Raw genomic sequence first — 110,202 nt, 5'->3', positions numbered from 1 at the left:
GATTTTTATCTTAATTATTGGAAGTACCTATGTTTCCAGTGTTTCTCAAAAAGACTGTTATTTGCAGAAATATCACCGGGTTGCTTTTCAAGAGGAAGTGAGGGCAATTTAACTCCTGATTGGAAAGGATCACCTCTGAAGTTGACATTTCCCAATTATCCTTCCCTCAGCTGGCTCACTGGGCTTCCCTGGTGGCCCAGACAGTAAAGAATCCACCTGCAATGCAGGAGACACAGGAGACATGGGTTCGATCCGTTGGTCGGGAGGATCCCCTGGAGAAGGGAATGGTTACCCATGCCACTATTCTTGCCTGGAGAATTCCATGGACAAAGAAGCCTGGAGGGCTAGAGTCCATGGGATCCCAAAGAGTTGGACAGGACTGAGCAACTAACGCTTCCACTTTTTCACTTTCAGCTGGCTCACTGGGTCTCAGGATACCAGCAAGGGCCTCCTGGGTAGCGGCTGCAACCATCAAGGGGGTGAGTGGGGGGCTGCAGTCTTGGGAGGAGGTTGGAGAGCAGGTTCCCTCCCAGTCTCCCAGGTGGAAGGTGGGATTAGCGTTCAGCCTGCCAAGAGCTCTGGTGACACTGCCAGTGGCAGGCAGCCAGGCAATTAATGTCTCCAGGAAAGAAAGGGACCTACAAGGGACTTGGGCCCGCCTGCTATTCTGAGACTCAGGGTGCCAGCCCAGGGTTCAAAGTACACACTGAACCCAAGCCTGCGGTAGAATGGCTCTTTCACTCTTTAACATGTTTATTTTGGCAAAAAAAATATATATATATATTTTTCCTTCCAAATGACTAAGCATCACAAAATGATTTCCTCTCCCTGAACTCCAATGGGCAGCTGATACCCTCCCAACCCTACTTCCTAGGCTTAGGATTTGAGCGGATTCTAGTCCCTCCAGCCTGCATCCTGGATGGGTCAGATCTGAACATCCTGGGCAACGATAGGTCACCAGCTGGTTCCAGGACTCCTCTTTCCGATGGGGGAGGGGAGTGCACCACCGTCTGTCCCAGGATTGGTGTCAGCTCCCAGAGAACTTGTTGGCCCGGGGGTATCAGCACCGAGGAATGGTCCCTGAGGTAGTGTGGAAGAGGCTTCCAGGCTGTTTGAGCAGCTACCACACCTTCCAGTCTTTTCCAGCCTTTAGCCTCTCTGAGAGTAATTTGTGATTTCTGACCAGAAAGGGTGAAATCTGGCCAAACTGGTCCCACCACTGGGAGGCAGGGCGGTGGGTGGGGGTGTTGGAGAGGGGAGAAAGGAGGCTTAAAAGTCTCTGAAAAACTGCACTCACAGGAGGCTAGCAAGACTGAACCACCAAAGAATCTTAAGGGTACTCTGTTGTTATTATTTTTTGGTTTTTTAAAATTTATTCTTTTTGGCCCTGCTGCAGGCAGGAGCTTAGTTTCCTGACCAGGGATCAAACCCATGTCCCCTGCATTGGGAGCACAGTCTTAACCACTGAACTGCCAGGGAAGTCCCAGGAATCTTGAGTTTTGACAAGTTTTAAAAAGAAGTTTTTGTTTTCATTTTCATTCACTGTAAAATAAGATACATTCGTATGGTTCCAATTCAAAATCTACAGAATGGTATATGGGGGAAAATTTCCCAGTCACCATTTCCTTCTATGAAGGCAAACACTGTCCACAGTTCCTGTTTAATAAGATTTTTTTCAAACTTCTTTTTGAAACTTTTCAGATGCTTAGAGGCAATTGAGAGGCATTGACTTGGTTCTCCATTAGAGAAGTGATGAGTTTCTGACCAGCTTTAAAGGAGGGATGCTCTGTGCCAAAAGCAGGCAGTGTATTAAAAAGCAGAGATATCACTTTGCTAAGAAAGGTCCATCTAGTCAAAGCTATGATTTTTCCAGTAGTCATGTACAGATGTGAGAGTTGGACCACAAAGAAGGCTGAGCACCAAAGAATTGATGCCTTTGAACTGTGGTGCTGAAGACTCTTGAGAGTCCCTTGGACTTCAAGGAGATCAAACCAGTCAATCCCAGAGGAAATCAATCCTGAATATTTACTGGAAAGACTGATGCTAAAGCTGAAACTCCAATACTTTGGCCACTTGATGTGAAGAGCTGACTCATTGGAAAAGACCCTGATTCTGGAAAAGATTGAGGGCAGGAGGAGAAGGGGACGACAGAGGGTGAGACGGCTAGATAGCATCACTGACTCAATGGACATGAATTTGAGCAAACTCCAGGAGATGGTGAAGGACAGGGAAGGCTTGTGTGCTTCAATCCATGGTGTGGCAAAGAGTCAGACATGATTTAGCGACTGAACAACAACTGTTTGCCTTCTTTGTCACTGAGGAAAGGTGTCCTGTGATGGGGTAGGAGTGGAGCAGGGAGAAAAAGACAGGACAGTTGCTAAGGTAACTTCAAGCCACAATGCTGCACACCTTATATGTGTTTGTTGAGGTCCTTCTCTGGTCTGGATGCCTGGTCAGGCAAGCCCAAACAGCCGGTGCCGCCTCTGACATGGGCAGCCAAATATCTGATCACACTGCAATCGTGTTAGAAGATGAAAGCCCACTGTTCTGGGTTCCTTGGCTGTGGAGCCCGCACGGCTCCTGCTGTGATGCTTCTCCCAGGAACATCTCTTTCTAGGGCTGCGCGAATGCTGAGGATCATATGTCAGCTTGCTGAAGCTGACAGCTAAAATGAGTGTGGAGAGGACGCAGAGTGCAGCGTCTTCGAATTTGACACAATTAGCTAGAGAACTGTCAGTTCACAGGAAAAGACAGCCGGCTTGCTGAAGATGAGACCACACCAAATTGAGCAGACTATAGGCTATGTATTTTTTTTCTCTCTTCAATGCAGATTTAACAAAGAGTGACTACTAAATCCAGACACTGTCACATACAGCATCTTTTCCCCACCCTGGCAGTCACCTTGTTAATAAGTAGGTATTACGATTTACATTTTACAGTTGAGGAAATTTTGGCTCAGAGAGGTTAGGCTGCCTGTCTCAGTCACACAGCCCACGTTTCCTGGCGGCCTCTTAGCCAATTCTGAGGTCTCTGCAGTCTGGGGAGACATGGTACTACTCTTGCTGCGCCTATGTAAATAATTAGACCAAACTGCATGACTACACTTACTTTGCAAACAAAATAGTCTTCTTTGATTATCTTTGATAGAAATGCGGGTGCTTATAGAGAGAAATTCTATGTTTCAACAATAATAAAAATCTCTAGCATATTGTTGTGGGTGGGTTGTGGAATTCCAGACACACTCACTGCCTCTGAACCTTTTGACCTCTTGGTAAACTGGCTTCTGACATGCGTGCATTTTAGCAATTAACATTTCCATTTTCTCTCTCTCCCTCCCAGCTTGGTGCCATTGGGAACTACCTGACTGCCTAGATCCTTGAGACTACCTTAAAAAGGAGAGAGACAGAGTAGCAGCGACAGGAGGAGGAGAAGCCCTGCGAGGTGCAGCTGGACACCTCCATGGGCTGCACTGAGAAATACTGGCGATAGTGATGCTGACGCAGACGCGCGCATCAGACACCAGAATTGCAGACTAGGCAATTTGTTGGCTTGGCCCTGCTATTCTCAGTCCACCATTTAAAAATGCCCTGAGCCCAACATCCAGAAGTCTTCTCACTGACGACCCTCTGGACTCAAAAACCAAGGTTACAGTTTGTTTCCCCTTCATTTTCTATAGGAATGTCCCTCATTGGGTGCCTGGCTGCTGACACCATATAAAGGCTGGACTTAAGCAGGCCCCCTGCTTCCACCTGCAGCACAACTTCCTAAAACGAAACACAACTGTTTGACCGAGTGACTCCTTCCCGGGTCTGAGAGACTGATTCGTTAAGACATGGGGCAATAGACTTAGGTTTGTTCTTTTCCCCTTCTTCCATTTAGGCTTTTCTCTGCCTCTGCAGATCTCTTATTTCGCTACTTCTCACTCCAATCTCTTTGCACAGCTGCCTTCTCAACTTTTAATATACGAAACTTAAGTTTCAAATGGGAAACAGAGTATTCCGCCCCAAAATATGCCAGCCTGGCATGAGGATTATTTTGAATTGAAGGCAATTAAGAAGGAACAGACACAAGAAAAGCTGTCTGTCCTCCTCCTCTCTACCAGGAAGGACAGGACGATTCTTAATCACCAGAGACAACTCTAGACTCTTAGCCCGGAGACAACACCAGAGACAACACAACACACTGCTAAAACCTGTATTTTCCATTTGTTTCCCCCATATTCTTACCTTTCCACAATTTGCCACTCCTGGAAGCTCAGAGTACTTCTCCTTTGTCTTGTCACCTCTCTACAAATTTAATGTTCTTTTGTGATGCTGTGTTTGCATCCTCTTAAATCTGCGGCTCTGAGACTGATGTACCCATAGGCTAGAATGGATGTGACACTGGGCCAGGTTCCAGGCCCAGGACTCGAGATACTGGCCTGATTCTGGGGGCACTTGCCCTGGGAACTCAGCCTCTAGGCTGTGAAGTCCAGAAAGCCCTGTGGAGTGAGCAGTCCGCGTGATGAGGAATCAAAGCTCCTAGCTGGTAGCCAGCACTAACTTGTCGGCTGTGTGATGCACCATCTTGAAAGTGGATTCTAGTTGAGTCGCCCCGCAGAGGCCCCACACGGAGCACAGAGAAGCCGTCCCTGCTGAGTCCTGCTCAACTTAGGATTGTGGCAGAATACATGATTGTTCTTAAGTCATTAAGGCCTGGAATGGTTTGTTACACAGCCGTACTTCATCTCCCTTGTGCACTTGGGTCTCCTGTCCAAGAGCACGGGGGGCCCCACCTGGAGGTTCCCTCTCCCACCACTCTCCTTTGCTTCTGTTTTGTTGGCTGGTGACCTGCCCTGGGCTTAGAGCAGTGTGCATACGTTTTCATGCGTGCTCAGGTGCGTCTGACTCTTTGTGACCCCATGGACTGTAGCCCGCCAGGCTCCTCTGTCCATGGGATTTTCCAGGCAAGAATACTGGAGTGGGTTGCCATTTCCTCCTCCAGAGGACCTTCGTGACCCAGGGATGGAACCCGAGTCTCCTGCATTGCAGGTGGATTCTTTACTGCTGAGCCACTGAGCACTCAGTGGCCAAGGTGGCCTCGACAGGGAACAGGTATTAGGAGGGTCACACAGAGGGGACTCAGGCTGCCTCAACAAGCACGGAACAGAACAAACTCTGGCCTCTGAGTCACCCACTGGCAGCTCAAAGCCTGACCTGCTGGAACATAAACACATAGAGAAGATGGAATGCGTTGAGCTCCTGTTGAACCTGTCTCAGTCAACAACTGGGCAATGAGAGCTTCAGCTGAACCAGGGGACAAGCTGCCAAAGCATTTAAACAACCTGATACCTCTTTTTTTCTGTGTATTTGTTTATTTAAAAAAGTATAGGAAATGAACAAAATGCTGCCTAAAAAGTATCTACAACAAATAAATTATTTTGAGTTAAGCATTGCAGATCCAAACAAATCTGTCCTAACCTTCACCAAGGTTATGTCACATAGACTTCTGCTTTTCCCCCTTGGCTCTTCCTTGAGACACCCCCAATCTTGCAAAATGGCTGCAGCATTCATCAGTCCTGCCTGAGCCAGGCTTCGTCAGAGGATGGGTGTGAGGGCAGATGCGGCATGGAGGGCACTCTGCTGGCACCAGCTAGGCTTCAACAAATGTGTTTGGTTTTCAGTGACCCTGAAATACGTTACAGAAATGGAGCCTGAGCTTTAAAGGGAAGAGCCAGAGGTACATTGGTCCGACCCCTTCAAGGAGGCATGTTTTTGGAGAACTTTAGATCAACTTGAGGTCTCCGGAAGATAGTAATGTGGCCTGGAGTTTTGAGCTCTCGGTTAAAAGGAAATGGCTACATGGGGCCCCTGCAAGTAAAGATGACGTGTGTGATGACACCTATGCTCTGGGGCGGAATTCTGAGTGACCCCCAGAAGAGGCCAAGAGGTCGGAGAAGGCAGAGAATGGAGGAGCAGGGCTCCAACGATGATTTTAAATAGTGATACAATTTCACTGGAAGGAAAGGAGCCACAGACCTCCTCTGGTCCTTCCTGGAGGGTCTTTGCCAGCATCTCAGGCCAAGACAATGAGCCTGGCAGAGCCAGCCTTTCAGAGTAAAGGTGTCACAGGCAGCACCAAAGGCACAATAATAATAATAATAATAATACTCCTCTTTCTGGAAAGAATTCAAGAGACCTTGGACCTCGCAGCATTTAGATGATTGTAAAACTTTTCATGGAGGCAAAGTAGCAAGGGGACAAGTCCAGGCAGTGCATTTCCAAGGTGAAGTCACTGAATTCGACAACCCGCGTCTATTTTTTAAAGGAGGTTTTGCCACAGAAATATTGACCTCAGGACTGTGCTGACAAGCCACAACACAATCCTTTTCCTCCTGGATGAGAGCAGGGGCCACGAAGGCAAACGCCTGCAGGAGCTGGGTTGGTAATTAGTGTAAATGAAGGATGTGGGCTGGGTGTAAAAAAACAACTTTCCTGAAGCACACATCAACCTCAAGACTTGTTTTTTTTTATGTCACTTGAGGTGTGGGTCCCGAACTTTCCATTTCATCATGAGAGAGGCAACCCTGAAGGGCACGCGCCCACAGCAACAGACCCTCAGCCTCTGTGTGGGGAGGCAACAGGGAGAGGTGTGGCCTGCAGTGAATGGGTGAACCGGGTGTCCCCTCTACAGAGGAGCTCTGCTTCAACTCCAGCTGGCTGTTTTTTGATGAGCATGCAAGTCCCAGCATGGGCAGATCTTCTGATCCAGATTTGTTATGTAAACATTTTATCATTTCAAATGTTGGTGAGTAATTCTTTAAAAAGATGCTGCAGTCTAAACAAAACACATCTGTAGGCTGGACCATTCTGTAGTCTCTCCTGGGGCGGGTAAAGTGTGGTAGGCAGGAGAAAGATCCATGTGCTAATCCCTGGAACCTGTGGATATGTTGTTACCTTACAGGGCAAAGGGGATCTTCAGTATAATTAAAGATCCTGTGACGGGGAGATGACCCTGGATTACCTGGGTGAGGTTTGTAAGTGAAAGGTCCTTGTTGCTAGAAGAGGGATGCAAACTGTGGGAGATAGGGGAGGCCAGAGGAGCCTGGTGTGCTGCAGTCCATTGGGTCGTGAAGAGTCAGACGTGACTGAGCAACTGAGCAACAGCAGTGTCACAATGCCACGATCGGAGGCAACGAATGTTGAGAGGCCTCTATAAGCTGGAAAAGGCACGGATTCGCCCCTGGAGCCTCCAAAAGGAGCATAGCTCTGCTGACATGTGGATTTTAGCTCAGGGAAACCCGTTTTGCATTTCTGATCTCCAGAACCATCAGACAGGAAACTTGTGTTGTTTGAAGCCACCATGCGTGCAGTAATGTGTTGCAGTAGCCTTAGGAACTTATACAAGTGGCCACTCCTGTACCTTTCGATGTTATTTTTCTAGTATATAATTTTATTTACTTTTATCTTTTTGGCTGTGCTGGGTCTTTGTTGCGGTGCTCGGGCTTCTCTTGTTGCTGTAGCGTGCAGTAGTTGCGTCTCCCAGGCTCTAGACAGCTGGCTCAATAGTGGTGCATGGGCTCAGTGGACCCAAGGCATGTGGGATCTTCACAGATCAGCGATCGAACCTGTGTCTCGTGCACTGGCAGACAGACTTCCCACCACTGAGCCACCACCGAAATCCTCTTTCAATGTTTCTAGAGGATGAAAATACTCTCTATATTTCTGTTTAAATGTTAAAGTGTTGCTGCAGCTGGGTGGAGCCACACACTGTAATTCGAGGACATTTGTCTTATTCCTAGATCCAAGGACAATGGGACTCAAGACAGATTTTTGCAGCAAGAGAACCACACGCAGAACAAGACAACCAGCAAGTCTCTCATCAAAGACGTGCGTCATTGCCCTCAAACACACACACATTGTTTTCCAGCTGTACAGACTGCAAATTATTCCCACCTCCCAGAGGACAGGCACATGTTTATCTAGTGGCGGGCAGAAGTCAAAACCCAGCCATCTAACCAGTGAGCGTGAGCTGCCACTGTGTCAGGTGAGAAGAGCTGCATGGCAATCCATTTGACTTCTTAAATACCTGGGACCACCCAATAAATAATGATAGTTTAAAAAGCACACTGACATTTTCATCCAGGGGTTCCCAGTGAGAGCAGGGACCTCAGTGGGCTCCTAGGGATCGACACTGTCAACCTGAAGAGGTCTAAACCCAAATGTGGGGCTTGCTGCAGCCCTGTCCTGGGTGATTCAGCCACTTCCCTCTCATTATGGGCTGGTTACAACCCAACCTGAGTTTAGAAGGACATGCCCGGAGATGACAGCATCCAGATCACAAATCATCATTTTCACTGTCTCAGCGGAGGAGTGAGTCCATGTGGAAATCAGAAGTTGGTGGCATTCAGGAAAACCTCCTCTTGTCCTTCCACACAATTCCTTGTCTTCAGGATATCTGGGTGGGAACCCTAAAGGGCATCTCAGTGCCCTGCTGTATGCCAAGTCTTTGGGTGGGTCCCTGTTATTCCCCGGGCTCCGTGGGCTCGTGGGCGTCCAGCAAAGGAGTGTCTGTGCTCCCGTTGCTGACCTTCCCGTCTTTGGGGTGGGAGAAGGTGTACGGTTCGCTGTCAGACTCAGGAGGGGAGCCAGGGGGCGGTTCATCTGTGGCCAGCTTGACGGTCGGGGCCCTGGAGTTTGTGGGGGGTGGGGAGGGAGGGAAGTCCCCCGTGGGCCCCTGGAAGGGCCGGTAGGTGTCCACCTCTGCCTGGAGGAAGGACCCGCTGGCATCCTGCAGCAGATGCCCGTATACCATGGTGTCATCGATGACAGCATACACGTGCGAGTCATTGTCCTTGCGCCGTTTCTGAAACTTCTTCGGCTGCATCGGCATCTGGGTGTTGACGTTCCCGTTGTAGATGCCTACGGCCGGGCCCTTGGTGATCTTCTTTTTCTTACTGAGGGAGGGAAAGAGACAGAAGTCAGGAAGAATGTGACCTTAGAGGCCCATCAACTGTATGTCTCTATTGGAACGTATAATAGATCCTTCAGGGTCTATTATACCCAGGTCTCCCCGAGTCCCAGGTGGCTTTAGCATTTGAAATGGAAACTGCTGTCCTCAGAGAACATTTAGGGGGGACCAGCTCTGTCTCCAGTTTTTAAGGTGGAAACTTAAGGAGCAGAGAGTGGTGTGGAGAGGGCACTGTCCACACCATCTGTGCCTCAATTTGCTTTGATTACCTGCATGGAGTCCAAAGTTGGAGGGTCTGATAATACCCTTTCCTAGCAGAAATGGGCGTGACTAGGCCAGCCTCCCACGACTTTGAATTCTTTCCTGAAGCTAACACTTCAGCTCACTTTTGCACAGTTACAAGCTACGTTCATCTCGATTCTAAATGACAGCACACGAGACTCAGGATGGAAGGCTGCATTTTAGCTTTTAGTTGGAGTTCGGGACAGTTTGGACTCAGAAGGAGCAGAGGGAGCCAGTCTCTCAGCAGTAACCTCCAACAGAGCAAAGAGCAAGAAATAAGACAAAAGTCAGCCCAGGGTGCCCGACTTCCTTCCCCAACACCAGAGATGCTTGGTTTGTAACATTCTTTGGCACTTGGACATGGACGGGCATTAGCACTCCCTGCCTCGAAAACAAAGCCTCGCTCTCCATCTCCACCAGTGAAAAGCAGGGTAGGCTGACTTTTTAGCCAATCAGAGATTCAAATGGAGGACATCAGCTCAATCAGCATAAGGGACCACATAACACAGTTCGCTGGCTGGCGGTTCACTATGAACCCGGACTTTTCTGAGATAAAAATAAATCCAGTGCATGTAGCTTGTAACGCTAGGTTCCCCGGCCAGGATGACAGGCTGCCAGGGCTCCAGCCTGAAGTCCTGTAATGATGCTCCTCCCATGTGCTCCCACATGCCATTCTTGTCCCCACTAAGCTCTCCTGTCTCCTGTGTATCCCCAACACCTCATTTGGTTCCTAAGGCCCAGAAGACCCTCAGGAAATACGTGCTTTAAAAAACAAAAAAATTTTACTTGGCTGTGCCAGGTCTTCATTGCAGCACACGGAATCTTTAACTGTGGCATGCGGGATCTAGGTCCCTGACTAGGGATCGAACCCGGGGCCCCTGCATTGGGAGCATGGACTCTTAAGCACTGTACCACCAGGGAAGTCCCAGGAAATACATGCTTAAGGAGCAAGTTCAATGGCACTGTCTGCCTGTCTTCTCCCTTACAGAACCCATGTTCCCTCCCACCCTAACTTGGGGATGAAGGAGCCTTATATAAGTCTGCCAGCCAGTAGCCTCCCCCACAGCAAGGAGGGAGCTGGCGATTCTCAGGCCGGGACTGGGGCACTTTAGGGATGGAGGCAAGTGCGGGTCCCTCCCCTCCCCACCCAATTCCCTCCTGAGCAGGGAATGCTCTCAGTATTAATGACATGCTTTCCCATCTAGGCTGAACATACCATGCACCCCAGACAGGAAAGTTTCCTGAGAGAAACCATATGATGACGTGTCATTAAAAGAAGTCCTTTCCCCTCCTGCAAGACGTGTGCAATCCCATTTCACCAAGGAGACATCTCCCCCTGGACGTGCCGGCCCGTCCTCATCAGCAGACACATTTCTAGACAGTCTCACTGATGATCAGGAATTTCAACTGTTTGCTTGTGGCCCCAGTGAATAAAAAATTGTTTTTAGATTTTTGCTAAGGAAAATAGATGCAGCCCCCCGCCACCCAGGGCTTTAATCAGAAATATGAGCAGAAGTGATGAAATCTGGTAGCAGCGTGGACTAAGGTCAACCTCTAAAAAGGTCAACCCTGTCCTCTCATAAAACAAAGCTGTCATCCCGAGGGGGTGGAAGGTGAGACTGAGTCAGTTAACTGGTTCTTCCTTCCTCTCACCCACAGGGCTGGCTTTCTGGTGCTCATCTAGAGGCCAACAAACAAGCATAAAACAGTTTGTTTAAGAAACTGGAGGAGAACAAGCTGGGCAGCGTGCATGTGTGCCTCAAGGTGACGGGTGAGTGGGCTCACAGGCCTGGTCTGGCGGGGCTTACGTGAGCTTTTTCTGCCAACATCACCCCCATGATTCACAGGGAGCTTGTGCTGAGGCAGCTGCCTAAAAACTGCAGGCTAAAATGTCACCACATGTGTGTTTTCTTTTCTTTTTCTTGCTAGGTAGGGGATTTCTGCACCCCACCGCCCCCAAATAATTCACATCTGGCACTATTGTTTATTTTCCTTTTCTTTTTGGCCATGCCAGACAGCTTGTGGTATCTTAGTTCCCTGACCAGGGATCAAACCTGTGCCCGAGGTAGGGAAAGTTTGGAGTCCTAACTGCTGGACTTCCAGGGAATTCCCCCCCAGCAATAGCATATAGCATTTAAGATTGATCTTTGGGGGGGACAATGGAAAGCAAGGGAAAAAAGTCAATAATTAATGGCAGCTCTGGTTTGTGTGATGTAAGGAGGTGTCAGCTCAGGAGATGAGTTTGAGAAATTCCACCTACTTCTTTTTCACGAAGCATATGATGAATCCGAGGGCAAACAGCAGTAAGGCACCACCTCCCACCACCGCGAGGACGATGACAGTCAGGTCTGTGAGCAGAGACACAAGGGAGAGAGATGAGGAGACGTGTGGGGTTAGTTTAGCCTGGTGATGAACTTCAGCAGACTGTCTTCAAAGATGGCCGCCATCCATTCCTTCCCTCCCCACAAGCCCCTGCTGCTCCTTTCACATTCAGGGAAGTCTGCTTCCTTTCCTCTTGAATATGAGGAAAGCTGGTGTGTGCCTAACCTTTTAGAAATGTGGAAACTTTTTGTGTTTCCTGAGGAAAATCCAGCTACCATGTAAGAAGTCTGACTATGCTGAGACCACCATGCTGTGAGGAAGCTCAAGCGGCCATGTTGAGACTCCAGAAGGGGAAAAAAAAAAACACAACCCAAGGGTCCCAGACGTGAAAGTGAACAAAGGTGAACCATCCCAGCCCACCCCCTGCAGCTGTTCAAGGCATCCCAATATCTTAGAGCAGAGATGAGCCACCTGCTCTACCCTGTCTGAATTCCTGACCCATGCCTGCATGCATGCATGCTGAGTCACTTCAGTCATGTCTGACTCTTTGTGACCTTATGGACTGTAGCCCGCCAGGCTCCTCTGTCCATGGGATTTCCCAGGCAAGAACACTGGAGTGGGTTGCTATGCCCTCCTCTGGGGGATCTTCCAGACCCAGAGATGGAACCTGCGTCTCTTACTTCTCCTGCATTGGCAGGTGGATTCTTTACCAGTAGTGCCATCTGGGAAGTCCTCCTGACCCATGGAGTGTGGGCATAAAAAAATGGTGACTATCGAAGCCATTAAATCTTGGGGTAGTTACGCAGTGGACTGCAGGACCTACCAGATCTACTCCAAAGGCTACTTCTGGCCTATCCCAGCTGTGCTCCCCCAATTTTCACTGCCCAAGTTGGAGGAGAGAAGAGTGTAGAAGAAAGCAGGGAGTCAAAAGTCAGAGGTGAAGGAGTTAGGAGAGAGTTGTTTCATGTGTGCTGTCCTTCTCCTACAGTTGTACAAAGGAAAAAGAAGAGAAGTCAGAGAGAGAGCCCCGCACCAAACTGGGATTTAAGACTTTCTGGCTTGCTCAACAAGAAAACGAAAGGTGAGACTGAGAGAAAAAGAGGACTGGAAATAAATGACAGAAAATGAATGGAAGAGAAGAAAAAACCCAGGCGCTAATCTGAGAGTGTGGGAGAGCTTTTCACGTGTGGTTTCCGGTCCCTATCAGTTCTCTTGCTGCTGACCACCTGTGTGGCCTGGGTGGTCACCATCTATCCACCTGGGTGGATACACAATCTATCTGACCATCAAAAAGGTAAGGGGTCAGGGAACAAATCTCCATGGTTCCAACACTCTGTGATGCTCTGTGACTATCTTGGAATAAAGCACAAACATGGCCCCAGCACAGATTACCTGAAACTCTCCAGTGGATGCTGCCACTCTGGGCATAAAAGCATTAAAATCCTCATCGTGGCTCTGAGTCACGACCGAGGGCATTCAAGGATTCTGACGTTTCACCGGACTAGATAAAAAGTGCCAGTGTCATGTATCTGTGTCCCACTTTCCAGGTCCTCACATTTGAATCACCAACTCTGAAGGCCTAGTGAAAATTTTACAGGGTAGTTACAGTCATCTATTCTCTACAGAAGGAAGATGAGGAAGGTCAGAGGGGGAAAAGAGACTTTCTCTATGTCAGAAAGAGATTAGTAGTAGATTGACTACAAAAAATGCCCTATTTCTGCCCCCCTCCCCGAACCATGTCCTTTACTGTGATTCTGCAGCTCCTCCCACCGAGAGGTGGAGTCCACCTGTCCACCCCTTGAATCTGGGTTGACCAAACCAATGCTGTCACAGGGATGGGGTATGAGTTTCTAATCTAAGCGTCAGGCAACCTAGCATGCTCCCCCCAGCCTGTCTTGGATCTCTCTGGCTTTGCCATGAGAAGGGGCCGGGTTGGAGGGTAAGAGACCACGCGGAGGAGAGCCCAGGAATCCCAGTTGGCCCTGCTGATCTTGTCTGGGCCCCAGAATGTGAGAGTGTTTGGTCAAGACTGATAAAGTTCTCTAGCTCACCGGCAGCTGCCCTCAGGTGCTTGGGTGAATGAATCAGACAAGCCCGGCTCAGACCAGATATGGCCAGCCAACATGTGAGCCATTACAAACGGCTGTTTTTAAACCACTGTGTTCTGGAGCGGTTTGTTATGCAGCATTACTGATTCAATAGCTAACTGATAGATGGACAGCCAGGGCTCAAATCCGTGCTTTCTGACTTGCCTTCCAGGCTTGCTCCTGACTCTTGAGCCACCCATTTACTGTCCACCCTCCCCTGCCCCCGCAAAAGACCTTACCCGTGGTCCTCGGGGAAAGTGAGACCCAGAACAGCAGATCTAGCTGCTTCCCGCTCATGGGGCTGCAGTTGGAGATGTTGACCCAGAAGCTGTGATAGCGGAAGCTTGGCTTGGGCAGCACCTCCTCCTCCAGGCTGAAGATCTCCTCGGCGTGGGCCCGCTGCTCTTGGATGATCATGAATGCACGCCCGGTCTGACAGACCACTCCCGTTCGCTCTTTGAGGAAGGTCAGGCAAGCCACCTGGTTGCGGGGAACGCTGATGTTCCAGGACACCGAGGCGAGGGACGGCAGGCCCCGGTCCCAGTTAGGGGTCCGCAGGTAGACCTTGTTTTTCGTGTCTGAGGTCACTGTGAAGACACTTTCTTCTGCAGGAAAAGGAAGAGAATCCACTCAGATGTTGTTCCACTCAATCACGATGGACAGAACGCAGGACTTCCTTGGTGCTACAGTGGATAAGAATCTGCCTGCCAAAGCAGGGGACACGGGTTCTATCCCTGGTCCGGGAAGATTCCACATGTCTCAGAGCGACTAAGCTCCACACTGCTGAACCCATGCGCTGCAACTACTGAAGCCCGAGCTCCTAAAGCCTGTGCTCCGCAACTAGAGAAGCCACCACAATGAGAAGCCCGAGCACTGCGACAAAGAGTAGCCCCTGCTCGCCGCAACTAGAGAAAGCCCGCAGGCAGCAACGAAGACCTGGTGCAACCAGAAATAGATAAAATAAATTATTTTTTAAAAAGATGGAGAGAACAGGAAGGTGGAGGAGATGATGTTACAGTGTCCAGACCACAGAGCATCCCGCCACAACGGAGAGGCTTTGGATCAGCACTGGCCAGGAGAGTGGTCACAGCCACAGGTGTCTGCTGCAAGACTTGGAAGGTACTTGGTGTGACTGAGGAACTGAATTTTTAATTTCATTTACTATTAATTTAAATGTAAACTGCCACACGTGGCCTGTGGCTACCATATCGGTCAGCAAAAGAATAGTCTCCAAGTAGGTTCTCAGGCCTTTTGAAAAAACCAAAACCAACCAAACACAAAACAGGCCAGTTTGCCAAACTGGTGGTTATCTCAGGTTCTTTTCAGAAATGCCCTCAGGATTTCCCTGGTGGTCGAATAAGAGAATTGCCTTGCAATGCAAGGGACGAAGGTTTGATTCCTGCTTGGGGAACTAAAATCCCACATGCCACATGCCACAGCCAGAAAAGTTAAAAATAGAAAGAAAGAAATAAATATGCCCTCAGCGGAGCTAACATTCATCTAATGCTCTGCACCAGGGTGGGACTGGTATATACTGATTTCTGTTTTGGAGATTTAGAAAACTTCAGGTTCTGGGAGGAATTCTAGAATGGCAAAGCTGAAAGGGTCTCTAGTTCACTCCTTACCTTCAGGGGAGATAAAACCCCAACCCTCCACACTGAGGAAGGTGTGTCTTATTTTCAAAGACTCTCCAGAAGGAGTTTGTCTGGAAACCTAGAAGATGCCAGGCAGCCTGGACTGACCTTAATCTCACCGGCCAAAGATTCATCTCCCTCCCACTCATGGCTCTGAGAACAAAACTATGGAGTAAACCTTGAATTAAACTCTCGGTCAATACAAAACTGAACTGAAAACTTTGTAACGGAGACTGTGAATTTCAAAATCAGCCATATAGAGTTCACCCATTGTGACTGATTTAAACCTCATTTACTGCCTGAGAAGATCATGCACTGGCCTCCCAGGAGGGCTCTGCTTCCCCATGCAAGAGAATGCTCCAAAGATTCATCTCTCTCCCCATATTCCTTCCTCTGTGTCCTCTGAACCACATTCTGAACTGTCAAAGCAGAATCATAAAAATGTCTGCATAAGGATTTTTATGTTACCACCTCAAGAATCCAGGACTTGAGACTATGGTTAGTTCTCATTTATGCCCTGCCTGCTTCCAAAAAAGGCTCGAGACCTGATTATTTGTTCTGCTGCCTACCAACCATCACCTCCTACTGTCAGAAAGTGATGTCAGAGACTTATTTCTAACTCCTGGAATTGTCCTCACTAGCCTAATGGTAAAGTCAGGATTAGGATTCCTCACCTTGCGAGAGGAACAGCCCACTCAGGTACCCCTTTCTCTTCAAATCGACAATTAAGTCGATCACAAAAGCAAAGTGAGTTCTCCAACAAGAAAGGCTACGGGGCATGGAGAGGGGGAGAGAGTGAAAGACGCCCTTACCTTTGAAGTGGGGGATAAAGGACACAGTCAGGTCCTGCTTAGAGCTCTCTTGTTGGAAGTTGGGGGCAAAGGTGCGGAGGGTCACCGAGATGTTCTCCTTCACCTGGATCTGCTCGATGGACCCTCCGGAGCAGAAGGAGCCGAAGTAAAGGTCCTGGCCCGGCACGGCGCTGGCCACCAGGTAGCTGAAGCTGGTGTTGCAGACTCTCTCGTGCGTGTGCTGCTGCAGCTTCTGGGCCGGCACCAGCGCCAGGCTGAGCCTGTCCTTGGGCACCAGCAGCTTCCAGGTGAAGTCGTGCAGCTGCAGGGGCAGCTGGAGGATGGACTGTGGCAGCTGGAGCGAGTAGCTCGTCCTGCGGCAGTACCGGTGGTCCAAGCAGCCTGCGGAAGAGGGGCAGGTGGTACTCGGCTGGGAGGAGACCGGAAGCGCATCCTCTCCAGCTCTCAAGTTAGCCTGACGTTTTCTCGCTTTTCCCTTTGGTCTCTCCTCTTCCTTCATTCCTGCCTCCCTGGTGCTCCTTTCCTAGCTCACCTCCTGCTCGCGTTTTCTTACTCTGCACCAAACTGGCAGACCACCTTCTGGGGAGGAGCCAAGGTTGAAAATGTCTCTTCTTGTTTGCTCCAGTTCTCATCTCTCAGACAACCTGTATCTTAGATGCTAAGTGCCACGTGGGCCGAGTATAGATTTTTCCCCTCCACCCAGCCCTGCTGCCTAGCGTCCCTGCCAGTGGGGAAGCAGTTCTGCTCAGTGACTAGAGCTCTAGAGAGTGGAGCTGGGGCGATCTCAGCTGGCGTTTCAGCTCTGCTGCTTCCTATCAGGCCTTGGGCTAGCTGCTTCACCTCTCCTGGCCCCAGCTAATGCCTCGGTGGAGACCCTAAGAGCATCCATGTGAGAGATGATGGTTGCCCAGGAGGGAGGTGCCTCTAGGTTTTGCTGCTCTCCACTGATGGAACATTTCTTATGTGATGAGCACACGTCTGGCACGGCTAGTAACTAAAGGGGTTTAAAAAAATGGGAGAAGCCAAAGTTTTCGACCTCAAGACTTGCTCTTATGCAAGAGAAGAAAAGCGGGCATTTGGAGTGGAAGCAGGGGGCGTGCAGATGGGGGAGGTTAGGGAAGGCTACAAGGACTTCAAAAGAGGGAGACTGGAGGCTGGGCAGAGGAGACGTGAGCATGGACATGGGGGATGCTACCTGCTTCTGAAGGAAGCCTGTCCGCACTGAGGCCGCTGGTCCTAAAAGGAGGTGTGTCTCTACCTCACTCTGTGCTTCCTGGTTACCCTTGCTCACCCTGCCCTGCTGGTGATCAGCTCATTTACAACCCACCCAGCGGACCCCACTGAGACAGGGCAGGATCATACTTATGGTTTTCTCGGCGTTGATCCACAGGCGTGTCAGATCATCACAAAGGAAGGAGATACTGTGTTTGGAGCCAGCTGTCAGGGTGAGGTTGGTGCTGCAGGTCCGAGAGTTCAGACACACGAAGCAGCCGGGGACAAACTCGCGTTTCAGTTTGCTGGGCCGTGGCTCGATGGACAGAGACATGGTTCGCTCCTTACTCAAGTCAACCACGTAGGTTTTATCTGGAACCACAAGTACAAAACAGGCGTGAAGAATGGTCAGGACCATCCCTGTGTGAAGGCAAAAATGAGCACAGAACCTCTCGTGGCTGGAGAATGCTGGGAAGTTTGTTTATTAGTAAGATAACATTATAACAGCTTGAAACAAAATTTAAAAAGAAAATGAGTGGACTGCATTTCTACCACTCTCATGGAAGTACTTCATTTCTTCAAATTCATTTTAGTCCTTGTTCATCTACATGCATATTACAGTGTATATAAAATTTTATACTCAGCTTTTACTTTATTATTTTGTACAGATATACCTACTTTACTATACAGTTTTCATACTCACTAATCTTTTAAAATATTCATTAAATCTTAGTCAACCAAGTGAGATGTAGCATCACCTATTTAATATTCTCCTACTATGAACAGTAATTAACAACTGTTGGTATTAGTACAGGGAGAGAGGATTCATAGACAGGATAGAATCACAGATATAATTTAGTCTCTAATAAATGCTACATTTCAAATAAACGACAAAAAGATGAACTACTTCATGGGCTAGGCCAAGAGAATGGTGTTTCCCATGAGTGAAAGAGTAATGTTACGCTGGTGCCTCAGAGCAGTCACCAAAATAAAAACAAAGAGATTATCTTTTTAAATGTGGAATAAACACAAATTATAAAAGCAAAAAAAAAAAAAAAAAAGATTAAAATGTCTATCTGGCTTAGGTACCATAAATAACGTTTGAAGGACAAGGCACACACTAGGAGAAAATATTTGTAACAGAATGATTGAGCAATTCGCAGTACAGGAAATATAAATGTCCAAATATCCAAAATGTGAAGGGTTCTTAGTATCACTTATAATACTGCCTGTAATTAGAGAAAAGCAAATTAAAATAAAATATAGTGGGACTTTCCTGGTGGTCCAGTGGTTAAGACTTCAGGCTCCTAATGCAGGGGGCCCAGGTTCAATCCCTGGTCAGGGAACTAGATCCCACTTGCTATAACAAAAGATTCTGCACATGTCAGCAAAGATCCCACATACTGCAGTTAAGACCATGTGGCGCAGCCACGAAAAAAGTATAGTATATTAAAAAAAAAACTCTTCAGCCCTATAAATCCAGCAGTGTAACATGGGGATATATGCCCACATTTTTTTTTTCAACCATATTTAACAAATCTTTATTGGGTTGCTACGGTATGCCAGGCACTGTTGTAGACATTGGGATAATGAACAAAACATACAAAAAAAATCTCTGCCCTCATGGAGCTAATATTCTAATGTGTAGCGGTCAAATCAGACAAAAAAAGAAAATCATGAGTCATATTAGATGATTAGTGATATGGAGAAAGATAATTGGTGGGGGGAAGGTGTGCCTATGTGGGGTTTTTTTGAGGCGGGGGAGGGTTGCCATTTGAAATGAAGTTTGGTTCGGGCAAGTCCTGCCCGAGTTGGAAGAGCTAGCCTTTATGTCCACATTTGTATACCAGTGATAGTCAGCGGAATAATACTGGAATGGTTAAACAGACCAGGAAACTCATCAGTGGAATATCACACAGCAGTTAAAAAGATATAGTATGAGGCAAAACAGCAAGCTGTAGAACCATATTTAAACTGACATTATTTGATTGTAAAGTCTCTATGTAAAATGAAATAGCTGTTTCTACATATACATACTTATATACATTTCTTTTTAAATGAAAAGAAAAACATTTGGAGAGAAATATAACAAATTCATAATTGTGGTTATGGGCTTCCCTGGTGGCTCAGATGGTAAAGAATCCGCCTGCAATGCGGGAGACCTGGGTTCCATCCCTGGGTTGGGACGATCCCCTGGAGGAGGACATGGCAACCCACAGCAGTATTCTCGCCTGGAGAATCCCATGGACAGAGGAGTCTGGCGGGCTACACTCCATGGGGCCACAAAGAGTTGGACATGAGTGAGTGACTAAGCACACACATGATTGTGGCTACCCTGGAAGGCGGTCTTGGCAGTAGGGACAATACAGATAGTCAGGCGGATTCTAGCTTTGTCTGTGATGCTTGAATTTTTAGAGCAGGAGTTACCCAATAAAAAATAAAAGCAAAGCCAACATTTAGTTAAGAGCTCCAGGTGGCTTCTGGTGGATATGAAAGCTGAAAAAGCAGCAGTGTAACTGCTTCTGCAACCAGCGTTTACCCAGATGAGTCACTGGAAGTATGTGATATACAATGCTGGAAACTCATGTCCATTTACCTTATTTGAATCGTGATAACTTGGAAACCCACAGGGCTTGAAGATACACTTAGTCTGTTGGTATTTTCAGAGCAAGTCAATGTAGCTTCCAGAAGGTAGAAAATGTTAGTTGCTCAGTCGTGTCCAACTCTTTGCGACCCCATGGACTGTAGCCTGCCAGGCTCACCTGTCCTTCACTATCTCCCAGAGTTTGTTCAAACTCATGTCCATTGAGCTAGTGATTGGGGGAGATAAATGTGAATCAAGCTCTCTGGCAATCTCAGACATGGTTAAGCTGCAGGTTTGGGGCAATATAGGCTATCTGTGCTCACACATCTGGTCACAACTGGCTAGATCAGTCATTCCTTAAGTCCGGGGCAGCTTGTACATTACTCATCTTAACACACAGGATGCTTGTGGTCAAGTCATGGAAAGATAATCTCTGCAGGAGCTGTCTGGGTCTAGTGTGAGCCTAGTTCATATTTTCAGCAAAGTAGAGAGGTTGAGAGAAGGGCTTTGAGGGGACAGTCAGGTTCAATGTAGTGCTGCCTACTGTCCAAACTCATAAGCTGGGTTTTTATTTTGGCAGTCTGAGCCCACTGTAGTCAGGTCCTACTGGATGGACGGATGGTAAGGGTCTGGGGGCCTCTGACAGCTGCCTCTGCCCTTGCCGAGGCTCTGCCTTTGCAAGGTGGCTGTGACTATGGCCACCCTATGACTCAGGCCGCCCTGTGTGGCCTGAGAAGGTCTCCCAGCTCTGCCTCTGCTCCTTTTCTATGCTCTTGCCCTCGTCCAGCTTCCCCGCAGCCAGGCTCCTGCTGCCACCACTGGACGCCACCCTTGCCCCTTCTGAGGGGTGGTGCCTTTGGAGCATGCATCTGGGTCTTGAACCACTTTGGACAAGAGGCGGCCTCTTGAAAGTAGTGCAACAGAGTTTTTGGAGGGCCTGGAATGTGCTGGAAACTGCTGAGAGTAGGAAGATAGAGGAATAAGACAAGATGCCCGATGGGGAGTTTAGCAGGACCCAGACATGGACAGATGGATGATCAGATGGATGATCAGATGGATGATCGGGACATGGTGTGTGATGAGCGCAAACCACTCGCATGGGGCTCCTGGCGTGGTGGTCTGGGCACTTGCTTCCTTCTGCTGGGACAAAGCAAGGTCAAGGCTCTTGAAGTCCGCCCCACCAAAACCTCCAGCTTCTTTCTCATCTCTAAGATTGAGAAAGAGCAGAGGGACTTCCCTGGCAGCTGATGGTGAAGACCCTCTGCTTTCAATGCAGAGGGTGCAGGCTCAGTCCCTAGTTGGGAAACTAAGATCCCACATGCTGCCTGGTGCAGCCAAAAAAAGTAAATTAAAAAAAAGAAACAGCATAAACAGCACAGTTGTGTTTTTTCCTGTGGCCACAAGGGGTACATCTTGTCTGGGGCCTCCTGGGCAGGAGGGCCAGGCTCTGTCACGAGTCTCCTCTTTGTATCCCCCCCAAGCCTGAGGCACACTCCCTGCTCTAAATCCCGTTACATGCCCCTGAAACTGCTTCTGGGGGGTTCCCGGGTAGGTGAACATGTGGAGATTTGGGGAGAGGGCCTGGGAGTTCTGCCCTCCTTCCCACATATCCATGCATCTCTTCCATCTGGCTGTTCCTAAGTTAGCATGTGAGTGTGCTAAGTCACTTCAGTTGTGTCCGACTTTTGCCACCCCACGGACTGTCCATGGGATTCTCCAGGCAAGAGTACTGGAGTGGGTTGCCATGCCCTGCTCCAGGAGATCTTCCTGACCTAGGAATCGAACTTACGTCTCTTGGGTCTCCTGCATTGGGAGGCAGATTCTTTACCACTGTGCCACCTGGGAGGCCCTCTTCATTGCCTAGGAGAAGGTATATGTAGGAAGATCAGGAACCCCGGTGTGGACAGAATGGGAGGCTTCAGCATGGCTGAAGTTACTGGCAATCCATAAGAGTTTAACACAGATATGAACTGGCCAACCATGGGTACAGAACAACCACAAGTGTGGAATAACCAGTTCCTAGCACCGAACAGCCAACCACAAGCCAGGGAATAGCTGACCACCAGCACTCAGGAAAGGATGGAGACGAGGACCCCTCTGCCAATACAAGTGCAGAGACAGTGCCAAGGTGGGGAAGACAGCCAAGTGGGTAGAGATGCCAGCCAAAATTTCCTCTGAAACGTCTATCATCTGTGCAAGAAAGTGAGAAACAAGACCAACGGCATTTGTTACCACCAGCTGACACTGAGAGGGCATGAAAATAACAGACAGAATTGGCTGGAGCAGAACCAAGAGACCCAGCCCTGAAGACCTTCGCCCATCCCAGTGCTGCAGTGTACCGGGGGTCCTGGGCCCCTATGGCGATCCACTGCAGCCCCAGAGGAGCCTATGGAGAAACGGCCACCCACACGGTGACCATACGTTATACCAACAGGGCACAAAGACTGCAATTATTACAATAAAATCAACAAGACATGAAAAGAAAATAGAAGAACCTCCTCTGGGAAGGGACCACCAGCACCCTACAAATCTCGTCTGCCTTCTGGATTGCTGGCTAACCTCTAAGGACAAGTGCTGTGTCTTATTCGACTCTGCCTCCCGTCCCTGACCTGGCACCCGGCAGGATAACATTCAGACAGTGCTTACGACCTGCTAGGCAGTGCCGCCTCATTGCATCTCACAGCGCCCCTACGAGGGCAGGCCTACGAGCTCCACTGGAAGATGGACTGAGTCACACAGGAGTGAGGTGACTTCCCCGGGCTCACATAGTTAGTAGGGGAGCCAGGATTTTAACTTCTCGGAGGCCAACTCCAGAGTGAGTGCCCTTGACCGCCGGGCTATGCTGCCTGCAAGACAAGCTGTCTTTAGACATATTTATAGAACCTGACAAATGTGTGAGTGCAGAGAGCTGGCTGCCTTACACAATGTCCTGAAATTTAGGGTCCACGTTGGGTTTCAAAGATGGAGATGTCCAGAAACTCAGAGCGCTCAGGGCACCCAGCCTCGACTAATTTTATCTCTAAAGATACTTCTGCTGGACATCTCTGATGGTACAGTGGGTAAGAGTTCATCTGCCAACGGAGGGAACACAGGTGTGATTCCAGGTCTGGGAAGATCCCACATGCCGCGGGGCAACCAAATCCATGAGCCACAACTACTAAGCCTGTGCTCTAGGGTCCAGGAGCCGCAACTACCGAAGCCTGCGTGCCCTAGAGCCCGTGCTCCAAAACAGGAGAAGCCACCGCAGTGAGAAGCCCATGCACTGCAACCAAGAGTAGCCCCCGCTCGCCGCAACTAGAGAAAAGCCCACCCAAAGCAGTGAAGACCCAGCGCAACCAAAAATAATCAAATCAAATAAAAAAGATACTTCTGCCGGCCAGGTTCACTCAGTCGTCTAGAAAAACGCAAACCCTGCTTGATGTAAAGCCTTGATGCGGCTAAACACATCTAAAGTGCAGTTAACCGCTATTTACCTCAAAACTAAAGCCGTATCCTTCTCGATGCTGGTAGCAGCATGCTTAATGATTTGATCAGATGTAGCTTTCAACCCAGCTGATGTCACAGGAAATAGAATTCATCAGTGGCACTTCACCAAGACTGAGATGGTAAACAAATCCCTCCGTCTTCTACAACTCAAACCCAGTCCATTTCTGATTCCTCTGATGGCTGTTTTCAACATTCTGCTAACATTGTGACAATGGGGTCATCAATGGACATACACACACGTATATGTAACGTAATGCCTTGTACACGGTTCTTGTGAATTAGAAGGAATCTCAAGTCAAGATATGATGGAACTGAAACTTCTCCAGGAGCCGGGCTCCAACTGGGCGCTGAGCGGGCACTCCCAAGACAGCATCAGATGGGCAAATCTGGGAGTGGATCCCGTGTGGTCACTTGGCAGATATTTACCAGGCCTGCCAGTCCAGACTCCCACTTCATTTTCTCTGCCTACTTCCCTACTTCAAATACTGATAAAAATAAGGATGAGAAGCAGCCCGTGGGCAGGATCCATCCTTAGCACATGTCACAGAGGTCCTGGTTCAAGGCCACTTGTCACAACTCACAGACTCCAGCTCACAGACAACCCCCTGGAAGAGCCCCTCTGAATTCATCCTGTACCTTTTTCTCAACATCCACGCCACTCCCCTCCTATGAGGCAAGGGAACCCAGGGAGCAAGTATTAAGGAGGTGCTTGCTGTCAGGGGCTGACCTCATACCGATACAAGGGTCGGGGCTCTGTGAAAGTGTGCTCCTCAGAGCTGGGGCCTCCTCCAATGCTGTTCCCTGGGCACATTGCCTTGCTGTAGTTTCGGCCCTGACAGCCCTTCTCTAGGTTCACGGCATCTCAGTAAATGTCTGTGGAATGATACACAACCTCACTGTCACAGAACCTGGGGTTCTGTGTGGTCCAGAAGCACAGGCTCCAGGCTCTGAGCCTGCTCTGCTCCTGGCAAGCTGTGTGATGTTGGGCTAGTGTCATAACCTCTCTGAACCGTCTGGTTTGTCATCAATAAACAATAACTCTTGGGACTTCCCTGCAGGTAAAGCAGGTAAGAATCTGTCTCCCATGGATTGCAAGAATCCAATGCAAGGGACACAGGCTCGATCCCTCTTCCAGGAAGAGCTTGGGTGCCACTACTCATGAGCAACTACTGAAGCCCGTGCCCCTGAAGCCTGCACTCCCCAGCAAGAGAAGCCCTCACTGTGAGAAGCCGGTGCCCCACAATGGAGGGTAACCCCCACTCACTGAAACTTAGGGAAAGCCTGCTTGTAACAGTGAAGACCCGCGTAGCCAAAAATACACAAACAATTTCAAGTGTTACTAGCACTGATTCACTGGAGGGTCAGTCAAGATGTGAGCTCTAGAAGGTAACCTTCCAATGTCTTCATTAAAAACAACTCAGCACCCTGAACGCAGGATCATCTCAGCTTGTCGTGCTGAAATGGCGGCATGCTCCGCGTTCACCCAGTGACCTGGTGTCACTGCCTTAGCAACGCACTTCCTGAAAGTCTTACAGGGTCCGGAGTCCAAGTGTGACTGACTTACAGACGAGAAGTAGGAAGGAACCTCACCCCAGGCAGAGATTCCAGGAAGGAACGAAGGAGGAGGGGGCGGGGAAGGAAGGTGGGGCTCACTTACTGCTACCATTCTGTGGATGTTGGACGGAAACTTGAAACTGCAGCCGGAGGATGCCTGGATTCTGGGCATCTTGGTCACAGCCCTGCAGAGAGAGGTTGAAGTTCCCGGCCATGTTCCCGGGCTGCTGGTCCTCCAGCTTGAACACCTCGGGGTTGGTGGTGGAGCCCGGGATGTAGTACTCCACCCGCTCCTCCTTCTTCACGCAGTTGGAGACGCTGAACTGGAGGAAGGAGACACTGGCCCGCAGAGGCGCGGGGATGACGAACTGCCACGTCATGAGCTCGTCCTCTGGGAAGCCGTCTGGGTAGTTGGCGGACATCAGAGTGGCCGAGCCCTCACCCTCGAACACAGACTCGATGATGCACAGGCCTGTGGGGGAGGAACCCAAACGAGAGAATAGGAGGTGATTACACTCTGCCTTGGTCATTCATGGCTGGAGGGACCAGGGTTAGAGAAGAGGTGAAGGGCAAGGTCTCAGATCCTGAGCACTGGGTCTGGATATGGCATGTTTATACTCAAGGTAGAGGAGATCAAACCAGTCAGTCTTAAAGGAAATCAACCCTGAAGATTCACTGTGAGGACTGATGCTGAAGCTGAAGCTCCAATACTTTGGTCACCTTTCATTGGAAAAGACCCAGATGCTGGGCAAGATTGAGAGCAAGAGGAGAAGGGGATGACAGAGGATGAGATGGTTGGATGGCATCACTGACTCGATGGACATGAATTTGAGCAAACTCTGGGAGTGATGGATAGGGAAGCCTGGCGTGCTACAGTCCACGGGGTCGCAAAGAGTCGGACACAACTAAGCAACTGAACAAGAGAGTGAGAATGAGGATACATCAGCATGTATGAGTAAATGTTTAATAACCAGCCCAGCAGGGGCAAAAAATAAAGCCCTAATTTGTGGTGTCTGCCCACTTCCTTGGTGTAAAGACTCCCACTATTACTGTTTTCAAACTGCCAACAGAAGACGGATGAACGTGGAGGTGGGAAGTGATGGACAGCCTCTCCCATAACACAGGGTTTTTACCATACAGATCCAATCGGCATACTCCCCCTCAGAGCATAGAGAAGAGTAAACTGCAGTACATTAACTAAGAAGGGATGAGCTTCAAGTTCTTATTACCTTTGCTCCTAATTTATCTAGTTATAAGTTTATATAGTTTTAGTAACTGTTCTGTTTACTACCAGCTCACAAAATTCCAGAACACTTAGCAATTTGCACTCAGAGCTGCTGTGAGCCAGCTTTGGCACACCACCACCGATATGATTCTAGAAAATAGGAAAGAGACGGAAGACAGGACAAAGACAGAAGAAGCAGAGTCACGGAGCGGTAGGTCTGTGCAGCCAGTCCCGTTCTATTTCTTGAACACAAGTCTCACATACCGAGGACAAAGGAAAGAGTCACCACCTGGTCTGTGTACCAGAGAAGGGTGGGTTCACTCCAGGCGGCCCGTGTGCTCACAAGAGTGGGATGTGCTTTAAGGGGTCAGATGGAATCACAAAACTGCCGCCATCAGACCATTTATGATGGAGAGCGAGGCTGATTTTGTAGGTTTCACCCTCAGCCACTAGTGGGGGAGACGGGGGTGGGCCAGCTCACGTTTTATCGACAAGCGGTTTGCGATGCTGAAGCCAGAGACGTTTCTGTTGTGGAACCACGGCAGGTCCAAGGCCAGGTTCACCCCCTCTTGCATCTTGATCCGGGACACAGTGCCGTTGCCGCAGAAGGTCCCGATCTTGACCATCGTGCTGGCGTCGACGCGGCCGCTGATGCGGTGAGTGACTCCATCCGGGCAGCTCTCCGCCGGCCCGATCTGCCTCAGGCGTGACAGGGAGAACTGCAGCTCGAGACTGACGTTCTTGCTCGCCTTGATGTCCCAGATGAAGGTTCTGTTGAGGGTGGGCAACACCGACGTGGAAGGCTGAAGATGAACCTCCCCAAAGGGACACTGGCCCGACACGCAGTCTGAAACACAGTCACAAAATGGTCTGGTCACAAACGCTACAGGGCCCCCCTCACTGCCCCCCTCCTCAGCCCCTGCAGTGCAGGGGTCCCCAACCTCTGGGATCTAACGCCTGATGATCTGAGGTGGCGCTGATTTGGTAATAGTAGAAATATTCATGTTGTGTAGCAGGGGAAAAAAAGACCCTGATGCTGGGAAAGATTGAGGACAGGAGGAGAAGGGGGCGGCAGAAGATGAGACAGTTGGATGGCATCACCGACTCAATGGCCATCAGTTTGAGCACATCTGGGGAGATGGTAAAGGACAGGGAAGGAAGCCTGGCATGCCGCAATCCATGGGGTTGCAAAGAGCCAGATGCAACTGAGCGACTGAACAACAAATGGCAGAAGCCAACACTACACTGTAAAGCAATCATCCTCCAATTAAAAATAAATACTTTTTTAAAAGATAAAAAAATCAAAATAAAAGCTAAAAAAATAATAGAAGTAAGGTGCACAATAAATGTAATGCCCTTGAATCATCCCCAAACCATTCCCCCACCGCCCCCAGTCTCCTGGTTATGTGAATGTTGCCTGCCAATAGCTCAGGAGGGTGTCCCTCTCTGGGGAAGTGCCTTGGCTGGAGGGAACTGCTCCTGAGAGATTTCCCTGTCCCCAGACTTGCATCCCCTCAGAGGGTGGCAGCCCAGAGATCTTCAGTTGTGTCCGACTCTTTGTGACGCTATGAACCACAGCTCACCAGGCTCCCCTGTCCATGGGATTCTACAGACAAGAACACTGGAGTGGATTGCCATGCCCTCCTCCAGGGGATCTTCCCAATCCAGGGATCAAACTTGCGTTTCCAACGTCAGCAGGTGCGTTCTTTATCACAGGGCCACAGGGGAAGCCCCAGTCAGTCACCACCCAGCCTGAGTGAAAAGCCTGATTCTCTGCCCCTTTTCACATGACCCAGCCTGGCAATTGCCACTCAAGCTCCAGTTCAGCCTGCAGCTAAAACCACAAGTACTTTACACATTTCATCCTGTTTCCTCACTTCTTCACAGGCTTCTTCCTACAGGAACTCTCCTTTCTTTAAGAGTTGTTTTCTTTTCTGGACCTTTTATTTTTTAAAGTCTTTATTGGATTTGTTACAATATTGCTTCTGTTTTATGTTATGGTCCTTTTTTTTTTTTTTTTTTTAAGCTGAGAGGCATGTGGGACCTTAGCTGTCCAACCAGGGATCAAACTTGTACCCCCTGCCCTGGAAAGGGAAGCATTGACCACTGGACCTCTAGGAGAGTCCCTCCCCCAGGGAACTCTCTTGATACTGACTTAAAGACAAGAATCCCCATGTCAGGCTTTGCTTCCAGTGGACCAGACCAAAGTCACCACCTAACTACATGTCTCCCCCACTTTTTTGCAAGTTCGCTTTATACCACTTCACTTTTATGAAAGACTCACATTAGTAGGTGTTTCCACGAACCAAAATAAATCCAAAGAGAATTTTTGCTTTTATGAAAAAAGGTGGAAAGCGAGGACAGCGTTTGGCGTTTATTTTGCAGGGAGCCATTAGAGAGGCAGTGGGCATGGGCATTGCTCTCTCTCCCCTGGAATGACACTCAGCCTCTCAGCATCAAGCCATCACAGCTCTGTACTGTATCTGTGAGCATCTGTGCTTTATTTCAAATTACTCTGTGCCTCCATTAGCAAAATATGTCCTATGGTAATTGCTGCTTCCAGTTACACCATTCCAGCTTGTGAAAAAAGTGTCACAGGAACTCTGCTTTTGAAGAGCAGAAGAAACCAGCACTGTTTTCCAGATTAAGTTAGTGGAGTCCAGCTCGTGGCTCCATTATCAGCCCCCCAGAGGGGGATTGTGCTTGGGGATGTCCTACCTCCTTGATCCCGAAGGAGTCATGACTTCATAATTTTTCAGGCATTGCGCCAAGCTCTACCCTTTAAAACTGGTTTTGCCATGAGTGCAGTCATCAACAGATGGAGCATGCCCTGAGTGTACAAGCCCTTAACGGCTGGAACCCAGAGGCCAGGTCATCTTCTGGCCTCCTGGATTTAATGCTGGTATGTTATTACCACTGCTGTTGAATCCTTTCCCCCAAGGCTAATGCCTAATGACATCCTTTGATGTACTTTGTTTCATAAACCTTTTTAAAACAAAGGGAGAATTTTCAGTGAGGTGGATTTAACTAGACTCTGTCTTACAGAGTAAGTCAGAAAGAGGAAAAACAAATATCGTATATTAATGCATATATATGGAATCTAAAAAAATGATAGTGATGAACCTATTTGCAGGACAGCAGATAGAGACGCTGTCAGAAATAGAGAGTGAGGGACAGGAAGGCCTGACGTGCTGCAGGCCATGGGGTCGCAGAGTCAGACACGACTGAGTGACTGAACCACAACAGAGATGCAGACACCAAGAACGGACTTGCGGACACAGCGGGGGAAGGAGAAGGTGGATGAACTGATAGAGGAGCATTGACATGTACACACGGCCGTGTGCAAAATACATAGCTAGCAGGGAGCTCAGCTCGGGGCTCTGTGATGGCCGAGAGGGGTGCGAGGGAGGCTCAAGAGGGAGGGGGTGTATGTATACACACTGATTCACGTTGTCACCCAGCAGAAAGTAAGACAACAGGTAAAGCAATCAAACTCCAATTAAAAAGAAATTAGAAACAAAAGCAAACAACGGGAGAAACGTTGTCTCAGGGAGGCACCGAGGAAAAGCAGGCAGTGTGGCTTTTCTTGTCTCGGAGCACAGGCAATCTGAAAGGTGCAAAGCACTCTGGCCACTGTAACAATCATCGGCAAGTTTTTATTGCTGCTCTGGGGGAGTATGTGAAACTACTGCCAACTCGAAAAGGACTTACGGGAGAATTTCAGAGCTGTCAAGGACCTCTGCGGTCACACATCAAGCCTCTCATTTTTTGCAAAGAGCCCTGGAGTCCGGGTGGCTTGTGTGGTGCTCGCAGTGCGCACACTCCCAGGATGAAAGCCCAGACTGTTGTTTGTTACTTGTGCTCCTGCCTGTGCTCTGCACTGCTCAAGTGATAAAGCAAGGTTAGATAACGAGGTGATGAATGCAGCTAAAATTAGGTTTTGTGTGTACGCAAAGATAGTATCAACGTTTTGGAGCTCACAGAAACATCACTGTTTGCATTAAGCCAGGTCTACTTTTCAGCTACACCTCCCATGTGGCTTGGAGTGGCTCCTACTGGCTTCTATGTTCTTATGGGATCACTTAACCCAACTAAGGCAGTGATTCTGACTTAATTCCATACCAAGTACCTGGAGCAAAAAAGCTCCGTCTCTCAGCCACAGCTCTGCCACCAGTCATGTGACCCTGCGGGTGTCAGGTTGTGTGGACATTTTTTAATGTGTTGCTAAGAGCTTTGTTTTCAGAATGGACACACAAGTTCAGTTCAGTTCAGTGGCTCAGTTGTGTCCGACTCTTTGCGACCCCATGAGCTGCAGCACACCAGGCCTCCCTGTCCATCACCAACTCCTGGAGTCCACCCAAACCCATGTCCATTGAGTCAGTGATGCCATCCAACCATCTCATCCTCTGTCGTCCCCTTCTCCTCCTGCCCTCAATCTTTCCCAGCATCAGGGTCTTTTCAAATGAGTCAGTTCTTCGCATCTGGAGGTCAAAGTATTGGAGTTTCAGCTTCAACATCAGTCCTTCCAATGAACACCCAGGACTGATCTCCTTTAGGAGGGACTGGTTGGATCTCCTTGCAGTCCAAGGGACTCTCAAGAGTCTTCTCCAACACCACAGTTCAAAAGCATCAATTCTTCTCTGCTTAGCTTTCTTTATAGTCCAACTGTTACATCCATACATGACTACTGGAAAAACCATAGCCCTGACTAGATGGACCTTTGTTGACAAAGTAATGTCTCTGCTTTTTAATATGCTGTCTAGGTTGGTCATAACTTTCCTTCCAAGGAGTAAGCATCTTTTAATTTCATGGCTGCAGTCACCATCTGCAGTGATTTTGGAGCTTCCAAGTCTTCAGTTCCCCATCCAGTGTAAAAAGGTTTAAATAACTCAAATGATTCCTTATCCAGAGGATGGAGAAGCATCATTTCTGAAGTGAGTCACACCTCAGTTACCCAGCACAGACTTCTACTTTCATTAGCTTTAATGGAGTCATTCAAGAAGGGACGACATTGTAAATCAGTTATATCTAATATAAAATAAAATTTAAATTTCTTTTTTTAAAAAGAAGGGATGACAGCAGAGGGGCTAAAATTTGAAACTTTCAGAATGTTTATTCAGAAGGGTTTTTAAAAACCAGAGGTAAGCAGAACACTGAACTTGATTCCAGTGTGTAGATTTATAATTCTAAAAATGTTATTTTCATATCATTTTCAAAAATTGTGAGCATGGGTTTTTATTATTCAGGAAACTGTGTGTGGTCTGTGTGTTGGACGGGTCTCATGAGATGTGTCTTGTGAGATGTGATTGTGGAATCTTTTTCCTTTTTCAAGATGGCAGTCATTTTCTTAACTGATTATAAAAGCAATGTCTGCTTGTAAAAAAATGACATTACAGAAGAACAGAAAGAAGACAATGGATGTCACCTGTTCCCCTCCCCTACTCACTAGAGAAACAATATAAGGATAGCATTTTGGTGTTTAACTGTCCAAACTTGAGGCTCTGTATGATTCTATGTATTTAATAAAGTAAAATTAAACTATACAAGGGCTTCCTTGTATAGTTTAGTGGTAGAGAATCTGCCTGTCAAGCAGGAGACCCAGGTTTAATCCCTGGTTTGGGAAGATCCCCTGGAATAGGAAGCGGCAACCCACTCCAGTATTCTAGCCTGGAAAATCCCATGGACAGAGGAGATTGGTGGTCTACAGTCCATGGGGTCCAAAATGAGTCAGATACAACCTAGTGACTAAATAACAACAAACTATATGAACTTTTCTACTGAAAGTTGCATTGTTTTGCATGAGACAAAACGACCAGGGGTATCTTTCCATGTCAAACATTAATACATAGATTTCCTTCATTCTTTTAATAGCAATACACCATTCCTTTGAATTCTAAGTATATCAACAGTCTCCTCACCTATGCAAAAGCTTCATTGACATTTTAATTGTAATTGACTTAAACTCATAACTTAATTTTAGAGAGACACAACACAAAAAAATACTGAGATTTCCATCAGGTACCATGGGAACATCTTTCCATTTACTTACGTTTTCTCTTTGGTCTTTCAGCAAAATTGTATATTTTGCTACATATACATCCTATGTATTTATTAAGATTATCTCTAAATACTTAAACAGAACTTTTGAATACTGGTGACCAAAAGCATGCACAGTGGGAATCCTTATGTTGTTCCCTGTTTTATTGGTAACGCTTCTATGTCTGACAGTTAAATATACTTGTTATTGGTTTTTTTTGGCCACATTGTGCAGCAAGCGGAACTTCCCCTATCAGAGATCAAATCCATGCCCTCTGCAGTTGAAGCATGGAGTCTTAACCACTGGATCGCCAGGGAAGTCTCTGCTGTTGGTTTTTGATGGATACAATTTATTAGATTAAGAAAACATTCCTCTATTTCTGGGTTACTAAGAGTGTTTTTGGGCTTCCCTGGTGGCTCAGCGGTAAAGAAGCCTGCAATGCAGGAGATGCGGGTTTGATCCCTGGGTTGGGAAGATCCCCTGGAGGAGGGCATGGCAACCCACTCCAGTATTCTTGCCTGGAGAGTCCCATAGACAGAGGAGCCTGGTGGGTTATAGTCCATAGCGTTGCAAAGAGTCGGACATGACTGAAGTGACTGAGCATGCACGCCAGACCATTTTATTAAAATCATTTAAAATCATCTATTAAGATGATCAAGTGTGGGCCTCCCTGGTGGTCCAGTGGTTAAGAATCCATCTGCCAATGCAGGGGACACGGGTTCAATCCCTGGTCTGGGAAGATTCCACATGCCACGAGGCAACTAAGCCCATGAGCCAAAACTACTAAGCCCATGAGCCTACAGCCTGTGCTCCGCAACAAGAGAAGACACTGCAGTGAGAAGCCCGAACACTGCAATCAAGAGTGACCCCCACGCTCTGAAATGAGATAACCCATGCTCAGCAACGAAGACCCAGCACAGCCAAACATAAATAAACACAATTGAGAAAAAAAAAAAAAATCAAGTGCAATTCTTCCCTTTCACATATTCACATGCTGCAGTACATTGAGTTGATTGGCTAATGGTTAGAACGATCCTGTTTTCCAACAAGTCCTCCTGCTCTTGTTGCTTTGGTCTTTCTATGCAATTTTTGGATTTGATATACTTCTATTTTACTTAGGATTTTGGTGGCAAAGCATATTCATAAGAGATTAGTCTATTTTCTTTTTACGCAGTGAAAGAGTTTGACATCAGGGTTTTAAGGACCTTAGAAAATGAACTGTGAAACTTCGCCTCTTTCATTGTTCTAGATAGGGATTTGACAAACCACAGCTCATAGGCCCAATCCAGTCAAACATCTGTTCTTGTAAATAAACACAGGATGTTCATTGTCCATTTGTTTATCTATTGTCTATGGTTGGTTTTGTGCTATCATAGCAGAGTGGAGGAGTTGTGACAGACACCATCTGGCATATAACGTCTAAGATATTTACTCTCTGGCCTTTTACAAAAAAAGGTTTATCAACCTTCCTCTGGAATTGTTTAAATAACACAGAAATTATCTGCTACTTGGAGTTTTATAGGACACATCTGTGAAATCATCTCTGACAAACCCAAACCCTTACTCCTTCACATTGGACATTTTTTCCAGTCTCCTCCTTGATTATATACGTATTCACGTTTCCTCCCTTTCTTTGAGTCAATGTGGCCCAGTAAATTTTCCCTGGAAATCATTTTGTCATTCAAATTTTCACAATTATTATCAGTCTCTATTATAGTTTCAGCAATCTGCTTTCTATATGTCATTAAATCCACATGTATATATTCATTGTTAAATATTTGCAATTTCTCTTTCTTCTTTCCTGGAGACTAGTCAGAGATTTGTCTATTTAATGGGCCTTTGCAAAGAACCAGGTTTTGGCTTTAGTTATAAACACTTTTTTTTGGCTGCACTGGGTCTTCATTGCTGTGTGTGGACTTTCTTTAGTTGTGTTGAGTGGGGGCTACCCTCTAGTTGCAGCACATAAGCTTCTCACTGCAGTGTCTTCTTCTGTGGTGGAGCACAGCCTCAGTAGTTGTGACGCATGGGCTCAGTTGAACTAGAGATTGAACCCATGGCCCCTGCATTGGCAGGCGGATTCTTAACCACTGGACCACCAGGGAAGTCCATAAACATAGTTTTTAAAACTGCTTTTAAGTACTTTAATTTCTCTTTTTATTTTTATGAATTCTTTCTTCTCAAGGTTTATTTTATTCTTCCTCTTCCTTCATGATCTATTCCAATTCATCTATTTTCAGTTAAAGGTGAAGAAATTTTCTCAGTATGACTTTGATTACGTCAAAATAGTGTTCTCATTGTTGTTAACATATCTATTAGTTCCTCATTGGCATACCACCTTAAAATAATTGTGAAAGTATACCTTTAATTCTTTCTGCCTGATTAGTATTTCTTACGCCAATCCCCTATCCCAAACTCAAGTTATCATTAATAATGCCAAGTATCTGTAGTTTATTGAATGCCAGTATGTCATACACCTCAATCCATGATTTTATTTCATCCCGAAAACATCCCTATTGGTTGGTACAATGACTCTTGTTTTACAGACTAGAAAACTAAATCGCAAAGCAGGTAAGTAACTTATATGAAGCCATGCAATCAAGGCACATGATCAGTCGCCCTGGTACTTGAAGTCAAACCAGGTCCCTCAGCCTGCAAAGCTGCTGTTTTTTTTCCCCACTGTAACTAGTGGATCCACCGCCCCACTCTTATCTCCTCAATCTTCCAATTCTTCTGTCCTCCAGCTCCCTTGACTTCCGCTCCTGCTCAGCCAGATGTTTTTAGCACATCAGACGGAGCATCACCCGAGGATCCAAAGCTCTGCCATGAGACAGTGTGGCACAGTGGCCACAGGCAGACACTCTGTATCCAGAATTCCAGAATGCTTGGGGTTCCTGTCTTGCTGAGACACAAAGTCTCAGCAAAGTGACTTCCTTTGAGAACTTCTCTTAGGGCTGCTTTGAGGATTAAAAGGAAAAAAAAAAACCAAACCTGAAACCATGCAAAATGCTTAGGACTGTGACTGGCCACATAAAAGCTAAAGAGAGTGCAGAATTTCAGAACAGGTCTCACCTCTCTAGCAGTAGAGGCTGGGTTAGCTTGGAAAGAAGAGACAGGGAGGCCAAAGAGTCCACGAGTGAGTACTTACCGATATTCTTCTGGATCTCAATAACAAAGTAATTATGTGGATCCTGGCAGCTAAAGGAAAAGACCTTTTTCTCTCCGGCTTTGATGGACAGGGTGGTTTCCCATCTTTTAGAAATGATGTAACAAAGTTTCACTGGCAGAGTCTGGGTCCCGGGCTTCAGGAGGACTGTGATTCCGCTTCCACGTGGCAGATCAATCTCATAAGCTTCAGAAGGAAAGAAGGGAGAAAAATAATAGAGTGAAGAGAATGAATTAGGGCTGCCTACTTGCTGCCATCCCCTCAGCTGGTCCAGGAGGATGGTCTCCTGAACCCTTTTATTCCTTCCTCCAGGTCTGAGAAGCAGGGTGATGCCAAATGACAGTATCATCCTTACCTGTGGACAAGAACCTGGCCACTCTGGGCTAGGCCCTGATGTGCATCTCTGATATGGCTTATTCATTTCTCGAAAGATTAAAAGCATTATACGATGTTCTAGATGTCCAGAACAGTATGTGTTCAGATACCCTTATCTGTGCAATATTAAGTAGAAACTGCCATATCTCTTCACAGTACGACTGTAGGTACAGTCCACACATAGAAACTGTCTTTCTGTAGAGACACATGTTTATGTGTAAAAAGCTGCTGTCCACTGCCCAGGACGCCTCATATGCCCTGTGCACACATATATGCAGTAGTGGAGGCTGGGTAAACTTGCACAAATTAGATATAAACATACTGATCGATGAACTTGGCAAGTCAGAACCAAACACTGCTCAGACCTCAGACTGGCGCTCAGCAAAATTATGTGAGCAAACTGTAGCAAGCAAGACAGATGGGGGTTGGTTACTAAACAGAGAAGTGGGTGCATCCGGGTCAAGATGAACCAGTCCCATCTCCTTCCCATTCCCTCTGCTTGAGGGATTTTTAGGTCCTCCCAGGCCAAAAAGAAGAGCTGTTTTTCTCCTTAGTGATCCCTGTTCCTTCCTGGACTTGGGTGCTGACTGTGGTCTCTGGGTGGCTGACGGGCTGGGTACAGAGAATGGGGGGACAGTCTTCTGGAGGAGGGAACCATGGGGCTCGTCACTCCTCTGCCCCACCATGTTTGGCACAAACAGCTGCTTGGCGCCTGTTATGGCACCTTGTTCACAGAGGTGCTCCCACCTTGTTCACAGAGGTGCTCCATAACCGTTTAGCCAGTGAACAGCAGTTTAACCAAAACCTTTCCTTTCCCCTTTCCTTTAAAAAATTTTTAGAATAAAATTTATTGAGATATAATTTACAGACATTAAGAAGGACCTAAAAGACTTTTGACACATGAGTATACATGTGTATACCACCACGATCAAGATATAAAAATGTTCATCATCCACAAAAGCTCCCTCAGCGCACTTAGCCACCGACCTCCACTCCTGGCCCCAGAAAACTATCAATTAGTTTTCCCTGACGTAGACCTTCCTGCAAAGCAGCAGCTGGCTGCTTTTGCTCAGCATGTCTGAGGGTCACCCACATTACTGCATGGATCTGAGGTTTGTTCCTTTTCATCGCTGCATAGTATTCCATTGTCTGGAGAGACTGCAATCTATTCATCTGGGCACCCAGTCAGTGACAATTGAGTTCTTTCCAGTTTTTGACCAACCACATGACTTCATTTTCCCAGAACTGCAAGCCTGCTCAAGAGCTGTACTCACTTCTCCCACTCAAGGCACACATGTGCCTGTGTTCCCACCTCCCAGTTGCTGTGTGCCATCAAACATCTGGATTTTTGTCAACCTCCTCTGAACCCCCTCCCCCTCATTCACTCTATGCCAGCCCCACCTGCCAGCTGCTCTTTATACAGGGGTGGAAATTGATCTCCCAACCTGAGATAATGAAACAGAGCAGGACCATATGGTCCTTGTGCCACACCCCCCCACCATGTCCTCTGCCTGCCTTTTGCCTTTCGTCAGACTTCAGTCAAAGAACAAGTTTAATCAGAGAAGTGAGAAATGTGGAAACAAAGTCAAAGACGACTAAATAATAATAATGTAGTCATTAAGCACAGTCAAGGACCTTTAGTTCTTTCTCAAGGGCTGTAGATAATATTCTGAGTGTATCCTGTGAGCTGTCTTATAGATGCCAAAACCCCAGGTGGAGAAGTTAATTACATGATGAACAGACTACACCCAGGGCTTGAGCTGCCACAGTTCTGAGAACTGACCACAAAGAAATGGGAACAAGTGCAACCCGCAACTGAAGATTAACTGTACCTAAAACAACCAAGATGATGCTGGTCAGACCACTGATGACCAATCTGAAGCTATTAGAGATGACTGTGCTGTTTCTGCATGAAGTCCCCCACCCCTGCCTGTCGGTGGTGGGAGGAGTTGGCCTTTGCACAGATGTCTGCCACCCTCCCCCTACAGTTGCCGCCACCTGAAATAAAACAAACTTTCCTTTCCACCAACCTGGCCTGTTTATTGGCTTTTGAGCAACAAACAGCCAGACTACCCCCCGCCCCTGCCCCAACTCCTTTCGGTAACAATAATGAACTGCAAATATTTCCTCCAGGTTATGAGGGAAGAACTTTACCCTCTGGGCCTCTGTTCCTTCCTTTGTAAAATGAGGAGGTTGGGTTAGACTAGCTCTACCTTCCCAGGCAGCTCACCTATGATCAGTATCCAAGGATATAAGAGAGCGATTTTGCCAATGTAAGCATTCCCAACTACCACCCAGCGGTGACACATGTCTCAAAGCATAGGGGCACCGGCACAGCTGGCTTCGTTACTTTGTTTCCAAGAGGGCTCAGGTTTTGCATGTTTTGGAGCAGGACCTCCTATCTCTCTACCCTCAGCTTGTATCCCTCTCCACCTCGGTCACTGAGCATGGGCTACCTTTGCCCTTTTTCCTGAACTCGTCAAGCCTCTTTGCTACCTCAGGGCCTTTGCATGTGCTGGTCCTGATTTTTATAATGCTCTTTCTCTAGCAAAAGCTGGTTCCTTTTTGTTTTTTGGGGTCTCAGCTCAAAGATCACCTCCTCAGAGCTGTCCTCCCTGACCAGTTACCCAAAGTGTTCGCCCCACCCCTAACCCAGCAGTCCGGCCCCTGCCTTTTATTCATCCTCTGACAGGACCCATGTTACTCATTTCCGCCTCCCGAGACCAGAATACGAGCTGCTGCCCACAAGAAGGCAGCCGGAGTTTACCTGTCTTCCTTGGTGATAGCCTTAGGACCCAAACGGTGCCTGTTGGGTGCCCTCATGGACGCAGAATTGATGACTCGCCTGACAGCACCATATAAAATCTCCACATTCTTGTCTTTGCACCATTTAGTTTCTCATAGACTTATCACCATTTCTGTGTTTCAGTTAGGGCTATAAATCTTAGTGGGACTCTTTAGTTCCTTATAAATCAGGGACACTGAGCTTTATAATTAATCGTTTCAGAAAGGGAAAACATCCTCTGAGGCAGAAGTTTCTTTACTTACTGCTTCATCTTCAGGCAGCATGGCCTTTGAGAATCTTCTGAGAGAGGGGGGAAGGCCCAGGGGTTCTTTAAGATACTAGATTAAAAATGAATCCAGGGACTTGCCTGGTGATCCAGTGGCTAGGGCACCATACTCCCAATGCAGGGGGTCTGGGTTCAACCCCTGGTTGGGGAACTAGATCCCACAAGCCACAGTGAAGTTCTGGTAGAGCCAAATAAATAAAATTTTAAAAAAGAAATATTTACAAAAATGAGTCCAGATGCATGAACAGAAACCCAGGGGGCAGATGTATATCTGAACTGAATATGTAAACCCTTGCCTTCTTTTTCTGTAATCACCAAAAAAGGTTTCACCATGTTATTTGTTGGAAAAAAAAAAAAAAATTTGACACCTAGTCTTCGTGGCCCCCAACCCTGGGCCTCCAGGGGGGCTAACTCATTGTCCAGTGAAGCTGCAATTTGTCTCAGGGCTGCAGCCTGGCTGGCTAGGTTACCAATTTCTTTCTCATTTCTCCTCTTTGGTAAAAATATTCAAAAATTCTTGACTCTTACAATTACTGTATTTTGGGTTTTTTTTTTTTTTTTTGACCATGCCTTGAAGTTTGTGGGATCTCAGTTTCCTGACCAGGGATTGAACTTGGGGCCCCCTGCAGTGGAAGGGCAGTGTCCTAACCACTGGACCTCCAGGGAATTCCTGATTACTGTTATTAATTGACTGTTAGACCCTAAGTAGATCAGTGGTTCCCTAAGATTGGAGGTGGGAGGAGGGGATGGAAACAAAGAAGGCAGAGGAGCCTGTGTAGGATGAAATAACCATTCTGTATCTTGACCACGATGGTGATTATAGGCAGCACACAAATGCCGAAAGTCATCAAACTGGGCACTTGAAATTGGTAAAGTTTACTATGCGTAAGCTATGCCTTAATAAATAAAAAAAAGAGGGAAAACTTGTGTTAGAAAGATTGTGTTTCTGCACAAAGTAGGCACTTAATAAATGAAAAGAAGAATAATCATGACCACAGTTAAAATATGGTTTAATAATATTTTGAGGTGGGCTGAGTTTCTCCCAAAGTAAGTGTAATAATTTCATATAGCTTTAAATTAGATCTTGAGAAGAAAAGGCTGATCTCACTAACATTTCTCTACTCAAATCTTCTCTCCTGCTTTTCAGCAGTACCCCAAATAACTCTGCATTTATGACTCTCTATCCCATTATCAACGACAGCCAAAGAAAAATGTATGAGCTCTTTCAGAAGTTCACTGTTTTTTCTTTTTTCTTTTTGTTTTTTCTTTTAATTCTTTGAAGTCACCTATTCATTCGAACTTTTCTAGGGTCATATGACAAAGGCCCATATAGTCAAAGCTATGGTTTTTCCATTAGTCATGTACGGATGTGAGAGTTGGACCATAAAGAAGGCTGAAAACCAAAGAATAGATGCTTTCGAACTGTGGTGTCAGAGAAAACCCGAGAGTCCCTTGGACTGCAAGATCAAACCAGTCAATCCTAAAGGAAGTCAACCCTGAATATTCACTGGAAGGACTGATGCTGAAGCTGAGACTCCAATACTTTGGCCACCTGATGCGAAGAGCCAACTCACTGGGAAAAACTCTGATGCTGGGAAAGATTGAGGGCAGGAAGAGAAGGGGGCGACAGAGGACGAGATGACTGGATGGCATCACCAACTCAATGGACATGAGTTTGACCAAGCTCCGGGAGATAGTGAAGGACAGAAAAGCCTGGAATGCTGCAGTCCATGGGGTGACAAAGAGTCAGACATGAGTGAGCAACTGAATAACAACAACAACTATGTTCCAGGGACCATCCTTGGTGCAAATGATTTGATAAAAGCAGCCAGAATCCAAGTCCTCTGGGGGTTAATAGTCTAGACTAAATGATCTGTGAAGGGCTTTAAAAACAATAAAGTTCTAAGTCAGAATAGGCCCCTGTGGGACCTGGGAGTCTGAACGGGAAACTTTTTTTTTTTTTAATCTCTACAGTAGGAGGAAGGGATTCCCTTTTATTTTTTTCTCCAGATGGAAAGCCAAATGTCCCAACGCTAATGACTGAGTATGCCAGTTCTTCCTTAATGAATTGCTGATGCTACTTCTGTTGTTGTTTTATTTTGAGGTCTAAATAACCCAGGTTTTCATCCAAACTCATTTTGGAAATAAAGCAGATAAAGCCTTGTCAGATGAGTTAAATGATTCACTTGGGTGGACTTTTAACATCTAACCGTGTTTCTTCACTCTGACTTTGAGATGAACAACCTGGAATGCTCTATGGTCAGGCCCTAGTTCATCTCTCTCCTTGAGTGCCCCAGACCAGAGGATCCCCCCTGGTCCAGAGCCCAGTTCAGTTCAGTTCAGTTGCTCAGTTGTGTCCAACTCTTTGCGACCCCATGGACAGCAGCACACCACGCTTCCCTGCCCATCACCAATTCCCAGAGCTTACTCAAACTCATGTCCATCGAGACAGTGATGCCATCCAACCATGGGTCTGGAGCCCAGGCAACACTGAAGGCCTTACCTGCCTTTGCAGCAGGAGGGGATCTTTTATTACATGCTCTTCTCATGTGGCCAAGGCCACATCACCCACTGGCCTGTCATTTTCAACTACTCCCCCCTCATCCTCAATGATTACCATACCAGCTGGAGGGGGACAGCCAGAGGGAGAAGATAATGATTCAACCATGTATATATGTGAAACCTGGACCCTCTTTACCCAGCCCCCCACCAATGCTAACCCCTTGTGTGTGTGCTCAACTGCTCAGCTGTGTCCGACTCTTTGCCACTCTTTGGACTGTAGCCTGCCAGGCTCCTCTGTCCATGACATTGTTAATGGCAACCCATTCCAGTACTCTTGCCTGGAGAATTCCATGGACAGAGGAGCCAGGCAGGCTACAGTCCATGGGATCGCAAAGAGTCGGACAGGACTGTGCAGCTAACTTTCAATTTCCACTTTTATTTCACCATAATAAAAGTAGCAGAGAGACCCCCACTGCTTGAGTAAAATAACTTATAACTCATTTATCACAAATGCTTGGAGTCTGAGAAGGACACCTTGCTTGCACATCTTCCCTCTTGCCCGCTCTTCACCACTCGTCACCCCTTGAAATGAAAATTTCAACCCTGTAGAAGCAATCTCAACCTCCTACCACGACCCCCCACCCCATGCCCACCAGTCACGCTGGCACATCTGAGTGCTTGATAAATGCATAGCGATTTAAAGAAAATGGGTGGGCGTCTCTTTCTTTTGTCTCCCCAGGAACTTGGTATTTCGTTGGTCTGGTTATTTTTGAAGATCTATTACCCAAGTTCACAGGAACCCAGACAAAGCTCCAGATTCCGGCGCTATTTCGAGAGCTCACGGGTTGAAAGAAATCCAAGGCGACCCTTACGTTAGCAGTGCGTGGGCTGCGGGCTGGAGAGCTTGCAGGCGCCACACGTGGGCACGTGAGTCACAGCTCTCATCCTCAGCTCCCCTGCCTTCTGACATCTCCTTATTAGGATGCCTTGCTGAGTTCCTGCCTCACCAGCGGCTCCTCGGGCGGGAATTTCCAATTGTTTTAATCACCACCATTCATTATTCACCATTCATTAATCACCTATCACAGGGCATTATACAGAGGCCCCTGTTACTCCTTCTCCCTACCAGCCTCCATCTTTGTAAGGCAGATGGAAGGAAGGGGATTCACCAGGGAAACACCAGGAAGTTATCTGTTCCCACATGTGGCCAGTTCAGGTTAAAAGACTGCCAAATGTGATTTACAATTTTTTAGACGAGTCAGAATCTGCTGCCTCTGGGTGTGGTTTCCGGGGAGACTGCTCTCATCAACTCTCTCTGTCCAACGAAGATGAACAGAATGGCTCCCAGCCATGGTCTGGGCTCAGCCCGGGCGCCAGGAGACACATACGAAGACCCCTGGGACAAATGCCCAGGAGGTCGAGAACTCGGACACAGGAGCCAAGAGGTATGCCTGTGAATCAGCGTGACTGGTCAGTTGCAGCTCGCGTGGGAGTCAGATTCCCAGGCAAGCCCATAAGGAGATAATCGCTTCTGGGGAAACAGCCCTGCCCTCTCTCAGGAAGACATCCCACGGCAGACCCACATCCTTCTCTCAGTGAGTCCACGGGGCCGGTGGCTGGAGTTTGCTCCCCGACAGAGCAGACCCCTGCTTTGCCGGCTGAGCATCAAATAAAGCAGTGATTTGATTTTAGGGTCCAGATTTGCAAAATTCAGCTTGTTAGACTGTAGATGCTCATAACACAAGAGGCAGAAGAAGAGACACCCCGCACCCACCCCGCAGGTCACACCATTGCCACGATTCCTTCCACCTATACTCCTCAGGGCCACAGTCCCCAACCTTTTTCCACACGGGGGACCGGCTTCGTGGAAGACAATTTTCCTACGGCTGAGGGTGAGGGGAGGGGGGATGGTTTGGGGATACTTCCGGTGCGTTACATTTACTGTGCATTTTATTTCTATTACTATTACATCAGCTCCCCCCGGGTCCTCAGGCGTTAGATATTGGAGGTTGAGGACCCCTGCCTTATGGGAGGCAATTGCTGAATTCACAGAACTGAGTGTATGTTTGCCTGTCTGTCTGCCCTGTGTGACCCCACCGGATAGTCAGCAACTTGAGGGCACCAAGGAAGGTCAAGGTACTCTGAAGATGCTGAGGTCAGCTATGAATTGTGTGGGGGTGGTCAAGGAAGACTTCACAGAGCAGACTTAAGAGCGGGGTCTAAAAAATGAGGAAGGGGTTTGCCTGCAGAGAAACAGGTGTCAGGAAAGATAGGCGGAGGGAACGGCAGGTGCAACGTCACAGGTGTGAAGAAGACCTTCCTTGGAGCCACTCCAGGGAGTCTGGTTTGGCTAGAGAGTGGGTCGAGGAGGCCGGAGACAGAGGCAGAGGCCAGGCTGGGAAGGGCTTGGCTGTTGCCATGGAGTTCGGGCTTCACCCAGTGGGACGAGGATACCTTGGCAGCTGTGTGTCGTGGTGAAAAGCTTGGATGCTAGAGTCTGACTGCCTGGGATCAATTCCTGGCTTGGTACCACTTACCAGCTGCATCCCGCTAGACAAATTCCTTACATTCTCTGTGTCATACTTTTCCTACCCGCAAAAGAGTGTAAAAATGGCATAGTTGTAAGAACTAAATGACAAAGTACCTGTGAATTGCTTAGAACGGTGCCAGGTAGTCAATCAATGTTACCTGTTATTGTTGATATTAGTAATGACAGACAGCACATTATAACCTCTGGGGCAGTACTCGTGGGGCGTTGCTGAGGGTGTTAAGTAGAGAAACAACTGTCGCAGCAGCTTGGCTCTCAATCTAGAGCCCAGAGTCCTGGTTGGGCTGGGCCGGCAGAGGGCAGGGCAGGTAAGGTGCCTGGGGGCAAACCATCACACTCAGGGTTGTGCAAGGGTGAGTGCTTCCTTATATTTTCCACGCCTCCCCTGCCCTGGCCTAGCCCTGCCCAGCTATTAATGTCCTTCCACGTGTGCTGATTCATTTGAATTCAGCATCCCTTTGAGGCTCAGAGAAGTGACCTCATGTCCCTGTCTGCTGAGCTCAGGAGGCAACTGGGAGATTCTGGTTTGACCTCCGCACACTTGCCCTCCCCACCTGCCAGGGTACTGCACTGAGCTGCCCTCCCGGAAGTTGCCAAAGCTGGTGGAATCAACCAGCAGGAGAGGAGGAAGTGCTGCCATTGTGATCAAGTACGTGGAGTCATTGGCTGACACCGAGGGCCTGGGCATGGGTACCAACATAACCCATCAGAACGGGGCCTATTTTAGGAGTGAGTACCAGACTCTCACACCACCAAAGTTAAAGTGTTATTAATCCAGTGGACCTGGGGCCGCACGGTCTGCAGGCATCTCTTTGGCATGGCCTTGGCCAGGTCTGTTCATGGACTGGCAAACCAAGGGGAAATTCTCACCAGTGGCGGGAAGACCAACCATCTTCCAGCCTGGAAATAGTTAATTTCCCATATTCATATCCAGAATGACTGCAAGGCAAGTTGCTATTTCACAAACTAACCAGTCTTTCTTGGATGAGAAGCCTTTGGAGTAAAGATACCAGGCCAGCCTTCAGAATAACCCTGAGTACTTAATACGTGCAGGGTCTGTGCCTGCCCTTGATAAAATGCCCACGGCCACCCCACAGAGCATGTTCTAACGTTAATCCGCATTTTAAAGATGACAAAGCCGAGACTCAGAGAGGTCAAGAAACTTGCCCAGGCACATGTGATTAGTAAGAGGCAGGGCCAGGCTGGAGCCTGAGCAGTCTGACACTGGAGCCCAGCACACGAACACGGGCTCATGGCAGACCCAGCCCTGCCCAGAGAACTCCACACGTGGCCAGCCAGGAGCCTGGTGATGGGAACCGTCTACTCTCCCCAACAGTCAAGCAAAACGGAATGAAACATTTTTCAGAGGCTGGCTTGCTAGGGACTCTTCAGGCTATCAAAAGGGACAGGCATTTGTTTAAAATAGTTAAACAGTCACTTTGCTTCAAAATTATTTGCAAATGTAGTTCTGAATTTAAACTGAAGATTGACAGTTTCCCGGAATTCAAAATGTTTGGGGTGTGGTTCCTCTGTTTGATTTTTTTTTTTTTTTTTTTGGCAGTAACTCCGGGCAAGGACCTGAGAAAAGGGAACCTGGCGTGTGGAGACGTGGGTGGCTTTGTGAGGCTTGCCCGGGGGCTGTGGGTGTGGGAGGCAAGTGGCTGAGTTGGTGGCAGACAAAAAGCAGCCATCATTCTAGAGCGAAGCACTGGGTGTAAAGGGCCAGCGCCAGGTCTTGGAAGAAAAGCATCTCCAGAAATCCGGGCTGGAGAGGCTCACTTCTGAAGGCCACGGTCAGTGGGCCTCATGGGCGAAATCACACCTATATTTAAGGAGAATTCCCCAAACCCCCTCTACCGAACCTCCTTCCTCTTTACTTGGGCTTTGAGAATCTCAACCCAGACCTCTGGTTAGCTGGGGAGGAAACACCTTCTCCTGGTAGGAGACTCCCACCTGTCCTTCCAGGTATCAGAGCTGTAAAGCTGCTCCCTCATTCACTGGTTCGGAAATCAGGCAGGGCCTGACTGAGAAGGCACACCTCCCCCCGCCCCAACCCTGTCCCCCTCGCCACTCCACCCACTTTATTCCCTGGGTTGGTGTGGGAAAAGCAGCCTTTTGCAGTAGCAGGCAAATCTTTTCTCATTCTCTTTCTGGGGAGTAAAAAAGAAGTGCCCCCCCACACACAGCATCCCCACAAAGAAGCTGAGTGGGTCCTCCCAGGTGGCATAGCAGTAGAGAATCTGCCTGTCATGCAGGAGATATGGGTTCAATCCCTGGGTTGGGAAGATCCCCTGGAAAAGGCAATGGCAACACAAGCCAGTACTCTTGCCTGAAAAATCCCATGGACAGAGGAGCCTGATGGGCTACAGTCCATGGGGGTGGCAGAGTCAGACACAAATAAGCGGCTGAGCACACACGTGGTGGTTGGGGCAGGGCTGGGGCATGCGAAGCATTTGTCGGAAGTCTGGAGGGACAGGAGGCCACGGGACAGGGCCTCATTTCAGCCCCCAAAAGCAACTGGAGAATTTGCCAGCCATCCTGACAGGGACAGAGTGAAGGGACAAAATAGGTGATTAAATAGTTACTCCCACTAGGGGATTATAAGTAGGAAAAATATGGAGACCCCTGTGAGTTAATGATGACTCAAGAGAGTTGGTTTGCTTAACCACAAAACCAAGCAGGCTTGCTTGGCAGCAGAACTATACAGCAGAAGCACAAGACGTGCCCCCAAACAATGAAACAATGGCGCCATGGAGACCCACATCCTGCCCAGTGAACTCAGTAAGTTAGGACACGCTCTCTGCACAGACACACACAAACAATTTGTGGACCTAGCTTGACCATGTAGGGACAAGAAAACTCCCCTGCTCAACTTGGAGGAGGAGCTGATGATGGAAGCATCACGCCTACTCAAGAAAGATAAAGAAGTTTTTCTCTCCCTCCCCACTTTTCCTTTGATTATAAAAAACTGTAGCCCGGTAAGTTCTCAGGGCACAGAATTTCTCGCCCATCCCCTTGTAAACCTCACATCCTGTTCTGATAAATCACTGCTTATCCATCACTTTTTGTGCTTCGCTGGTGGCTCAGGTGGTAAAGAATCTGCCTACAATGCAAGAGACCCCGGTTTGATCCCTGGGTTGAGAAGATCTCCTGGAGGAGGGAACGGCTACCCACTCCAGTATTCTGGCCTGGAGAATTCCATGGACAAAGGAGCCTGGAGGGTTACAGTCCGTAGAGTCGCAAAGCGTTGGACACAACTGAGCGCCTAAGACTTTCACTCATCTATCACTTTGCTCTCCCCGAAGTCTTCTCTGCGATGAAACATAAAGGACTATGGAACTGGAGCTCTCTGGAGCTCCTGGAAACGACACAGTTGGTTTCCATGCCAGCACAGGAGCTTCACAGACTCCTTAAAAAACAGGGCCACACTTTAAGCCCATACACTAAACACTGCCATCATCAGTCAACACACCAGGAAGGAGTGGACATTGACCACAGTTACAAACAAAGGGCCTGGGGGTGACCAAGTACAACCTCACACCAGGGTAGAACTGGGACCCAGACCTGCCCTGGGTGGGCGGGGGCAGGGGGCAGGGCAATGCAGAAGCCACAGGAGGAGGACCAGGGCACGCACAAGAGAAGCGGAAGGCCCAAAGACAACTGGGTGCTGCAACTGTTTTGTTTTTCGACCGGTCCTGCCTCAGGTTTATTTGCACAAATGGCAGAGGACACCGGCCCCATGCAGACAGCAGCAGCAGAGGGGTCACACCAGCCCTCCCGTCCTCACACTGGCAGATAGAGGCCACTGTGCTGGGCTGTGTTGCTTCCGTTGTGCCCGATTCTTTGTGACCCCAGAGGAGCCTGCCAGGCTCCTCTGTCCATGGGATTCTCTGGGCAAGCATACAGAGCGGGTTGCCGTCTCCTTCTCCAGGCCTCTACTCTGGAGCCTTTGTGGGCGCCTGGGCACCTTTGGGAACCAGAGTACGAGCCGCAGCTGCAGCTGCCGGTGACTGGGCGTTGGTGTGAGCCTCGGCCTGGGACTCTGGCCGGCAGAGCCTGAGACTCTTGGCGATACGGGCACAAGCATGTTTCCTGGGCTAGGGGTGAGCAGTGTAGGTACTCTGACTGAGCGTGCAGCAGCCGCCCTTTGGGATCTTGGGCTTGACCTCCTTGGACTCTGAGAGCCTCCACAGCCTCAGCACGTGCACTCATGGCCTTGGCACTGTGGACCAGCTTCTTCCTCAGGCCCTTCTTCCTGTGCTTCTTGGCCAAGTGCATGTTCCTCAGGAAGCTGGGGTCCTCCCCCTTAACAGATTCATATTGTGATCGGGGCTTCTTGATGCCATTTCTGTGCCATTTTCAGGACTGGTTGTGAGTGGTATAGTTCTTAGACTTGGCCACGTCTGCACCGGGGCCCACGGATCCCAAAGCGCCTGGGACTGGAAGGGCGGTGCTGCCATCGTAAGAAGGCTGACTGTGGCCACGTGTCTCCAGGGGATGGTGAGCTCGGTCCAGGCCAGGCGCTGGCATACAGAGATGCACAAGGCTGGGCCCAGCCTTCAGAGCTCAAAGGACATCATGTTCTCACCTGCTCAGTAAAAGAGACCCACGGTTCCCATTAGAAACTACTTTACTCTTTTCATAGCTCTTAGAACAATCATGGAGACAATAAAATAAACTTCCAAGAGCAAGGTTAGAAGGAACCTTGTGCATTCTCAATCAATCCGACTTGTTGAATTGTTTAACAACACAGAGGACCATTGTGGCCATGCATTCATTTCCTACTCTTAATTTCCGAATTCCTTAGGCGAGAAGTTTATATGCAGTGATGCAGTCATTTTCTAAAGTAACTAAATGATTCTCCAATGTAGATACTCACGATAGGCTATTTCCAGGACTTGTGCTTTGAATTATTTTTGTTTTTAAGTGGGGATGGGTTTGCAGGGAGCCATCTAAATCCTTCTGTTGTGTCTTTCCCTTTTATGATCAAAGACACACACCGTATCAAAGATGTATCTTAGAGACACATAACTAGGCAGTGAGCTGTTTGGACATCGTACATGCTCAGTCTTGTCCGACTCTGTGACCCCATGGACTGGAGCCCACCAGGCTGCTCTGTCCATGAAATTCTCCAGGCAAGGATACTGGAGTGGGTTGCCATGCCCTTCTCCAGGCGATCTTATCGACCCAGGGATAAAAGCCCAGGTCTCCTGGGTTCTTTACCGTGGACTCTTTACCACTGAGCCACCAGGAAAATGTTTGGACCACAGTCTGGAGTAAACGAACACATCTATGTGTAAACCCCTCTGAGACCGTGGCCATTTTAAGGCTTCTTGCCACCCTAAGACCTGGGCTTTTAACATTTAACTCCAGACTGAATGGAACTGTACTGAGTGGAAGGATGATTTCAAAAAAGTTTACACAGGGAGAGAAAGGTGCATAGTAAGAGACTCTGCACTCGGTGATTGCACAATTAAACAAATATACTGAGTTTATGACCACTGTACATAATTAATGATGCTATGCTAAAGTGCTACAGGGCCAATGTAAATCACATTAACATCTTATGAAATATTAAAAAGATTCATTTTGCCAGACCTTGAGGTGTTGGTCATGACGACCTTAAAAGTCACTGAGGATCACAAGGACAGATGGGGAAGAATCAAAGGAGCAGAGTTAAAAAAAAAAAAAAAACCCATTTGGGGACTTCCCTAGTGGAAGAGTGGTTAAGAGTCTTCCACTGCAGGAGGTGTGGGTTCAGTCTCCAGTGGGGGGCTCCCACGTGACGCATGGTGTGGCCAAAAACACAGAACACAAACCCATCTGTGTGTGCGCTCAGGGGCGCCAGCAGGAGGGGGGCCTTTCTCTGCCCTGCCATCCAGAAGTTCGGAAGTTACTGAAATTCCCATTTCTTTCGTGTTCCCTGGAGTCCTTTGCCAATGGTCTCACCTTGCCATCAGAGACCAGTTGCTTTAGTTCCTCTGATAAAAAGCTAGTAGGGAGATGGTTAAATAAGAATCTACACACACCAGGTCTATCTGTTTCTTAACTGCAGAGACGCAACCTCTTGATCAGTTGCGGGACAGAACTGGGGAATGTGGGTGTATCATATTCCAGGGGCCAGGGCTGCAGCCAACTTGGAAAACATCCTTTTGTCTAAACCTCCTGTTTTAGGGACTAGGGATTAGTACCTTTTGTTGGTGGTGTTTCCATTGATTTTTTTAGTAATTTTTTTTTTTTTTTTTGGCGTTTTATTGAGATCTCATAGACTGAAGTGACTTAGCAGCAGCAGCAGCGTTGACAAATAGCACCGTGTGAGTTTAAGGTGTACAGCATAATGATTTGACTTATATACATCATGAAATGACCACCACGGTTACTGTAGTTACTACTGTTTCTAGCAGTCTTAAAGGCAAGAGGAGGGGGAGGGGAGATCCACCCACACAGCCTGACTTGGAGAATAAGTCTTTGAACAAAGCTCCCTCAAATGAACATGGGTCAGGTCAACACAGCTGACTCCTGTGGCAAACCAGGTAGCCCCAAGGTAAAGCAGGTCAGCAGAGGAAGGCTACACACCCCAGGAACACTTTGGGGCCAGACAGACACACGCTTTCCTCATCCAGAGGGGTCGGGACAGCCCCCAGGAGGTGTCGCATTGATGGGGAGTGCCATTATGGAAGGTGTTTGTCCGCGAGGAAGGCTGTTATGAAAGGTATTGATATAGGAGGTGTCAAATCAACAAGAATGGACATGCTAGGTGTTCAGCCATCATGGATGAAATGGTATCAACAAGGATAGTCGTTATGGAGGGTGTTACATCAACTAGGGTGGCTGCATTGGTACCTGGACTGTACCAGGGGTGTAGCTAGCTAATTATCTTAAGATAATTATGCCATACATTCAGGGAGGTGAAAGACTGAGTGGAAGGACCAAGAGTGCCGAGATGCAGGTTTTCAGGAGCCTGGATCCCAAGCACACAGCATTGGCAGGTGGGAGAACGAGCAGATGGTTATTCCTGGAAGGGGCAAAGGCTGTGGTTCAGAGCCCTTTCCCCTTCCTCACAGTAGGAGTTGGTCCTGCTGCTAAGTGCTACTGCCAAGAAAGGAAGAGGAGGATGGGAACAAAACTCAGTGAGGAAATCCCACAGTAATGAGGCCTTTAATCATCATTCAAACTACATTCTGCCTTGCTCCTGTAGCTGGTCTCCAATCAGAAGTCATACATTGAAGGATGATTCTTCATGACATTCAGTTAAAGGATCACTTCCTAAGCTGTCTTTTCAGAGATGGTGAGAGAACGCTTTTAAAATATCGAAACAACACTGGTGATTACTGGTGATGAAAGACCGTGCCATACTTCTGCCCCAGGGCCTGTCTTAGGGTTTTGCTGTGACGTTCCACAGACCTCAGGCACCAGAAGACCTGCCGCCTCCTCCTCTTTTCCCTCCTGAAGAAGGTGTTCACCATCCCCAGCCTTTACTGCAGTTCTTACACACACATCTTTTGCTGTACTTACCACACTGAGTCTCAAACTCAAATGCTTTCGGGGCCCTAGCAGATAATATAAATGAGAAAAGCCAACATAGTAAGGAGGCTCTTTGTTGAATCGGAGGGAACGTGCTCTACTAAGCACGTTGTAATTCAGCTTTTTTTCCAAAACACATCAAACAGAACTGGCCAAGGCCCCCAGGCCACCTGTTTGTAGCTCCTGGTTTACATGTGTGAATCCCTTCTGGAAGGCGAGCCCTCAGAGAGCAAGGGACTAGGATTTTCTACCTCTGAGTGTCCAGTACAATGGGCCTCCAACATCTGTGGAATGAATGGGATCTGTTACCAAATGACCTAAGACTAGGCCAGGGCTTTTAAAGACATTCTAGGCAAAAATCAAATTCTCTAGGTCTGCTCAATGCTAGTACTTAACAGTGGTTAGGAGGTGGGAAAAGCAGCAAATTGCTCTTCAAAAACAGTTGTTCTGGGTGGACAAATCAGTTTTGGTCATTAGTTCCCTGATTCCTAGTGATTTAATACTTCTACTCCATCCCTTCCATACAACCAAATTCCTGCAGGAAGCATCTGTAGACTTCTGAAGACAGAATCACTGAGATATTCATTACCTGGCTTTAAATCCTTTTTAATTTATTTTTGCTTATTTGTTTGGCTGAGTCTTAGTTACAGCACACAGAATCTTCATTGCATCATGCGGGAACTTTTGTTGCGGTGTGTGGATTCTAGTTGTGGCACATGGGCTCAGTAGTTGTGGCTAAGTAGACTTAGTTGCCCTGTGGCATGTGGGATCTTAGATCCCTGTCAGAGATTGAACCTGGGTCCCCCACATTGCAAGGCGGACTCTTAACCACTGGACCACCAGGGAAGTCTCCAAATTCTTTTTTAATTTAAAACTATTTTTAAGGCAAAACTGTGTTGATAGAAGGCAGACAAATGGTTGCCAGGGGCCAAGGGGCAGGGACTGTCTGCAAAGGGATCTGGAGGAACGTCACAGGGGGATTGAAACGTATCATGCACCCGATGGGACTCATCAAACAGTGCAGTTGAGAGGTGAATTTTATGGTATGCACATTAAATCTCAATAAAGCTGAAAAATATACTTTTAGATAAATGATACATGGAGCACAAAATAAAATACATATGCATAAGGCACTCCTGTTTTATTTCATTTTGCCAAAAGGTAGCATACCATCTCACTGTTCTGAATCTTGTGTTTTCCCCTCCAGAGTATACCTTGGTCGGGGGGATCCTCTCCAAGTCTGTACATCTCATTCTTTTAAATGGCAGTGTAGCATTCCCCTGTGTAAATGCACCATCATTAATGTAACCAGTCTTCTAATGATGGATATTTGGGTTGTTTCCAGTCTCCAGTGACCAGGGGAAGGAGCAGAAGATGTTTATCTGGAGTTTCAAGGTGCCAGCGGGACACACCTTCCTGGGTGTGCCAGGTTCCTGGCTGGAACTTGAATTGTATTCCCACAGAGGCTGAGATCAGGCAGGCTGGAAGACATTATTTCTAGGGTTTGTTCACGTTGACATGGGCTTCTGCAAAATGACCCGAGCACTGTTTACTACTTGAAAAACGTCTTCCTTGTCGTGGTAAGTTGAGAACTTGCTCCTGACAGCCTACGGCTGAAGTCCCTGATAAGACTGTCAGCAACTTCAGAGCAGTTGGGCAACCTTCCACCTGTCAGCAGTGGTGAAAGGTGGCAGCCCTGCCAGGTTCCACAGAATACCTGGCTCTGGTTTCATTGCCTGGCACACTGCGGCTCAGGCTTGGTTTAGTTTTGAGACCTACTCACAAGGACAGTTGTAAACTTCAGAAGCCCACTGGGGTATTCTCTTCATTTCTCATGTGTAACTGGGTATGATGTTTACATTATATAAAACCGGTCTGGTCAGTTCCTTGGTTAAAAGAAAATATGTGTGCTTATGTGTATGCACATGTGTGTGTGTGCGTGTGCGCATGCGCGCAACTGCTCACTTGCAAACAATTTTTTAAAAAATGTTCTAGGACCCCCCTGGCGGCACAGTGGCTAGGAATCCGCCTGCCAATGCAGGGGACACAGGTATGATCCCTGGTCTGGGAAGATTCCACATGCCGTGGGGCAACTCAGCCACAACTACTGAGCCTGTGTGCTGCAGCTACTGAAGCCCGCACACCTAGAGCCTGAGCTCCACAACAAGAGAAGTCACCGCAATGAGAAGCCCACGCACCTCCAGCTGGAGATTAGTCCCCACTCATTGCAACAAGAGAAAGCCTGCGTGCAGCAATGAAGATGCAGTGCAAGCAAAACAAAAATTTAAAAAACACATGATGAAAATAAACACACACACACAAAAGCAAAACATGTTCTTGTGTCACTGATTTCTTGCAGATTTTAATCCAGGAGCTTCCCCAGATGTCCTCATAAGGGCCCAAAGCTGACTACTGCGATACTGCCTGAGTCACACTGTGTAGTTACAGAGGCTGAAACAACCAAAACATCTCCGCAAAGCAACCTGGTTACATAGACAACGGCCTGGCAGTTTGGTCCAGATGGTCTGCTGCTAAAAAAATCTCAGTGTTCTTTTCGGGCTCAATTTAGATAATCAAAGTAGTATCAATTCTTAAGCGAGGAATCCGTTCGAGGGTGGACACTGTGCTGAGTGATTTACAGATGTTACTTTCACTGGGTCCATGCCTGGAAGATGGTCTGAGGTCCTGCTCTCCAGTGAGACTTGTCAGCCAGGTGGTTGTTGGTGAAGATGACCCATTGCCCCAGACTGACTCCTCCTGAGACAGTGTCTCCTGCTGCCCTGGACTTCCAGCAGGAGCAGCAACATATGGTAACTTCACCCTCTGTGCTGCTGGCTCGTTGCCTCCCTGCCGTGGCCGATGTGCCATTCTGCACCAGGGTCAAGCGTCTGTCTGGGTCCAGGAGATACCCTGAGCCCATCCCATGCAGGGGCTTCTTCTCACCACCTCTGCATCCTCCATGATGTCTCTTTGCAACCCCATGGACTGCAGCCCACCAGGCTCCTCTGTCCATGGGATTCTCCAGGCAAGAATACTAGAGGGGGTTGCCATGCCCTTCTCCAGGCAATCTTCCCAACCCAGGGATTGAACCCGGGTCTCCCTCACTGCAGGCGGATCCTTTACCATCTGAGCCGTCAGGGAAGCTGGATGTCCTGAGACCTCTCACAAATGCTTATGAGTTGTCTTCAGGTTAAAAAATGTTTTTGCCATACATCCTTGTTGGAAATAGCTTGATGTCCCCATGACCAGCTCAGTGATGGAAGATAAAGCATCTGCTTGAAGGAATCCAACACATGCCTGGACATACACCATCCTAGCCCAGCTCCGGCTGGACCACACATTGTCAAGTATTGAGAAGTCGCCCTCATGGCTCCAAGCATTGTGTGACACCAAACATGGCCAAGTGGGCAGACCTCAAAACAAAAACAACAGCTTGACTTGAATTCCATGTGATTTTTGGACTTGGAAAGTTGATGAACTTAATCTTAAAGATTGTCTTTCATTGTCCCAGCCAAAGGCAGCAGGTTGGCACCCATTCGTTGTTGCAGAAATGTCACATTTCCCCCAGAAGGCTTTGATTTTCTGTCACTGAGGGTAGGGAATATTTACACTTCATTAAAAACAAAGAAAGCTTACCATTTGTGCTCATGAACAGTTATAATTTTTTTCAAAATATTCCAAAATATTTTCCAAATATTAAATATTATTTAAAGATGTTCAGACTCTCAGGGGAGGTGGTTAATGGCCTCAGAGAATATTGTGCTCGGTCACTCAGTCATGTCTGACTCTTTGCAGCCCTTTGGATTGTAGCCTCCCAGGCTCCCCTGTCCACGGGATTTTTCAGGCAAGAATACTGGAGTGGGTCGCCATTTCCTTCTCCAGGGGATCTTCCTGGCCAGGGATTGAACCTGCATCTCCTGCACTGCAGGTGAATTCTTTATCACTGAGCCACTGAGGAAACCCACAAAGAATACTGTATTTCCCTCTGGCAGAACGGATGGCCCGTTCAAGAGGATAGCCCCTCCCAGCCAAAGTCAGACCAACAAGGCCTTCAGTGGTGCCCTTGGCTTGGGCTGTACTCAGGAGAGAAGTGAAAAGTGAAGATATTTTTTAAGTACAGTATCTGAAGAAACAACTTAAAGTTTTACAAATGTTTGTGTGAAGTGCAAGTCAGTAAAACAAATTCTGATTTTCTACTGCATTCTATCACAAATTTGGTATTACTGTTTAGAAATTTCCAAACCAAACAAACCAGGCTGGGATACTGTGAAGCCATGTGGTTCACAGGGGTGAATGTGCAGGACAATACAGTCCTTGTCATGACCATAGGTTTGATATGGATGAACAGAGAGGCCACACTTCTTGAAGATGGTAGAGTTAGAAAGTGGAAGAAGCCTGGGTCTCCATATCACTGCTTGGAGGAGATCCCATTGAAGGCCTTTTTTTTTAAATTTATGTAATTTTTTAAATTATTACTTCTTATTGGAGGATAACTGCTTTATAATGCTGTGGTGGTCTTTGCCATACATCAACGTGCATCAGTCCTAATTATACATATATCTCCTCCCTCTTGGGCCTCCCTGCCCTGCCTATCCCACCCTCTAGGTCATCACAGAGTCCCTGGCCGGGCTCCCAATGTTATACAGCAGCTTCCCGCCAATTATCTATTTTACACATGGTAGTGTATATATGTCACAGAGTGAAGTAAGTCAGAAAGAGAAAAACAAATATCATATACTAATGCATATATATGGGATCTAGAAAAATAGTACTGAGAAACCTGTTTCCAGAGAAGAAATGGAAATGCAAGTGTAGAGAGCAGACTGGTGTTTACAGCCGCCTATGAGCAGGAAATAAACATCTTTTGTGTTTGAACCATTAGACACATTTGGGTTTGTGTTACAGCAGCTGGAAGTGTGTCACACCTTTACTATTAGACTTATCAAGGTAAAAAGTCACTAAGGATCCAACAGCCCTCCGTGCAAACACCTCACCTGGGAGGTGTCAGAGCCCAGGCGCATCTTCAGCCTTCTTGATACACCGTGCTCATGGCATTCTGATCACAAAACCAGAAGTGAGTATTTGAAAGGAGATTCAAAATATTTCCCTTGTCTAAAGTTTATAATTAGTTTCAACTGGAAAGAATACGGAAAGGAGTAAATTGCAGCCTGGGGGTGGTTAAGAGCTTGTCTTCTGAAGTTAAAGTGCCCAGATTCACAGGTGGCACTACCACTTATTAACTTATTCCACTGTTACTCACTTTTTTCGACCTGCTCTGACATTTTCTAGATCCGCTGGTAAAGAATCTGCCTGCAATGCAGGAGACCCTGGTTCAATTACTGGGTCGGGAAGATTCCCTGGAGAAGGGATAGGCTACCCATTCCAGTATTCTTGGGCTTCCCTGGTGGTTCAGCTGGTAAAGAATCTGCTTGCAATGTGGGAGACCTGGGTTTGATCCCTGGGTTGGGAAGATCCCCTGGAGAAGGGAACGGCTATGCACTCCAGTATTCCGATCTGGAGAATTCCACGGACTGTATAGTCCATGGGGTTGCAAAGAGCTGGACATGACTGAGCGACTTTCACTTTCTGTACAAACCCCAGTAGCCCCTCATCCAGGAATTTCAACTATAGATAAACTTGTCCATATATCCAACCAAGTCAACTGCAAATTGGTCACTGAGGCTCAATGTATAGCAACAAAAGATTGGGAACAATCCATTATAAGCTGCTGATTAAATATAATATGGCGTTCTCATGATGAGGACCTTTGTACAGCTGTCAAAAAGCACATGATAATTCTGTATGTTTTGGTATATAATGAGCACCAAGATGGATTGCTCAGTGAAAAAAATTAGGAAACATATGGAATACATCCTCCACTATATATTTATGCTCCTCTTTGTGTAAAGAAGGGTGGTATAAACATTCGTTAACTTGTACATGCTCAGGAACAATGCATAAGAAATCACAACTGCCTCTGGGAGAAGGCCTGGGGTCAGACATAGAAGGGGACATACTTCTTTCCTCCCACAGACCATTTTGTGCTATTTGAAATTATGTTAACACGAACAGATATTTTTCTAAGCATAGCTTTTAAATTATTTAAATATTAAAAGTAATACACATTACCATATGATCCAGCTATTCCACTTCTGGGTATTTATCCAAAGAATACAAACACACTAATTTGACACATGTACCCAAATGTTTATAGCAGCATTATTAACAATAGCTAAGATACAGAAACAACCCAAGGGCCCATCCATGGATGAACGGATAAAGAAGTGAGACAGACAGACAGACACACACACACAATGGAATACTACTCAACCACAAAAAAGATGAAACATTTTGCCATTTGTGATAACATGGATGGATCTTGAGGATATTATACTAAGTGAAATAAGTCAGATGAAGGAAGACAAATACTCTATGACTTCATGCATATATGGAATATAAAAAACAAACAAAAAACCAAAATAGATGAACAAATCAAACAAAAACATACATTCAAAGAACAGAGTAGTGGTTACCAGAGAGGAAGGGATGGGGGGTGGGGACACAAATGTGGAAAAGGGGATCGATTTTACAAGGAGGGATGGAAAATAAATTTTTAGTGGTGAGCATGCTGTAGCGTGGGCTTCCCTGGTGTCTCAGCTGGTAAAGAAACTGCCTGCAACACGTGAGACCTGGGTTCAATCCCTGGGTTGGGAAGATCCCCTGGAGAAGGGAAAGGCTACCCACTCCGGTATTCTGGTCTGGAGAATTCCATGGACTGTATAGTCCATGGGGTCACAAAGAGTCGGACATGACTGATTGACTTTTACATGCTATAGGATATACAGAAGTTGAAATACAATGCTGTATACATGAAATTTATATGTTATAAACAAATGTGATCTCAATTAAAAAAAAACCACATACACATTTCTAGAACAGATATGAACATAGCACTCAGTAACTGCTGATTTTTTAAAAAAATGAAAGAGGGACTTCCCTGGTGATCCATTGGCTAAGACTCCAAGCTCCATATGCAGGGGACCCCCAGTTCAAACCCTGGTTAGGGAACTAGATCCTACATGTTGTAACTAAGACCTAGCACAGCCAAATAAAGAAATATGTACATTTTTAAAAATGTCTGGCATGCAGACACTGTCTCTAAGATGACCAGCAAATGCTGTTTTTAGGAGCCCCACTGCACACAGGGGGCATGGTGATGTAGCATCTCAGCATCACTACATACCTGCTGGGTAACCCTGGGCAAGTTACTTCACGTCTCTGTGCTCCTCTATTTCCAGGGTTATAGGAGTACGTGCTTGAGGACGGAGAGCTTAATGACTCTTGATGTACATTTTCTCAAGAGGAAACAGCTGAGCTGTCATTACTCAAACACTGCCATCCATCATAGTTATTTTTGGCCAATGTCTATTTAGGAAACATGTATGTTTACATCTCCAAACACAACACAACACTTTAAACAAAATGTATGTTGTACATACAGAGGCAGAATGTCAGGATCTAGTGGAGATGCTCCGAGTGCCAACAAAAAGGGGTGCAGGAAGTTACTACACACAAAGTAACTGTCTACAAAGAGCCACATAAACATCTTGCAATTCTGGTCTTGCAATTCGGAAGGGATGTCTTACATTTAATAGAATTGGCTGTTAATTATATATTGGTATCTCCTGGTGTTTCACTATGCTTTTAGAAACTGTTGAGGGTTTGCGTTTTGTGCAATGGGTTGTTACAGTTTGTCCCACAAGAAATAATGAGACATAGGGTATCAGTTAGTGTTTTCATGCATAATGTCTGGTTTTTAGGGATGAATTACTGATGTTAAGTGGGAGATGCTTACATATAAAATACTCAGAATGACCAGCACAGAGCAGAAGCTCAATGTGTGTTAGCTACTACAAGTAGCACTTAGTAATTAAAAAAAGAAAAACAACACTGATGTACTGAATACAAACCCAAGGTTACAAAGAGGTGAGGGAGGGAACTTGGCTCTCTTTGCCTGTTTCTCTGGAATACTGCCAGCTGCCCCGGAGAAAGTGATGGGTTAATTACAAGGTGGTAGGAAGAGGTTTGAAATAATTTGATTGTGGAATAATTTTTATAATTTAGAATGATAATGAAAGGGTGTGAACTTTTCTTAATTGCCCAGGTGGAGAGCCTTAGCACTGTATCATCCCCTAGCAGTCCAGCCATCTTGACCTCAATCATGGGTCCTTCTGACCAGCAAACTCCCCTTCTTCTCCATCCAAACCAAAGCCAGTCCCACTGAGCAAAATCAAAGCTGAGGCATGGTGTATAAGAATCTGCCTACCAAGCAGGAGACACGGGTTCGACCCCTGAGTTGGGAAGGTCCCCTAAAGAAGCAAATGGCAACCCATTCCAGTATTCTTACTTGGAAAATCCCATGGACAGAGGAGCCTGGTGGGCTATTACAGTCCATGGAGTCTCCAAGAGTTGGACACAACTTATTGACTAAACAATAACAACAATATATATAGTACTTAAAATACGTAAATAATTTCAACTTCCTTCCCCCACATTGATAGCTTGGGAGAACCCCTAGAAGAATGTTGAGGAGCACGGTCCAGTCATCACAGACAAGATGCTGGCACCTGAAGTAAACCTGGAGGCTGAGGTGAGCACCCGGGCACATCATACAACCAGCAGAGCAGCGGTCTGTGACTGTCTCACACAAGGCTGTGTGGGTGTTGGGGAGGCTGGGGGGAGGACCCAGAAGTTCTGCCAGTTACACATTCCAGACAACAGGCACCAGCTCCTCATCTGAATCTGAAGAATGACGAACTCACACACTCACCCAGGTAAGCGAACACATCATTTGATGTCTACTCATACTTTTGGAAGAAACAATGGTAGCCAGAATGGGGTCACTGACCCAGACTCTGGTACCTGAGTAATTCTTAGAAAGCCACTAAGTTGAGGTTTTAACAAGATTATTTTAACTTTATCAGTCCTTCATTCTTAGAAGTGGGGGAGCTGGTAGGAATACCAAACTCAAACACACCCCACAACGATGTCAACTTTCCTTTACATTTCCATCTGTGCAGTGACACCAACTTCATTTTCATTCAGAAGACTATTAAGAGAGTTCAGGGATTTATAAAATAAATCTAATGTGCCAGGCTCTCTGGTTTTCTCCGTCTTTTCAGGACAGGCTCTAGAAACTTCTGGGCAAAGCAAATGTACTCTGTGACTGCTTCAACCAAAAAGGCGCAACCATTAGTTCAGCCCAGTGATGTGGCCTCACAGGTCTCGTTCCTAAGAACACAGAAGGGATTTAAGAAAGTGAAAGGGGCAAGTTCCTGGGCTTCCTTGTATTTAGGCAATGAACCGGTGACACAGGCTCCAACAGTTAATAACTTCCTGGAAAGGACAGGCTCCACTGGAGACCAAAATGGCAGCCTCCCCAGGCCACAAGGAGGAATCAGACACCGAACACAAGCCAGTTCAGGACAGGGTGTCATTCTGATCAGTAATGTACGGATGCTTTGATTTACATCAGATTCTTACTGGAGTTCTCAACTGTTATCACACACAACCGGGAACATCTCAGACACTTCCCGGAGTTTCAAGACAGCTCCCAAGTCTGGTGGGCACACTTTTTTCTCATACACACATTTACACCTATTCATTTGCTAAGTTACTTTTTCTTAAGCTGACTTTTTTCTTCAAGGGAAATCTTGAAAACTCAGTCTTAACTTACAATAAATACAGTAAATACGCCCACAGTATGTCCAATATCCCATCTACTGTGCAGTAATATGTCGCCTGACGCCGCTGAGGAAAAGAACCAGGAAGCTTTCCCGTCTCAGATTTGTCATGATGGCAGTTGCCGGAACGCCCAAGTTCAACTCATCCGCTTAGTTTCCTTCTTTTTAATATCCTCTAATTTGTCTGTCTGACAAACACAAACGTCCCCTTAGATGCAGCAAAGGGTAATAATCAAAGATCGCTTCCTGGGTAGTTCTTTCCAACGGAAAAAAAAAAAAAAATCACCACACAAAACCTGTAGTAGTCTCAGAGAAGGCTTCAAATCAGGTTCTTACGTGAGGAGACCAGGTGACCTGTGGTTTTAATACTTCCAGGGCCCGCAGGGTATCTCCTCGGGGGCAGCCGGGATGGGGGGGGGGGTCCCTGCGCGCCCCGCCCCGCCCCCACCGGAACCCCGGATTCCCACCCAGCCCGGACCCTGCCCTCCGCCGGCCCCCTTCCGCCGTCAGGGTCCACCGCCCGCAGGTGCGAGGGCCCGGGGCTGCCGTGCCTCCGCGGCGCAGGAGCGCGTTCCTTGTGGAATGAGTGTTCCCGAACTTCGGGACAGCGAGAAAAGAGCGGGCGGACAGGGGGGAAAGGTGAGGAGAAAGCTAGGATGTGGTGACGCTAAACCACGGTTTCCTCGCCCCCGTCTCTGGCCGGGGCGCTGAGGTAAGAGGGTGCACCCGAGAGGGAAGTTTCCCTCCTCACGGCCCGCCGGGCGCCACCAACAATCCAGGTTGAGCGCCCGAGCGCGCGGCGCGCCGCCTCAGGGAGGTCCCTGGGCCCGGATTCCGCGCGCCCTTCCTTCCACCTTCTCCCTCGGCGCCCGACTCGGGCGCCCGACCGCGGGGCTCCCCGCGTGCCAAGCAAGGCCTGCGTCCTGGGCGAGATGGCGTGGAGTCCAGGAGGGCACGGTCACCGCGCCCCCCACCCCCACCCCCGGCGCCGGGCAGTCCCGGGGACCCCCCGGACTGCGCCGCTCCCGCCCCACCCTGCACCCTCGGCAACCCGCGCCCCTCTCCGCCAGGCGTCGGCTGGCGGGCGGTCGCGACCCTCAGCGCCCAGCGTCCCCTCAGCGCCGCACTCACCCATTCCGCGGGGCAGGCGCGCAGCGCCCAGCAGTAAGACCCCCAGCAGTGCGACCGTGACCCCGCAGTTGAGGCTGGCCATGGCTCCGGGGCGCCTGGGCCTCGGCGGGGAAAGCGACTGTGGCCCGTGGTGCAGAGTGGCGGCCGCGGGCCCCCGAGCCTGGCATCCGAGGCGCTGCGCTCCACCCCGGCTCGCTCACCTGCGCGCGGGGCGGACCGGCCCTGACTCCGCCCAGCGCCGCGGGAGCACTAGCTGGTCGGCTCAGTCCCCTCCTCCCTGTCCTCCTCCCCTTCCTGCCTCCACTCCCGCCTCTCGCCTGGAGCACTGTGACCGGCAACCACCTTCCCGCGGTCTAGCCGCCGTCCCTCTCATGACTTTCTCTACAGGGGCCAAAGTCTCCCTTGGGGAAGACACTTGCCCTCCTTTCACTGTCTGGGAGACAAAGGAGGCCACTGTGCAGCCCTTTTTCCGGGGAAATCAAGTCTGTGGAACACCCAAGCACTGGCTTCCGCCTCTGCTTCCTGATTTGGGCTGCAGGCTTTGGACTTTTAAGGCCGATGCTACTGGTACTCTTTTCAGAATGATGAGCCCGCAACCAACCCCAGGCACTTCATGGACAGTGTTTCTAATGCTCACAGTAACCCTTCCGCAGAACAGATGAAACAGACTTACCCAGTTACGAAACCTTCCGAAGGTCCCCGGGCCAGTTAGTAACTTGCGCAGGCAGGATTTGATAGCCCTGAAAGGGGTTTGCACAACCGGAGTTGCTTTGTTTCATTTTTGAAGAGTGAAAGAAATGAGTGAATAAATACATGAGGCTGGAGAGGGCCAAGAGAAGAAACCTGAACAGGTCCACAGGGGCCCCCCTTCCTTGAATTCTGAATAGTATGTATGGCACTGGCCTGAGGCATTTATTCCAATCATTGGGCTGTAAATGAATGACCCTAGGCCTCTTTCCCTCCTCCCAGCTGCCTTTCTCTGGTTTCTGAGGTCCTGTGGATTCTCCTTCCCCCTCTGCAGGCCACACAAGTCCAGGGTCACAGTGTCACAAGGAGAGACAGTGGATGGTTCAGGGACTCCCGGCTAGCAGACCAGGGTTCTATCAGAATGACTCCAAAGGCCCCCTTGGGTCTGCCTGTGCCAGTGGGCAGCTAGCAACTGGGCCAGGGTCACCCAGAATAACCTGGAAGCAGAGTACATGCAAGAGCATTGGTCTGTGTCCTGTTCTCACTTTTTTTTTATTTTGGGGGAACTGAGCTTCTCCAGGCTGCTCCCACTCTTATCAGGAACAGGGGTGAGAAACCATCTCTTAGGAGAGTCATCCCCTTCCTTCTGTGTGTCTTCAGTGATGAGAATAAAGCAGCCTCTGTCTACAGGAAGCCCACAGTTGATGAGGGATGAAGGGCCGTCCTGGCTGTGGACATGACCGCCCCGCCCCTCCTCCACCAATGGACTGTGAGCTGAGGGAACATCAGTTTACCTTCCAGTTACTTGGAAGACAAATGAGGAAGCTGAGGCCTAGAGGGAAGGAAGAGGATGAGAAAAGTAGGGAGGCTCTTGGTTCTCCCCTAGAAATTGAGGGCAGATTAATCAAGAGAAAATAATTATCAGAAAATCTAAACATCCTTCAAATATGTTTATGCTGACAGGAGAGTAAAGCAGATTTTGTCTGTTTTCCTAATTGTAAGTAGGCATATATACCCCAGCATCTTTTGCTAGCATCCATAACTCCATTGTTTTCTACATATGATGATGGTGATGATGATGATGATAATAATGGAGTGGCAATGAGTTGAATTGAAAATACTAGAAATATTTTGTGATAAGTTTAAGCCTAAGGAACAAGTTATCTTTTTACTATCTCATGTCTCCGAAGTGTGCTTAACTGGACTCTCTGGAAGAGTGACACTGGCTGCGCTGGGTCTTTGTTGCTGCTCATGGACTTTTTTCCTTTGAGGCAAGAGGGGGCTACTCTCCAGTTGTGACCCGTGGGCTCAGTAGTTGTAACTCACGGGCTCTAGCGTGTGGGCTGAGTAGTTGTGGCACACCAACTTAGTTCTGAGGCATGTGGGATCCTCCCAGATCAGGGACTGGGTGCATGTTGCCTACATCGACAGGCAGATTTTTAACCACTGGACCACCAGGGAAGTCTTAAATGAACCTTCCATAAATGACACAAAAGTCACAAAGTCTCAGATGTGGAGGGTTGGTAGTAGTTCCAGACAATGGCAACAGTGAGAAAGAGTCAAGGAAATGAGGAAGCATTTCAGCATCCTTTGCAAGACAACCCACCTCTCTAGTTGAAATCAAGATGTCTTGAGGTAATGGCTTGCTTCATGGAAGAATGTAAACAAAGCTTTGCCAAATTTTGGAAATGTCTTCTCTTTACAAACTTGCCTGAATGGAAAGAGTCAATTTTTAAAAGTCATTTCTGAACTGAAAGAAATCCAGGCAGCTGCAGTCTCCCACCTTCAGTCTTTCCCAGCATCAGGGTTTTTTCTAATGAGTCAGTTCTTTGCATGAGGTGGCCAAAGTATTGGAGCTTCAGCTACAGCATCAGTCCTTCAGATGAATATTCAGGACTGAATTCCTTTAGGGTAGACTGATTGGATCTCCTTGCAGTCCAAGGGACTCTAAAGAGTCTTCTCCAACACCACAGTTCAAAAGCATCAATTCTTTGGCACTCAGTTTTCTATGTGGTCCAACTCTCACATCCATACATGACTACCGGAAAAACCATAGCTTTGACTAGACAGACCTTTTTGGGCAAAGTAATGTCTCTGTTTTTTAATATGCTGTGTAGGTTGTTCATAGCTTTTCTTCCAAGGAGCAAGCATCTTTTAAGCATTTTTGACCCCTCTGAAAACCCTACAAAAGCTACAAAGCAGGGATTTTTTTTTTTTTTTTTTTTTTTGTAAAAGACGTAAACCTGCAAAGATGAGGGGAGCAGGCAGAAGACAACAGCCTCTTAGAAACTGGAAAGCAGATGGGTAAGTGAAAACTGTAAGCCAGTAGAGGGGAAAATTGGGAAATAGCATGATTTATACCATAGAGTTCTCAAAAAGAAACAAAAACAAACAAAAAAACCACCACTAAGGAACTGGCAGCACAAGGTATTCTGTAATGGGAGAGTGAAGAAGGGGCTAAAACAATGAAACCTGGAAGAAAGCTGAAAAACTATAGTTCGATCTCTGGAAGCTGTCCTCCATTTCTCCTGGCTGGGCAACTGACCCTAAGCAGAAGTCTGAAGCATTGTTTTCTGAAGAGGTTACAAGTGAGAAAACGGGCTGAGAAGTGCTAGGCATAGCTGTAGGCTTAGGAAACATTCTGGAAAATAGGTAGATAAAAGGAACAAATATATTCCTTATGCTTAGCTCCCTAGGTGCCTGGCCCCAGTTTTCCCCTCAAACTCCAGTAGTCTCAATTCATACTAGGGATGGAAGGAGTGTTCTTCTGGAGAATCTGACAAGCTCAAGAAGAAAGACCTAAAGATACAGGCATTTATCCCCGTCAAGAGGCTAACCAGATTCTTCCCATGACATTCACAGTTGATCAGCCCTACAAGTTAAACTTTTTGATCTCTCATTTTTAAATATGACCAGACAATAGGATTTCATGACATCTGAGGAAAGCAGCCAACATGATAGAGTCAAAATCAACCAACTAACCAAACAGAAAAAGGCACTTGGAGAAAAGAGAGTGAATAAAACAAAACAATTTCTAACTTCTTTAGAAAAATAACAGACAACAGTGTATTTATGCTGTAGGGATGGGGAGTAATAAAAAAATGAATATTCAGGGACCCACAAGAATTCTTGGAAAATTTTTTAAATGATAGTAAATATTAAAAAATAAATAGAAAAATTGAAAGATTTCCCAGAAAGTAAAGCAAAAAGATAAAGATAAAAAATAGGAGAGAAGAGGTAAGGAAATTAGAGGTCTAGTTCAGGGGATCTGACATGTGGCTAGTGGGTTTTGAAAATAGAGATAGCAGATTAAGCAGAGAAATCATCATTAGTAATATAATTCAAGAAATTCACCAGGCCTGGAATGACATGAGTTCCAGATTTAAAGACTCATGGTGTGTCCAGCACAATGGATAAAACAGGCTCACATCAAGGCACCTCACAGCAAAATTTCAGGAGCCTATAAACAAAGAGAACATTTTATAATTTCAAGGGTCTTATGCAAAGAAACAAAAATCAAACTGGCTTTGGATTTCCAGCAGCAGCACTGGAAGCTGGAAGACAGTGAAGCAATACCTTCAAAATTGTGAAGGTATAATAATTTCCAACTAAGAATTCTATATCCAAGCTACCAATTAAGTGATAAAGTAGAAAAAGAGCACTTTTAGACATTCAAAATCTAAAACAGAAAGAAAACCAGTAAAACCTCCAAACAACAAACTCCCACACACCTTTTCTCAGACAAATACTGGAGAATGTATTCCATTAAAACAGGAAATGCATGAGACACAGAGAGGAGTGGATACAGGTTTGTGGGGCTGAACTTAATTACCTTAAGAAAAGGAATGCAGAATTACAAATAGAAAATCAAATGCGAAAAGTGAGTATTTATAATAAGGAAAGAAATGACAACAAATCACAAACTTGAAAAAATTGAAAAATACCCTAAATGTCACTAAGTCTAGAAAGCAGCGTGATATCTTTAATATTAGTTCACTGGTCCTGTATTCTTGCCTGAGGAATTCCATGGACCGAGGAGCCTGTAGGACCACAGTCCAGAGGGTGGCAAAGAGTTGAACACAACGGAGCAACTAACGCTTTGACTTTTCTCAGTGCTATATCATTCATTCATTCATTTCTTCAGGTCATATTTTGTCACTGATGTGTGTATCATTTCTTCTGGAACTGTCAGATTTCATCATGACAAGATGCATCAGATAAGGTAAGATACAATCTTGATTTGTTGTGATGTATTAGACATATGAATTCACACACAGAAATGCTCAGTGTTTCTAGAAACATAGTGTTGTACCATACAAAGTACAGAAGTTCTTACAAATTCTATATGTGTGATTCTTATTAAAGAGCAAAGTAGTGTGATACATTTATAATTTTATATGCTGCATTATTCATTTATTTCTGACAGAAAAAAATCCTTCATTTTTTATAAGACATGCGAACTGCATGTTATGCTTAATATTTTAGTTTTGATAGTTGAAAGAATTTTCCAGACTAGCTTCTTTGATTCTTCCTCCTCCACTATCCGCATGCTTTTTGTTGGGTACTGCAGGACAGAATCGTCGTCGTATGATACCACTTCTGACCTTGCTCCTTTTGGTCACCTCATCTGATGAGTCAGCCCAGTGGGTTGGAGGAGTATTTCTAGAAGACGCTACTAGTGCATGAGTGCAAGCAATGACCCAAAAGTAACTATGAATTATGTCCCACTAAGATATCCCACTAACTCCCAATTAAATGTATCTCCAGTTCAGCTTCTCCTTAGCCGGATCCCAAATTGCTCATAGCCACTCAGTGCTGCATTGCATAAGGGGAAGTAGGATGGAGGAGAGGTGGAGGAAAAACTCTTTTCCAATTGAAATACATGCCTTTGCGACCATTACAAAAAACATGAGTAGATGAGCACGTGCCTTTAGAAGGATTGCAGTGTTGTTTAAACTTTCTTATCTTCATGATTTATTTGCTTCTGGACACAAGAAACACAAAATCCAGCTCAAGGGAGAGGTAAAGAATGCCCAGGCTGACGTGCACTATGCTTAGAGAGACGGGAGGCCAGGTTGAGTCAAGTTGTAAAATGTATGGCCAAGGATTATAGGCGCCCCTTCCAGGTGAACCGATGGACAGAATAAAATCAAATGGAGTCATTAATTTTGTTGATGAAATCCTCAACGGTGTTTGGCCAAAATGTGCATAACCTACACCTCAGCAGACCTGTGTTCTTCAGATGCACTTGAGCCACACACAGCTGAGCAACCAAGAGACAAGGAGCCCGACCATGGAGTGACACACCAGCCTCAAGGAACATACTCCGTTTTCAAGCTTCTGTGATTTGCAGCTTCCAGTCACTTGTAACGGAACCTCATCCTTAGGCCAGCACTAGAGATTTTTCTGGTGCCGTGGAATGTTAAGGGAAAGCAGACCCAGTGATTCGCTGAAAAAAGGAATTTGACCTAAATGAGCATGGTGGAATGGCTCAGTGACTACCACTGTGATTCTGCAGTCAGATGTCCTAGATTCAAATACTGGCTCTGCAACTTACCAGCTTGTGCAACTCTATTTGTGCCTTGGTTTCCTCAGCCACAAGCCAGGGCTATGAGAGGATGACCTTCAGAGGGTGTTATAGAGATTCATGAGATAATATGTGTAACAGATAATATGTGAATAGTGCTTGGCACATAGTAAATGTACAATAAATGTGGCCAAGATTGCCTTTGCTATGGGTGTTGGTGTGAAATGAGAGGGTTTCAGCTTGGCTGGGGTGGCGGGGAGAGCTCTGGAGAGGTCTGGAGACCAACATCTTCATGATTTCATTCATGCATGAAAGCGTCAGTTCCCCAAGACAGGAAGTTGCCTCTGCTTTACTCATCGGGATGTTCTCAGTGCTAAAAACGGTGCTTGGTACACAGTCACTGCTCAGCAGATAGTTGAGCAATGAATGGATTCATCAAGCTGATGAATGTGTGGATGGCCCTGCTAATCCAGCCAGCTGAGCCTGGGGATCTTTTTAAAGCTTGGGACCCTGAAAAGATGAATGCAAGTTGTTCATTTTTAAAACGGGGGGCAGCTTCTAGAAAGAGGTCATTATGGCCCAGGCCAGGTGTCTGGCAGCAACCCTGGTCTTATGGGACTGGCCAGTGTCTGGTGGGCCAAGACTTCATCTGGTTTGAACAGAGGGGTGGAAAGAATCTGTCTTCATCAGGCAGCTTCTCTGAGACTTTGCTTTGCAGGCGATTAAGCAAGTTAACAAAGTGGAGATTCTTTGGGAGCACAAACAGCCCTTAACTGTCGCTTTAACGCCAACCACTGTTTCAGAGAGAAAACCTCCCAGTCACAGCTGGGGCAGAGGCCCCTTTGTGAACGTTGAAACAGAGGAGCTGGCTGTGGTCTGGGGATAAGATAGGTGTTCCTGGTTTGCCAAGTCATTTGCCCAAAGTGGGAGCCACGTGGTACAATTTCAGTCCTGAGATGACAAAATAAGGAAAATCCTCCAGGAGCAGCTAGTCAGCTGCTGCGGACCGGGGCTGAGTGAATTTGAATCCGGGTGATTCAGGAAGTCTCCCTCAGGCCGCCAAACACCTTTGTGCTCGCCCCACGGTGCCTTGAAGCCATGGAGTTCCCACGCTCCATCACCTCCCCAGATCATGGCACCTAGGAGGTCAAGGTAGGACCACAGAGGGAGAAAACGAGGGAATGAGGAGCAGAAGACAGAGCTCTCCCCTCCTGCCTCTTCTAGTCTGTGCAGTCGGCTCCCTGTAAGTCTGGCCCACAGGATGAAGAAATCCAGACCCTGCCCCTCCCTGGATATGACCCATATCCACATCAGGCCTGAGCCTGCCAGCCTTGCTTCTTTCTTTTCTATATTTTCGCTTGGAGTGTGGGAGGAAGATGGTCTTAAGAATGCCTTCAGAGATTGTTCTTCCCCCAGGAGAGGGAATTGAGTCATAACATTGAGCTGGAGGCTTGGAGCTCATCTTGTTGTTACCTCTTGATAGATGGAGTCACAGAGAGGGGACGTGACAACATCAAACCACCCAGCAAGTGGTGTTCAGGGCGGAAGGAAGCCAGGCGTCCAGCCGGAGCCCGTGAACTCTCCCTCCTAAGAAATCCTGGTCCAGCTCTGCTAGCATCCTCATTCCCACCGGCCATTCACCCCCTCTGACCCTCTTCCTTGGCCGCTTGGCCTCCATTCTCAGTGCTCTGCTGAAATGTTTCTCCCCAGAATAGCCAAAGCCCTTCCCTGTGGTCACACCAGGTCTGGTGATGGGAAGATGGCTTCAGAAGGAAGAGGCGATGGGGAGGCGGTGTGGGCTAAGGCTCTGAGACTCCCCTAGTCCAGGACTGGTTTGGGAGCTGAATGGGCAAAGGCACAGCTAACTCAGCAAGCCTGGAGCCATGGGTCACAGACTTTGCCTGCGGTGCCCTCCCACATCACTGAAAATACAATCCATATCCTCAGGAGACTCACGCTTCACTTGTGCAACCATCATTACCATCTGCCACCAGAGCATTTTCATCTTCCCAAACTGAAACTCTGTTCAGTAAGTCCCCTACATAAGAACAAGTTCTGCTCCAAGAGTGTGTTTATAAGTCCCAGTGGTTCGTAAGTCCACCAAAGTTAGCCAAGGTACCCAACTCACACAGTTGACTATGTAGTAGTGTACCATAATAGGTTTATAATACTTTTCACACAAATAATACATAGGAGGCAAACACACACAAAATAAAACATTTGAAATCCTATAGTACAGTACCTTGAAAAGTACAAGAACTGGCATACAGGGGCTGGAATTGAATAGGCAAGAAGAGTCACTGATTGGAGGAGGGAGAGAATGTGGGAGATGGTAGAGCTGAAGGAACATCAGCAATAGGAGGCGAAAGGCAGGCTGCAGCGTCATTCATGCCTGACGTTGATGTCACAGGTTCTGGTTCCTTGCCGGGTTCAATTCTATCTACCCTCTTGAAAAAACAATCCAGTGATGTCTGGATAGTATTAATAGCTCTTTTCTTTCTCTTCATGTCAGTACCTGCTACAGCACCACTGCTTTTATGCTTGCTTCCAGACATCCTGGGCTTGAAATTAAAATACTGCCCTACTGTACTCTATATAGTACTCTACAGGAAAGAACACAAAAGTGCAACCCCTTGTAGGGAATGCCCGCACGTGACAGTGTACGCCAGACACCGGAACTTGCTCACGTGATTGGACCTGTGAAGGCACGATCCTGTCTTTGAAGCTTGCAACTTGAAGGTTCATATGTAAGGTACTTATTGTACTCACTAAACAGCTTCCTGGTCTCCCTCCCCCCAGCCCCTGAGCAACCATTATTCTACTTTCTGTCTCTGTGACTTTATTATTTTAGGTACCTCATATAAATGGGGTCATACAACGTTTGTCTTTTTTGTGTCTGGCTTATTTCACTTAGCATAATGTCTCCAAAGTCAATCTATGTTGTAGCATGTGTCAGAGTTTCCTTCCTTTTTTATAGTTGACTAATAAAACACCACAGTTTGTTTATCCCTTCATTCATCAGTGGACATTTGTATTGTTTCTGCCTTTTAGTTACAGTGAATAATGCTGCTATGAAAATGGGGATACAAGTATGGGGGTACAAGTACCTATTTGGATCCGTTTTCAGTCCTTTTGTTTATATACCCAGAGCAAAATTGCTGGATTGTAAGGGGCTTCCCTGGTGACTCAGCTGGTAAAGGATCTGCCTCCAGTGCGGGAGACCTGTGTTCGATCCCTGGGTTGGGAAGATCCCCTGGAGAAGGGAAAAGCGACCCACTCCAGTATTCTGGCCTGGAAAATTCCATGGACTGTATAGTCCGTGCAATCTCATAGAGTTGGACATGACTGAGCAACTTTCATTTTTCACTTTCAAGGCAACAACAGCGCCTCTCTGGTGGCTCAGTGGTAAATAATCTACCTGCTAATGCAGGAAATGCGGGTTAGATCCCTGGGTCAGGACGATCCCCCTAGAGAAGCAAAAGGCAACCCACTCCAGTATCCTTGCCGGGGAAGTCCCATGGACAGAGAAACTAGCGGGCTATAGTCCAGGGGGTGGCAAAGAGTCGGGACATGACTGAGTGCGTAAACAACAAGAACAACAAAGACAACAACAATGCCATCATCACACCTCCAACTAAATGGATGATGGTGCCTTAATAGCACCAAATATCTAGTCAGAGTTCAAATTTACAATTGTCTCATCAAAATCATTTTTACTATTTTAGTTTGATTCAAAGTCAAAACATGGTTCATGTTGCTTCATGTATTGCAATTGATCAGTATGCCTTTTTTTTTTTAATAAAATAAACTTTATTTTGGAATAATTTTATATTTACAGAAAAGTTGCAAAGTCAGTACATGAGACATCCCATATACTCTTCACCTAGGTAGCTCTAACATTAACGTTTTTCATTACATGAGACATTGGTCAAAACTAAGAAGTGAACACCTATACTTTACTAGTAACTAAACTCTCGACTTTACTGGGATTTCCCCAGTTTTCTCACTAATATCCTTTTTCTGTTACCAGATTCCATCTTGGATACCAAAGTGTATGTATTTAGTCATCATGTCTTCTTAGGCTCCTTTGCTCGGTGATGTTTTTCAGTTTTTCCTTTTTCATGACCTGGACAGTCTTGAGGAGTGCTGGCCAGGTATCCTGTAGTGGGTCTCCTAGTCTGGGTTTGTCTGAGGTTTGTCTCATGATCAGACTGGGGATGTGGGTTTGATATAGACAGCATGGAGGCAGAGTGCTCCATTACACCTCATCAGAGGTGGGAAACATCCATAGGACATCCCTGGTGATGCATGCTCACCTTCCTATCTCGAGCAAGTCGTGTCTCTTGGCTTCTCCACCATGAAGTTACTATCTTCCCCTTTTATTGCTCTGTTCCTTGCAAGTGAACCAACATTAAGCCCATGGTATGTCTTTGAAACTCATTTGAATCAAGATTCCCTTATGTCTTATTTTTTCTCAGAATGTATTTGTTGAAAAAATTGGGCTGTTTGTCCTGTTTCCTTTGCCCTATGTGGTTCCTATAAGTAGGATCTCAAGGTCTGATCTGCCTCATGCTTGATTTTTTTCAGCAGGGCCGCCGTGGGGATGGGGCTGTGGGCTTCAGTCAGAAGGCAAGGATTGTCTCCTTTTTGTCATGTTAGCAGCTACTAATGCCCAGGGTGTCACCTCAGTTCTAATGCCTTTAGAGTCCTCAAAACTAAGCTTATCGTGAAGCTAACCTTTCCTACAGGAAGATAGTTCCTTTTCCTCCTTCATGACACACAGCAGATTTTAGTAAATCAAAGATAGTACCCATGGTAAGAAACATTATTGTTTACGTACAACTAAGAAAGAAAAAACGCTGAGAACAAAATAGTGCTTTCCTTTTCCACTAACCTCATAATTTGATTCTTTCCTCGGGGAATCCTCCTGCAATGCAGGAGACCCTGGTTCAAATCCTGGGTCGGGAAGATCTGCTAGAGAAGGGAACGGCTACCCACTCCGGTATTCTGGCCTGGAGAATTCCATGGACTGTATAGTCCATGGGGTCGCAAAGAGTTGGACACAACTGAGCAGCTTTCACTTTCTTTCACTTTCAGGTGAATTGCACTTGTTAGAAGTTCAGCCAAAGGCAGCAGTTGCCTGGTAGCTGGATGTTTGGGCAGCCGTGGCTACCGGGCATCGCTCACACCAGCGTTTGTGGTCAAGGTGTCGCACTGCCTTCATCCTTCCCTGGGACTCAGTTTCCTCTAAGCTCCCTTGTGTTGTTGCTTGGTGTGTGGTCTGCCGTCCTTTGGACACTTCTCAGTGACAACACAGCTGAATGGAATTCTGCTTCTTTGACATCCTTTCTTAACTACTATAAGCACTTTGTTATAGCTTTGCAGGAAAATACAGAATTGAGGTCATTCCTCTCAAGACTGATAATTGCTACTCTGCTGTTATATTCATGACCCACTGCCCTATTTCCCTGCCTTCCTGTGCCCATACTGTTTGTTTCCATACTGAGTCAGATTGTCATCTTTTTGATGATATTTTAAATGATAATTAGACCTTGTATGCATAGAACCAACCATGTGTATAATTCAGTGGAAGGTGATGCAGTATGAACATGATCGCCAAGTGGGATTGTGTCTAGGATGGTGACCATGCTGCCACTTGTGAGCAACAACTGTGAGAAGTGCCCACGTTACACAGATGCTAAAAGTTTTTAAGACATGTGTCTCAGAATTGATGAAACACAGTTTGTGGATTCTAGGCTGGCAAGATTCCTGATTTTTTTAATCTGGGTGACCTCCCCAGGCCTTCGCTTAGTGTTTGCAATATTTCAAAAATATTTGTGGGAGAAATCAAGTCAATAGTAATCAATAAATATTTGTTGTGCATTTACCAGGATCAAGGTCTAGTTGGGATAAATATTTGAGAACCCACACCAGTTCCCTTTCTTAAGTGCTAATTTGCTTTTCTCCATTTCCATCAGAGTTTTGCAGCTGTTCTTGGCCAAGTTGAAATCTCTCACTGCTACCTCGGCAGCCTATTTGTTTCTTTTCCGCTTGAGTAATAAACACACCCAACTGTCTATCCTAGATTTTCTATAAGAGTCCTGATTCCTGTCTTCAGGTCCTTTGAATGAATTTGGGGATCAGAAAACATGGTCATGTTCATGACCACCCTCTAGTTCATTTTGCTCCATAGACTTCTGACAACTCAGCAGAAGATTTGCCTGAATCACGAAAGGCCTACGTCAGGATGAACGATTCCCAGTTTCATTCAAGCAGCACTGTCCTTTCTTTTTTTCCCCACACGGCAGGTAATCATCTCACTGGATTCTTTCCTACTTTCTTTTCTTTTATTAGTAGGCTTTATTTTTTACAATAGTTTTATTTCACAGAAAAATTGAGCAGATAGTACAGTGAATTTCCATGTATCCCCCTCACCCCCTGACAGTTCCCCTATTAACATCTTACATTATTAGTGTGGTACATGTATTACAGATAATGAAGCGACACCGATACATCATTATTAACTAAAGCCCATGTTCAGACATCCTTGGTTTTTACTAAGGAGACAGGATCCCATGTTACAGTCAGTTATCATGTCTCTGGAGAAGGAAATGGCAACCCACTCCAGTATTCTTGCCTGGAAAATCCCATGGACAGAGGGGCCTGGTACGCTACAGTCCATGGGGTTGCAAGAGTCAGGCCTGACTTAGCGACTAAACCACCACCACCATCACCTCCCTTGGGCTCCTCTTGGCTGATACAATCTCCCGTCCTGCCTTGTTTTTGATGATTTTGACAGTTTTGTTGTTGTTTCTTGCCGAGATGCGCTCAGCATGCAGGATCTTAGTTCCCTGCCCAAGGATTGAACTTGTGCCCTCTGCATGGAAGCATGGAGCCCTAGCCCCTGGACCACCAGAAAAATCTCGATATTGACAATTTTGAGGATTCTAGTCAGGTATATGGGCTTCCCTAGTGGCTCAATGGTAAAGAATCTGCCTGCCAGTGCGTTTGATCCTTGGGTCAGGAATATCCCCTGGAAAAGGAAACGGCAACCCACTCCAGTATTCTTGCCTCGGAAATCCCATGGACAGAGGAGGCTGGCAAGTTACAATCCATGGAGTCGCAAAAGGGTCGGACACGACTTAGCGACTAAACTGCAACAACAGTCAGGTATGTAGTGAGATGCTCCTGTATTGGGATTTGTCTGATGTTTTTCTCATGGTTAGACTGGGATTATGAGTCTGAGGTAGAATCATCACAAAGGGAAATGACATTTTCATCATATCTCATCAAGAGTGGAAAATACCAATATGACTCATCATTGTTGATATTAATCTTGGTCACATGGCTGGGGTGGTGCTTGTCAGGTTTCTCTCCCTGCCCCCACTTTTCCATATAGGACTCTCTGGGAGGGGGTCACCAGGCACAGCCCCACATTGGGGGATGGAGTTACAGTCCCTCTCAGTTAGGGTGGAGCTTGGATTTCTTTTTAAGAACCAGCCTCCTGCGTTTCTCTCATCTTTTCTTCCTTCCCTTACCCTCACCTCAGTTCCCTCCCAAAGTCTTCTTCCGAGGTCTTTCTTTCAATGTCTGTTTGATCTTTTTTCTCTTCAGATTTAGATACTCCTGGGTTTTTGTTCAGTCCCCACATGCTCCTCTTTTCCTTAAAGGAGGTTTTCCTGAGTTGGCTCTGCAGGATGGCCCCTTCTCTAGCACACTCTGGGAGAAAAGGTTCTTTGGACCAACACTCATGGGAAATGCTCATTACTTACCCCTTCTTAGAGACTCAGAGCTCACATGAGCATAATAAAAGGTCTGGCAATAAAGAGGCCTGTTTAACTCAAAGTTTTCCCAAGCCCATTTCACCCTGAAATCTTTTTACCATAATTCATTGATTCAGAGACATTTGTTTCTTTTCTCACATATTACAGTTTTTGAAATTGGGATGCACCTTACAGATGATGAGGAAAGAGTATGTTTCTTTTTCTTAGAGATACCTGCAATAATGGTGTCAGCTACACTGATGCTATTTGAGATTTGAGGAAATACAGTATCATGGTACATCTATAGATATTTTTCAGAACCAGTGGAAAGTGGAAACTGAATTAAGAAACTCAGCCTCCCAGGTCCTCATATTTCACCTCTTCCTACTTGGATGACCTGCCTCCTTGATTTCAGGTATTCTTTCGTTTGGGTTACAGGTGTCCTCTGCTCACTCTGTGAGATGTGCTCTAGGGCCCCCTCCCCACCCCCTCTGACATGACTGGCTAGGCCAGTCTAATTTCAGAATGGGGCATTAAGGAGTCTCTTGGCCACAGATCTAGACTGTGTCCTCTTGATCAACTTTTTCATTAATGAGATGCATTACTGTCCTTAAGGAAATACATTCCCAGTCTGCCTGTCTAGCCAGTTGTGTGATTTTGTGCAAGTCATTCAACCTCTCTGGGCCTATTTCCTCACCAGTACACCAGGGATACATAATTGCGTCTCCCTGATAGGGTCATTGTGAGGATCAGATGGGGTATTACCTGTAAAGCACTGAACCTGGGGCCTGGCACTTGGCAAGCTACTCTAAAGCATCAGCTGTTACTAGAAAGGCAACATTTTAATCTCTGGTTCCTGGGTCATTTTTCAGGAATAAAAAAGACTTGGAGGGACTTCCTTGATGATCTGGTGGTCAAGCATCTGCTTTCTAATGGAGGGGAGACGGGTTTGATCTCTGGTTGGGGAACTAGGATCCCACATGCCTCAGGGCAACTAAGCATATGCACCACAACTATTGACCCTACATCATAATTAGGACCTGACACAGCCAAAAATAAAAATATAAATATGAAAAAAAAAAAGACTTGGAGACAGTGACTAGCTCAGGTCCTAATGGTGGCAGGAGGCAGTAGGCAGGAAGGCAGAAGAGAACTTTTCTGTAGCAAATCATGGCCTGTGATCAAGCCAACCTTGGCCTGCTGCTCAGAGTTCCTGACTCCAGCTGGAAAGTGGAGAGGAGAGAGCAAGTAAGCAACTCTCTTCTAACCAGCCTCTTGAACAGAAGAGCCTGACAAAGTACCAGCCGGAAGATTCAAAAGCAGTGAGTGGCATTTAAGTTCCAGGAGACTGGTTGTCTTCTAGGGTCCCCTCTGCCTCCTGCCTCGGGTGGGACTCTGCACACTCCATGCAGTCCCCGAAGTTCCCTCTGCCTCCCCGTATTATTCTGGACACCTGCTTCATATCCATTCCCCACGTGTTCTGTGCAGTTTAATTGCTCTGTCACTGAAGATTAATCCCGACAGATAAGAAAAAGACATCTGGAAATATTGACTCTGCTCCTTCTTATCTTCCATCCCAGGGCTTCACTCCAAAGCCTTGTCTGGTTGTTGAAGTGGCTCATTTCAGGGGGTGAGCTCTCTCGGGGGCTGGTGGCTGGCAGAGTCTGGCCGCCCGTTGCTATGCTGGAAGGATAGGGCTGGGACTGGAGCCTGGGTCAACTGGGACCCCAGGTCCTATCCCACACAGGCATAGTCCCTCGCCTTTCTGAGTTGCTAAGAGACAGAAAGATATCCGGAAGGCAGGCTGCTTTAAAGAATATCATTTTTAAAGGCTCATTGTAAATGGAACATCATTAAAACTTCCTGGTTGTTAAGACGATGGCCACTTTTCTTTCTTTTTCTCACTCCCTGCCTTCTGTATCCCTACCCCTTCTCTCTCTATCCATCTCTCTTTTTAGCTGTAGTTTCTGATGGTTCAGCCCTTGCTGGTCTGTTGCTGAGGCTGAACAGGGGTCGGGGTGAAGAGATAGGAGGGGAGGTCTCAGCTACAGTTCAGTCCAGGGGCCTGGGAAGCGTTTGGGAAAACTAGCTCCACTTCATCCAGCCATGTCTGTGTCATTCACCAGGTGGCCTCTTCAATGAACAAACTCTTACCTGTGTAAAATAAAGTGATTATCTGGGAAGTAAGCATCCACACTTTTTGTGATTGCCACTGGTCACCGTGTAGCCCTTTGCTGCCCACTGTGTCCCCAGCTTTTTATATATTTTTCATACAAGTGTCTCTCTATTTTATTTTTATACAAATAATGACATTATCATCTTGTTCTACCCCTCAGGATTTTTTTCCCCCTTCATCCTAACAAGAGTTTTGATTCTCTCAGAGTGTCTGTACATAGGAAGCAACATCAGTCGTTTTTAATGGTTAATCAAACACACTTCTGTTCTAAGGCGCTGCTGCCAGCCCCCTGGAGCCTGCAGACTGCACAGTGCATGCCCCCAGGTTGCTCTGTGACTCAGGAAGCAGGTGACAGCTGAAACCTGGTGACTGAGGAGCCTTAATGAAGGCACCATGTCCAAAGGTGTGGGCTCAGGACGAGGAACCAGCCTGGGTCGTGGGCATCAGGGCCAGTATCATCTAGCTTGCTCGTTTTGTCCAGTCCCGAGGGGCTGTGTAACTTGCCCAGGGTCACACAGCAAGAGGCAAAGCCATTGGAAAACCAAGTGTCTCAGGTTCCAATGAATGGAACAACACAAGAACTTCCCTGGAGGTCCACTGGCTAAGACTCCAAACTCCCAATGCATGGGGCCCAGGTTTGATTCCTGGTTGGGGAACTAGGTCATGCATGCCACTACTAAAGATCTTGTGTGCTGCGACTAAGAACTGGCACAGCCAAATAAATAAAAATAAAATTTTTTAAAAGTTAAAAATGAGAGAAAAACCCAAAACACCCTTGGTTATTTAAATTCCAATCGTGAGTCTAGAAAAGCATTTTTAAATTAATCTGTTCCACAATCAAGACCAATTGGTCAACTCTTCTATCACGAGTTGCCATAATTTTTCAATTTTCCTAACTTACAAATTGCCTTTTAGATCATAATTTGCAAATTTATTCATGAAAAATGTTTTTAAAAGCAAAAATTTGATGTCAGTTAAAGTGTCCCCAAATAGGATAATGGGCAAGTTAATGAGGATCCATCTACCTTGTGGGAAATGATGCATTTCTTAAACTTGATACTTATGAAGAGTGAGCAATAAACTGGAAAATGCTTAGCTGTAATGCTCAAGGAAAACTGTCATCTCCTATTTATTTAGAGTATCATCAGAATTATGTTAATTCACACATGCACTGAAACAAACCAAAAAAACCTTTAAGGTTACATAAAGAAAAATAAATACTGGAAAGGAATATACCAATATGTTACTGATAATGATTGTCCTTAGCTTGGTGAAATAATGGTGGTTCTGATTTGCTTCCCTCCAGATTTTCTACATCTGTCAATTAATATGTCCATAATAACAACAATAGCAGCTATTACAATCACAATTCCAAATTTTTAAAAGTCACTGTGATCAGTTGACAAAGGATGCACATCCAGAACCATAAAATACCCATGCCGTTTGTCCCAGTTATTTCTCTCCCAGAACTCTGTCCTGAGAAAGCAGTTCTGCTTATGGGCAGATCTCTAAGCAGGAAGAAGTTTACTGCAGAGAAAAGCTGGAAACCACCTAAATGCCAGACAGCGGAGTAACAGTTACAGAAAATGTGGTTCAATTACTCAGTGCTGCTATGTGTTCATTAGGAAAAAAATAATTATGACAAAAGCATGTGCTGCGACATTCAAAATTAAATGGAAAACATGACTCTTAACAGGTTTGTTTTTTTAAAGGTATAGGTTTGGGGGAAAAACACAAAGATGAGCAGCATGAGCTGGCAGGGCAGGGCGTTGGAGTTGCGAGTAATTTTTTCTTCCTTTTCCAACGTTTTCTATAATGTAGTTGTCTTGCCTTCATAACTTAAAAAACACAGGAAGTATTAGTAGCTGTTCATCTAGGAAGTTGGTTCTTGCTAAGCCACCATCTCACAGGGAAGGCAGGTGGAAACCCAGCCCTGATGTTAGCAGGAGGACAAGCGGGAAGCGTTCATCAGTGAGGGGGCTGCTGAAGTCGGAGTCATTTACTCCAGGGCTGTTGAAGCGCTGAGTAGGTGAAAGGAATTGCTGGCCCCTGCAGGGTTGCAGGTGGGGAATGAGCTGGATACTAAGAGAGAAGGAGTGCTCTGATGGGCAAGAGGCTTCCTCTGTCCTGTCCAGAACCCTCCACCAGCTCTGGCAGCTACGGAGCATTTAGAATGCTCCAGACACTGTGCTCGGCTGTGTGTCATCCAGAAGTGGCTTCGTCTATCATCCGGGGACGGGGTCTGTGTGTTCGGGCCACTTACCTCTTACTGCACAGCAAACCGTTCTGATACTTGGAGGCTAAAACAGCAACTGCCTCTATTTTGCTCTACTTTATGGTGACAGCTGGGGCAGTGAGAGTCTGGGGCAGGAGAGGAATTGTCTGAAGGACCCTCACTCGCACGCTGGCTGTTGACACTGGCTTTTGGTGGGACCGTGGCTGGGGCTGTTGGTTCATGGGTGGCCTCCTTCCGTATGGCCTGGGCCTCCTCACAGCCCGGTGGCGGGGAGACAGAGAGAGAGAGGAAGGAGGAAGCTGTATTCCTTTTATGACCTGACCTCAGAAGTCACAGTGTCATCCCCACAGTACTTTACTGATTGTGCATGCTAAGTCACTTCAGTTGTGATCCCATGGACTGTAGCCTGCAAGGCTCCTCTGTCCATGGGATTCCCCAGGCAAGAATACTGGAGTGGGTTGCCATTTCCTTCTGTAGCAGATCTTCCCGACCCCGGGATCAAACCTGTGTCTCTTACATCTCCTGCCTTGGCAGGGGGATTCTTTGTCACCAGCGCTACCTAGGAAGCCCGTTTTACTGATTAGACCCTTGTAACTAAAGGGACCCAAACACAAGGGAAGGGGAGTTAGAATTCACCATTGATGTGAGGAAATGTCCAAGAACATGCATGTATGTTTTCTAACCTCTGCTCTTGGCCTTTCCTTGTACCCCCTCCTCCTTGGGCCTGACACGGAGCTTTGAACTAAACATTAGCCAAACTTGTTGGGAGAGCCAAATTCCTTTCAGGTTGCTGCAGGCCTGGGTGCAGAGGATAGTTTGGGGTGAACACACTTGCTTCCCTTTTGTGTTGTTCAGAAATACAGGACACTTTGAGAAGTAATGGATTTTTTTTTGCCTCCGGCTGCCCACAAGCTTGGCATCTGGGTGGGTCAAGGCTGCTGCCTGTCATCTGGCCCATTTTCCCACCCAGCCTTTCCCTCACTGCTCCATAAAGTCCATCCCATGCTTTCATCAGACAGGCCTCCTCACTCTGTCCCAGGGAGTTGTGGACAGCCTCTGCTCAGGTGGGTTCACCTGCTGGGATGCCCTCTCTTCTTTCTACTTTTGAACTATGCCAACTTTCACAAGCCACCTCAAGGAACCTTCTTGGCATTTCTCTCTCACCACCACCAACTCCTTCCCCCACCACTGCCTCAGCAACAGAAGTGAAACTAATTCCCAAAACTGCAATCCTGAGTCCTTTTTAAGGAATCCCAAGAGCAGCAAGGGCTAAGCTTTGACATCAGGTGGGCAAAGTGGCTGAGAGAGGCAGGCTGGAAGCCATCTAGACCACAGGAAGGACCCCGGCCATCTGGTCTACTAAAGGGGAGCAGCAGCTCCTTCTTGCCTCAGAAAGCTGTTACTGGGGGAACTGAAGGATAGATCATCTGATCTTTCTTGAGAAGCAGGGAAAAAATGGATTTTTATGTGGGATTTCTTAATTTGTAATTATGTTTAAGAATTTAGAACATAGGCTAATTCCATGAGCTGCATTTGCTCCACCTCTACTCACAACTTTTGGTGGAAAACATTTGGAGCTGGGAGAAGGAGGCTGGAAAGGACTCCCCAGAGTCGGACAGAGTTGAGGTGGGTGTTGGGGATGGAACTTCCGGAGGGTCGTCCAGAAAGGACCTGGGCACAGTCTGAGACCCTGAACTTGGACCTCACAGCGGGGGAAGCATCCAGAACTCAGCAGAATGGGACTTCTTTGGAAGTTGGATTAAGTTGTAGAAAACTAAAACCCTACTTCTTGCTCCCCTGAGCTTGGGGTGAGATTCATACTTAGAAGCCTTCAGCAGAGCCTGGCTGAATGAGGATCCCTGTCTCAAGTCAGCCCCCCAGGGGAAACAGATTGGCATCGTTTTGTCTGCAAAATCCAGGCTCGAGGGAGAGAGGTCTTGGGATCAAGACCTCTAGGGGATGAAGAGAGCAGGCTTGGCCGGAGGGCGAGGTTAAACATGATTCAGTCTTGACAAAGGCCTCGGTCCAGCTGAGGAAATGGAGAAGGAAATGGCAACCCAGTCCAGAACTCTTGCCTGGGGAATTCCATGGACAGAGGAGCTGGGCAGGCTACAGTCCATGGGATCGCAAAGAGCTGGACACAACTGTGCAACTAGCTTTCACCTTTCGGTCCAGCCAGTGCAAAGCTCTGGTTCCAAGTGGACCTGTATGGGCATGAGGCTGCTCGGTCACCGTGACCAGGCTCTAGATGCAGGCAGCCCTTCTGAACACACCTCAACCTTGGATGAGGGTGTCACTGCAGTAGAAGGAGGGTCCCAGAGAGACTAGAGTGAGCCACCGGCAGGTGGAGAGCGAGTCTCTTGTCCTGGAGGAAGGAGATATCTGAGCAGTTCACTCAGTGTCCACCATCCCTCACACTGCTCAGAGTCATTAGTTTTGTTTGTTTTTTAATTAATTATTTATTTTAATTGGAGGATAATTACTTTACGACATTGTGATGGTTTTTGCCATAAATCAAAATTTGTGCCATTGGCCACATTTGTGAATGTTCATTTGTGAATCAGCCATAGGCATACATGTGACCCCTCCCTCCTGACCCCCCACCCCACATCCCTCCCCACCCCATCCCTGCAGGTTGTCACGCAGCACTGGCTTTGGGTTCCCTGCGTCATACATCAAACTCCCACTGGCTACCGATTTTACATGTGGTAATATATATGTTTCAATGCTATTCTCTCAAATCATCCCACCCTCTCCTCCCACTGAGTCTGAAAGTCTGTTCTTTATGTCTGTGTCTCCTTTGCTGCCCTGTACCTAGGATCGTCAGTACCATCTTTCTAGATTCCGTATCAGTTCAGTTCAGTTCAGTCGCTCAGTCGTGTCCGACTCTTTGCAACCCCATGAATCGCAGCACGCCAAGCCTCCCTGTCCATCACCAACTCCCAGAGTTTACTCAAACTCACGCCCATCTAGTCGGTGATGCCATCCAGCCATCTCATCCTCTGTTGTCCCCTTCTCCTCCTGCCTCCAATCCCTCCCAGCATTAGGGTCTTTTCAAATGAGTCAGTTCTTCGCATGACGTGGCCAAAGTATTGGAGTTTCAGCTGCAGCATCAGTCCTTCCAATGAACACCCAGGGCTGATCTCCTTTAGGATGGACTGGTTGGATCTCCTTGCAGTCCAAGGGACTCTCAAAAGTCTTCTCCAACTCCACAATTCAAAAGCATCAATTCTTTGGCGCTCAGCTTGCCTCACAGTCCAACTCTCACATCCATACATGACCACTGGAAAAACCATAGCCTTGACCAGACGGACCTTTGTTGGCAAAGTAATGTCTCTGCTTTTTAATATGCTATCTAGGTTGGTCATAACTTTCCTTCCAAGGAGTAAGCGTCTTTTAATTTCATGGCTGCAATCACCATCTGCAGTGATTTTGGAGCACTCATCTCACACGCTAGTAAAGTAATGCTCAAAATTCTCCAAGCCGGGCTTCAGTAATACGTGAACCGTGAACTTCCAGATATTCAAGCTGGTTTTAGAAAAGGCAGAGGAACCAGAGATCAAATAGCCAACATCCGCGGGATCATCGAAAAAGCAAGAGAGTTCCAGAAAAACATCTATTTCTGCTTTATTGACTACGCCAAAGCCTTCGACTGTGTGGATCACAATAAACTGTGGAAAATTCTGAAAGAGATTCCATATATATGCGTCAATATATGATTTTTGTCTTTCTCTTCCTGATTTACTTCACTCAGTATAATAGACTCTAGGTTCGGCCACCTCATTGGAACTGATTCAAATGCGTTCCTTTTTGTGTGTGTTTTTTTAACGTAATTTTATCTATATATGGCTGTGCTTGGTCTTTGATGCTGTGGAGGCTTTTCTCCAGTTGCAGCGAGCAGGGGCTTCTCTCTAGTTGCAGTGCGAGGGCTTCTCATTGCGGTGGCTTCTCTTGTTGTGGAGCACGGGTTCTAGGCACGCAGACTTCAGTAGCTGGGGTGCACAGGCTCCGCAGTTGCAGCTCCCAGGCTCTAGAGCACAGACTCAGTAGTTGTAACACATGGGCTTAATTGGCCCACAGCATGTGGAATCCTCCTGGATCAGGGATCAAACCCATGTCTCTTGCATTAGCAAGTGGATTCTTGACCGCTGAGCAGGGAAGCCCAGATTCACTAGTTTTATATGGTAAGTTTTGGGAAGCATCTCTTCCAGTCTGCACTGGGCCTGTTTTCTCGGGACTCTTGTGGGGGAAGCTTCGAGGTCTAGAATTCAGCTCCCTCGTCCCTGCAGCTGGACTTGAGGGTATAACTAACACCCTCACCTTCTCCGGCACCACCCCCTTGTGCCCCTGCACCCCGAGCTGGCACCCCCACTGGTTAGGTGGCTTGGATGGGAGTGGTGGTGAGTGAGACCCTCATCCTTGAGAGGTCTGCACGCCTCATTACCAGGCCCTTTTTGGTCCATGCACTTCTTTATTTCCTGTTGAAACTGGGGACAAGGGAATTGAGAGCTGTCCCAGTGAACCACTTAGGTGCTAAACCTCTTCTTCCCTGCCCCTACTGTGTCTCAGCAGCCAGACTGTCTCCTGATGATCAGAGTCTATTACGCAGTCCGGGAGGGGACTCCTGTCCTTTCCTGCCGGTATCTCGGCATGAGGAGCCCAAAGTGACTGGACAGCTTGGGGTCTGGTGGAATCCTTACTCGCCAGTGGAAGTGTTTCCTCCTCTGATTGCTGGGATTTCTAAACCCACAGCTTAGGGGTGGGACATGATCTTTCCATCTGGGTTCCCAGAAGTGACAGTGACTGGAACCACTCTGTTCCCCTGACTTGGTTTCCAGTCTACGTAACTCCTCTAATGGGGACATAGCTCCATGCAATGCCCACTGACTTAGGGCACCAGGGTATATGCTGCCTCTTGCAGGATGGCACCCCATCCTCTCAGGCACCCTCCCCATTAATTTTCCAGTATGTTCTTTATGTCAGAGGGGATGTTCTGGTGTGTCCCCACACCCCTAAACACTTGCTCTATCTGGTAGGTACCTGAGTCCGCCTAGGATTTATCCCTTACCTTCTCGAGTGCGTGTGTCTGATTAACATCTCTCACATACCTGTCACCTCTCGATCCTCTCTTCTGATGACATGATCTCAAAATGCAGTGGACCAGCAGTGCTCTGGGGCATATATGGGTGAGACAGAGCCCTTTGGGTGTTACGTGATGACAGAGGACAGGAGAGGTGACCTAGCCCTTGGCAGGCTCAGCAGTGTGTACTGCTGTTCATCCCCAGAGAAAGTGAATTTTCTTCTGATAAGGATGGTTCTTCTTGTGTTAGTCCCAGTCGTGTCTGACTCTTTGCGACCCCATGGACTGCAGCCCACCAGGCTCCTCTGTCCACAGGATTCTCCAGGCAAGAATACTAGAGTGGGTTGCCATTTTCTTCTCCAAGGGATCTTGCTGACCCAGGGATTGAACCCAGGTCTCCTACCTTGTAGACAGATTCTTTCCCATCTGAGCTATCCAATATAAAATGCATTTGCCAGATTAATAGCTGCATACTGTGTATACAAAGTCTTGTTAATCTGCTCTAGCAAAGATACTGCGTTTGGTAACAGCTGTTGGGGCTACTAGCTGGCTTTTCTTTTTTTTTTCACTCTTTATATTTTTAAAATTTTATTTGTTTTATTTATTTTTGGTTGTGCTGGGTCTTCATTGCTGCACACGGGCTTTCTGTAGTTGCTGTGAGCGGGAGATAATCTTTGTTGCGGTGTGCAGGCTTCTCACTGCAGTGGCCTCTCTCGTTGCGGTGCACAGGCTCAGTAATTTCAGCACTTGGGCTTAGTTGCATGGTTATGTTTGGGATAGTTCACTGCCATCTTCCAGTACCCTGTGGCTTAGATAGGGGGCTACAGTCCTTGTATCTTTTACATACAAGAGAGCACTTGTAGATACTGAGAGAGCACTAGTCTCTGCCATTCTCTAAAGGATATGACACGGGTGGGGGCAGCTTCAGAACCTTCCCCTTTTCCACCATCCTAGCTCCCACCCCACAGTCCAAGGACCTGAGGTGTGGTTTTTACTCCCAAGCGTATCCACTCAGTATGTTACACATCTGAGAACTAGAGACATGACCACCAGTTGGCTCCATGGATGCACCACCATGAGCTGGACCTGGGCTAGGGACATTTATCTCAGACGCTGACATTAAGGTCAAATGAGATAATGTTAGAGAGGAAGACTGTAACATGCAATGGGTGACAGTTATTTCCACTTTGGAACCAGCTCCTCTGGGCACCTCTAGTAATGGACTGTGAACCTTTGGGCAGGTAGCCACACCTCTGAGCTTTACTTTCCTTACCTATAAAATGGGTACAATGACATCTTCTTTGCAAAGTTGTCATAAGTGTAAATGAGCTTCTACAAAACATGTAAGTGTCTGGCATAGTTCCACGCTCAGCGTTTCTTGAGTGAAAGCTTTATTTTTATTTTTCCTGCAGCCTGCAACATGTGAGATCTTAGTTCCCCAACTAGGAGCCAAACCCATGCCCCCTGCGGTGGAAGCGTAGATCTTAACTACTGGATGACTAGAGAAGTCCCAATGAAAGCTTTATTTTATTAAGAACTCTTCATTCTGAATGCCCAACTTCTACAGGGTTCTTTGCCATTAGGGGTGATGGCTCCTTGGCTGGGCCCAGAATGGCTTTATGTGAGACTGTCAAAGCTGGATCCCCCAGAACTTGCAGGTCATCTGCTTCTAAAGGCAGCTCCTTTTCTGTCCTGCATATGTATGAGATGTCACCATTAGAAAGCCATACTTTTGCCCCTGTTTCATCGCCAGGAAGCCCCTTTTTGGCACCAATATCTCCCATTTGTGTGGCAATTGTTTTGTACTGTCCAAAACACTTATCTGTCCTTCCAGTAGCCCTGAAAAGTAAATCGGAGCCTTTCCCAAATTTCCTCAGCTGGAAAGGGAGGGACTGGGGTTTGAACCCCACACTGTTGGTGAAGAGGGTGTCAACTGGAGGCAGTCTGAGTGATTAATGCCAATACTGTGTAGTCCCTCTGTCTCCCAAAGCACCTTCTGCCACTCTAGGTAAGGTACAGTGAGTCAGGCCATAGCAACTAAAGTTAAACGTTAGGCGTCCACTCTGCTTCTCAAGAGCCCTGTCTATAGGCCATCTACCGAGAACTTTATGATGAGAGCTATAGAGAAGGTGAGTAACTCACTCCCATTCACGTGTTTGTTCTGCAGCAGAGCCGAACCTGGAGCAGAGCCCAGACCAGAGGCTCTCAGAACCTGATCCCAAGCGCTTCACCACTGTGCCACACTGGCATGCAATAATAGATGGTTTAAGATTATTTACAGAGTGAAGCCTGCATGACGAGGGCGCTGTAGGTAAGGGGACCAGCCCAAGCCAAGGCCCAGAGGGGTGGGGCAGCCCTGTATTCAGGGTCACTGGGAGAGCGGTCACGAAGATGAGAATAGGGTGGACCAAGATGCTCTGGGGAAGGCGGGGTGACACTGAGAAATCTCAACTTGTCCCCCCAAGTCATCTCCAGTGCCCCCAGTGGAGAGCCTCTCCTTTGGGTGTCTGAAACTGGGACTTGCCGCTTCCTTTGAAAGTGTGGTTCTCTGCCTTGATGGGGCCTTTGGGGCACGGTGTTCAACCATCCACGGTCACCACCAGCCACACCGTAACCCCGGGCTCGGCTGCAGCCTTGCTTCCACTACTCTGTGTGGAATCCTGGTTTGGAATCTGGTTTGGAATTCTGGCACTGCCATTGATGGGCGAGCTCTGAGAGGTGCATATGCTTTGGAGCATGTGTGTCTCAGTGGTAATTGGATAAGTGGGTCTGCGTTTGTGGGTTAAAAAGACAAACATGTAGAAACACCCTAAGCAGCCCAGATTGGGGAGGCGGTGAGGTCCAACCAGGAGCGTGGCTTTGGAGGAACAGGTCTGAGTCCTAGTTCTTTTCTTTGCCATGAACCTTGGGCCAGTCTCTTAGACTTCCGGATGCCCAATTTCTCCAGATGTGATTTGGCACCCAAAATACTCCTCTTGACCTCTGGCTCTGAAGATGGAGGGCACATCCCAACTCCTAAGTGTGTGTCCAATGATGGTAACTCTTGCATGACTCTTGGAAGGTCCTGTGTTTTCACAGTCTCAGGTCAGAGTGTTCTAGAACCTGGTCAAGAACCTGATGCCAGCAGTTTCTGAAGGGAGTATTCTCAGGAGAACCTGGTCAGGCAGTGGGGAAAGCAGGAGAGGGATGGGAAGGAGACACCTCCCCAACACCACCCTCCCTCCGCCCAAGGGGGAGCACAGTCTCAGCCTGATCCTGGACATCAGGGAGCCCTGGGCTTGTCCTCACCTCGAGGCAAAGGAGCTGGTGTCTGCCCTCCCACTAGGGAGTTCCTGGTCACAGGCTGCCGGGGAGCTGGAGGGAGCTCCCAGCTCTCTGTAAGGACAAGGTGGCCCCAGTGCCATCTTCTTAGAGCCAGGGGCCAGCCCCCAGGAACAGGGCATGCAGAAGCTAGGGGAGGGATGTACAGAGCTGGTGAAGAGATTGAGGAGCTCTGCATTATCTTGAATGTCCTCACGTGTGCTCTAAGGGCTTTCCCAAGCCAGCCTGCTGGGACCAGGACCCATTCCCTTGCCAGAGAACAAAGCTGACAACAAGTTGACTTTTAAGTCTGAAAGCCTTTGTCTGGTGTAAGACAGAAGATGTTTGGAAGGAAATGTGATTGTGTTCCTTTCCCTAAGGCTGGGAATGCCCCTCGCCTGCCCTTAGGGCACCCCAGCTGGTCACAGCTGACTCCAGGTTGGTGTTTTCTCTGGGATGTAGGGGTCTGCCCAAGGGCAGAGAGTTGCTATTTGAACTTGCAGCTGCAGTGCTTATATTTGTTACCTAATGCTGCATAATAAGTCACCCCAAAACTTAGTGGCTTAGAACAACAAACATGGGACTTCGCTAGTGGTCCAGTGGCTAAGATTCCCCGCTCCCAATGCAGGGGGCCCAGATTCGATGCCTGGTCAGGGAACTAGAATTAGATATCACATGCCACAACTAAGATCCCACATGCCACAATGAAGATTAAAGATCCTGCATGCCACAACTAAGACCCGATGCATCCAAATAAAGAAATACTGTTTTAAAAGAGAGAAACAACAAACCTTTATTGTTATCTCAGCATTTCTGTGGGTCAGGAATCTGGCAGCCGCTTAGCTGGGTGGTTCTGACTCAGGGTCTCTGGTGAGGTGGTACTCCAGCTGTTGGCTGGGGCTGCGGTCATCTGAACGCTCAAGCAGGGCTGGAGGATCCAGTACCAAGCGGGCTCGCTCACATTGCTGGTGACTGGAGGTCTCGGTTCCTTACCGCTGGGCTTTGCATAGGGCTGCCGGTGTATACCCTGACGTAGCAGCTGGCTTCGCCCAGAGCAAGCAGTTCAAGAGGGAAAGCAAGGAGGAAGCCACGTCTTTTATGCCTGTACCATCACACACCATCACTTCTGCCACATCTTATTTGTTGAGAGCAACTCACTGAGTACCTCCATACTTAATTGAAGGAGAAGCGCCTTTTGTTGATAGTTTTAAAAATATATTTATTTTAAAACTTATTTTACTATCTATATCTATATTTAATTTTAATATATCTTTATTTAGCCATGCCAGGTCTTAGTTGCACACAGGATCTTTAGTTGCATCATGCAAACTCTTAGTTGTGGCCTGTAGGATCTAGCTGCCCAACCAGGGATCGAATCCAGGTCCCCTGTATTGGAAGCATGGAGTCCTAGCCACTGGACCCTCAGGGAACTCCGGAAGTGCCTTTTAGAGGGAGAAATATCAGAGAACCTAGGGATGTGACTTAGAAGCACAGTGGTGCTATAGAGCTGCTCCCCACCTTGCAGGGGTGCCTGGAGACTGCTGCCCTTAATCAGCTCCCTGGCTGATGAACTTTGTGTCATTCTGCCCCGGGGGGTGGGGGGACTCTCTCCCACCGGTTGCTGCACCCACCCTTCCCCAGACCTGCAACACTTGTGGTTCTTCCCACCCGTCTCCCCACTTCTTCTCCGGGCATCTCAGTTCTGCTTTCCCAGAGACGGACCTGAGATGCTCTCAGACCCATGATTTCACCTTTGTGGAAAAGGGGTGTTCAATGTGCTCATATCTGCCAAGGGTGCTGGGTGGGGGTAGTCTCTGTGGGGCTGAGGCAGCATGTCCCAGTGCCCAGGCAAGATCTGAGCCTGGATGAAGCCTGGTCTACTCAGCACACACCCACCCTTTGATCTGAGGATGAAGAAGTACTTAGCCACATCACCCATTTTTCTTTCCCGTGTACCTGTGGGGCAGGGCAGGGAGGGAGGGTGGAGGAACTGAGGCAGAGATGTTTCTTCTTGACCTCATTACAAGGCAGTTGAGCCGGGTCTGGAAGACATGTGTCCAGTGGCAGCTGCTGCTTACCCCTCAGCCACTGTAGGCTTTGTATTGGGATGTGGCGGCCATGAGCATGTGCTCTGAAGACCTCCCACTGCAGAGAACTTAACTAACCCAGGGCCCCAGATCCTGGACTCTGGATTCTGGTTCCACCCCTCATTTGTGCTGAGGCCATGGCACTTCCCACGACCTGTCAATAGTGCAGAAGGAATACCATTCTGGGAGACGCCTAGATGTCCCATAACTTTGGCTCAAGGACTTGCTGGTGGCCTTGCAGAACCTCCTTAGACAGCCCAGCAATTTAGGATGCTTCCAGTAAACCTACCTTTCTCCTTTCTTTGGAGTTAGGGCTGCTGGATAAACTATAGGACACCACCCCCCCACCCCCACCCCCCCGCCAAAAAAAGCTATAGGACATTCAAGTGAATGTAATTTCAAATAAACAACAAACGATTCTTACATAAGCATGTCCCCAGTCCTGCATGAGACTTGCTGATACTAAAAAATTTATTTGTTGTTTATCTGAAATTCACACTGGGCATTGTAGCTGTGTATTTGCTACCTCCGATAACCCTACCTGAGGTCAGGTTCAACTTGAAGCCTCTTCTGATCCCTCTCTTATTTCCTGTCACACATGCATTTCCTCTGATAAAATCCTTTCATGTTTAATCCCTCTTGGCATTTACTTCTCAGCCAGCAGGGTGGGGCTGGGAGTGGTGAGCACAAGTGTGCAAGCTTAGCTGACAAACATCTCAGCTGGTATTGTCCAGGGAGTGGGGCCATCTTTTGTTGCTCAGAGCTATACTTGTGAGGGAGGAGGAAGTACTCTTTGGTCCAAATTGTAACGCACTTTCCAAGTATTTGTTGTTGTTGTTGTTTAGTTGCTAAGTTGTGTCCAACTCTTGCCACCCCATGCACTGTAGCCCACCAGGTTCCTCTGGCCATGAGATTTCTCGGGCAAGAATACTGGAGTGGGTTGACATTTCCTTCTCCAGGGGATCTTCCCGACCTAGGGATTGAACCCATGTCTCTTGCATTGGCAGGCATATTCTTTACCCCTGAGTCACCTGGGAAGCCCCTTTCCAAGTATATGGAACTCTAAATCAGTTATCCAATTTCAGGGTGCTTTTAAGAGTCACATGGGGGAATACAAGGGAAATGGAGGTTCCTAGGTTCCTCTCTTCAGATATTCCAATTCTATGGGTCTAGGGTTGGGATCACAAGTGTGCATTTTTGCAGGCTTCATAGTAGATTTTGAAATTGCATCAGGAAGATAACTTGGTAAATTTTGTAACACTTTCCACAAATGCTTCTGCCCATGCTTATTCCATGCTCTCTCCCGGCGATAATTAATTACCATTTAGTAATCAAGTCATCAAGGCTGGGAGTAAGTTTGCTTATTTCTTTCCCTCCCTGCTTATTTTTCCAAGGCCCTCTCTGGGTTAGAAAAATTTGCCAAGAGTCTGGGTCTCTGAGCAGACATGGTATACTTTTTTTTTGTTTGATAATAAGAGCAACATCAATCACTTTTCCCCTTGTCTGCTAGGGTGCTCTGAGCAAGATTTCTGTGTAAGTTGCAGTACTTCTCCTATGTCAGGATTTCTGATACAACAGATTCCCGCCCCCTGCCAAGTAAAGCGGAGGGATTTTGTTACACTGTTACTGTGGTTTCATTCCTGGCAGTAACAGTGGCCTTGTCTCTTTCTCAGGGTAAACAGCGGCACCCAGAAGTATGCAGAGTACAAACCAGCCTTGACTTACCTGACTCCTAAGAAACTGGAAGTGCCACCCAGGGGCCAGGATCACGTGTTTCTGTGCTTCTGTAGGAGGGTTAAAGTAGAGGGTAAAACTGCAGAGAGGGTGTGGGCCTCTGAGAAACAGCAAGCCAGGTGCCACCCTTAAAGGCACAGCTGGGTGGGTATCAGCATGAGGTTGGCCGGTGTAACCAGTGACTTTGCGATGGGTTTTGGCTGATTCTGATCCCAGGCAGTCTGGGTGAGTCGGCAAGGGAAGAATGTCCTGACTCACTCCTGTCTCGGTTTCTCTTAGGGTGGAGGGCTAAGCTACCCCTAGGGGCTGGGGAATCTAGAAAGAAAGAGATGGACAATGGGGCTTCATATGAAGCCTGTGGGAATAGGAGTCCTGACCACAAGGAATCAAGGCCTCTTTCATTCCGACATTCCACCACCCACCGCTTTCTGAAGACCTACGAAGTATGGCTCTGTACCAAGGGCTGGATTAGGGGCCACCAGGAGATCTCCCACCCCCGAGACTCAGGCTGCCAAGTACTTGTTTTCGGATCATGTTTAGTATTCCTCCCAGCCCTAGTTGGGTGACATGGGGCTCCAGTGAGCCCCGTCTGTTAAATGGGTGCGTGGTGTTGGAGTCGAGTGCAGGGGGCTTAGAGTCCCAGTGTCTTCCCTCCTGTGTGCCGGCATCAGTTCCTCCTCCCTGGTACTGCGATGGCAAGACATGCTGATGGAAGCCTGGTGGGGACAGACACTGCCCAGGCATCTCTCCATGTGCCCAGCCCTGGGTGGCTGGCTCAGAGCCACCCCCATGAGGGGTTAGCTGCCCAGGTATGGGGCTGGAGTGACCTGTGTTGCATCCAAACTCCTGCCTTTCATCATGGAAGTCCCAAGGCCAATGTTCTCACCAGCCCCAGGGACACGCACCACCTCTTTTAAACAGAGCTCCAAATCTAGGGCTGGGGAAGCAGAGGTTCAGTTCTGAGCAGCTTCATTTGGTCCATTTTCCAGACAGGCTTCAAATGAAGATTTACCTCCTGAAAGGAAAAGAGCTGAGCTGGTCGCTCAGTCGTGTCCAACTCTTTGCAGCCCCATGGACTGTAGCCCCCCAGGCTCCTCGGTCCATGGGATTTTCCGGGCATGAATACTGGAATGGGTTGCCATTTCCTTCTCCAGGGGATCTTCCCGACCCAGGGATCTAACCCTGGTCTCCCTCATTGTAGGCAGACACTTGACCGTCTGAGTTACCAGGGAAGCAGAAGCAGGCCTCCAATCCTAGGCTTCTAAATGTAAGACAGGAATGATGAAACTACAGATAAGTTTTTACATCCAAACCGCAGGTGGACAGAGGACGCTGCTGGCAAAGCCAGGCCCTGGCCAGTGGCTCTGCAGGTGGGGGATGAGGCAAAATCTGACTGGTGACCCTGGGAGTTGCTATGCATCTTGGAGCTTCACGTCCTCCCAGTAACAGAGGGACATTCTCTCTTCCGTGGAGTTATCTATCCCAAGGTCTGGGGTGATACGGCTGGAAGTGTACCAGGCACCAGGTACGGGGGCTCTCATTGTGATTAACTCTTCTCTGCCTGCCAGGAAGATGAAGATCAGGATCTAGGAATTCCACTCTGCAGTGGGGTGCAGAACCATTTTGGGCCCTGCTAGGTGAGTTTTGGGAAATTAAGTCATATCACAAACACTCCTCAAAAGCTACTGCTTCAAGACTTCACTGGTGGTTCAGTGGATTCGAACCTGCCTTGCAACGCAGGAGACACAGGTTCCATCCCTGATCCAGTAAGATCCCATGTGCAACGAGGCACGCACCACAACTACTAAAACCTGCTCACCTAGAGACCGTGCTCTGCAACGAAAGAAGCCACAGCAATGAGAAGCCTGTGCATCGCAATGAAGAATAGCTCCTGCTCGCCACAGCTAGCGAAAGCCCGAGCGCACCAGTGAAGACCCAGTGCAGCCAAATGATAATAATAAATAAAATAAATATTTTATTTTTTGGTAGAATTTATTTATTGGTAGAATGAAAGGACCCCTAATTCCACCATGTTGGTGTTTTCCCAGACACTGCTCCACCCCTGGAGGGCAGACAATTTCCTGTCCTTTTATGAAGTGAGCTGCACTGAACAGGCCCCTGCAGAAAAGAGCTCGCACTCTGTAATTACCGATGAGTGTACAATCTGTGGACAGTGAGGACAATTATTAGCTGATAATGCCCGATGACAGGGAGGCCATTAAGTACAGCCCTTGTACAAGGGAGGGAATAGATGGAAGGGTGATGGGACTCTTCAGGGTGGGGGTCTCAGGGGTGTCTGCTGGTGGCAGGTAGTACACTCGAGGGGACGGGGACTAGTGAGCTTTGGTAAGTGCGTGCCCACAGACCCCGTCTCTGCCACGTCACTACTTCATTCACAAGCCCACAGTGCAAGCACTCAGTGATCGGCAGTAGAGACTGACTTATCTAATGGCTAAGTCATCCTGTTCACTTAGGCATTCAGTGCCTCTTCTGGAGCAGATCTTCACGATGGGCGCTAACAAATGGCACAGAAATCCTTCACCCATTGGCCCACCATAGGTCTCTTCCCCAGGCCTTTTTGTTCCTGATCTTCCAGTCTTGCCCCACCCAGGCCTCTGATCAACTGGCAAAGTCTTTTTTTAAAAAATTAGTTTTTATTGGAGTATAGCTGCTTTATAATACTGTTGTTAGTTTCCACTGTACAGCAAAATGAATCAGCCATACGTATACATCTATCTCCTCTTTTTTAGATTTCCTTCCCGTTTAGGTCATCACAGAACATGGAGTTCCATGTGCCATACAGTAGGTTCTCGTTAGTTATCTGTTTTATACATAGTAGTATATATATGTCAGTCCCAACCTCCCAGGTCATCCCACACCCCCTTCCTTCCTTGGTATCCATGTTTGTTCTCTATATCTGTGTCTCGATGGAAGCAACCTAAATGTCCATCCACAGAGCGATGGATAAAGAAGGTATGGTACATATACACAATGGAATATTACTCAGCCATAAAAAGGAACAAAAGAGCGCCACTTGCAGAAATGTGGACGGAACTGAGACTGTCATACAGAGGGAAGTTTGAAAGAGAAAAGAAAAAGAGAAAAACAAATATCATAAAATATCACTCATGTGGAATTTAGGAAAATGGTACAGATGCACTTATTTGCAAAACTTGCTAAGTCTTTTGTCACCGCTCATGCATCTGTGTCTATTCTTACCTCAAGCCCCTCTCTTTCCATGCAGGGTGGAGGGATGACCAGGTGCCCTTTGCCCCAAAGCCCCGCCCATCGGGACATTCCCTTACTCTCCTGTCTTCTCCTTCCTGTCCGTGTGTGTCAGCACCACAGCGGTCCCTTCCATTTGGTACCCACACCCTGAGTTAATCACCCCGCAGCCAAGCTCAGGCCTTTTCCTCTGTCAGCAGGCCATGGGGACCCCACACGGGGCCAGCAGGGTGAGCTGAAGGGGAGACTTCCATGCCACAGTGATAGGTGGCTTGAAGGTCTGTGCCACCTGGTCATGCAGCTTAGTCGTCCCTTCCGGCCCAATTTACGTCTGATCCTGCTTGTCCCTCTCCCATCGTGTGAAGATTGCTCTTCACTCTGCCCGCTTAATGACCTAGCGGATCTGACGTTGTATACCTCATGATGGCCAGTCCTGCCAGATGGTCACCTGGTCAGTCTCTACTTAGGTACAATAATATGCTTGGTGCATTTTTTTGAGTGGCAGGTAGATCTTTCCTGCAGTTGTATGACCTTGTTCCTGACCCCACGGGTTTGTGCTGCGCATCGCTTTTTGTGTATGCTTTTGTTTTTGTTTTCAATAGTTTTATGTATTTATTTATTTTATTTTTGGCTTTGCTGTGGAAGCTTTTCTGCAGTGGCAGAGACCAGGGGCTCCTCTCTAGCTGTGGTGCTCAGGCTCAATAGTTGTGTCATACGGGCTTCGTTGCTCCTCGATACATGGGATCTTCCCAGATCAGGGATCGAGCCGGTGTCTCCTGCACTGGCAGGTGCATTCTTTACCCTTGAACCAGCAGGGAGGCCCGTTTGGTTTTGCTTTAATATTTATTTGATTTTGGCTGTGTCGGGTCTTGGTCGCAGCATGAGGGACCTTATACACAGCTTGCTGGCATGCAGGCTCTGTAGTTGCGGTGGACAGGCTTGGTTGCCCCCTGGCATGGGGGGTATTAGTTCCCCGACCAGGGATGGAACCCAGGTCCCCTGCATTAGAAGGTGCATTCTTTTCAAGTTTCTTTTCTTTTTTTCCTGTTATTTTTGGTTGCCCTGGGTCTTAGTTGCTGCGTGAAGGCTACTCTCTTTGTGGTGCACAGGTTTCTCATTGTAGTGGCTTTTCTTGTTTCAGAGCACAAGCTTTAGCTTCAGTAGTTGTGACACATGGGCTTAGTTGCTCTGCAGCATGTGGAATCTTCTTGGACCAAGGATCAAATCCACATCCCAGTGTTCCCTGCATTGGCAGGCAGTTTCTTATCCACTGCCCCACCAGGGAAGTCCAGAAGGCAAAACTGTTATCCACTGTCCCACCTAGAAAGTCCAGAAGGCAAATTCTTAACCACTGAACCACCAGGGCAGTCCCCATGCTGTGCGTCTCTTTTTGGGACATGCAGAGGCTCTGCATGGCATCTTTTCCTACCTCAGACAACTCTGGCAGCATGGGATCGTACAGGTCACAGGACCCAAGGACAACATTTCATCTTTTACTTTGAACAGAATGTCTCCCTATGTCCCAGAAACTTTGCACCCATGAGTCTTTGTGTGACCCTTTCTTTGCAGTGACTGGGAATCCTATGTACTTCCATTGCTTTTGCACATCTGATCCAATTTATATAATGTCATCTACAGAGTAGAACAGGACTTCCCAGGTGGCTCAGTAATAAAGAATCCACCTGCCAATGCAGGAGATGCCAGAGACGCAGATTGAATCCCTCGGTCGGGAAGATTCCCTGGAGGAGGAAATGGCAACCCACTTCAGTATTCTTGCCTGGAAAATCCCATGGACAGAGGAGCCTGCTGGGCTATAGTTTATGGGGTTGCAAAGAGACTGACGTGAGTAGTGACTGAGCATGCATGCCCATAGAGTAGAACAGTATGATATTCTCAGGAATATCTTGCTGATCTAGGTGTCTTTAGACTCTTTTGTGGCAGAGAGGTGAATTAACATAGCTCAGGTGACACACAATGGGAAAAGAGAAATGCCTAGATCTTTCGGCACCAAAGAGCCATCATGCTCCCGCTGTGAGACTGAGGCTTGTAGGATCAGCTAATAAATGAAGCTGCAGCCCAGGTTCATCTCACAGTGTGTCCACTGGGTCCATGGACCTAGCCAGTAGTCATTCTCCAGCTTCCGGTTGTTTAATTTACTTGAAAATAAATCTTCTCATTGGTTCCTTCATCAGTAGAGAAAGAGGAATAAGAGCTATGTTTTGTAGCAAAGACTAAGTGAAAACTTATAGCCTCTCCTGCCAAGTCAGTAAGTCACAAATGATATCACATTTCAGAAGGAGGACAGAGATTAGGCCACCCACAGAGACTGGAAGGTCATCCCCAACCTATCTCTGTTTAATTCAGTGGCCTGGCCTCTGCAAAAGCCAGACTGACCATGGTCTGATGACAGTAGTCTTCTGCAAAATTTTTAAGCAATAGCCCCATTGTAACTGCCAAACCTGATACGGTATCTTTATTTGAATAGATTGCAGATTACATAGCCGCTGGTAAGGAGTGTGGCAAATGCATTGTGTTCCATACAGATTAGTTTATATTCAATTGGGACAGACAACAGTGTACACTCATAGTCTTGCTCTGGGGCTATGTTTATTCACCTCTCTGCCACAATAGAGTCTAAATAAACCTAGACAGCTAGATATTCCTGAGAAACATCGTATCATTCTCCTCTGTGTGTGTGCGTGCTCAGTTGCTAAGTCACGTCTGACTCTTTGCAACCCCATAAACTGTAGCCCACCAGGCTCCTCTGTCCATGGAATTTTCCAGGCAAGAACACTGGAGTGAGGTTGCCATTTCCTCCTCCAGGGAATCTTCCTGACCCAGGGGTCCAATCTGCGTCTGCTGCATTGGCAAGTGGGTTCTTTACCACTGAGCCACCTGGGAAGCCCATTTACTGTACTGGGTATTACTTTTTCCAGCTTCCAAGGGTCATCTTGTTACCAATCAGGGTTCTTGGCCTCCTTAATAAATAGAAGTTGACAAAAGGCCAGATAAAAAAATTCAAGCAAGGCTTTACTGGGGCCCCTGCTCCAGCAATGGGGAGCGAAAACAAGCAGCAGGTTCCCTTGCTCACTCCCCAAGGTGGGTGGATCTGGTTCCTTTGTATGTGGTGTGTCCAGGGGTCAGGATGGAGGGGTATCTTCAGTGCTTTGCCCACCCTTTGGTGATGTTGAGTGCAGGGGACATGTGCAGTAAGCTGCTTTTGCCCAACACCCTATTTTTGCTCCCAGCTCTTCAGAAGTGACAGTTGGGTCTCTTTGTATCTTGTTCTTTTCTTCATAATTTGCCCCAACTGTGCATGCATATTTCCTCATAGTTTCTTTCTATTCTGTTGCTCGAGGAGATGTTTTCCCAGGTGCAAGCACTGCAGCAAAGGGCCCCAGGTCCCGGGAAACCCCCACATGCCTCAGTCTCAAGCCGGGTATCAGAACAAGATCCTAGGCCCTTGTCTGGGTGTTACTGTGTCATGGGAGAGGGTGCTCATATCAACAAACTCTTCCTTACTTACTTTAGATTCTGGCCCCCTTGATCCAGCACCAGGAGGATCCCTTTCAGGCATATTCTCCCAGATCCTGCTCATACATATTAGGCAAGAACTGCAGGTCCTTCCACACATAATCCGTCTCCTTCCTTAGCATGGCCAGAACTTCCCCATCCAAACAAGCTAGCTATGCTAATTCAAGAGAGGCTGAAAGTTAACCCTAGTTGTCAGTCTAGTGGCCAGGAGGGGAGACAGGGCAGCTTCTGAGGAGGGCAAGCATTGTCTTGTGTGGCCTCTGTCTCATATGAAGCTTCTGCTTAGTCATGGAGAAAGCAGAGGTGCTTCCTCTATCGAGGGACAGAGTCACTCCTGAGGCCGCAGAGGTTTCCAGAGAATCAGAGGTTGAGTTTTCCAAGCGCCTCTACCTAGAGATTCCCATCCGGAGTCTCAGAGACCCACTCCTTCCCTACCAGAGCTTTGACGAGGCTCAGAAATCAACTTCTCTCAAGTTCTGCTACTCTTATAATTAGGGCCTAAGGCTGCCCTTCACAAGGAAAGCCCTCGACTCAGTGGTAAAGAATCCGCCTGCCAGTGTAGGAGACTTGGGTTTGATCCCTCAGTCAGGAAGATTCCCTGGAGAAGGGAATGGCAACCCACTCCAGTATTCTTACCTGGAAAATTCCATGGACAGAGGAGCCTGGTGGGCTGCAGCCCATAGGGTCGCAAAGAGTCAAACATGACTGAGTGACTAAACAATAACAAAGGATGCTCCTCATCTGCCCTTTAGCTACAGAAGATGAGGATTTCCTTAACCACTGCCAATGAGGCCCTTTGACTTTCATATTTTTAATTGACTACTTGCCCTAAGTATATTGGGCTTCCCAGGTGGTGCTAGTGGTAAAGAACGTGCTTGCCCGTGCAGGAGACATAGCTACTTGGGTTCGAACCCAGGGTCGGGAAGATCTCCTGGAGAAGGAAATAGCAACCCACTCCAATATTCTTGCCTGGGAAATCCCATGGACAGAGGAGTCTGGCGGGCTATACAGTCCATGAGGTTGCGGAGTCGGACACGACTGGTCATGTGCACAAACAACAACAACCTCCGTGTATTATTTTTTCTCTCTAAAGCAGCAATGGTGTCAGTAGCAGTCTTACAGTCATCTTCTCTCTCCCTGTATGTTTCACATGCCTGAGATGTAATATGAGCCAGTGCACCCCCTTCCACCCAAATTCCATCCCAGTGAACCACACCCGAAAATCTTAGCATTTGTACAGCTACAGCCAACCAGGCAGAGAGAAAGAGGAAGTGACTTGCCCAGTTCAGCCAGTGAGTGGATAACCAAGCCAGGACTAGTGTTATTCTTCAGGCTAGACCGCCTCACAGGGTTGGGGGAGAGGCAGGCTTCCTGAATTCCAAGAAAAGGAAACTCCCCCCCACACCCCCCCACCCCCCGCCAGTGACGTCGACCAAGGGCAAGTATAGTTACTGTAGGGATTCCTGAGCTCAGAAAGCCAGAGAAGGGACCTCTCTGTCAGTTCAGTGGCTAAGACTCCACACTCCCAGTGCAGGGGGCCTGGGTTTGATCCCAGGTCTGGGAACTAGATTCTGCATGCCACGTCTAAAGATCCTACATTCCACAGCTGAAAGATCCCACATGCTGCAAGGAAGACTGAAGATCCTGGGTACCACAACTAAGACCCAGGGCAGCCAAATAAATACTTTTAAAAAAAGAAGAAAGAAAGAAAGCTAGGGAAACCCAAGATCCAGTCCTTTAAAAAAAACCCATGGAATTGAGTCTACTGAGGCCAGAATCCATATAAATGCCTTTGAGAGTACAGCAGGAGGAGATGAGAATCTCCACCTGAGAGCAAGAACCGGGTACTTGCTCAGGGCCTGCCCTCTCCTCTTCTCTCTACTCATTGGCCTTTACTGCCCATATTTGAGAGCTAGGAAAATCTGATTGGCACAACTGATAACTGTTACTTTGCTGGGAAGACATTTGCCATCAGATCACATCCTGGGCTGTTGACCACACTGGGCTTCAGCTGCCATTTGACCTCTCAGAAGGCGACCGTGAATGGTGAATGTGAGCAGAATCTGGAGCTGGCCTGCCTGTTTCAAATCCTGGCTCCACTGCCCATGGGCTGTGTATCTTTGGCCAACTAACGCAACCATTCTGTGCCCCATTTCTCATGTATAATACAGAGGTGAGAATAGGGCCTGTCTCCGAGGGTTGTTGGGAGAGTTCCGTGAGTGAATGTTATTTAAAGCCCTTAGAAAGAGTGCCTGACATGTAGTCCGTGCTCTTTGTCTGTTAGAGAAGAAATTTGGCAGAGTGGGGTCAGAGGGCTCAGAGAGGAAAACAGAAAACCCAAGCAGGAAGAAATCTGTGGAGGGAAGGATGGGCCCTTGGAATTGCATTGATTACCTAGTCTCCCATTTTCAGTTTAGTCCATGTACTTCTTGTAGGAAAACTCTTTTCATGAAGTTAACTGAGTTGGTTTTTTGTCCTTGCTACCAAAAAATTGGTCTAGAACAACCCTTTTTCCCCTGTCCATGCAGTGAAGCCCCTCCCTCTCTTTAAAGTCTCTTTGAGCCTTTCCTCCTCCATGAAGTCTTCCAAGGTTTCTTGTCAGATGTCTCCATCTCTAAGCACCCAGAGCAGGATCTGAATCTCCCTTAAGCCTCTTCTCACTGTCTACCTCATTCTGAGGGTGCTTGTGCACGTGCCTCACCTCCCTGGCTAACCTGCATACATGTGTAGAGTCAGGAAGCCCAGTGACCAGATACAGCATTATGTGCAGAATAATGAGACAAAATCGACACCTCTGACATCCTGGTGGCACCAAAGGTGTTCCTAGAGCATAGGAACCTGCATTATTCCATCTCAAGGGCGCCCTTGCAAGACGCTGTATGCCTGTCACTGGGAGAGGGTTCTTCCTAGACTTCTCCCCGTCAAGCTCCTCCCACGAGAGGAAGTATTGGCAGAATGGTTGGTCGGAGCCTGAGAATCCATCGAGCAATGTTTTACTGGTGGGCAGACTCATGGGTGTTAGAGGTAAGGGCACGTTAATGAACTTCCTCTTGCCCTTCCCGTCTCCGAGTGATGAGTATGCCAAAGAAAACCCCGTTTTCTCAGGGCGGGTCCAACCACCCTCTTTCACTTTCTGTTCCATGTAGTCCTCACACCTGGCAAGGTCTGCCTCTCTTTCTGGTCCACTTTCTCCACCTAAGGGTGGAGGCTGCAGATCCAGGTACCTGAGATTTGGGGGTTTTGAGTGGGAGGTGAGTGAGAACAAAGGGACCGCCTAGTGACCACAAACCTGAACTGCCTTTTCCAAACCAGCTTGTCCTTGAGGCTGGGAGTCTCATATGGACCACCATGTAATCCATCTTCCAAGTCAGACATTTTGACAATGAAAGGGGAGGTTATTAATATTGACCCTGGGGAAAGTCACAAACAGGGCACTTCCAGGCAACTAGGGGCTCTGGTCCCCCTTGTTTTCAGGCTTTTGCTCCATATTCACGCAGCAGTACTTTGTTTTCCATTTGGTTCTCATTCCTGAGCTCCTTTGATGAGAAGTCCCAGAGGGAGAGGAGAGGAAAGTCAGGATCTGGAAACCAAAACCCAACCTTGAATACCTTACATGTAACAGACTCTTGATTAATCTGGGGGAAAGAATAATGAATGAAACTGAATTATTGCCTGGTGACAATAAAACCAAAAGACAATATTGTGGCAATACCAGTACTTAAAAAATTGAAGCCATGTTTCTTTACTTCGTGGATCTGAGTTAGAACAGGCTTGGAGTCCCGGCTCATCTCTTACTAACTGTATCATTCTGAGCACTGGGCTTAAACTCAAGGCTATGTGTGATCTGAGTCTATGGAGACTTGGCACACGTAATATAAACATCCTGTGGAGTGGATTAGGTAATTCCAGAGTTTTCCTAATTGTTTCTGGAAATTTCGATCCCTAATACTTTTTTTTAAAAGAAAAACATTTTTCTTTATGTTGCACTCTGTCCCCACGCTCCACATCTGTCTGTTGCCTCACATCAAACCCAGATGTGAACTTTAGCCTCATCGCTCTTTTCCACAGGAAACACAACCTTTCTCAACACCGCCTGAGTTTGGAAACTTCACGGGTTTGAGGGTTTATATGAAGGAGGCCTTCCTTGGTGGCTTGGTGGTAAAGAGCCAGTGTAGGTTCTTTCCCTGGGTTGGGAAGGTCCCCTGAAGAAGGAAATGGCAACCCACTCCAGTGTTCTTGCCTGAGAAATCCCATGGACAGAGGAGCCTGGCAGGCTACAGTCCGTGGGGTCATGAAGAGTCGGATACAACTGAAGCGACTCAACAACAGAGGAGCTCATCACACAACCATCTGCCGTCTGGGTGGTTCCAGATCCTCTTCTCCTTTCCACTTGGTTGTCATTCAGAGTTCCCCTCTCCTCTCCCCACTGCCCCTTCGATCCCACAGACTTTTGGAGAATACACTCTGATCTATGACTTTCCTCATGAGAGCCATACTTCCCTACCCTGGCCCCAACTCACTGCTCTGTTGTAAAGCCTTCTCCTGAATTCTGGTGAAGAAAATGCTCTCCATTTCATTTCTTAAGAAAAAAATGTCTAGAACGATCTGGACTTGCAGCACTGTAACCATTCTTTGGGCTGTAGAGGTTCTTTCTGAAGCCTCTTTGAACGCTTTAGCATGTAGGCAATGTGTGTGGACATGTGCACTTTTCTCTGCTTCGGCTGCTTCTCTCTTATCAGATTTCCCCAAATATCTTTGACCTCTGAGATTGGAACCAATGCTTTGGAACTTGATGTCTCATTTCACTGCACAACTTTAGAGTCTCTGTTTGTATGATACAGGTGCAAGGTTGAACTGTCTCTTAAGTTTCACAGCAGTGATCAGGGCTGTCTTTGGGTTCACATAAAGAAAGAGGATGAAGTGGTTAGATGGCATAACTGACTCAATGGACATGAATTTGAGCGAGCTCTGGGAGCTAGTGAAGGACAAGGAAGCCTGGCATGCTGCAGTCCACGCGGTCGCAGAGAGTCAGATATGACCAAGCGACTGAACAACAACAACGAAGAATTAAAAAGGAAAAATGAGATTGAGTATCCTTAACCCCCTTTCCTAAAGGCGACAAGGCACAGATAGGTAGGAGGAATGAAAGTGGAAGAAAGTTAAGTGTTATGTCAGTATATTTCCAAACACAAGTAATAGAAATACCAACTGGAAATGAATTCAGCTATAAAAATACCCAGGGGCTTCCCTGAGGGCTCAACGGTAAAGGACTCTGAGATGCATTTGATGCAGGAGATGCGGATTCGATCCCTGGGTGGGGGATGACCCCCTGGAGAAGGAAATGGCAACTCCAGTACTCTTGCCTGAGAAATCCCATGGACAGAGGAGCCTGGCAGGCTACAATCCATAGGGTCGCACCGAGTTGAACATGACTGAGTGAGCACACACGGATGTATAAAAATACCCAAGCTTGGATGTCTCCAAGGTTGATAATTCTGCAGCTCAATAACATTATCAAAACCTCGGGTTCTTTTCATCCTCAGCTCCTCTTAGTCCCAGGCTGGTGGCCTCAGTTCCAAGCATCATCAGCAGACCCAGCGACGTCCAGTGAGAAAAGGTCAGCATCTCCCCTGTGTGTCTCTTTTCCTCAAAGAAATAGTTCCCCAGGGCCCCTCACTAATATCTCATTAGACAGAATTGTCTTATCATATGTTCCTGCCTAAAGGAATCACAGGCAAGGCAATAGTACCACTGACTTTGGCTTAGACTAATTAGGACACACTCCTGGGAATAAGGATGGACTCAACCCTCACAAATCATGTAACTGCCACGAGGAGGGTGGATACCAGGATAAACCTGGGTTTGTTGGGTGAGCGTCTGGGTTCACAGCCATGTGTCTGCCACATGAATTAATTGATCTTCCAGTCATGGAGGACAGAGGGGAAGGAGGGCACAGCCAAAGAAGGATGGCATTTCCCTGCTGGGGGAGGAAAGAGATGGTGGGTTAGAGTTCTCTGCTGGGATGATGGACTGCTGTCAATGGGGACATTTCTGTGATTTCCTATAAAACCTCAGGGCAGATAGGGGCTGTGGAAGGTATTGTCTGAGTGCCCCTGAGAATAAGTTCTGTTGAATATGCTGCTCCTCAAGGGAGCCTCAGATGAGATCTCATTTGCAGGCTGTGATCACACTCGTTTCTGCCGCAACACTTGTGCTCCAATTCCTTGTCCATTGACTTCCTCTCACACTGGGCATGTCTCTCCTTGTCTCAGAATCTTCAGTAGCTTTTCTTTTCTCTCTCTCTTTTGTTGTTGTTCAGTCACTCAGCCGTGTCCAACTCTTTTTGACCCCATGGACTGCAGCACACCAGGCTTCCTTGTCCTTCACCATCTCCCAGAGTTTGTTCAAACTCGTGTCCATTGAGTCGATGATGCCATCCAACCATCTCATTCTCTGTTGCCCTTTTCTCCTCCTGCCCTCAATCTTTCCCAGCAACAGGGGCTTTTCCAGTGAGTTGGCTCTTCGAATCAGTTGGCCAAAGGATTGGAGCTTCAGCTTCAGCATCAGTCCTTCCAATGAATATTCAGGGTTGATCTCCTTTAGGATAGACTGGTTTGATTTCCTTGCTGTCCAAGGGACTCTAAAGAGTCTTCTCTGGCACCACAGTCTGAAAGCATCAATTCTTTTTTTTTTTTTTTAACTACATCTTTAATTTTCACAAAGTCTCAAGAAATAGTTTCCTCATCTTTAGTGTTTTCTCTGGACACTCCAAGTAGGGAAACAGATGGAGATTTCAGCTCAGATTCTGTTCTTCACGGTTCTAAAAATGTTCAGTTCAACCACAACCCTTTCAGACCTCCAGGGCCTGCATGGAAATACCTTTCTACTAATGGATTCAACTAATCCTGTATAGATCTTGTCTCTGATAACCAGCTCTTAGCCAGTTTCCAAGCTACAGTATAAAGTCATCTCTGTCGGTGTGGTGTGATTTAAATGCATTTTTAAATCAAGTGAGTGTGAAGTGAGAGTCACTCCATGGTGTCTGACTCTTGCGACCCCATGGACTGTAGCCTGCCAGGCTCCTCTGTCCATGGGATTCTCCAGGCAAGAATACTGGAGTGGGTTGCCATTTCCTTCTCCAGGGGATCTTCCCAACCCAGGAACAGAACCTGAGTCTCCTGCATTGCAGGCAGATTCTTTACCGACTGAGCTATGAGGGAAGCCCTCTTTTTAAATCAAAGTGTCTTGCAAAGAACTCTGCTGTTATATGTTCCCATGATGGCGCTGGTGTCTGCTCAAGTCTCGAATGAAACTTGCAGTGAGGCTCCCACCACATCCACCAGGAGAGATTCTCGTAACTGAAACAGGTTATTGCCAGTAGCTTTTGTGTCTCCATTCCTTCACCCCCATTTCACTAAAACTCAGTTTAAATAGTCCTCTTCTTAATTTCTGGCTCTTCAAAGATCTGATGTACACTGTGGAGAGGAGTGCATTGGTTGAGATGATTCCAGTTAAGAGAGCGGTTTTTCTGGGCTGCTCGGGGCCTCGATGTATAAACACTCTTCTGCTTCCACCCAGCATCTCTTTGGATACATAAGAGCTTTTGATCTGTATTGAGAGGAGGAAGCATGAGGTTTCTTTGGGGGATAGGCTGGAGGAGACAGAAGGACTCCTCCAGGAGGAATGTTATGTCACCTGTTCTTTGAACCAGTATTCTTGCCTGGAGAATTCGCTGGACAGAGGAGCCTGGTGGACTACAGCCCATGGGGTCTCAAAGAGTCAGACATGACTGAGCGCACACACACGCTCGCAAGCAGAGAAGGGGATTTGGGACTATAGATGCTCAAGTGAGAGCTTTTAAGACCCTGGATACAAGCACAACTGCCTGAGGGTTCAGGGAAGACAACGGGAAGCTGGCTGTGGGGAAGATTGGTCACCTTGTCTCTGTCCCAGAGCCACTGAAGGCAAACCCCTGGTCTGCATCTTAGTGTTTGACATTGATGGCCATTAGATGGCCTTGTGGGCAGCGATTCCTGACCAGGAAGAGTGGGAGCTAGGGTAGAAAGTGGGGCCGTGGTGGGTAGAAATTGAAGTAGTATTAGCAAGACTGAGACGACATCCCTCTGGGACTCCTAGAAGGAGCAGGCTGGACCACGGTGTTGCTGATAACCAGCGGTTAGGCTGCTGGAGCTTGGTCCCTCACCATCTGGCTGTAATAACTTAGGTTAGCATCATTTTGAAGTCACAGTCTCATAAAGATTCTGGAAATTTAATTTAATGAAAAGTCCAGGAAAGACAGGCAAGCATTTCTTTCCTCAAATGATTTGCGGTGACGTCACTGTCCTGCCACTTCGTTTCCTGTCTAATCCGAACTTGGCCAGAACCACTGTTCCAGCTATCGAGTGCTGTGTAACAAATCACCACACAACCTAGTGCCTTAGGACAGTGAATAATTTTGTAACCTGCCATGATTTCTGTAGGTGAAGAGCTTGGGAAAGGTTCATCTGGGCGGTTGCAGCTTGCCTCTCCTGTGTGGTTTTGGTCAGATAGTGGCCAGAGCTCGGAGAGCCGGGCGGAAGCAGCAGGTGGCTGGCCAGGCACCTCCATCTCTTGATGGGCTGTTGGGGCCTCTGTGTGGCCTCTCCGTGTGGCCTAGTTTAGGCTTACTCACAACATGGAGGCCTCAAGAAGCTGAAATGCTTCAGGAGGGCTGAGGACTTCACAAGCGAGGCCTGGAGATGAATGTGAATTTCTATGGTGGAGCCTCCCAAGTGTCATATAGCAGTCACTTCAAGGGTTCACTGCTAATTCAGTCTCTAAAACTCACTTCACATCAAGGGCAAAGGGAATTAGACCCACTGTTTTGTTTTGTTTTAACTTTTTATTCCATATTAGAGTATAGCCGATTAACAATTTCAGGTGTCCAGCAGAGGGACTCAGCCATACATATACATGGATCCGTTCTCCCCCAGACTCCCATCCCATGCTGGCTGCCATGGAACATTGAGCAGAGTTCCCTGTGCTATAGGGTAGGTCCTTGTTATCCATTTTTAAAAAATAACTTTATTTATTTTTGACTGTGCAGGGTCTTCATTGCTGTGTGGCCTTTTCTCTAGTTGTGCACACACTTCTCATTGTGGTGGCTTCTCTCGTTGCAGAGCAGGGACTCTGGCGTGTGTGGGCTCCAGCAGCTGTGGCTCCTGGGCTCTAGTTCAGTTCAGTTCAGTCACTCAGTCGTGTCCGACTCTTTGCAACCCCATGAATCTCAGCACGCCAGGCCTCCCTGTCCATCACCAACTCCCGGAGTTTACTCAAACTCATGTCCATCAAGTCGGTGATGCCATCCAGCCATCTCATCCTCTGTCATCCCCTTCTCCTCTTGCCCTCAATCCCTCCCAGCATCAGGGTCTTCTCCAATGAGTCAACTCTTCGCATGAGGTGGCCACTGGGCTGGAAGAAGCACAAGCTGGAATCAAGATCGCCGGGAGAAATATCAATAACCTCAGATATGCAGATGACACCACCCTTACGGCAGAAAGTGAAGAGGAACTAAAAAGCCTCTTGATGAAAGTGAAAGAGGAGAGTGAAAAAGTTGGCTGAAAGCCCAACATTCAGGAAAATAAGATCATGGCATCTGGTCCCATCACTTCATGGGAAATAGATGGGGAAACAGTGTCAGACTTTTTTTGGGGGGTTCCAAAATTACTGCAGATTATAGCCATGAAATTAAAAGCTGCTTACTCCTTGGAAGGAAAGTTATGACCAACCTAGATAGCATGTTAAAAAGCAGAGACATTACTTTGCCAACAACGATCTGTCTAGTCAAGGCTATGGTTTTTCCAGTGGTCATGTATGGATGTGAGAGTTGGACTGTGAAGAAAGCTGAGCACTGAAAAATTGATGCTTTTGAACTGTGGTGTTGGAGAAGACTCTTGAGAGTCCCTTGGACTGCAAGGAGATCCAACCAGTCCATCCTAAAGCAGATCAGTCCTGGGTGTTCATTGGAAGGACTGATGCTGAAGCTGAAACTCCAGTACTTTGGCCACCTGGGCTCTAGAGCATGGGCTAAACACTTGCAGCACACTGGCTTAGTTGCCCCAAGGCATGTGGGATCTTCCTGGCCCAGGGATCGAACCCGTGTCTCTTGCATCGGCAATCGGATTCTTAACCACTGAACCACCGGGGAAGCCCTGGGTGTGCGTGCATGTGTGTGCTCAGTCACTTCAGTTGTGTCCAACTCTGCGACCGCCAGGCTCCTCTGTCCATGGGATTCTCCAGGCAAGAATACTGAAGTGGGTGGCCATGCTCTCCTCCAGGGGATTTTTCGACCCAGGGATCGAACCTGGGTCTCCTGCACTGCAGGCGGATTCTCTAGCACTGAGCACCAGGAAAGCCCTGGTTATCCATTTTAAATTCAGCAGTGTGTATAAGATCCCAGACTCCCTACCTGTCCCTTCCCCCTAGCAACCATAAGTTCCTTCTCTAAGTCTGTGAATCTGTTTCTGTCTTGTAAATAAGTTTGTTTGTATCATTTCTTTTTAGATTCCTCTCTTTCTGTTGGACCCCACTCCTTCATGGGGGAGTGGCAAGCTTCTGGAAGAGTATTGGGGGC

General features: G+C 47.4%; 1 protein-coding gene, 1 long non-coding RNA gene and 1 pseudogene across 2 annotated transcripts; 1 reads left to right on the top strand and 2 right to left on the bottom strand.

The window, feature by feature from the left end:
- Nucleotides 1–5,333: 5,333 nt before the first annotated feature.
- CDCP1 (CUB domain containing protein 1) lies at nt 5,334–62,452 on the bottom strand. Its single transcript, XM_061128833.1, has 9 exons — nt 62,242–62,452; nt 35,330–35,533; nt 26,629–26,994; nt 25,026–25,394; nt 17,449–17,670; nt 16,087–16,467; nt 13,880–14,245; nt 11,492–11,579; nt 5,334–8,935 (listed from the first exon to the last, which is right to left on the bottom strand). Exons 1-9 carry the CDS (start codon nt 62,321–62,323, stop codon nt 8,503–8,505), a joined length of 2,511 nt encoding a protein of 836 aa, XP_060984816.1. The 5' UTR covers nt 62,324–62,452; the 3' UTR covers nt 5,334–8,502.
- On the bottom strand, nt 47,779–48,373 carry LOC133046172 (large ribosomal subunit protein eL29-like; annotated as a pseudogene).
- LOC133046039 (uncharacterized) lies at nt 61,613–68,400 on the top strand. Its single transcript, XR_009690396.1, has 3 exons — nt 61,613–61,749; nt 67,073–67,150; nt 68,171–68,400. It is a non-coding gene; the product is annotated as an uncharacterized LOC133046039 (long non-coding RNA).
- Nucleotides 68,401–110,202: the final 41,802 nt, after the last annotated feature.

The sequence above is a fragment of the Dama dama genome, chromosome 24 (assembly GCF_033118175.1).
Source record: "Dama dama isolate Ldn47 chromosome 24, ASM3311817v1, whole genome shotgun sequence".
In the NCBI taxonomy this organism is placed as follows: Eukaryota; Metazoa; Chordata; class Mammalia; order Artiodactyla; family Cervidae; genus Dama; species Dama dama.
This window is presented reverse-complemented; position numbering and strand designations above follow the sequence as displayed.

What these genes read in the sequence shown, in the direction of transcription:
- CDCP1 (XM_061128833.1), bottom strand. Translation starts at nt 62,323, where the DNA reads ATGGCCAGCCTCAACTGCGGGGTCACGGTCGCACTGCTGGGGGTCTTA. An exon ending in GCGCCTGCCCCGCGGAATGG is followed by an intron (nt 35,534 to 62,241) that starts GTGAGTGCGGCG and finishes TTCCTTCTGAAG; the next exon opens with CTTATGAGATTGATCTGCCA. An exon ending in ATATGCTTCGTGAAAAAGAA is followed by an intron (nt 8,936 to 11,491) that starts GTAGGTGGAATT and finishes TCCCTCCCTCAG; the next exon opens with TAAGAAAAAGAAGATCACCA.